At 46.4% G+C, this 122488-nt stretch overlaps 1 protein-coding gene, 2 non-coding genes and 1 pseudogene across 4 annotated transcripts; 2 read left to right on the forward strand and 2 right to left on the reverse strand.

Moving 5' to 3' along the window:
- Window positions 1-16708: 16708 nt before the first annotated feature.
- Window positions 16709-113984, reverse strand: RCOR1 (REST corepressor 1). 2 transcript variants are annotated; one of them, XR_007504437.1, is made up of 13 exons: window positions 113699-113984; window positions 113539-113598; window positions 73071-73154; window positions 45518-45570; window positions 43219-43380; window positions 41499-41617; window positions 38038-38116; window positions 28702-28896; window positions 22559-22636; window positions 21693-21750; window positions 20794-21023; window positions 17965-18322; window positions 16709-17672 (listed from the first exon to the last, which is right to left on the reverse strand). XR_007504437.1 is itself a non-coding variant. In XM_049790357.1 (12 exons), the coding sequence occupies exons 1-12, from the start codon at window positions 113982-113984 to the stop codon at window positions 18281-18283; spliced, it is 1446 nt and encodes a 481-aa protein (XP_049646314.1). In that variant the 3' UTR covers window positions 17750-18280. The 2 variants fall into 2 exon arrangements, 1 of the variants encoding a protein (XP_049646314.1); XM_049790357.1 differs by lacking the exon at window positions 16709-17672 and having other exon boundaries at window positions 17750-18322.
- Window positions 59590-59753, reverse strand: LOC125995642 (U1 spliceosomal RNA). The gene has a single exon (XR_007491133.1). It is a non-coding gene; the product is annotated as a U1 spliceosomal RNA (small nuclear RNA).
- On the forward strand, window positions 69030-69102 carry LOC125995218 (uncharacterized; annotated as a pseudogene).
- On the forward strand, window positions 93270-93402 carry LOC125995624 (small nucleolar RNA SNORA51). Its single transcript, XR_007491119.1, has one exon. It is a non-coding gene; the product is annotated as a small nucleolar RNA SNORA51 (small nucleolar RNA).
- Window positions 113985-122488: the final 8504 nt, after the last annotated feature.

Raw genomic sequence — 122488 nt, forward strand, 5'->3', positions numbered from 1 at the left:
GACAGGGTCGTATTGAGGTCTCCCACAATTAGTGTGTTATTATTGATCCTCTTTCAAATTTGTCAATAGTTGTATTAGATATCTTGCTGGTCTTTCATTAGGTGTGTATATATTTATTATTGCGATTTCTTCCTGTTGTACCAGCTATACCACTCCTAGGGATATACCCTAAGAACACAAAAATACAATACAAAAATCCTTCTTCACACCTATATTCATTACAGCGCTGTTTATAATAGCCAGACTCTGGAGACAGCCTAGATATCCCTCAATAGATGAATGGCTAAAGAAACTGTGGTACATATATATACAATGGAATATTATGCAGCCGTCAGAAGAGATGAAGTCATGAAATTTTCTTTTTTTTTTTTTTTTTTTTTTGGTTTTTGGGCCACACCCGTTTGACGCTCAGGGGTTACTCCTGGCTATGTGCTCAGAAATCGCCCCTGGCTTGGGGGAACCATATGGGACGCCGGGGGATCGAACCGCTGTCCGTTCCTTGGCTAGCGCTTGTAAGGCAGGCACCTTACCTCCAGCGCCACCGCCCGGCCCCTTTTTTCTTTTTTTTTTTTTTTTGGTTGAAGTCATGAAATTTTACTATACATGGATGTATATGGAATCTATTATGCTGAGTGAAATAAGTCAGAGGGAGAGAGATAAACACAGAATGGTTTCACTCATATATGGGTTTTGAGGAAAATAAAAGACATTTGTGTAATGATTCTCAGAGACAAAATAGGGGAGGACTGAGAGGTCCAGCTCACGACATGAGGCTCACCACAGAGAGTGATGGTGCAGTCACAGAAATAATTACACTGAGAACCATCATAACAAAATGTGACTGAATGAGGGAAGTAGAAAGCCTGTCTAGAGCACAGGCTGGTGTGGGTTGGAGAGGACGGACACTTGGGACATTGATGATGGCAATGTTGCACTGGTGAAGGGTTTTTAATATATATATAAAGGCAAAGTTCTAAGAATTTAAGAATTGAATTCTCTAATTCAATTAGAGAGCCACTAGTCATTATTTCATCAGAGCAGAATATAGCTAATTCAAAAGACGGGAGCATATGCAGTAGAATAGGGCTGCCCTAGGGAGGTTGTGAATCTGATTTGTCTGTCACCTGAAAAAAAAAGTAAAGGAAAAGGCTGCATATGAGGGCAGGCAAGCTGGCACAGGGTGAGGCCTGCTCTGTCCCCAGCACTACACAGATCCTAGGAAAAACCAGGGGTCATTCCTGAGTCCCCAAAGACTCAGGGTGAAGGTGGCCTTGCAGCTGAGCTCAGGCACCTGGACTTCTTTGCCACACCCTTTCCCAGAGGCCTGTGCTCATGAGGTCAATGGGGCAGATAGCCCCCAGGCCTGTCCTTCCTGAGGTCTCTGTCTACACCCCAACTCCTGCGACAGTGGAACCTCTGCAGAGTTCTAGAGTGTTCTCAGCCTAGGGCCACTGCAACCTGTGATTCTAGAGTTCTAAAAAGAAATCCTGCGCCCATCCCACCTACAGTAACTTCTCAGGACCCTCACACAAGCTGAACCCCAGTCACCATTGCAGGCTCCCACACCATCCTGCCCACCCACCTGCTGCCCCCTGACCCCAACCCCAATCAGGAGAGGCCCTGACCTCTACAGGCTGTTTGAGAGGTGCCTGAACATAGCCTGAGCTGGACAAACCAGGTCAGGTCAGGTGCAGTACAGGGCAGAGTAAGGTAGAGAGAGCAGGTTTGGGGGGAGAGGGAAGAAGGGGAAGTTGGGGGAGGGCAAGACAGGTTGGAGAGGTGCAGCAACGGGGGAGGGATGGCAGGGGAGGATGAGGAGGCTCAGGGCAGGGCAGGGGGAGGAGGTGCAGGGAGCTCCAGGAGGCTTCGCTTGCTGAGAAGTGCTGCTGATCAGCTCCTCAGTGTGGGGTGTGGGATGTGGGATTCTTACTGGTAAACGTGGGTATAATTTCTGTGACTTGTTGATTCTGGATTAGCATCAGCCAGGACAGTCACACCTCCAAGTTCTTTCCATAATGTTTGCAAGGGGACACAGTGTCTGGGTACTGGGAATGGCAGGAGGCCCTGTGCTGAGCCCGACTAAGAGTCGGGGCCCCCATACATGTGTCCCCAATTTGGCTGGGTAGGAACAGAAACAGACAGTCAGAGTAGGTGACCAGGGAAGGGGACCCCAGGCTTTGAGTTGAGGTATGGGATGGGGTTGCTTCCTGCAGACCCAGGAAGAAAAGTCAGAACTCATGGCCCGCCCTGCCTGCCCTACCGAGGGGTTTTGCTGGCTACCTGCTTGGGGAGCCAAGGCCACCGGCAAGGCAGAAGCCTTACACTGCCTTCTTGCTCCTCACTGAGACCCACAGAACCCTGAAGTATAAAATAGATATAAAGCTCCTACTGGCTATAAATCACAACAGTTAAATTAAACTTTCATAGCCTCCACATGAGATCACATCTCCAGATTAAGAAACGGAGATATGGGGCCTGGAGAAACAGTACCAGAGTAATGAGTTCACATTGCATGCAGCAATGAGATAGCATGGAGGTAAGGCGCTTGCCTTTCATGCAGAAGGTCATCGGTTCGAATCCCGGAATCCCATATGGTCCCCCGTGCCTGCCAGGAGCAATTTCTGAGCATGGAGCCAGGAGTAACCCCTGAGCACTGCCGAGTGTGACCCAAAAACTGAGCCAAGAGGCAGGAGTCAGCCCTGAGCACATGGGATGTGGCCCCCAAATAACAGTAGTATCTGTAGCACATCTGGGATTGGATATGAACATGGTGTATTCTCACTATTTTACTTGTGAGAGGGCAGGACTGCTCATGCTGGTGCTTTGGGCTCAGCCCCCTGTACTTTGAGCTGTCTCTCTGCCCTTCACCCCTGTTGTTATCTGTAAAATTATTTTAAAAAATCACTTTTTTCCTTTCACCTTTTTTTGTTTTTTACAGGAGAATAGGACTAAAAGCCTCAGTCATTTTAATTTTCTTTCTTTATGTTTAAAAGCACAAGAGTATTAAGTTCTGTGTGATTCTTACATGCATAGACCAACAAATTTAGTTTGTCATATATTTTCCCTTTTCTTTTTTTAAATTATCTTTATTAAACACCGTGATTACAAATATGATTGTAGTTGTATGATTTCAGTCATGTAAAGAGCACCCCCCTTCACCATTGCAACATTCCCACCACCGAAGTCCCAAATCTCCCTCCCCACCCCACCCACACCTGTACTTTCTACTTCCCTCACCACAAAGAGTGATGAGTGCAGTTAGAGAAATAACTACATTGAGAACTATCCTAACAACGTGAATGAATGAGTGCAGTAGAAAATCCTTTCACCTTTTTGAGTTAATTAGCACAAGTACCCTTAATTACTAAGTCAACCTTGTCCCTCAGGAGTTTTATGTTAAACTCTGGCTAATAACAGTGGCAGAGAAAGCAGCTCAGGTTTTAGAAGCAGCGAGAAGCTTGGCTGGCTCAGTAAGATCCAAAAGGCTACATCAACTCCCTTAGTCGAAATACACCTTTTCCCATTCCTCTGTCTGGTTTCTTTCTGCTTTCTTGTGCACAGCTCCTTGTTGCCGCCCCATCCATCATTGCAGGGCCAGCTTTAATGCTAAGTGTCAGCAGCTGGAAGCAGGCCGTAGACAGCAACCACCGCCCACAGGAAACCAACCAGTGGAGAAGTTCCCCACACATCCCTGTAGTCACAGTGTAGTGGAAGCCTCATGTCCCAAGTCCAGGGCATTGGAGAGACACGGGTCTGGAAGCAGATGCCAACACAGGAAAAAGTCCACACATGGCTAAGGGGATAAAACAGGTTCAGGAGTTCACTGCTGATTAGCTCTTGGGGTCTGGTGGAATTAGAGGATTTCTTTGAGTCCTTTTGAGGAGAGTGAATGCATGGGCAGTGAAATAGGAAGAAATGAGACTACACAATGAATGTATGGAAGAAACAGCATTCTAAGTTTAATATCCAGACTAGGGTTTTTTTTTATAAGGGGTATATTGCCAGTCACAGGTATAAAAAGAATGCTCACATTTTGTTTCTTTACAAAGTACAGCATCACTCTGTTAACAGAAATTTATTAGTGTGCATTGTTTGATCTTTAAAACAATAGACATGGCTCTAGGATGTTTACAGACCTTAGAATAGAATACAGTTGTTAGGAGCTCAGAGGATAAAGGGAAAGTAAGTTTTGTTTTTTGTTTTTGTTTTTTTTGGTTTTTGGGCCACACCCGTTTGATGCTCAGGGGTTACTCCTGGCTATGAGCTCAGAAATCGCCCCTGGCTTGGGGGGACCATATGGGACACCGGGAGATCGAACCATGGTCTGTCCTACGCTAGCGCTTGCAAGGCAGATACCTTACCTCTAGCGCCACCTTCCCGGCCCCGGAAAGTAAGTTTTAACATCTCAAAGAAGTTCCTCTGGCCCTATGTATCATACTGATGTAAATTAAGAGATTAGCAAGAAGCCAGGTTTCTTTTCTTTTCTTTTGTGGGCGACCGTACACCCACATATTCAATGGAACTCTGAATGAATTTTTCACCGCTGCCTGATTCAAGCCATAAGTTTGCTTAGCCCCGAGCCAAAAAGAAACTCTGCAAATAAATTTAGCCCGGCACACAGAATCTGGCTTAAACCAGATTCCTTAACCTTTCCATGGAACCTGTTTTTGTAACTGCTCTCAAAAACGTAATTATAGATAGGTTTTTGTAAGGTTTAAACTGTAATCCTTATTGCTTGCACAAAAGAAAGATCTATTAACTATTTGTTTAAGGATTTGCTTCCCCTCCCCCCATCCTGCCAGGTTCCTCTTTATCCTTCCCGCCATCAAAATGTGTTTATGCTCCCATTGGTTAAAATCGTTGTACCTGTACAAATCTGATTGGTTTAAGTTTCAATCCTATGTTGCTGCTCCTCCCACTGAAGCAGGGCATAAAAGCCCTGCTCTCTCCCTCAATAAACCTCTTGACTGGAACACACCTTGAGCATTCTACTAATTTCTACAGCTTAATTTTTTAGGTGTTCACAAAAGAGTTTAACACTCTCGAATTATTTGTAGCTGCTTTCTGCCTTCTGTCCCGGTTGAGAGAAAGCTGCTGGCCAAAATCTCTCCCAGTAAAGGGCAGGAGCAGAGGAAGTTACATTCTTTTTTTTTTTTTTTTTTTGGTTTTTGGGCCACACCCCACAGTAGCGATTTCTGAGTGCAAAGCCAGGAGTAGCCCATAGGTGCTGCCGGGTGTGATCCCCTTCCCCAAAAAGAAAAAAACTTATATGAAAGGGGTATAGAATCTATACCTGAAAAAATAGCCCAATGCTACCCTGATCAAACTTTTTTGGAGTGTAAATTAGTTACAGATATTCAAAGTGTCTAGGGGAAGCCACTGAAGCAAAGCAATCCTTTCTGTTACAAACTGCTATGGCATTCAAAGACAAGGAGAGGGGCCAGGCCCGGAGAGATAGCACAGCGGTGTTTATTTGCCTTGCAAGCAGCCGATCCAGGACCTAAGGTGGTTGGTTCGAATCCCGGTGTCCCATATGGTCCCCCGTGCCTGCCAGGACCTATTTCTGAGCAGATAGCCAAGAGTAACCCCTGAGCACTGCCGGGTGTGGCCCCAAAACCAAAAAAAAAAAAAAGGAGAGGGGCCAGAGAGATAGTATGGAGGTGGAGCATTTGCCTTGCATGCAGAAGGACGGTGGTTCAAATCCCGGCATCCCATATGGTCCCCTGAGCCTGCCAGGAGCGATTTCTTTTTTTTTTTTTTTTTTTTTTTGGTTTTTGGGCCACACCCGGTGATGCTCAGGGGTTACTCCTGGCTATGCACTCAGAAGTCGCTCCTTGCTTGGGGGACCATATGGGACACCGGGGGATCGAACCTCGGTCCGTCCTAGGCTAGCGCAGGCAAGGCAGGCACCTTACCTCTAGCGCCACCGCCCGGCCCCAGGAGCGATTTCTTTTTTTTTTTTAATATAATTTTTATTTTGATCATAGTGGCTTACATATTGTTGACAATAACATTTTAGGTACATATTTACATAAAATCAGGGGGGATTCCCATCACCAAATTGTCCTCCCTACACCTCCGTTTTTGTCCTACCTCCCATTTCCTCTTCCCTCACCCCCAGGGCGGCTAGAATATGTGGTCCCCTCTGTATCCAACCCACTACTTAGTAGTCTTGCACCTGTTTGGTCTTGATGCCTCCCTTATCTCCCCCTCTAACTGTAGGCAGGACTAGCTAGTTCAAATTGCGTGGTTTTGCCTGAAAAAGAGAAGATAAATAAACTGGGGTAAGAGTCTAATACCCCAAAAATGGGTGGAATCCTTCTAGAGGCTCTCATCATCGATTTGGGAGATGAAGGAGAAAAAGAAGGTGAAACACTCCACCAGTACCAAAAAAAGTGTCAATTATCCAGTGAGGACTCCAGCTATATCGATAAGCACCACAAAAAACAGACGACAAACAAAACAAAACAAACAAAAAACAAAAACAAATAAACAAACCAAAAACACGCCATGGTCTTGAAATAAGAAACATGGCATAGCACATAACGAAAGAAAAGAAAAGAAGAGAAAAAAATAAGTATAATTGGGGACAACGATTTCAATAATCACACCCAAACAGAGAAATCGACCAAAATAGATAGGTAAATAAAAATAATAATAACAATAATAAATGAAGGTAAAATATATATATAAAAAATAACCAAGGTTTTGTGCTTTTTGTATTTTTGTTTTTTCCCCTCCTGCCCTGGCACAGTAAATATTGGGGTCATTCGAAAAGGAATTCACTTGGCCTAAGAAATATGGGGTTTCTCCGTCCTTGGAGTATACTGTCATGGGATCAACTCTAGACTTTGCTCAGGATCATTTATTCTCCCGGTGGTGTTTTTTTGGTGTGTGGAAGACTTCTGCTCTGTCCAGGGTGATACAATTAGAGCTCTGTGTTTAGAGGTCTCAGTATCTGCACAGATCCTGAGGTGGGACTTATGATGAAATCAGTCTTTGTGGTTCTAGAGGTTCTGTTACCTCAGTGTCGTTTTAATTCATCTTCTGTGGTTGGTGATCTTGGTCTTTGCACTGAGCCTAGGATGGCACCTAGGATAGCGTCTTTCTTTGTGCTTCCAGAAGCCCCATTCTGTTGCAGTTGTCTCTGTCAGACCTTTGGGACTGGGGATCATGATTATTGTGCAAGTCATAGTTCAAACCCTAAACTAGGGCTTTTTTATTGGTCCCAAGATGTATACTATCTGGTCGTGGTTCTAGCAGCCGGTCATCTATAAATCATGATCTTGGCTTTTGGACCTAACAAAGGGTGACAAGTCTTCTGGTTTTGTCTTGTCGTTAGCTGGTAAGGTAGGCTAATCTGCTCTAAGGTCAAGTTGTTCACATTTTCCTCGTTGTCAGGATATCATGTTAGAGCTGGCCCTTGTTGTTGACCCCGCCCAGGAGCGATTTCTAAGCATAGAGCCAGGAGTAACCCCTGAGCACTGCTGGGTGTAACCCAAAAACAAAAACAAAACAATCAAAGACAAGGAAAAAAGAAACTGCTTTTGATGTTGAGTTTTCCAGGTAAAGACAAATTTAATCAAGCCTAGATTGCCTGCAAATACATTGCAGAGGAAGAATTAATTTTAGACCAAATAGATGTGAAGGTAAAATAATGTCAGTACCATAACACAAATCTCAAAAATATCTATAAAAATTTTTCAATTCTCCACGCAGGGGTGAGGCTTTCACAGTGGGCCTTTTGGTGAAAATCCCTTGGGGGTATTAGAATAGCCATCTGCACAAAGAATACAACCTCCTAGAGGGCCTTCTGTCCATCCCTCTCATAGAAATATAGAAATTCCTGTAAATGGCTTAACAGAAGTTCCCCAATGAAAACTATCTGTTTCTCAGAAGCAGCTAGCTCAGGGGCCAGAGAGTTTGCATGGAGGTAGGGTGTTTGCCTTGCATGCAGAAGGATGGTGGTTCGAATCCAGGCATCCTATATGGTCCCTTGAGCCTGACAGAAGCAATTTCTGAGCATAGAGCCAGGAGTAACTCCTGAGCACTGCTGATGTGACCCTTCCCCCCTCAAAAAAAGCAGCAGCTATGGGGGCCGGAGAGATAGCATGGAGGTAAGGCGTTTGCCTTTCATGCAGGAGGTCATTGGTTCGAATCCCGGCATCCCATATGGTCCCCCGTGCCTGCCAGGAGCAATTTCTGAGCCTGGAGCCAGGAATAACCCCTGAGCACTGCCCGGTGTGACCCAAAAACCACAAAAAAAAAAAAAAAAAAAAAAAAAAAAAAAGCAGCAGCTAGCTCAGGGGTAGAAAACCAAAATGGCAGCTGTTTCCCCTAACCGAGGTCTTTAATTAGGAAGCCAATACCACTCCCTGCGGTGGAGAACATCATCCAAAGGAGCCAGCCTTCCTCCCTCCCTCCCTCCCTCCCTCCCTCCCTCCCTCCCTTCCTTCCTTCCTTCCTTCCTTTTCTTTGGGTTTTGGGCCACATTGGTGACACTCGGGTTACTCCTGGCTCTGCACTCAGAAATAGCTCCTGGCTTAGGGGCCCATATGGGACGCTGGGGGATCAAACGGCGGTCCTTCCTAGGTCAGCTGTGTGCAAGGTAAACACCCTACTTTGTGCTATTGCTCCGGTCCCGCAACAGCCGCTTTCTCCTTACTTATACCTCATCTCTTAAACTTCTCCAGTTCTTTGGCCATCTCCGATTGCCTATTGGAACCACTTTTTCAAAAAACTACACTTGTGAGGCCTGAGCAATTGCACAAGGAGGGAGCGCACTTGCTGACCTTGCCGAGGCAGACCCACATTGATCTCTAGCACCCCATATTGTCCCCCTAGCTCAGCCAAGAATGATTCCTGAGTGCAGAGCCAGGAGTAAGTGCTGAGCATCATCACTGGGTGTGTCCCACCCAAGTAAGTACAAAACTTCACTTGCTTTTACTACTCTGTTCGGCTGGAGACTCTATTTTAGCAGGCTCTTAAATCTATTTTGTTTTGGGGCCACCCCGGCAATACCCAGGGCTTCCAACTGTACATTCAGAAATCACTTCTGCCACTGCTTGGGGGACTGTGTGGGGAATTGAGGATGGGTTGGCCACGTGCAAGGCAACTGCTGTACTGTATCTCCAAGTCTTTTTATTTTAATAACCTTTTTTTGGTGGGAGGTCACACCTGGCGGCACTCAGGGATTACTCCAAGCTTTCTGCTCAGAAATTACTCCTTGGGGGACCATCTGAGATGGCCAGACCAGCTGCATGCAAGGCAAATATCCTACTTGCTGTAGTATCGCTCCAGCTCTTAGAATTTACTTCTTTTGTGTTGCAGAAATATTTTAGTTTGATGTAGTTGAATGAACTTTTCCTTTATAAGCCTGGTGATGGCATTTGTAAAGACTGTTAGATATTGTGGTAATAAGCCATAGGGTTGGCTGTGTGTCACTTTGATACCTGTAAGCCTGCTCTGGGCCAGGCCCAGCCTGAGCTGGCACCTATGTGCTGAGCAGCAGGTGGCAGCTGTGGAGTGGAAGTCCTTGCTCCTCACAAGCTCGGTGCCAGTTGCTGTATGCAGGGGCACGTGGCGGCCTGCTGTGGAACCGAGACTGACAGGAATAAGTACAGGTTGTTCAAGACTAGTGCAAGGCAAGTAATAGAAAGCGGAAGTTTGCCCCTGGACCACTAACTCTAAAACACCTCTGCTGTGTATTTTGCGTCCATGGGAGGACAGATTCCTGGCACTTCCCACTCCTTCCTCTTCCAAATACCCTTTCCACGGTGGAGGAATCTATAAGGTTGGTGGTGGGTTCCACAATGCCTGACCTGTCACTACATTCTCTGTGTTCACCCGGTGTGCATTGCTGTGACCAGCTCTGGCTTCATCAGGGCTGTAAAGCAGCCATCACCTCTCCTGCATGTCTTAGCAGGATTCTGTAAGGAACATTCACTGGATCATTCCTCTCTGAATGATCTGAATGGGTGAGGTAGTTCTGGTCAGATCCTCTCATCTCCAGCTGTGATTAGTGGATCAACTTGTCTCCAGTGTATGTATGTATGTATGTATGTATGTATACAGTGAGCAGTGCTGGGGACCCAACCTGGGGCTCCTATTCAGAAATCTTGAGCTATTGTTATTGGTGGCAAAAGGCTGTGTGTGGGATCCCCCAAGTGCTGTAGACTCGAGGTCTCCAATCTGTTAGTTCTCTGCTATTGGGACAAAGCAGCAAACTCCTCTGGCTCACTTCCTCCTGTGTCCGACACCAGCAGTACTTCAAAACACTGCTAAGCTCTTGGTAGGCTTGCTGTGAGGGTAGAAAGCGGGCACCACATGCCAGCCTTGGCCTTGTACTCAAGGCTACCTTTCCATGGCCCAGTTTGCTAGGACTGTTTGCTAGTTAAATCTCATAAGTCGGGGCCGGGTAGGTGGCGCTGGAGGTAAGGTGTCTGCCTTGCAAGCGCTAGCCAAGGAAGGACCGCGGTTCGATCCCCCGCCGTCCCATATGGTCCCCCCAAGCCAGGGGCGATTTCTGAGCACATAGCCAGGAGTAACCCCTGAGAGTCAAATGGGTGTGGCCCAAAATCCAAAAAAAAAAAAAAATCTCATAAGTCGGGCCTGTTGTGTGCAGGTTTTTTTTTTTTTTTTTGGTTTTTGGGCCACACCCGGCGGTGCTCAGGGGTTACTCCTGGCTGTCTGCTCAGAAATAGCTCCTGGCAGGCACGGGGGACCATATGGGACACCGGGATTCGAACCAACCACCTTTGGTCCTGGATCGGCTGCTTGCAAGGCAAACGCCGCTGTGCTATCTCTCCGGGCCCTGTTGTGTGCAGGTTTATGCAGGCCATGCTTACATTCTGAATTCTGGCAAAGCTGCTGAGCACTTTCCTGGACTCCACATCTGGAGCTGGGATCAGGTCCCATGGCCAGGCCATCCATGCCCTGCCTCTAAGGCTAACCAAAAGTCTGAGGTTCGGGGCCGGCGAGGTGGTGCTAGAGGTAAGGTGTCTGCCTTGCAAGCGCTAGCCAAGGAAGGACCTCGGTTTGATCCCCAGGTGTCCCATATGGTCCCTCAAGCCAGGGGCAATTTCTGAGAATTAGCCAGGAGTAACCCCTGATCGTCAAATGGGTGTGGCCCGAAAAAACAAAGTAACAAAAAACAAAACAAAAGCCTGAGGTTCTCCTTGCAGGGATTCTTTTTATTCTGGCCCTTTTGTCCCCCCACCCCAACCTTGGGAGTGGGGAAGGGCAAACTTACACTCCCACAGTTCAGCAGTCACTGGACAATGTCTCCTCCAAGACTCAATGCATACAGCAGCCAAGGACATGGGGATGGCTCTAGGATGGCCTCTCTAAAGCCAGATTTCCCAGGATGCCTTTGGACTGGGCAGGGTAGGCTGGCTCCTGGCACATGCAGGGCACTGGACCTATTGGTCATTGCTAGGAAAGCTGGACCTGGCCTAGCCAGTGCTACCCTACAACTCATCAAAGCTTGGCTGCTAGGAAAGACCACAGAGGACACACCCAAAATTTAGTTGGGATGAGCTGGGCAGTCACTTCCTGTCTTGGGTAGCTGGGCACAGCAGTGCAGCTCTTCTTCACATGACTCTGTGCCCCAATGCCTCACCAATTACAGCCGGACTTCCCAGATCCTGTCACCCAGAGTGGGAAGACAGGAGGGTATGGAAGGCACTAGTGGTAAGGGAGCCAGGAAGTGTCCACTCTGGTTATGGCACTACCCATGGGCACAGACTTAAGTCAGGATCAGGGCATAGCAAGCAAACCCAGGCACCAGGGCTGTTTCAGGATCCCTCAAGAGGCTGAAGAAAAATCTGGGAATGATGGTGTACACAGGAGCGAAGAGGCCAGTGCTCAGGCCTTGTCGGTGGAAATATGGCCAGCTTGGGATGCCTGAATTTAGTTACCAGTTTCTAGGAATCTTATCTGAGTCTCACCTGCTGTAGATGGCAGGGCCCAACCAGGAGCAGTGGCTAGCAGGCTGGGTCCTGGCCCTGGGACTCCTCCTCATGAGACTAGTCCTGCTTTCCATTGGTTCTAAAAAAACTCGTTTGCCTACTCACCCAAGGGAGAGAGGCCAAACCAACAGGGGGTGCAGGGCCCAAACTAGGACCCACAGAACCCTGAAATGTATAGCGCTGGCCATGTGATCAATTTGACCATACACCCAAGCACTCTCCCCAAGTGTTTTAGCAACAGCCAAGCCCAGCCTCCAAGAAACCAACCTCCAAGATTCCAACCCCATGTCTCAGTGCCACCAGACACAATGAGAGGCGCCAAAGACAAGAGCTGGGGTATTAGTTCCACCCACTGTGTCCTCTTTCACCCTTTCATGCAGGCCTAGTGCTGCTGGCTCCTGGAGCAAGTGAGGGCAGTCCTGCCTGTGCAGACTCATGGTGCAGTGAAATTCAGTGGGCCCTGGTCTGGAAAGGCCCGGAACCTGTTGCTGCGGAGGAGATGCCAAGACCACTTCTCAGAAAGCCACTAGTAAATAGTAGGTAATGAGTTTGGCCCCAGAAATTCTAGCTCAAGGTCCTTGCACAAAGGGTCTCTGCCCAGGAGATGGCTCCAGCTCCAATCAGAACTAGACGTGCCATCAAACACAAGGCCCATGCTGGGAGCAACTGCCATGTGCAGAAGCCCTAGCACCCAAGTATAACCCAGGTTCTATGAGGGCACCTGGGTCCTTTGCTCCAACACCTGCATGGTAACAAGCTGGGGTGTAGGCGTATCCACGTGGCCCCAGAGCATCTGACTGTCCCCGTTGCTCTGCCTCAGCCCTGTCAGGCCAGCAGGAAGATATGTGGCTATATATATATTTTTTTTTTGGGGGGGTACATCTGGTGATGCTCAGGGGTTACTCCTAGCTATATGCTCAGAAATAGCCCCTGACTAGGAGGACCATATGGGATGCCAGGGATTGAGCCGGGTCCCTCCTGGATCTGCCATGTGCAAGGTGCTATATATATATATGTTTAGAAATATATATTTCTAGGGCCCGGAGAGATAGCACAGCGGCGTTTGCCTTGCAAGCAGCCGATCCAGGACCAAAGGTGGTTGGTTCAAATCCCGGTGTCCCAGATGGTCTCCCGTGCCTGCCAGGAGCTATTTCTGAGCAGACAGCCAGGAGTAACCCCTGAGCACCGCCGGGTGTGGCCCAAAAAAAAAAAAAAAAAAAAAAAAAGAAATATATATGTCTACCTCTAGCAGATGGGGCTGTAGCAGGTAGGGTAGCGGTGAAGAATAAATAAGATTAAGCAAGCCAAGCCAGTCAGGAAAGAATCATGGTGTCAGTTTGTATCTGGCATGCCTGACTTTTTATTCGCACAAAATGTAATCAGGTGGGGGAGTGTGGAGTAAGATCCAGGTGACTCTTACATATCAAAGGGCTAGGAGAAAAGGAATGTGGACATTGTTTTGGGTAAATAGCTGTGTGTCATCTTACAGATCCTGTGACTGCTTCTTTGTCCTTGAGGTGAGTCCTTGAGTTAAAGGCACCTCAGAGACTTGAATTCCATCCATATCCCTGTGACATGTAAAAGCCTAACTTGGAGAGAACAGTGTGGCCAGGCAAACATCTATCAATGTTTGCTTCTGCTCTTCCTATGATTGCCTATCCAAGAGATTAAATACAGAACGTGATGGAGAATCAGGGCTCAGTCCACACAGTTGTGAGCCCCTGCTCCATTTTTTCTGTCTTGTTTCCTTAGTCCTCGAGGACTCTTGCTCCAGACCTGGGGTGGGTCCCCGACAGGTGGCTTGTTTCAGTTGTGCTCTCTTGGCCTCCCATATTCAGCACAGCAGTCAGGCCAGAGCTACCAGAGCCAGCTGGTGTCAGGTGGGAACAAGAGGTGGCCTTTCCCTTGGATCTGCAGAAAGGAGCTGCTACTGCTCTTGACCTTAGTCAGCCTCCTGACAGTGTCAGGCAGTCTCACCAGTCCCAAGAGTTCTCCTTTAACACCTCCATGACTCCCCTCTCTTCACTGCTCACAGTCCCGTTATGCCACCAAGCCAATGAAAACCAATCCTGAGCCAAGCAGTTGGTAGGACTGGCCCATACCTGCTAGGGAAGACACACATGCCACTCGCTTTAGAGTGGTGGGAGGAATGTCAGGCTGGTGTCTCCTTGGTCAGCACAGGTACCGAGCCCAGTGCTGCATCTGCTGGCATGAAAGACGTGTAATATGGATGCTACTCCAGGGTGACAATGAGGCTGGGTGGCATTGTGAGGCCTGATCAGTGTAAGATCTGGCTCAGAAGGAGAGAAACACTTCCAGGAAAATCATTCCTCTCCCCCAAACTCTGACCTTCACCTTCACACCCATGAAGATGAGAACTCATACTACTAGGCCCCTCAAACTAGGGATTCCAGACAGCAGAATGACATACAGAGCCATTCTGGACCCTAAGGTCCAAGGCTAAGAAGGTGAAAACCCAAAGGGTGAAGTTGTTGGGAGAAAAGGGCACAGAAAAAAATTTGGTCTCTTTTTTTATTATATCAATGGCTTGAAAATTTTTATTTAACTTCAGCAAATATCAGAAATAGAAAAATGAATTTTGCAGAATTTCACAAATAAAATCTCCAATTTCCACTAACAAATATTCTCATTCACTGGCTAAGCAATGATAATGCTATGAACTTCCATCACAATGAATATGTGCTGAAATAGAAAACAAGCAAAAAAAGACATTAAAATATTCCTTACAACAGCATTATTACAACATGTTTCTTTAAAATTTCAACATGGGTTTTATTTTTAATCACTTCAAAAGATATACAGCATTTCATTATATTTGCAAACTTAACCTTATACATCCTTTAAAATCTTGAAAAAATCGTAAGTAATCTAAAAAGCACTTAGCGAAGTCGGTAAGTCTACATAATGGAGTCCTATCCACTGCAGTATAAATCTTAGTTTTCGGGAAGGTGACTGTAAACACTCATTATCATACAACATGCATAGACTCTACTGACCCTCCTTCAGAAGTGGAAGTTACTGCAATTGTGCTTTGCTATCATCAGGAAAAGCTGCAGATCCGGGGAGTGGCAGAGAGCATTGATTTCCGCGCATTGCACAAAATCACTAGGTTCAGATCTGCTTAACTACCTTGAGTCAATTTGAGGCAAAGTTTCACTTGCTAGAAAAGCTTGGCTCCTGGGTCACTTGATTTAGAAACAGGCTAGAGAGAGAGAGAGAGAGAGAGAGAGAGAGAGAGTGCGACAAGGCTCTCGTGAGCTGGCTCCACTCTCCTTTGCTCAAAGAAGCAGGGGTTAGTGTAATGCACTGTCTGGCGTATTTTTGGTATGCAATTATACCAATAGTACTTCTGATATTCAGAAAGATAAAAACAGGGCATAGTCAAAATTTAAAGTGACAATGAGCACACTTAGAGCGGTGTGTGGTAATTATGGAAACTTTATATACAGAGAAAGCAACTGTTTAATTAGTCCACCCAAGGAAGCTCTTTACACTCCACCTTCTCATTTCCATGTCTTGAGTAGACGTTTGCGACCATTTGGGTGTCTGGGTGTCAGACACCCTCGTGGAGGAGCTGGTGTCCCAGTGGGCAGTGCACGCCTGGCCCTCCTGTGGGCGTATTACACCAAACTCGGCACCTGCTGACACCGGCGCTATCACCTCTGTCCTAACAGCACAACTGAGGCTGCTCCCTCCCAGGTTCCAAGAGCTGATCACGGTTTCAGACCAGCCAACACAACATTCAAGTAACGAGGCCATCAAATGGGTAAGTGAAAATAAACTTCCTTAACACTTTACATGTCTACACAAAATTAAATAAAACAAACTTTTAATGCATATGCAAGTACGGTTTATATCTTTTAGGATTTCTAAACTAAAAGTCAAACTATTATTTGCCTCAATGGTACTATATTTTGCACAATAACTTATACTTAGAGAAAAAATTTTCCACAAAATAAAAAATATAATCATGACATTCACATTGATAATGTTTAAAAAGACGAAGCTGCGGTGGACGCTGCCTCTGCCGCAGCCGTCGTGGGTCCTGCCACAACCACGTGCGCTGCCGACACACCCACATCTTGATATGTTCAGAGGGTCTTGGGAGAATTAAGACCAATCCCTTTGCTTTTCAAGCAAAGTGACTTCTTGCATGTACATCATTGCAAAGACAGTGTAATGAAGCAGTTTAAACATAGCGCTTGCTGTTAGTTGGGCAGATAACTTTCTCATCTTCCTTCAAAGGAAATCCTCCTGCTCTCCCATGGAGAGTGCCCACATTCTGAGATATGAAGGCAAGTGCTCAGCACTGCAGGCCTGAAGCCCAGAAGTGCCCAGACCCCAGAGCAGCACAGATGTAAAGGCCTGGGCTGCCACACAGAGAAGTGCGAGAGAGCAGCTGGAGGGACCTGAGCACACAACCTGCTGCTGGTAGAAGGGGAGCAGAGAAAAGCACCTGCCTTTGGACCCTTTGAGGACATGCAGAGCTGAAGCCTGCTCTGACCAACTAGAAAGTACTTACCAACCCCATCCTTATTTGTGCTTCTATGCTGGTCTGGCCCACGTGGGGCTAGTGAGCTGTGGCTGTTCTCAGACCTCCTGCTCAGCGAGGCAGGCACCAGGGCAGGGCCAAGGTGGTAAGAGCTGGTGAAATCCATTTCATGCCACTTTTGAATGGCAATTCACAGGACTTAATTAAAAAAAAAAAAAAAAAAGAAAATAAAAAAAGAAAAAGCACAACTCCAAACAACCTAGGTTCCTAGTCCCCCTTCCTAAAACCAGTCTTTATTTAAAAAAAAGAAAAGAGCAAGCAAGGTGCTTGGGGGTTAAAACACACCAACATTTTAATTGCATATTTTAAATCCTTAAGAATTCTGTTTGTACCTTAAAGTATCTACATTTTTATTTAATTTCTTTTTGGTATTGAAAGCAGGACAAATCTCAAAGTCAGGCAAGAAACACAAAAACCACGTGAGCATGTCAGGTGGTGAGTGCACAAGGCCGCTGAGCTCCTCCACCCAGCAGCAGGTGGGATCCACCACAGAATGAAAGTGACCCTGCTGTTTCCTCAGAGCACTCGAAACTTCTGCTTGTTCCCAGTGTAACCCAAAGACATAACAAACCCTTTTTCAACTGTTCCTTTTCATCTGGCCTTTCTGAACCACGACAACAATCACTTCCTGTCCAGCCCTGAACAGGAACATTACACGGAGCAGAGGCTGGCATGGCTGAGGGGTGAGGAGGACATGCAGGGAGTGTGGAGAGGCCTTCAGAAAAGCAAGGGGCAAAGTGTGCAGCTTCGAGAAAACCACCCCCACAGCCAGTCTGATCCCCTCCACAGAAGACCTGCCTGTCCTTTGCCACAATCCACAGGTGTCCCCTCTGCCCCTAACCTCGGTGTTGTCATCTTTGGCAAGCAATAGCTTAAAGGAAGAAGTAAGACACAAAAACAGACCAAGGATCGCAAACATGGCTGCCTATAGGAAAAGGCACCGATTCCAAATGTCCGAGCACCAGGTGCAGAATGGGAGCAGATCTCCTGGAGCTGGGAGGAGGTGAGGGGCGGGAGCAGACGGGCTGGCACCATCCAGGGATCATGAGGCTGAGCTGAAGGCAGAAAGGGGTGAGGCCCACGGTCCCTCTGAGCTGCAGGGTCCACGAGAGTTGCTGTGAATAAGCTGCCTAATACCGGGGGAGAGGGAGGGGTGATTGAAGCCCACTGGATTTACAAGCACAATTCTACCCTATGTGTAGGGAAATGTGTTGGGATGTTTGGCACAGTGAGAGTGAGGATGCAGTCTGCCAGTATCTCGTGAATTCCAGAGAAACATGATCATCACTTAGATGGATGCCTCAGAAAAGAACAAGGAGCTTTCCCAGAGGCCAACAGGGTCACAGTTGCATGAGAATGACTTATACAAAGAGGGGACAGCGCAGGCCATGCAGGAATAGTTGTGCCTTCCAAGTCCAATACCTGTTTCAAAGCTGCTGATGGGGAAATGCTGCCAACGCGGTAGCTTGGGAGCTCCACCCGGAGATGGTCCTAGAATCACAGAAAATTGCCCCGCAAAGAGCAGAGAGGAAGAGGCAATGGAGCTCCCTGGGAGGTGGCGCCGGCAAGCAGGGACGAACAGAGATTAAGGCAGATGTAGAGCACAGGACGAAGTGTGGCTGTTTTTGGTAATAGCTGCTTGTCCACAGAGCTGGGATGCAGATGGTGAGGTGGCGTCTGGGAATACCTGATACCAGGGAACACAGGCATCCACATCAAATGCTCAAAGCTACAGTCCTCAGGAGGCAGACGCGTATCTGACGTCAAGAACAGAAGCAGCCTGAGGGGCACAAAAAGATTCAAAGCTCAGAAACACCACGCAAGCTGCTCATTCTGGTGGAATATAGGGACATACACGAGTATAGGGACACGGTAGCCAGGCTGCAAACACTGGGTACTGCTCACACAGGGTGACCAGGGTCAGGCTGTGCAAGGATCACTGCCCTGCAGAGGGCACATGTGCACAGGTTGACTGAACAGCAGAACCTTGGTGCCAGCCTGGCTGGCTGGGAAGTGGAGGCCTCTATTCCAGTTAACAAACAGCACCCAGTTTCTGCCACGGGATACACATGCTCATGAACACTGTACGTCCCTAAGTCTCAAGGGAGTTTCTTCCCTTGGCTTGGGGCACCACACACAGGTCTGCAGTTCACAGTCATCACAGTCAATTCTGGTCACCCTAGGGGACTCCAAAGCTAGACAACACTGTGTCTCTTCCCTTCTTATCCCTGAAGCAAACTGCCAATACTCTGGGGGATTTTAACTTTGGGGAGTGCTTCCAGTGGTAGAGAGCGCTCAGGACCATTCCCAACAGTGCTCTGAGGAAGAGAGAGGATGTGGTATGTGGTGGTGACAGGAATTGAACTCAGGCCTCAAACATGCAAGAAATATATTCCATCATGTAAGATGACATCCTTAGCAGTGTCAAAAAGCCAGGCTGACAGGTCCTTGTACCACCAGAAATTCCAGCACTGCACAATGCGCACACATGAGGACAGAGGGGCCGGCTGGGCTGCATGAAGCCAGATTCCAGACATGAGTGCTGAGCACTGACTAGACAGACAATGAATGAATCAACCTCCTAACAGTTTCCTGAGGCCCCTGGTGGACAGGGAAACAGATGGTTCCAATGACTCCCTTCTGCAAAGTGACATGAAGAGAAATGTCTGTGTGTGTGAGAGACATAGATACTAATCTGAAGAGTTAAGAATTTATGAGATGTGTGTGTGTGTGTGTGTATGAGAGAGAGAGAGAGAGAGAGAGAGAGAGAGAGAGAGACAAACAGAGATAGACACTAACCTGAAGAGTTAAATTTTCTTATGAGATCTGCTCCTAAGAGCACTAGAAAACACATGTGGAGGGCCGGAGCATTGGCGTAAGTCATAAGGTGTCTGCCTTGCGTGTGCTAGCTTAGGATGGACCACGGTTCGATTCCCCGGTGTCCCATATGGTCCCCTAAGCCAAGAGCAATTTCTGAGTGTATGGCCAGGAGAAACCCGAGTGTCACCGGGGGTGGCCCTTACTAAAAAACAAACAAAAAACACGTGTGGAATAGTGCACATGTAGCCATAAATGTAGGTGGCAAGTGATCTCCACTTTCCCTGTGTTCTTAAACCATGTCCAGACTTCAGGGGTTTAACTTGTTGCCTTTAAGGGGATAATATAATGGGCACGAACAAAAAGCTCTGGCCAAACATGTTTGTCACACTCCACTACTAGGCCATGCTCCCAGCATGTTGCTCTGGAGAAGCAGTGTTTGGGGATTTGTATACTTACTACCAAGGTTTTCTGATAGAAGGCTCTACATAGGGGCCGAAGTGGTGGTGCAAGCAGTAGTCTGCCTTGCCTGTGCTAGCCTGAGACCGTGGTTCGATCCCCCAGCATCCTATATGGTTCCCCCAAGCCAGGAGTGATTTCTGAGTGCTCAGGAGCAACCCCGGAGCATCACTGGGTGTGGCCCAAAAACCAAAAAAAAAAAAAAAAAAAAAAAAAAAAAAAGGAAACAAGAAGGCTCTACAAAGATTGGTAATTCTGGGAGCACAGGGAGGGACAGTTTGCAGGACTGACAGAGACTGCATGTGGGAGGCCTGGCTGTGGCCACCAGTGCTGCATGGTCCCAAACTGGAGTCTTAATTTGAGCAACATTCATTGAGCTTCAACTCTTCTGACAAATCCGAACACTTCAGGGGCTTTTTCAAATAGGCAGGATACAGCAGACATCCACCAAGCCACAAATCCCTCTCTTCCTGCCTCATCTCCTGCAAGGAGGCTGGTGAAAATGCTGCCATCTTCCCAAAGATGCCAGCCAGTCGGGAAACCAAGGATGTGACCAGTAGGATCTGAGCACTATGGTCAGCCTTAAAGCCCCCACAAACCAGCTATCCATACTTGCTGATCACCAAGCTCATTGTGAGACCATCATCCATTTGACATGACTAAGCTTTAGTGACAAACCTGGAGGCACTTCCAACTTACCACATTAAGTCAGAGTTCTTAATGTACTCAAGAAATATTGGGAACGTGAACTACTTTGTAGCTGGAGAAAATCAGGATGGAATTTTGAATGTGTCTAGGAAATAAAATGTGAATGAAAAACAGTGTCCAACAGTTACTAAAGTAAACATTGAGATTATGGTCTTTACTGTAAAAGTCAAGTATCAAAACACTTCTGCAGCTGAAAACTGCCTTGGGTGAAGAAGTCCATGATTCTGGAGCATGGGTCTACAAAGAGACTCAATGGTTGAAATTTACCTCATCTTCCTCTTCAGGTATCTTGAGGGAACGATCTGGGGACTTGGCAGAGTTCTGGTTACTAGGCCCATTGGTCTCTTCTTTCCCGTGTTCTGCCTCCCACTCCTGTAACACTTCATCTATGTTGAAGCGACGCCGATAATTTACAAAAAAGTTTTTAACTTGTACCACTGACTTGTTCCCAATCACATCTGAAATGGCCTGAAAATCTCGGCCATACTTCCTGATGGCTGAGGACAAAAAAGAGCATTAAATACATGAGAAAAACAGTTTCTGAAAAGAGCCATTAACACTTCTATCCAGAAATAGACAATGGCTTTTGACAGCAGACACTTCATTTCATACCAATGGAAAAAAGGTAGAATTAAATCTAAGACTGGTCAAAGTTAGCACCACCCTCCCAGAAATCTGGGCTCCCTTCTCATGGCATGTGGAGCCTGAAGTCACCTAGCATTCAAAGGCTGTTAATATTTGGTCCATGTCTTTGTAGAGGCCCTAGGCCAGAGAACCTCCAACAGTAAAACTCTAATGATTGATGTTTTTTTTTTCTTTCTTAATGTAAACTGTACTTCCAATTGATCAAGACCTAACAAGATGCTAAAAAGAAATATTCACACCTCTGGGGGCCAGAGAGATAAGAGTAGTACATAAGCTTGCCTTCCAATTGTCCAACCTGGTTCAATCCCAGGCATCCTGGTCCCTGAGCTGAGATAGAAGTGACCCCTAAACATCACCAATTGTGGCCCAGAAAAAAACAAAAAAGTTCTATACAAATGCTGCTCGGAGAAACTGGCATTGGGAGGTGTGTGTGTGTGTGCATGTGTCTCTTCTGAACAAATGCAGCTGGGAGAAGCTGGTGCTGGAGGTGCCCAAGATGCCAGCCCGGAGCCCTCCCCTACCTTGGACAGCGAGCAGCTGCTCCTCCGTGGTCCAGCGTGCGTTGCATTTCTGAATGACCTGTGAGCCAAATGACCAGGTCAGCATTGCTACTCATGGGTGCAAGTTCTTGCGAGGGGCAAAGCTTCTTGTTCTCTTATAACATTTTATTTTTGCTTTTTTTTTTTTTTTTTGGCCATACCTGTGGTGGTCCTCAGGGGTTAATCCTGGCTCTGCGCACAGAAATTACTCCTGGCAGGTTTGGGGGACCATATGGGATGCCGGGGACCGAACTCAGTTGCCGTGTGCAAGGCAAATGCCCTACATGCTGTGCTCTAACTCTGGCCCCACTGACTACATTTCACTTAGGTTTATAACATTCTAATAATACAAGAAGGATAGTAACCCACTCAGAGACATATTTCTCTTCAAGTAATTTATTTTTCTTTTTGGGTGGCTGGAGCACTCAAGGAGGCATAGGGACAGCCCAAGTGATATACTCGACCAACCAGGCCAATGAGCCTGAGTGAATCTCAGGTCAGCCTTCACTGGCGCTCAGATCTAACTATGTGGTGGGTTATCAGGGGGACACCTACCAGTGCTCAGAGAATCAAATTCTGTGCTGGAAATCAAACCTAGGACCTGAGGCCTGCCAAGAATGGCCCAATATTAAAACCTTATGGGGCTTGCAGGAAGGAGGTATGTCTCTCTCTCTCTCTCTCTCTCTCTTTGCAGTGCTATGGTGATAGGGTGGCCCAAACTGTATCAGTGGAGCTGTGTGCCAAGCCTGCACTTGAGTTCTCTGACCATCGCTTGGGCCCCCAGTCTGAAATTCTTCAATACACAATCCTTGGGTATGGGGATCGAGATGATTTTAAAATGGTCTTACCTCTGGAAGCCGAAAGGGTTCTATCCCACCGTCAAGCTTTTCTTTGAGAGCACTATTTGTCTGTTTAATATTCTGAATCTAAGAAAGAAAGAAAATATTTTCATTAAAAAATGAAAGTGTGGGGCCGGGCGGTGGCGCAAGAGGTAAGGTGCCTGCCTTGCCTGCGCTAGCCTTGGACGGACCGCGGTTCGATCCCCCGGTGTCCCATATGGTCCCCCAAGAAGCCAGGAGCAACTTCTGAGCGCATAGCCAGGAGTAACCCCTGAGTGTCAACGGGTGTGGCCCAAAAACCAAAAAAAAAAAAAAAAAAGTGTGGGGCAGGGCGGTGGCGCTGGAGGTAAGGTGCCTGCCTTGCCTGCGCTAGCCTAGGACGGACCGCGGTTCGATCCCCCGGCATCCCATATGGTCCTCCCAAGAAGCCAGGAGCAACTTCTGAGCGCATAGCCAGGAGTAACCCCTGAGCGTCACAGGGTGTGGCCCAAAAACCAAAAAAAAAAAATGAAAGTGTGAGGGGGCTGGGCGGTGGCACTGGAGGTAAGGTGCCTGCCTTGCCTGCGCTAGCCTAGGACAGACCGCGGTTCGATCCCCCGGCGTCCCATATGGTCCCCCAAGAAGCCAGGAGCAACTTCTGAGCGCATAGCCAGGAGTAACCCCTGAGCCTCACAGGGTGTGGCCCAAAAACAAAAACAAAAACAAAAACAAAAAAAAAAAAAAAAGAAAATGTGGGCCCGAAGAGATAGCACAGTGGCGTTTGCCTTGCAAGCAGCCGATCCAGGACCAAAGGTGGTTGGTTCGAATCCCGGTGTCCCATATGGTCCTCCGTGCCTTCCAGGAGCTATTTCTGAGGAGACAGCCAGGAGTAACCCCTGAGCACTGCCGGGTGTGGCCCAAAAAACAAAACAAAACGAAAAAAGAAAATGTTGGGGCCAGAGAGATGGCATGGAGGTAGGGAGTTTGCCATTCATACAGGAGGATGGTGATTCGAATCCCGGCATCCCATATGGTCCCCCGAAACCTGCCAGGAGTGATTTCTGAGCACAAAACCAGGAGTAACCCATGAGCACTGCCGGGTGTGATCCAAAAACCAAAAACCAAAAAAAAAAAAAAAAAAAAAAAAAAGGTGGGTGGGCTGGAGAGATAGAATAGCAGTAGGATGTTTGCCTGGCACACAGTGATCCAGGACAGATGGTGGTTCAAATCCCGGCATTCCATATGGAACCTGAACCTGCCAGGAGTGATTTCTGAACAGAACCAGAAGTAACCCCTGAGCGCTATTGGATACAACCCAAAAAACAAAACAACCCCCCCAAAAATATCCCCAAATGAAAAATGTTCATAAAGGCATTAACAAAGAAAACAAAATAAATTAAAAATCAACGATGAGATGCCCCTGACCTTCCCAGCAGCCAGAATGTGAGGCCCATCTGGCAACTGAGAGCATGAACCAGCATAGACCAGAGAGAGAACGCTTGAGAGTAAAGGTCTTTTTCCTTGCATGTAGTCAATCTAGGTTTGATTGCTGGCACCTCGCAGCAGCCTGGAAAGAATGAAAAATGACTGTGCATCTCCGATGTATGTCCACAGAGGCATGTATGTCTCTCTACAATGCCAATTAAAGTAGATGATTTCAGTTCAAAGATTTCTACTCTTGGGGGCCAAAGCAATAGCACAGGTTGGGAAGGCATTTCTCTTGCATGCAGCTCACCCACATTCAACCCCATGTCCACCAGGAGTGAATCCTGGTGCACAGTCAGGAGAAGACTGAACACTGGCAGGTGTGGCCCAAAACCAACAACAAAAGTTAAAAAGGGAATGATTTGTGAATGCAAACCTAAAAGTAAGCTCTGTGTATTGTTGAGTGTGGCCCAAACTTCCAGTTTCTGCTCTTGGAAATAGAGCATTACCCTTATATAGGATTTTCATTAGAATTCAAGCCATGGCATAACACTTGGGCACAATCAGAAGAAGCCCTGAAGATAACAAGGTTTGACCTCTAAACAAAAACCAAATATTAGCTCCTATCCACACTTTCATCTAATGGCAGAGAAAGGGCACAGTGGCATAACTGATCTTGAAAAAAACATGATGTTGGAATCTTCCCAGGCAGATTAGTCAGGGCAGCGACAACTCTGGGGCTTTCTCAGATGGGGGCAGCTGGGCTCTCCTTTTTGCCCAAAGGCACAGAGCCCACAGCCACATCTGACATCCTCTGATATAGAAACGGCCCAATTCCACAACCAAACACCACCAAGCCACCAAAATCCTTCCAGCTCCAAGCATATACTTCCAAATTCCATAGAGGTATCAACCCAGTAGGAGACAGCATAACTGATGGGAAAGTTGCAGACACTCACCAGGCTCAGTTAAAATCAAATCATAAAGAATTCAGTTAGCACCAAGCAACTCAGATACTACCTTGGAGAGATAGGACAATTCTCTGAAATTGATGCTTAATGATCTAGGGTTTTTTGTTTTGTTTTGGGGCCACACCCAGCGGCGCTCAAGGGTTACTCCTGGCTTTGTACTCAGAAATTTCTCCTGGCAGGCTTGGGGGATGAATAGGAATGCCAGGAATTGAACCCAGGTCTGCCCCAGGTTGGCTTCATGCATGGCAAACACTATACTACTGTACTATCACTCTGGCCCCTATTGATCTAAGTTTTTTTTTTTTTTTTTTTTTTTTTTTTTTTTGTTTTTAGGTCACACCCGGCAGTGCTCAGGGTTATTCCTGGCTCCAGGCTCAGAAATTGCTCCTGGCAGGCACGGGGGACCATATGGGGCGCCAGGATTCGAACCGATGACCTCCTGCATGAAAGGCAAATGCCTTACCTCCATACTATCTCTCCAGCCCCCCTCAGTGTAGTTATTTCTCTAACTGCACTCACCACTCTTTGTTAGTGAGTTAGGGGATTCGAACCGATGACCTTCTGCATGAAAGGCAAACGCCTTACCTCCATGCTATCTCTCCGGCCCCTCTGTTTCACTTTCTATGTTCAGCTCTGGTGTGTCCTTTTCCAGGTTAGTTCTTTGTTGTAGTAGTGGTGGTAGTGTAGGAACTTAGGGTGATGGGGTCATATGTATTTAGTGGCTGTGTGTTATGCATGCATTGATGGTAGTGCCTCAGTCCTAGATTGTGATGTTCACTGGAGTCGCACACTTTGACATGCTGCTTGTCTCACAGCTGGGCACGAGGGCTTTGCTGGGGTTTGTACTCTTGCCTCAGCTAGTAAGGCAGGCGTTTGCCCCTGAGAATGCCAGAGATTTCTGCTACATGCGTCAGGAGTTGTCCTGAACACAGCCAGTGTGGCCCACAACACACACCTTGCCTTCGACTCTCTTATCAAGGCAGGAGTCAGTTGTGGGGGATATCCTTTTCTCACTATAAGTCATTGGGTGAAAAGACTCTCCCTCCTCAGGGAGGTGCAGCTGAATTGTGTCAGTGATGCGAGACAACTGGTTTCTTTTTTTTTTTTTTTGGTTTTTGGGTCACAACCAGCAATGTTCAGGGGTTACTCCTGGCAGGTACAGGGGACCATATGGATTCAAACTAACCACCTTTGGTCCTGGATCGGCTGTTTGCAAGGCAAATACTGCTGTGCTATCTCTTCGGGCCCGAGACAACTGGTTTCTGTGCAGTCAAAAGCAAGGGCTCCGAGCCAGAGCCATTTTACAGCAAGGGAGTGTTTGCCTTGTACAAGCTGACCCAGGTTCAATCCCTGGATCCCCATATGGTCCCTGAACCAACTAGGAGTGATCATTGAGTGCTGCGCACCTCAGGGGTGAAATCAGTCCCCCACCACTCTTAGCAGGCGAAAAATTTATTTTGTTTTGTTTGTTATAATATAAAGGCAAATTAAGTTTTTTGTTTGTTTGTTTTGTGATGCTCAGGGGTTACCCCTGGCTGTCTGCTCAGAAATAGCTCCTGGCAGGCATGGGGGACCATATGGGACACCGGGATTCGAACCAACCACCTTAGGTCCTGGATCAGCTGCTTGTAAGGCAAACACTGCTGTGCTCTATCTTCAGTCCTCAAATTAAGTTCTTAAAACCCAAAAACCAAAAAAGAAAAAAAACCAAAACACACACACACACACACACACACACACACACACACACACACACACACACACACGAAAGTGAAACAGAATTAAAGAGCTAGATGGGTGGGGATGTAGATCATATTCCTGTCTCCATTATAATCTTTTTTCTCTTGGGGGGGGTTGCGCACCCGGTGATGCTCAGGGATTACTCCTGGCTATGCGCTCAGAAATCACCTCTGGCTTGGGGAACCACATGGGACGCTGGGATCGAACCGCAGTCCGTTCTACATTAGTGTGTACAAGGCAAATGCCCTACCACCTGTACCACGGCTCCAGCCCTCGTCATTAAAGTTCTTTCTTTTTTTTTTTTTTTTTGTGGTTTTTGGGTCACACCCGGCAGTGCTCAGGGGTTATTCCTGGCTCCAGGCTCAGAAATTGCTCCTGGCAGGCAAGGGGGACCATATAGGGCACCGGGATTCGAACCAATGACCTCCTGCATGAAGGGCAAACGCCTTACCTCCATGCTATCTCTCCTGCCCCGTCATTAAAGTTCTTAATGCTTGATTGGAGAAGGGAGGAAGCTGAGTTTGGACTGCACCCAAAGGAGCTCAGAGGCTGTGCTAGGAGACTGTATGTAGTGCTAGGGATTTAAATCAGCCACAAACAAGACAAGTACCTTCACCTCCAGACTATTTCCAATTCAATTTTGATCTACAGGTTTATTACAATCCCCATCACATATATAACAGAAATCTTCCAGAAGTTGAGAAGGTGAATTTAACACAGGGTGATTTAACAAAGGGTAAAACCAGCCAAGACAGCTATGGAACATCTGCACTACTGGGTAACTGGATTCAGAATGTTCCTATGAAGAGATCCCAGTGTTCAAAGGTGGGCAGAGAGCAGAGAAAGAAGAGGAAAGCACCACATATAAGACCACTGGGCTGATTCTGACACTCCTGCCCTGTAGCAGAAAAAGCAGATGACCTAGACACTCGGCATCACTCCCCTGCATAGGAAGCAAAGCAAGTCAACAATAGAAAAGGGTTCTGGGTAATGGAAGACCCAAAGAGAAAAGGTCCAAAAGTCTCCATGACGCCAAGGCAGAATGTCTTTTGCCTGAAGGTGTGAGGACTCAGTGGGCTGATCGCAGCCTTTACAGGCAGAAGCCTGCATGTGCCCTTGGTACTGCAGTCCCAGCACCTCCAAAAGAGGCAACCTAGACCGTGGAGTGTAGTACAAAAGCCAAAAAAAGGTAAGCACAGAAATCAAGCTGGAGAAACTGAAGGACTCTGAAATCAAGGGTTTCTATTCAGGGCCAGAGAGAAAGCGCAGGAAACACCCCCTCCAAAAAACATTCTTGTTCATCAACAACTGCAGCATTCAAGGGGAGGTGCAGACTGGGACAAAAGATAAGCTCCTGATGCCCCCCAGCAAGATGATGCTGGGAGCACAGGGTGGGGAGGGTGAGCCAAACATCTAAGAAGGAAAGGCCAGGAAAGTACTGGCCATTGGCCTCTGCCACAGCTTCTAGAATGGTCATTCCCCAGGATACAGCAGCACCACAGGTCTACAGTGATGATTGGCCGTGAATGAGAGAGCCTGGCAGGTCCATGCTTAGGCCCCGGCCAACTAAACTGCTGCGCCGACACTAAGTTGGTTCAAAGAGGGTTTGGCTGAGCCATATCTGCAATGGCTGACAGTGGGGAACAAAAATGCCTACATGTTTGGCAGTGGAAAGCGGGGAACTGGCAGGCTCTTTATGCAGCAGGGAGAGCCAGCATGAAGTCCAGCTCCTCAGCACACTGCTGGGCCTCACAGGTATAATGAAAGGCAGACTGAAGAAACCATGCCATAGGGTTGTCATCAACTCCGAAAGAGAATCCATAGAATGTTGAGTACAAACATAAGAATGAGGGCCTCAACTAGGGCAGACTGGTGATGAAAGAGGGGCATCTAAGCGTTCTGTGAAGACTCTTGTACCCTCCCTTCAAAGTTAATTCCAGAAAAACCATAGCATGGTACCTCGGGTCTACTCCATCCCTGACAAACAATAAAAGCTCTCCAAGGATGTGAGCTCTCTCTAAGAAAGGGGCACGGTACCTGCCGCTTAATAGACACCAGCTCCATGTCCAGCTGTCTGAGCACGGTGGCAGCAGCAGTGGCATTGGCAGAAACTGCTTCCACGTCTTCTTGCGAAAGAAACATGCCTTTTGGAGGTTTCCGTTTGGCTCTGTTCTTAGCTTGTGTGCTATGTTTCTCTTTCTTGATCTGAGGAACTGTCTCTGAAGGGGGCACCTGTATAAGATACACATTTGATACCAAAAACTAAACAACAGTACCAACCATAGCTCCTTAAAAGACCTTGAACAATCTATTGCCAAACCACACCACCTTATGATGACCCTCAGGAAAAAAAAAAAAGATCAGCAATTACATTTTGGTTAAATGCTTCAAAGTTGATACCATTTCTCTCCCACGTCTTTATTATTGTAATTTTCTGATAATTACACCTTCTGCTTCCTATAGGAATACAGGTAGGAAAAAAACCCCATATTCTCCTTTGAACTTTGTATATGTGAAAAAGATGCTATTTTAATAGCCCCAAATATAGATAAATTTATGATCATAGAAAAAGAGAAAAATGATTCAGCACATGTATTAAGGATCCATTAAAATTCTTTATATAGGGACTATTAGCAATAACATACATAGCAAATAGGGAATATGCATTGCACTGGCTGACCTGGGTTGGATCCCTGTCATCCCATATAGTTCAAGTTCCAAGGGTTACCCCTGAGCACAGAGCTAGTAGTAAACCCTGACTACCTGGTATGGCCCAAAAGCAAACCAAAATTCTTCATACTGTCATAGCAGTTTATAAAATATAAATTTCAATTGAAAGCATGACTTTTTTTAGGGCACATCACACCCAACTACGCTCAGGGCATATATCTGGCCCTGCATTCAGGAATCACTCTTGGCAGTGCTATGGATGCCAGGAATCAAATCTGCACCAGCCAAGTGCAAAGCAAGTCCCCTACCAGCTGACTATCTCTCTGGCCAACAAGAGTGTTTATTACCCCCTCTCTCAACACTGGTTTTTAAAAATGAGAATATGTAGGGCAACTATGCCACTTCAAAAACACATGGGGGGGGGGAGGGTGCAAAGCAATAGCACAGTGGTAAGCACACATGACCTTGCACATGGCCAACACAGGACAGACCCCGGTTAAAATTCTGGGCCTCACAGGAGTGATCTCAGAGCACACTGTTGGGGTAAGCCTCAAACAACACTAGGTGTAGCCCCTAAACAAAGAAACCAAAAGTGATCCTTCTCTAAAATCACTACTTCTAGAAATAAAACGCAGTGAAAATCTGGTATCACCCTGGCTCTAATTTTCCAAGCAAAAAGGCTTTTGCAATTGTCCATAATTTCATCTTGTAATTTGTATTTTAATATTTGTGGGGTTTTTTGGTTTGTTTTTTGTTTTGGGGCCATACCTAGTTGTGCTCAGGGGTTAGTCCCGGCTCTGTGCTCAGAAATCGCTCCTGGCTTGGGGGCCATATGTGATGCCAGGGATTGAACCCGAGTCCGTCTGGGTTGGCTGTGTGCAAATGCCCAACTGCTGTGCTATCACTCCAGCCCCTGTATTTTAATGTTTGTTGATAAGCCAAAAATGTTCACGTTTTAAAAGCCCAAAACTAGAAGGCCATGCCAACTACAAGGGCACAAATATAATCCTGAGCAAGGGATTCCAAACAAAATGTACAGGACCCAGCAGTGCACTCAGCTAATATTTCTAAGCCCTATCTGAACACTGTTGTCTGTCTGGAAAACATCTTGACAGAGCATGAAGAATATTTCACCACTGTTTTGTGAGTCAAAAAATCATGCTACCTAAGAATTCCAAATATTAATAAACTAAGTCTCTCTCATTTGTGACATTCCATTTGGGGGAACCATGACCTAGAGACCTCTTTCCTACCCCATCTTCCTCTCTCTGATAAAAAGGCTCCATTGCAGGCTGAAGAGAAATCAGTGAGCTGGAGAGCAGACTCTGAATGTGGGAAGCTTCTTTCCCTTCCAAACCCCAGAGACTGCCAAGAACTCCTGAGCACAGAGCTTCAAGTAGGCCCCAAGTACCACAGTGGTCCCCAAACCAACATTAAAACTGAAAAATAAAAGTCCCATTTGGAAGTGTTCATTTTAAGAGTTTGCCTAAAAGGAATTTACATACATACATACATATATACATATATACGTATATATATATATACATATATACGTATATTATATATATAAAATTCAGGCCAGGAATATAGCTCATCTCTCCCCTATCAGTGAGGTCCTGGGTTTGATTCTTAGCATGTTCCCACAAAAAGAAAAAAAAAGAAAAAAAGATTTAAAATTCCATTTATGGGGCTGGAGAGACAGCACAGTGGTAAGGCATTTCCATGCATACAGTCAACCCCGAGGGATTGGTTCAATTCCTGTCATATCCTGTGGTCCTCCGAGCTTGCCAGGACCAACCTCTGAGCATCGCCAGGTGTGCCCCAAAGCACAATCAACCAATCAATCAATAGACTTTAAATTCCATTTAATAACTGCTTATAATAAGAAAAAAATATCCAACAGATGACTGGGATAGCTAATCAATCCCTAGAAAAAAATTCAATCATCTTTTTTTTTTTTTTAGGTTTTTTGGGCCACACCCGTTTGATGCTCAGGGGTTACTCCTGGCTAAGCGCTCAGAAATTGCCCCTGGCTTGGGGGGACCATATGGGCCGTTGGGGGATCGAACCGCGGTCCTTCCTTGGCTAGCGCTTGCAAGGCAGACACCTTACCTCTAGCGCCACCTCTCCAGCCCCTCAATCATCTTTTTTGGTGTTCTTTTAACAGTCACAACCAGGAGGCAAGTGTCCCACCACTCAATGACTTCCCCAGCCCCACTCACCAACCTTTCACCTTATACAATGTACAGAGCCAAGTAGGACACAAAACGCAAAGAGGGGTTGGAGTAAAGTGGGGAGGGCTCTTGTCTTGCACATAGCCAGTCTGGCTCAATGTGTGGTCCCTCAGCCCTGCTATGAGGAATTCCTGAGTACAGAGCCAGGAGTAACCTCTGAAGACAATCAGGTCTGGCTTCCAAACAAAATAAGTGAATAAAACCTAGAGCTCAGTGGTGGAGCAGATTCCTCACATTGGTGAGCCCCAAATTCAATTCTTGGCATAATATATCAAAAGCTAAAAAAAATAAAAACATTACATCAACTAAAAAAGTGGTTTTTGGGCCACACCTTGCAGTGCTCAGGGATTACTCCTGGCAGGCATGGGGGACCATATAGGACGCCGGGATTCGAACTAACCACCTTAGGTCCTGGATCGACTGCTTGCAAGGCAAACGCCGCTGTGCTATCTCTCCGGCCCCAATTTTCTTTACATCTTTATTTAAAAAGTCATTATATTGGTTGGAGTGACAGTTCAGTGAAGTGACAGGCAAGTCCGGGTTTGATTCCCAGCATCCTATATCCCATATCCCTGAGCATTGCTGAAACTAATTCTGAGTGCAGACTCAAGAATAACCCTTGAGGGCCCGGAGAGATAGCACAGCAGCGTTTGCCTTGCAAGCAGCCAATCCAGGACCTAAGGTGGTTGGTTCAAATCCTGGTGTCCTATATGTATCTGTTGTAGAGGCAGGATGATGGGGGGTTGGAACTTGGGCAAACTGGGGACACTGGTGGTGGGAAATGTGCACTAGTGAAGGGATGGTGGGTGTTGTAACATTGTATGACTGAAAATTAACAATCAACAACCTTTTAACTATTTCTCAATGTAATTCAACAAACTATAAATTAAAAACAAAAATCACACTGGACCAGATCGATAGACAGTATAGCAGGTTAGCAGAATATTTTCCCCCCTTGCATGTAGCTGATTGGATTCAATCACTAGCACCCTATGCCTTACATGAGTGGCCTGCCTCCTTAAAAAGCCAGTATATTGGGGCTGGAGATAGTATGGAGGTAGGGTGTTTGCCTCACATGCAGAAGGATGGTGGTTCAAATCCCGGTATCCCATATGGTCCCCCAAGCCTGCCAGGAGCAATTTCTAAGCTTAGAGCCAGGAGTAACCCAAAAATCAAAAAAAAAAAAAAAAAAAAAAGTCACTATATTTATTGGGGTTGGGGGAGGTATAGGTGTTCCTGGTGGTGCTCAGGAGTCACTCAAGCAGTGCCTATGGGACCATATGCAGTGTCAGAAATCAAACCAGGCCAGCCACAGGAAAGGAAAATGCAACCCCCTGTATGACCTTTCTGGTCCCTCATTAAGTTTACTTTAAACATCTTCCTACAGAAGGTAGGGCACTTGCCTTGCTTATAGCCACCCAGGTTTGATCCTCAGCATCTCATATGGCCCACCAAAGAGTAATTCCTGGGTGCAGAGCCAGGAGTAACCCCTGATAACTACCAGGTGAGGTTCCAAAAGAATAAAAGAGTTCCATTCAGGGGCTAAATAGTATACCAGTAGGGTGCTTGACTTGTATATGGCTGACACCGGTTCAATCCCCAGCCCGACTTGCCAGGAGTGCTCCTTGAGCAGAGAGCCAGGAGTTAGTTAAGTCCTAAATATAACTGGGTGTGATCCCAAACTAAAACAAACAAGAAAACTTTCATTTAAAAAGCAATGCATTAATGGGGCCAGAGCAGTGGTGCAAGAGATAGGGCGTTTGCCTTGCGCGCGCTAACCTAGGACAGACTGGTTTGATTCCCCGGCATTCCATATGGTCCCTCAAGCCAGGAGCAATGTTTGAGTGCATAGCCAGGAGTAACCTGTGAGCATCACCCAGTGTGGCCCAAAAACCAAAAACAAACAAACAAGTAAGCAAACAAAAGCAATGCATCTAAATGTAAAAACTTAAAAATTGCAGGTAAAATTTGATTTCTTCAACAATCCAATTTAGCTAACCTTTAAAATAATCTTGTTATTTAAGGACCCATACAAATTGCTTGGCAAGAATAACATTGAGAAAGAATGAGCCATTTCTAATTTGGTGATTTATGTCAAAAGAAGCTTAAAAATCCACCTAGGGAGGAGAGATGGTGGTTCAAATCTCAGCATCCCCTATGGTCCCCCTGCCTGCCAGGAGCGATTTCTGAGCACAGAGTCAAGAGTAACCCCTGAGCACCACCAGTTGAGACCCAAAAACAAATAAAGAAAATCTACCTAGCTGTGGAGACAGCTCAAAGGACGATAGCACGTGCTCTGAGCACAAGAGGCCAAGCTTGGGACAGCACCCAGGCACTACTAGGTCTGGCCTTAAAATAAACAACAACAACAAAAAAGCAAATGGGGCCGGAGAGATAGCATAGAGGTAAGGTGTTTGCCTTGCATGCAGAAGAACGGTGGTTTGAATCACAGCATCCCATATGGTCCCCCGAGCTTGCCAGGAGCAATTTCTGAGTCTAGAGCCAGGAGGAACCCCTGTGCAATTACAAAAAATAAAAAAAAAAAAAAAAAAAAAAAAAAAACTAACCAAAAATATACCAAGGATGTGGCTCAGTGCAGAGCTCATATCTTGCATGTATGAGACCAAGGGTTTGATCCCTAGTGCTGTGAAGTTTTATTGTTAAATAACATAACAATGGGGGCCCAGAGAGATAGCACGGCGGCGTTTGCCTTATAAGCAGCCGATCCAGGACCAAAGGTGGTTGGTTCGAATCCCATATGGTCCCCCATGCCTGCCAGGAGCTATTTCTGAGCAAACAGCCAGGAGTAACCCCTGAGCAATGCCGGGTGTGGCCCCCCAAAAACAAACAAACAAACAAACAAACATAACAATGTGTCTAACATACTTTGACTCAACAAGTCAACTTCCAGAAATTAATTAAATTTTGAGGCATCAGCTTTATGGCACTATGTATAATAGGCCTATAAAGTAAAGGGAACATGGGTGGGGGGAGATAGAAAATAGGGGGATAATGGTGGCAGGAGAGTTGCGCTGGTGAAGGGGTGTGTGCATTTTATGGTTGAAACCTAATTATGAACATGTTTGGTACCACTGCACTTAAATAAACTATATTTATATATTGTTTTTTTTTTTTTTTTTTTTTGCCTGCAACTGGTGATGCTCAGGGGTTACTCCTGGCTACACGCTCAGAAATTGCTTCTGGCTTGGGGGACTCTATGGGAGATCAAACTGCGGTCCATCCTAGGATAGTGCAAGCTAGGCCGACGCCTTATGGCCTGTGCCACCACTCTGGCCCCTAAAAAATATTTTTTTTAATGTAAGGGAGAAAATAAAACAAATTTGAGCCCATGTGAGATACGTGTTTTCTCTTGAATACATATTCCTCTCTTCCTCTTCCTTCACAACTGTCTCTCTAAATTTCTTTCAATAAAATTTATTTTACTTCGGGGCTAGCGAGGTGGCGCTAGAGGTAAGGTGTCTGCCTTGCAAGCGCTAGCCAAGAAAGGACCGCGGTTCGATTCCCCCCCCATATGATCCATCCCATATTGTCCCCCCAAGCCAGGGGCAATTTCTGAGCACTTAGCCAGGAGTAACCCGAGCATAAAACGGGTGTGGCCCGAAAAACTAAAAAAAAATTATTTTACTTCACTTAAACTTTTTCAGGGCTACATCCAGTGATGCTTGGGGCTCGGTGCTCTAGGATTATTCCTGGCAGTGTGAAGGAGACTATGTAGTATTCGTAGAATTGGGGTTGGCCCCATGCATGACAAGTCATGCTGCCATTAAGTTTCCAGCCCACACTTTTGGAGCATCCAGCACAAGGGATAATCCTTGGGGGCTGTCAGGTGTGTTCTCGCTCTCCTCAAAGTGAGTCTATATTCTGAATCTTGACCTAACACACACACACACACACACACACACACACACACACACACACACACACACACACACACACACAGAAAGCAGATTGTTAGTTAGAAAACCGTACACACACACACACACACAGAAAGCAGATTGTTAGTTAGAAAACCGTACACACACACACACACACACAGAAAGCAGATTGTTAGTTAGAAAACCGTAACCTTGGGTGTCTGCCTTGCAAGCATTAGCTGTAGGACGGACTGCAGTACGATCCCCCGGCGTCCCATATAGTCCCCCCAAGCCAGGGGCGATTTCTGAGCACATAGCCAGGAGTAACCCCTGAGCGTCAAACGGGTGTGGCCCAAACCCCCCCCCCAAAAAAAAAAGAAAAAACCGTAACCATCTTGACTTTCTCCTAAATTTGTACAGCTGCATTTCTAATTTTTTTCTATTAAAAAACCTAGTGTTGGGCCCGGAGAGATAGCACAGCGGTGTTTGCCTTGCAAGCAGCCCATCCAGGACCAAAGGTAGTTGGTTCGAATCCCGGTGTCCCATATGGTCCCCCGTGCCTGCCAGGAGCTATTTCTGAGCAGACAGCCAGGAGTAACTCCTGAGCACAGCCGGGTGTGACCCAAAAACCAAAAAAAAAAAAAAAAAAAAACACCTAGTGTTGACATCATCTTTAAGTTTAGCTGCCTAGACCCCTTAAATTCCATGCCTAAAATAGCTATTCTCATATGCTAGACTGTTCTGAGACAGAACACTTTAGAAGGAAACCAGAGCTCAGATTTCAGAATCATCTACACCCAGCCCCATTCTCAATGGGCTTTGATTCTGCAACTGTTCTAATCTGAACTACTCTAGTGGACCCAGTGGGCTCAGGAGGCCTTCCGGAGGCATTGTAGTGTCCCCCTACCCTCAGCAACTGCTGCGAAAGTGGTTTTATTTTTTTGGACCACACCCAGTAGCGCTTGGAGGTTACTCCTGGCTCTGTGCTCAGAAATTGCTCTTGGCAGACTCAGGGGACCATATGGGATTGCAGGAATCAAACCTGCACTCATCCTGGTTTGGCTGCGTGCAGGGCAAATGTCCTACTGCTGTGCTATTGTTCAGACCAGAAGTGGTATTTTATGGGGACTCGGCTTGTGTCACAGAACGCTGAGAGCCCCCAGCGCTCCCATATAGTTTTTCAAGTTTTATGATCGGCCAAAATGATCTACAGTTACAACTGATGGACGATTTGTAATAAGTGGGCTTTTTTTTTTTTCGGGGGGGGGGGGGTCTTGTTTGGTAGTGGTGCTCTGCGCTCAGGAATTAATCTTAGAGGGCTTGTTGGACCATATGGGGTGCTGGGGATCAAACTGAAGTCAGATGCATGTAGGGGAAGAGCCTCAGCTGCTGTGCTATCACTGCAGCCCTGAAGTGTTATATTTTTTGTAAGAATTACAGACGATAGTGGGGATCCAGAGTTCCCTTCACTGAATTCATTGATGAAATTCTTTTTTTTTTTTTTTTTTGGTTTTTGGGCCACACCCAGCATTGCTCAGGGGTTACTCCTGGCTGTCTGCTCAGAAATCGCTCCTGGCAGGCTCGGGGGACCATATGGGATACCGGGATTCGAACCAACCACCTTTGGTCCTGGATCAGCTGCTTGCAAGGCAAACGCCGCTGTGCTATCTCTCCGGGCCCTCATGAGATTCTTAAAAGGGAGAAGAATGTCAGTGAGCACAGTCTGTCCTGTGTCTTTGAAAGGCAGGCAGCTGCAGTCTGGACGGAGCTCCCCCAACCCCCAAGCTGGGCCCAGATCCCACCAGAAGCATTTTCTGACTAAGGGCTGAAATCCCTAGCCCTTCCTTCTTCATAGACATTCTTCTCATGGCTGCTATGCTGCCTGTGGCAGCCACACTAGAGCCAAGTAAGTAAGGCAGGGGTCTCAAACTCAATTTACCTGGGGGCCGAAGGAGGTAAAGTCGGGGTGAGGCAGAGCCGCATAAGGGATTTCGCTTACCAAATATTCGCAATAAAAAATCGCATTAGTAAGAAAAAAAATCGAAAAAAAAATCGTATTAAACATTTTCATACCCCGAACGGAACTATTTGGGGTATGCGAATGTTTAATGCGATTTTTTTCTTACTAATGCGATTTTTTTGTTTTTTTGTTTTTGTTTTTGGGCCACACCCGACGTTGCTCAGGGATAACTCCTGGCTGCCTCCTCAGAAATAGCTCCTGGCAGGCACGGGGGACCATATGGGACACCGGGATTCAAACCAACCACCTTTGGTCCTAGATCGGCTGCTTGCAAGGCAAACGCCGCTGTGCTATCTCTCCGGGCCCACTAATGCGATTTTTATTGCGATTATTTGGTAAGCGAATAATCGCAAATACTGCAGTATTTGAAGGCCGGCCACGGGCCACAAAATGTTGTACGGAGGGCAGCAAATGGCCCGCGGGCCGCGAGTTTGAGACCCCTGAAGTAAGGCTTTAAGAGTCACACCAGGATGCCATTGACACAGCACTTCTTATTAAGGAGAATAAGAGTACTGCTTTACTCTGGAAGTAGCAGTAAAATTTTTTGTTCAAACAATACTAGGGAATAAAATACCTCCTTTTTGCTTTCCTTGTTTTGGTCAATCTCAATGTCAATGGGGTTATTTCCATTTGTTTCTTCCAGTTCATCCTCACTGGAAGACAAGAACAAGTTACTGAAAGATTAATTTGTAATGACTCTATATAATATACAAATATACGCAAACATTCATGACATAGTTAATCTAAAGTATGTCTTCAAAATAAAGAAATTCACACAAGGAAAATAAAATAATACCAAGTACAAAGTCTATTAGATTAGATTATAAAGTGCTATAAAGTAAGCTTGAAGCTCCAAATCAGCTCCAGAAGACTGTGGCTTTGATTCTATAAACTGTTTTCTCTCAGCAGAAATAGTGAACACTTTAATTTATTCCCCCATAATTATCTCCCAAAGGCCTAGGATCTGACCAGGAACTTCCTGAGAATTTAGGCAATAATAAAGTCTCAATCAATGAACAAGTTACCAAGAAGGCAATTCAAGTCCCACCTGTCTTTATCTTATGGCAGGACTGAGAGGATAGGATAGGGGCTTTTGGGATAATAACTAGTGTTTTACATAGAAAGTAATATTAGCAGGAACACGCAGCTGCTAAATCTTTACAACAAATGAGAAAACCACAAGGCTCAGCAAGAGCCTGCTCGTGAAAGGCTGGGCAAGACTCAGCAGTAGAGGGAAGGTCCTGAGTTCCACCTCTGGCCTGAAAACACCAACTGAATGTGGCAACAGATGCAGGTTTCCCAGGCTAGTGCACTCTCGGCAGTGCGAATTAACCCCAAGTCATGGACTGTTTGCATTTTCTCCCTGGTGTGAGCCCTCCAAGGTGGTGAAAGGTTCTAGCTGAGGAAACATGGAGAGTGGAACCAGGCCCTTGCCTGGCATCTGGCCCAGGCCTGTAAGAAAGAGCAGAGTCTCCCGGAAGGTCCATTCAGAGCCAGGGCTGAGTTCTCCACAGTCGTCTCTAGGCCATCCAGCCAGCCGGAAAGGGGGTGACAGGATGGAGGGCAGAGGAATGCCAGCAACCCCACTATTAATAGGCAAGGCCACAAATCATCTCTGCTTTTCCTCATTTATACTTTCAGCTTAGTAAACTACAATTATTAGCATTAACAGGCTTGATTTACAAAGAATAAACTAGACCTAACAGAATGGTTATCAAAATTTTTCATCGCAAAGTTCTGTGACACTGAAAACAAGCAACCGTGTCTGTCCCCTTTCTTTGGTTAGCAGAGAACTAATCCATAAATAGAAACAGCAGCTTGTATGCGGCAAATTGAAAGATATGCAGATGCATCAAGGTCAATTAATTCATAGACTCTTACTGATGGGAAGAGCTCTGAAAATATTCAGAGCCATTCATGATTTATATGTGAGACCAGAGACTTTGGGTATCTCAAAATGATAGTCAATTTGTCCCCATGCCATTGTCGCTACTTTGAGACAAAGCCATGCAGATCACATGTACAGTTTATCACCCCTCACCATGTTTTGTATTTAGGGTATAGACCTGTGAGGCTCGGGAACATATGTACGTACAGATATATACACACACATGCTTAAAAGTTACAGCAACTCACAGAAAAGTCACTATTTGTGTGCTCATTTCTAGACTTTAAGCATCTTTGTTTTAGTGAAAGAAAACTAGAGCTTAGGGGCCAGAGTAGTGGCATAAGCGGTAAGGCCTTGCCTTGAGTGCGCTAGAGTAGGACAGACCGCGGTTCGATCCCTGGCATCCCATATGGTCCCCCAAGCCAGGAGCAATTTCTGAGCGCATAGCCAGCAGTAACCTCTGAGCGTCACCAAGTGTAGCCCAAAAACAAAAACAAAGACAAACAAAAAAAGAAAACTAGAGCTCAGGGAAGATAAAAATTAAACTCTGCCAGTGAGTGTATCATTGAACCACAGAGTCTAGACTAGATCTACCTCCATGTGCGTATAAGGGGATGGCCATTCCCTCTTTTTTCTGATAGAGTTAAGGAAAAGAAAAGAAGCTAATGAATCCGATTCACTAAGCTAATCTTAAAACAAATATCCTTATTATTAATAAACCATCATACATTTCTCCAACTCATGGAAGGCCAAAAAAAAAAAAGGGGGGGGGTAATTCCTATTCTAGTGGTCAGAGATAGTACCTAGCACTTTCATACAGTTCCCTGAGCTCTGCTAGGAGTGATCCTTGAGCACAGTCAGGTGTGGTGCAAAAACCCAACAAAAAATAAAAGCCTCTCTGGTGGTCAGAGAATATATAAAGTCAAAGAGCATAGGAACATAGTACAAGTGGCCAAACCCAGCATTTGATCCTTGGCACTACATATTCCTCCAAGTATCACTGGGAACAGACCCAGAACCCCTCAAGCACTAGAGTGCTGAAGCAGCTCCGCATTCTCAGGCCAGTTAATGGAGAATCACTGGAAAGAGCACCAGGTCTCCAGTGTCACTTGGGAGACCCCAAATGAGAAAACCCAGTCCCCACTCCCATTAAAACATTATCACAGAAATACGGCATATGACAGCCAACCCAGCAGCTGAAATGCCTTTCTCTTCCAAGGGTGACAACCTGAGACCAAGGAGATTGCTCTAAGGGCTGTGGTATACCTTGGCATTTTTGAGAACCTGGTCTGTCCCTAGAATCACATAGTTCCGAGCACTGTTGGATCCAGCACTGAAGGTCACTAAGCATTGCTTGGATGGCCCTGGTGGCCCGAGCCCAGTGGGCCATTCTGCACATTCAGTCAAGCCAAGGGTAGAAGGGTGTAGCCTGGGTCCTGTGCACTGCTCAGAGCAGCCCCCAATAAAATGGAAACCCCTTAAGGGCATGAAAGATGTGAGAAAGGGACCAGAGAAATGATAAAGCAGGTAGGGAGCTGGCCTTGTATGTGACCAATTAGTATTCAATTTCCAGCACTACAAATGCACCCCTTAGCCCAACCAGGAGTGATCCCCTGAGAGTTGCAGGGTGTGTATGGAGAGTCAAGGGGCTCTGAGCACCATTAGTGTGGTTCCAAAACCAAATAAAAACAAACAAAAAAAAAAAACACAAACAAAAAGCAGTATTTGGGCAAGTTCCTTTGTTCTGAAGCAGAGTGGTGGATAAAATGCCTAAAGATGTCACGCTTAGGCATAATCAGCCCATCAACATTTAGAAAAAAAACGTAAGTTTTTGTCCAAGTAGGGTCCACACCCACACTTCTGGGGGAGGCAATGGACAGGCTGGGATTACTCCTAGAAATGCCCTGGTGGTGAAGGTCTTGGCAGTATAGGAGGCCATGCATAGGCAGGAGCAGAGAGTGGGGCCTCTGAGCAGAGATGCTCTGCTGAGAATGAACACAGGACAGCTCCCTGGTCTTCCAGTTTCCTTCAATCAGAATGGTGTGGGGGAAATTCAATTACTCTACCTTTCTTGGAATATGTACCAGCTCTTAGAAGTTTCTAGGGCTTCAAAGGGAGTAAGCATACAGCTCAGAAAATACACTGACCTTTCCTCCCGTTCCCGCTTCTGTTTCCGAGCATGGCGGTCCATCACACTGGTTTTAGTTCTCGTCTTCTTCCAAGAGTAGTAAAACTTCACCAGACTTGCTATTGATTTATCAGGGAGCTAAACATTAAAAGCATCTGATTCAGATTTAAAGCTAATTCTCATTAAAACACATTTTCAGGGCCAGAGTGATGGTGCTAGCAGAAAGGCATCTGCCTTGCACGTGCCAGGACCATGACTTGATCACCCATCGTCCCATATGGTCCCCCAAATCAGGAGTGATTTCTGAGCACACAGCCAGGAGTAACATGAGCGTCACCGGGTGTGGCCCAAAAACAAAAAGACAAAGCAAACAAACAAACAAAAAAAACCCCACATTTTCAAATTATGCAGGTTTTGGTAGTAGGTGAATTTCACTCATGAAACACTGTAAAGTCGTAAGAGGTGGTTCAGTTTTCACATACCTAAACACTGGCAGAACCAGGACTCAACTGTAGAAGACATGCTTTGCAGGTGTGAAGTGCCAGGTTCTACCCTTAAGGCACCCCAAAATATTTAGCTATTTCAGCACTAATGTGCTCTTTGTTGAGGCTGTGGTGAAAATGCTTTCTAGAATGTAGGAGATAGGGGCCAGAGAGATAGCATGGAGGTAAGGCATTTGCCTTTCATGCAGAAGTACGGTGGTTCGAATCCCGGCATCCCATATGGTCCCCGAGCCTGCTAGGATTTCTGAGCATAGAGCCAGGAGTAACCCCTGAGTGTGGCCAGGTGTGACCCAAAACCCAAAATAAAATAAAATAAAAACCCCGAATGTAGGAGACAGCCAAATTCACCCTGGGAAGACAGGGCTCATGGTGTGCCACACCCTCTCATCACCCAAGATCATTTATGTAGGGATTGATTGGGGGAACCCAACAAGAAAAATTGGGTTGGGTGTGGGGAGAGGTATGAAGTGCTAGGAAATGCTTCACTTGTGCACTGGAAATTTCTCACCACCACCATCCATGACCCCCAGCAGGCATCATAAAAATAAGAACTTTTGGGGCCGAAGAGAAAGCAAGGAGGTAAGGCGTTTGCCTTGCACGCAGGACAGTAATTTGAATCCCGGCATCCCATACTGTCCCCTGAGCCTGCCAGGAGCAATTTCTGAGTGTAGAGTAAGGAGTAACCCCGGAGCGCCGCCAGGTGTGACCCAAAAACCAAAATAAATAAATAAATAAATAAATAAATAAATAAATAAGAACTTTCAGGGCTGGAGCGGTGGCGCAGAACAATAAGGCGTGTGCCTTGCTGGCGCTAGCCTAGGATGGACTATGGTTTGATCCCTCCAGCGTCCCATATGGTCCCCTCTGCCAGGAGCACATAGGCAGGAGTAACTCCTAAGCGTCACCGGGTATGGCCCCAAAAAACAAAGCAAAACAAAACAAAACAAACAAACAATATATATAAGAACTTTCAGAGGCTGGAGTGGTGGTGTAAGCGATAGGGCACGTGCAAACCTAGGACTGACCCCCGTTAGAACCCATTTGGTCCCCCAGGCCAGGAGCAATTTCTGAGCACAGAGCCAGGAGTAACCTCTGAGTGACACCAGGTATGGCCCAAAAACCAAACCCAAAACCAAAACCAAAAAATGAACTTTCAGCCAGTAGGGGTACCTTTCTCCCTTGAGTCTCATGGAGGAGGAGCTGGAACAAGGGGAACTGATGGACTCGGATACTCACCATCTGTTGAATTCTATGGAAAGTTTTCCCATGAAAACTGAAGGCTTGTTCAAACAAGACTTTATCTTCCACAGTCCATTCATCTGGGAAGGGGGTGAAGTTGGGCAAATCAGCCAATGATTTCTCGATATTATGCTTATGCCAAAAGAGCATCCCGAGAGCCTAGAGAAGTATCAAGACATAAATGAATATGGAAACAGAAGAGGCAGAAAGAGCAAGAGCCTGCCCAATCAACCAGTTTCTTCCTGTACACTGCCAAGGCCAGGCACTGTTAGCCCTTTCTCTGTACAGACCAGTGAGGGAATCTCATTTTGCTCACTCACCCAACTGGAATGCTGAGGGAGGTGCTGGGAAAGTGTTTGCCTAGCCCCATGCTTGCTAGGAAGTGTGGGGGCAGCCTGGCCATCCTAGGATCCAGAACACTGTGTCGTCAGTTTATAAAGCAGTGCTACACACATTGGTTTCGTGATTCTTCTGTTTTATTTTACGGTTTTCAAAGTGGTGTTTGGGAGGCCCAGGGCCCACCTATGACTGCAGGTCGAGCAAGCCAGGGACTGAGGGTACAACACTGCTCAGGCCCTGTGTAGCGAGGGATTCCTAGGCTGCCATGAAATGCTTTGGTAACGAGGAAGTGTCAGAAACTGAGCCTGGGCAGGCTGTGTGCTAGTCAAATAGGACGGTGGTTCGAATCCCGGCATCTCATATGGTTCCCCGAGACTGCCAGGAGCAATTTCTGAGCATAAAGCCAGGAGTAACCCCTGAGCACGGCCGGGTGTGACCCAAAAATCAAATATATATATATATATATACTTTTGAAGACCAACCAGATGCCTTGAAAGTTGATGCAAATATAATCAGAAATCACCCAATAATATCCATACTTTCCAAACAGTAAGAAAATGGATGCTTTTCTGAGAAGTGGTGCAAAGTTTATGAACAGTTTAAAAAACAGAAGATCTTGTTTTGGAATATTTGACACTATCTTAGTGTGGCTCTGTTTTGTTTCCTTTTTGGACATACTAGGTGACGGTCAGTGATTACTCCTGACTGCACTGCAGTGCTTGGGGACCTATGAGATGCTGAGGATGGAACCGGGTCGGCCGTGTGAAGGCAAGTGCCCTACCCACTGTGCTAGCACTTCAGGCCCCAATCGGTCAAATTATCCAACAGGAAGTTAATGGTCAAAAGTGAGAGTATAAGGCTAGAGCGATAGCACAGCAGTAGGGTGTTTGCCTTGCACGCAGCCAACCCCAGATGAACCCTGGTTCAATTGCACGCATCCCATATGGTCCCCTGAGCCTGCCAGGAACGATTTCTGAGTACAAAGCCAGGAGTAACCCCTGAGCACCACTAGTTGTGACCCAACCCCTACCCTCAAGTAAGAGTATAATTCCACAGCACCTGAATAAGGGGAGCCCTCAGTTATAAGCTTTAAGAGTTACACCAATGCCATGGAAAGCATCATTCCACTTACTAATGGCAGCGCTCAAGGGATGTATGTGGTGCCAGGGAATTCCAATTTCAGAATTGGAATCTGCTTCATGTAAGGGGAATGCTATAATGTCCCATACAATCTCTCTGATGTGTTTTCTTGTTTTTGAAATAGGTAAAGAAGGTTGAAATAAAATATTATATACCCTTAGAGAAATGGATTCTCATGAATAAGTATTGAACAAATTTGGGAGGGAAATAGGTGGGATGATGGAGAGTGGAGGGTGGAAGAGGAGTGAAGAAGTACTCAGGTAGGGAATCTGCCTTGTACATAGTCAACCTAGGTTCAATTCCAGGCATCCCATATGGGTCTCAGCCCTGTCAGCAATTGTCACTGAACACAGAGCCAAGAGTAAGCCTTGGGGGCCAGAGAGATAGCATGGAAGTAGGGCATTTGCCTTGCATGCAGAAGGATAGTGGTTCAAATCCTGGCATCCCATATGGTCCCCTGAGCCTGCCAGGAGTGATTTCTGAGCATAGAGCCAGGAGTGACCCCTGAGGGCTGTTGGGTGTGACTCAAAAAACAAAGAAACAAACAAAAAAAGGAGTAAGCCTTGAATACTGCTGAATATGGTCCAAAAAAAAAAAAAAGTGAAGGAAGAGGCCAGAGCAGTGGCGTGGAGCAGTAAGGCTAGCCTAGGATGAACCAAGGTTCGATCCCCCAGTGTCCCATATGGTCCCCCAAGCCAGGAGCAATTTCTGAGCACATAGTCAGGAGTAACCCCTGAGCGTCACCAGGTGTGGCTCAAACAACCAAAACCAAACAAACAAAAAAGTGAAGGGAAAATGAAAGCAATCGTGCCATTACCTGTTCCATGTTGTATCCGTGCTTCTCCTTTGCAATGGCGATGTATTCATCCACTGAAAAAAAGACACAAGACTGAGGCAGAGCACTAGGGGTCTAGAATTCATCATGATGAACTCCAATGTGTGGGCGTCTAGTTGGATATAAGTGTGCATCTGTTTATCTATCCTGCAGGTCTACTTCCCACAAAAGTAATAAAGGAGAGCAGCAAATCAGAATCATACCTTAAATGCTTCTTTTCTGTAGGGCCACCCTCATGGTGCTAGGGCTATGTGTGCTGAGAACAGAACTGGAGCACTACTACACAGGCTCTGGAGCTTGAGCCGGATGCCTCAGAGAAAAGCTCAAGACATGAATGAATATTAATGGTGCTTTTCTCTCTTAAAATCATCTTACTATTCATTAGAAACTGGTTTCATGGGCCGGGAAGGTGGCACTAGAGGTAAGGTGTCTGCCTTGCAAGCGCTAGCGTAGGACGGACCGTGGTTTGATCTCCCAGCATCCCATATGGTTCCTCCAAGCCAGGAGCGATTTCTGAGTAACCCCTGAGCGGCAAATGGGTGTGGCCCAAAATCAAAAGAAAAGAAAAGAAAAGAAAGAGAGAGAGAGAGAGAGAGAGAGAGAGAGAGAGAGAGAGAGAGAGAGAGAGAGAGAGAGAGAGAGAGAGAGAGAGAAAGAAAGAAAGAAAGAAAGAAAGAAAGAAAGAAAGAAAGAAAGAAAGAAAGAAAGAAAGAAAGAAAGAAAGAAAGAAAGAAAGAAAGAAAGAAAGAGAAACTGGCTTCATAAACTTGTGTCAAAGTCATTATTCTGATACTTATTCGGTTTTAATCTCATTGAAACTGATGAGCAAGCTGGGGCTGGGGAAGCAGCATATCCAGTGGTGCTCAGGGGACTGTGTTTTGTTGAGCCCTGAAATAGGGCTCCACCATGCAAAGTAGACACTCCAGCCCTTTGAGCTATCTCCCTGGTCAACACCCTCTTTTTCTTTTTCTTTCTTTTGTTTTTGGGTCACACCTGGCAGTGCTCAGGGGTTACTCCTGGCTGTAAGCCCAAAAATTGCTCTTGGCAGGCTCAAGGGACCATATGGGATGCTGCTATTCGAACCACCGACCTTTTGAATGCAAGGCAAACACCTTACCTCCATGCTATCTCTCCGGTCCCAACATTCTATTTCTATGTCAAGAAATATAAGTTAAGTGGTGATGCCGTGGTCTGGCATCTGCTGCTGCTAGCCTGCCAGCTCTGGCAGCACAAGGGAAGCTGGACAGTACCTGAAGGAGAGGCTGTTCCCCAAGACGGCGCTGCTTCTTCCCACATAGGCTAGTCTGCTCCTGTCTATCAGAAAAATAAGACTAGGGCCAGAACGGTGGCGCAAGCGATAGGGCGTTTGTCTTGCATGTGCTAACCTAGGATGGACTATGGTTTGATCCCCGGTGTCCCATATGGTTCCTCAAGCCAGGAGCAATTTTTCAGCTCATAGTCAGAAGTAATCCCTGAGCATTACTGGGTGTAGCCAAAAAGAAAAAGAAAATAAAGGAAAAGAAAAGAAAAGCAAGACTAGTAAGTGGCACTTCTTTATATGCACAGAAGACTTAAGTGAAAAAAGAAAATCAAACACCACAAAATCTATTCAATGCAGAAAGTAAAACTTTTCTTTACCTTTCCCTATCTCCTTTGTAACAGATACAAGAACAAACTTGAGCAGCACTTCCAAATTGAATAGTCACTGGGCCAGAGGTATGGGAGTCCCAGAGCTCAGGCCCCAAGACGGCAAACAAACAAAGCCCAGCTTCCTTGACAAACTGAGCAATCTTAGCTGGCTACAAAAGTTGACAAAAGTTGGGGCCAGAGCGATGGCGCAAGCGGTAAGGCGCCTGCCTTGTATGCACTAGCTAGCCTAGGACAGACCCTGGTTTGATCCCCCAAGGTCCCATATGGTCCCCCAAGCCAGGAGCGATTTCTGAGCCATTCATAGCCAAGAGTAACCCTGAGCGTGACCGGGTGTGGCCCAAAACAAAAAGTTGACGAAAGTTATCAGGAAATGGGATGATTATTCCAGAGATTCTTCCTGGCAACTCTAGTCCTGAGCTGACCCACTGCTGGCCATAACTCATAGAGTAAGTGGGAGACAAGGAGGTCAGGGACAGAAATGTGGGACAGGGGCCATTCAAGAGCTGCTTTCAGAAAAGCTAAAGGGGCTATAAAGGAGCCTCTGAAATGATCTGCAAGCACCATGGCTTTCTCTGCACAGCGATGGGCTCAAGAGGAGGCTGGTCAAGACTGGCCCTGTTAAGGTCTGAGCCATAGCAGAAACATGGTCCACTCAGCCTGTCTATGCTGTTTCCAAGCAGGCCACCACAGCAGGTAAGCACTTGCCTTCCACACAGCCAACCCATGCTTGACCCCGGGCACCACAGGAGTCATCCTGGAGCAGAGCCAGGACAAAAAGCGCAGTCTGGTGTGGGGGTGGTGGAAGCTAGAAAGAGGGTTCATGGACACACAGACATATCCCTCAGAAGGAAAGTGCTGGGTTCCACAACTCCCACTAAAATAAGGGGGACCTTCTTTGGATGCGCCTATCTCCATATGCCCTCCTCCAGATAATGACACTTTACCCATTCCGCAGTCAAATGTACAATTTCAGACTGTTCCGAGTTCCCAGGACAGTGAGAGGCTGCTTGGCGGGCTGTTATCACTGCAGCCCAGACTGGAACTAGCTTGCCACCCGTGGGAAATAGAGCTTTTTGTACAATGTTCTGAACAACCACACTTTGAGAGTACTACGGAGCTAACCACTGCATGCAAATCTACAACCAGGAGAAAATTAATCCCTGCTACATAAATAATGAAATCATCTGCATATGTGCAGAAATGTCAGGACTTTTAAGAAAATGACTATCTAGCGCAGCCATCCAGATAGGATTTTTCATTCCTTTCATTACCCCACACTCCGTGTGGCGTGGTGCGGTGTGGTGTTGTGATATGTTGTGTAGTTTTGGGATGTGATGCTGTCACTGCTGAATCCTGCTGGGAGTGCTGTGATATCAAAAGTAGCAGATGCAGCAGAGGGGCCAAGGAGACCAGGTGAGGCCTTGGTTCTGTGATAAGCACAGCACAGAATGTAATGCCAAGTATCTCTACCACTTTTTTTGGGGGGAGGGGGGCTGAGTCACACCCAGTGGTGCTCAGGGGTTACTACTGGCTCTGCACTCAGAAATCGTTCCTGGCAGGCTCGGGGGACTCTATGGGATGCTGGGAATCAAACTGGGTCCACCCTGTGTTGGCCGCATGCAAGGCAAATGTCCTACTGCTGTGCTATTGCTCCGGTCTCTCTACCATTTTCTTTTCTTTTTTCTTTTGTTTGCTTTTTGGGCCACACCCATTTGATGCTCAGGGGTTGTTCCTGGCTAAGCACTCAGAAATTGCCCCTGGCTTGAGGGGACCATATAGGACGCAGGGGGATCGAACTGCAGTCCTTCCTTGGCTAGCGCTTGCAAGGCAGACACCTTACCTCTAGCGCCACCTCATCGGCCTTCTGCTATTTTCTTTCTTTCTTTCCTTCTTTCTTTCTTTCTTTTTTTTTTTTTTTTGTTGTTTTTGGGCCACACCCGGTAAAGCTCAGGAGTTACTCCTGGCTATGCGCTCAGAAGTTGCTCCTGGCTGGGGTCCGTCCAAGGCTAGCGCAGGCAAGGCAGTCACCTTACCTCTAGCGCCACTGCCCGGCCCCTTCTGCTATTTTCTTAACCAAAGTCTCTCTCCTCCTCTCCAAGGAAGATTCTGCACTTGAGGTTGTTCTACATTAAAAAAAAAAAAATACTGTGATGGGCCACAGAGATAGCACAGTGGGTAATTCACTGGCCTTACAAGTAGCTAACTGGGTTCAATCCCCAGCATCTCATATGAGTCCCACAAGCACTACCTGGAGTAACACCTGAGAACAGGGCCGGGAGTAAGCCCTAGCATTGCTGGATGTAGCCCCAAAACAAAATACCATTATTGAATAGGCCTTGTCCTTAATGTAATCTCAGCTCATATTCATAGGAAGGTCTGGGAGCTTCTAAATGTCATGCCTTCACCACTCCTGTCCTCCTCTGAGTAGGCTTGGTGCAGCTGGTAGAAAGTGCAGGAAATGGAGCCGGGCGGTGGCGCTAAAGGTAAGGTGCCTGCCTTGCCTGCGCTAGCCTTGGACGGACCGCGGTTCGATCCCCCGGTGTCCCATATGGTCCCCCAAGCCAGGAGCAACTTCTGAGCGCATAGCCAGGAGTAACCCCTGAGCGTTACCGGGTGTGGCCCAAAAACCAAAAAAAAAAAAAAAAAAAAAAAAAGTGCAGGAAAGCACAGGAGGCCTTTTTAAATTGCTCCCAAGTACTTCCAAAAAAGGAAAAAAAAAAAAAAAGTAAAAACAAAAACCCAACACTTTCAATCTAAGAAAAGAAAATTTACTTATAAATACTCTCATAAAAAAAAAAAAAAAAAAAAAAAAACAAAAAAAAAACAAAGAACTAGACACTCAGTGGTTGATAGAGGACAATCAAGAATGATGATAAGGGCTGAATGATAGTTCAGGAGTAAGGCACTTGCTTTAAACATGGCTGACCCAGGTTCGGTCCTCAGTATTACATATGGTTCCACAAATCCACTAGGAATGATCCCTTGCCCCAACCCAAGGAGGGCTCAAGAGAAACAAAGTCTGATCATCTGATCTGATATGGCAGTACCAGGATCCTAGGGGACTTTCTTACCCCTGGAACCATAATTTTGAGTTTACCTCAGAACGGTTAAAGGTTAACCAATCAACCAGTAGGGTAGAGAAGCCAATGTGAGCTGAGTGTTAAGAAGCTGGGATGAAGACATGAGCAAAGTCCTGATGCCCTCAGCAGAGTTGCTGCCATGGGCTGGGTTGTGTATGGAGATCTCCCATGCCCAGGGTATGAAGGCACCTAAATATAGAAAGCAGGCCAAGACTGTGCCTGCCAGTGGGAGGAAGAGAATCACTCTGAGCATCTCAGCACAGCAAGAACTAGATAAAACTGGGGCCGGCGTGGTGGCGCTAGAGGTAAGGTGCTTGCCTTGCCTGCGCTAGCCTAGGACGGACCTAGGTTCGATCCCCCTGGTGTCCCATATGGTCCCCCAAGCCAGGCGCCATTTCTGAGCTCATAGCCAGGAGTAACCCCTGAGCGTCACGGGGTGTGGCCCAAAAACCAAAACCAAAAAAAAAAAAAAAAACTAGATAAAACCAACCTGCGAAGGGTCACTTGGAGTCTCTAAGCAGCAATGACATAAATCACTCACTTTCTCTGACAAGAACATACCCCCACAGAAAGCAGAGGGGAATGATATGACAAACCCCCCAAACCTGCTACATCATTTCTTCAATCATGCTTACTCTGTATCCAACACTGCCCTGAACAGCAGGTCACATATAAAAGAAAGAAGCACGAAAATACAGAAAAAGAAAATATTCATCAAACAAAAATGTGAGTGTCTGACAGCACGGGGACCCCAAGTGATGAGGAATGGTTTTTGGGCCACACCCATTTGACGCTCAGGGGTTACTCCTGGCTATGCGCTCAGAAGTTGCTCCTGGCTTCTTGGGGGACCATATGGGACGCCGGGGGATCGAACCGCGGTCCGTCCTAGGCTAGCGCAGGCAAGGCAGGCACCTTACCTCCAGCGCCACCGCCCGGCCCCACAAAAAGAGCTTCTGTATGTGAGCTGCAGTCAGAACACAGCAGGAAGGGCGCTTGCCTTGCCCACAGTGAACCTGGATTTGATCCCCAGCATCCCATGTGGTCCTCAGAGTCTTCTAGGAGTAAGCCCTAGGCATATCACGTGTGGCCTCCAAAGCAGGGGAAAGGAGCTTTGAGGCTCTAGAGCTGTTAAGAGTCACTGTTGTAAACCTGTGTTGTGGGCCAGGAATAGGAACCGCACTGGGTCCCAGCTGCTGAGCTGAACTCTCACAAGGATCATCTGCCAGCCCTCACCTCACATTCGTAATGTACAACTAAGGTACAGAAGTAGAGACACTATTCATTCCATGTTAGATAAAGAGTATAAAAAGAGCCTGGACACACTCAAAAGTGTGAGGGAGGTCCAGAATCTGATAGCCGTGAGGCAAGGCAGTGAGGGAGGAGGGCATTGCAGAAGTGAGCAGCCTTCTGGGGCGGACCAGAGTGAGGCAAACCCAACACTGAGCCATGACCGCTAGGACAGCCAGCTTTACTGGTGTAGCACTTGAGTTTCGAGAACGTGATGCCCTTCGCACCATTGCTGGAGCCTCCTTCTGAACTGCAAAGTGGAGGGAGGGATGCAGAGAACTGCCTCGTGACCTTAGCTTCCCCTTCCCTCCCTCGCTGCAGAGCCTCTAAACACCCTGTGTCCACGCATACTTGAACAGAGCAGAGTAGGAGGATGACACCATAAGGGGAGCAGAGGATGGCTGCTTTTAAATGCCTCAGAACATTTGCAATAGCATTAGGTGCTGTGATGAAAACATGGCATCAATTTCTCTCTCATAACTCAAACTCAGCATGCCAAAAAATTTTTCAAGAACATGATAAATATCATGGTATCTCCTTCCTCCCTTCTTTTTTTTTTTTTTTTTTGGGTTTTTGGGCCACACCCGGCGGTGCTCAGGGGTTACTCCTGGCTGTCTGCTCAGAAATAGCTCCTGGCAGGCACGGGGGACCATATGGGACACCGGGTTTCGAACCAACCACCTTTGGTCCTGGATCAGCTGCTTGCAAGGCAAACGCCGCTGTGCTATCTCTCCGGGCCCGAATTACTTTGTCTTACCTCATATTTCTCTCCTTTTATTATTAAAGGTAAAGTGAGGGGCTGGAGAAATAGCATTGCGGTAGGGCGTCTGCCTTGCACTCAGCCTAATTCAGCATGGATAGTGGTTCGAATCCTGCCAACCCATGTGGTCCCCAAGCCTGCCAGGGGTAATTTCTGAATGCAGAGCCAAATTAACACCTGAGCACTGCTGGGTGTGACCCCCAAAACCAATAAACAAACACACAAACAAAATGAAAAATGTTATCTTTGATTCATTGAGACCTGAACTAAGCTCATATAAGTAAAGCAAGAATGCCATCTGGTGGACAACCACATTGCTACAGTTTTCTAGAGGGGAGAAAAGATTGAGGGCGCTGATAAAATAGACTTTGCAGGAATAAAATATAACTAATGAAGCATCCCTTCCTAGAGAAGAATAAGTATGACTTCATAGTTAGGAGTAAAATGTGGCTTCTTTATGAAAATGCTATTTCTTCATGTAGTTTTGTAAAAATCTCCCTTTCTAGCAATGGTAGCTCTAGCAAACATTACAACAGCACCACAGTGACACAAAGGAGACATGACTACACCAAGATGAATACTCTTCCTGGCTATGTGTACTGAAGTTCACTTTCTTTCTTTCTTTTTTTGTGGGGGCCACACCCGTTTGATGCTCAGGGGTTACTCCTGGTTAAGCGCCCAGAAATTGCCCCTGCCTGGGGGATCGAACCGTGGTCCTTCCTTGGCTAGTGCTTGCAAGGCAGACACCTTACCTCTAGAGCCACTTCTCCGGCCCCTGAAGTTCACTTTCTGACCACAAAGCCTACCTAAGGCATCTCTTCCCCACAATGTCAACTGATATGACTTTGGACAAAAGACAAGGAGTCAGAGAAAGATGACCAAAGGCTGGAACACAGTTTTGTCTGAGAGCCCTCAATCCAAGTGCCTAAGCACTGCTAGGCATAAACCCCAAACCAAAAAGGCCACACAAAGGTGGGGGTAGGGGAGATAAATTTCCCAAGTAACTGCTATGGACCATTTTGAGACTCAGAACACAGTAATAAAGAGCATGGTTTATACTCTTTCCATTTTGGTCCGGTAAAAATGATCTCAACATGATGGAGGGTAAGCAGCCTCCCCAAACCCTATACTGCTGGAAGCCCCACAGCCACCCCCACATCCCAAAAAGGCCAGCATGTAAACTCACCCAATTCTACAGCCCCTGGAGTTCCTGGTGCGCAGGGCAGCGTGAGCTGACTTCAAATTTCACAATACAAATGAGATGGGAAAGTAGCTTAGAAGTCAACTAAGCTCAATAAACAGAAATAACAGAAGGCTCAACTAGCAACAAATAGCTCAGTAACTCTCAATAATTTAATGGCACCATTGTTACTTAAGTTTTTTTTTTTTGAATGATCCCATTAGGTATTTAGTTGTAACAAAGCAATATAATAAATTATTCTCTACCTGCTAAGGGAAAAGCATGGGGGGGTCGGATAATGATGGTGGAAAGTTAGACTGGTGGCTGGATTGCTGCTGAAACACTAAATGCCCAAAACAACTGTATTATGAACAACTCTGTAAACCATGGTGCTTATTAAATAAACTAAAAAAAAAAATCATCTTGGGCCCGGAGAGATAGCACAACGGCGTTTGCCTTGCAAGCAGCCGATCAAGGACCAAAGGTGGTTAGTTCGAATCCTGGTGTCCCATATGGTCCCCCGTGCCTGCCAGGAGTAACCCCTGAGCACCAAAAACCAAAAAAAAAATTAAAATTAAAAAATTAGGGCCCGGAGAGATAGCACAGGGCCGTTTGCCTTGCAAGCAGCCGATCCAGGACCAAAGGTGGTTGGTTCGAATCCCGGCGTCCCATATGGTCCCCTGTGCCTGCCAGGAGCTATTTCTGAGCAGACAGCCAGGAGTAACCCCTGAGCACCGCCGGGTGTGGCCCAAAAACCAAAATTAAAAAATTTCGGGGCCGGGCGGTGGCGCTAAAGGTAAGGTGCCTGCCTTGCCTGTGCTAACCTTGGATGGACCGCGGTTCGATCCCCTGGCGTCCCATATGGTCCCCCAAACCAGGAGCAACTTCTGAGCACATAGCCAGGAGTAACCCCTGAGCGTTACCGGGTGTGGCCCAAAAACCAAAAAAAAAAAAAAAAAAATTAAAAAAATCATTTTAATGAGAACAGCAATAAAATTTTTGGTATTAAGGGGTAGAGCAATGGAGGCTGAAGTACTAATTATCTTGCACATGCCTGACCCAGATTCAATCTCTGACACCACATATAGTTCCCTAGCACAAGGAATGATCCCTGAACACAGAGCCAAGAGTAAGTCCTGAGAACTGTCAGGTATGGCCCAAACATACTGACCCTCGCCCCCAACCCCCAGATAGTTTTGGTATTAAAAAGATGATCACATTTGCAGAACTACAGAAATATTAAGTGAACTTCACGTTAACACTATAAAATAAAGTGTAAATTTTTGAGTTGTGAATTTCATTGATGCAAAAAAGTTTCCCTTGCAATGAACGGTCAGAGGAGGACAGAACAAGTCCTTACAACTTCTGTTCAATTTGTCTGACTACAAAGGGATCTATCTTCTTGAGGTTTTCCTCTTCAGCCACTGGGCAACTGGCCCTTCCTTCAGTCTATAAGGTACAGAAGAAAGGTCCTGAAAGAGACTCCAAGGACAAGGGAAGCATAAACTGGAGAGAGGATACTGGAAGGGCATAGACCAACCATACACTGGAGAGTCACCACTCTCTGGGGTCCAAATACTCTGGCCACTATAGTGGGACAGGGAGCCATGCCAGGACACGTTTTGTCCCAGTAAAACCTGCCATAACAACCCCTGATCCTCAAGGCGGTGTGTGTGTGTGTGTGTGTGTGTGTGTGTGTGCGCGTGCTTTAGGAAAACCCCAAACTTCCACATGCCTGACTGCACATGAAGAGCAGCTAGGATCCTGCTGGCTTTACCCTTCTAGAAAAGCACACTACAGATTCCTGTTTACTCACGTGCATTCACAGTAGGGGAATTAAAAAAAAAAAAAAAAGTCCAAGAATAGGGACAAGGCTAAACCAAAATATAATGGGATGCTGTTTAGAATTAAAACAAGTTAAAACTGGGGGTCGGGCGGTGGCGCTGGAGGTAAGGTGCCTGCCTTGCCTGCGCTAGCCTAGGACGGACCTCGGTTCGATCCCCCGGCGTCCCATATGGTCCCCCAAGAAGCCAGGAGCAACTTCTGAGCGCATAGCCAGGAGTAACCCCTGAGCGTCACAGGGTGTGGCCCAAAAACCAAAAAAAAAAAAAAAAAAAAAAAAACCAAGTTAAAACTGAAGAAAATTAGGGCCCGGAGAGATAGCACAGCGGTGTTTGCCTTGCAAGCAGCCGATTCAGGACCAAAGGTGGTTGGTTCGAATCCCGGTGTCCCATATGGTCCCCCGTGCCTGCCAGGAGCTATTTCTGAGCAGACAGCCAGGAGTAACCCCTGAGCACTGCCGGGGGTGACCCAAAAACTAAAAAAAAAAAAAAAAAGTAAAAAACTGAAGAAAATTAAAGCTGAAGTGTTAATATGCATTATGAACCATTTGTGTTTAAAATCAGAGTGCCTCTGCACAGGGCAGAAAAGGAAAAACTTAATAGACCAAGTCTACATAAGAAGGTGAAGCCACTTCTGTTTATTTTCTGGGCCACCCCAAGCGTTGTATAGAGACAATAAGCAGTGCTAGGGATCAAACCTGGGTGAGCAGGTTGCCAGCCCTACCCAGTGTTTTTCTGAGTGCCCCAAACACACATACACTGGCAGCTTAAGTACTTATACAAGTTGATAGGTATACATTTGACTCTTTAAAAGTTGGAGTGATGTCATTGTGCTTAGGGGTACTAGCTCCAATAGCCAAAAATCTACAAGTAACTTCTAGCTTCTCCAATTTACTTGCTGTGGATCAGAAGCCTTTTCAATAACATAAATAGCTGATCAATATATATTCTGTATACTACATGCATTCTTACAATAAAGTCTGCTAGCAAAAGAAGATCAGAACACAGAAGAACTACATTTACATTATTAGATTATGTGTTGCATCTTAGGTTTATTTATAAGAAAACCTAATGTTGGAGTAGTTCAAATCTATGTTGTTCCAGGTCAACTTGAAAATGTAGTTTCTTTTTCTAAATCATTAAGTATATTTAGTATATTAAGGTCTTGTATTTAATGACTTGAATAAGCGTTTTTTTTTCTTTTTGGGGGTAGAGGGTATTCCTGACAGTACTTAGCTCTAGCTAGGATCACTCTCATCAGTACAGGGGTGGAGTGGGGTGGGCAGGTAGTACAGGGATCAAGTCCTGACCCCATATGTGCTCTATCATCTGACCCTCAACCCTAGCCTACTTAGAACAGATTTTTCTAAGAATAAATATATTCACTTACATAACTACAAAACAGCAAATTTAACTCTAAAGCAATATTTAAACAACATCTGCATTCCAACTGGCAAATTGAGCCAAAAATATGTTTTGTATTTGCTAACAAATTTTTTTTTTTTGGTTTTTGGGCCACACCCATTTGACGCTCAGGAGTTACTCCTAGCTATACGCTCAGAAATCGCCCCTGGCTTGGGGGGACCATATGGGACGCCGGGGGATCGAACCGCGGTCCGTCCTACGCTAGCGCTTGCAAGGCAGAACCTTACCTCCAGCGCCACCTTCCCGGCCCCTTGCTAACAAATTTTAAAATAAATGTGCAAAAACCATATTCTCTACATTTTTGAGGGGGTGTCACACTTGGCAGTGCTCAGGGGTCACTCCTAGCTCTGCACACAGAAATCATTCCTGGTGGGGCAGAGAGATAGCACAGCAGTAGGGCGTCTGCCTTGCACTCAGCCAATCCAGGATGAACTGTGGTTTGAACCCTGGCATCCCGTATGGCCCTTGTGCCTACCAGGAGTGATTTCTGAGCACAGAGCCTAGAGTAACCAGTAGCCAGAAGAAAAAAGAGGTGCTAGAGAGGTGGTGCAGTGGTAGGGCATTTGCCTTGCATGATTGACAACCCATGATGGACCATGGTTCAGTCCCCCAGAGTTCCATGTGGTCCCCCAAGCAAGGAGCGATTTCTGAGTGTACAGCCAGCGTCACTGGGTGTGGCCCAAAACAACAAACAAACAAACAAAAAAGAAATCGCTCCAGGGTTCGCCCACTGTGTGCATGGCAAACACCCTACCATTGAGCTATGTCTCTGGCCCTTCTTTTTTTTTTTTTAGGCTAGTCAAGTGAAGCAGTGGGAGTGGAGAAGGAGAAGGAACAAAGAAATTTGTAACTGGCTGTGATCAATTAATTGTAAACACCACTGCACTCGGACCGGCCTCTCCAGTCTCTTTAAAAAATAAAAATTTCTTATAGAACCACAAGACTATTGTCACACTTAACAAAAATAACATGATACCTTGGTGAGAGCAGTGAGTGATCAGCAAGAATTGTCAATCTGGAAAGCCAGCAATAAATAGAAGTGGATAAAGAGAACACAGAAGCAAACACATTTGCCCTTTTTTTTTGGGAGGGGGGGTACACCTCAGGGGTTACTCCTGGCTGTCTGCTCAGAAATACCTCCTGGCAGGCACGGGGAACCATATGGGACACCGGGATTCGAACCAACCACCTTTGGTCCTGGATCGGCTGCTTGAAAGGCAAACACCACTGTGCTATCTCTCCGGGCCCACATTTACCTTTTATTGGCAGCAGTAGAAACTTGTACTACCACTTTGGCACTCACTTGACAATCTGTCTAACGAATATGCCTGCAGTCTCTCCACAATGATATCAATAAATAAGTTCAAGAATACTCCCACCAGAGGAAAACACTGGAAATGATACCCACTATGGCAGGAAGTACTATGATCAATGAACAATATGAATACTAGCAGATGAAAAGAGGTCACATCCTTTTTCTGAACGAGAGGCTTCACTACATTTTAGAACTTCAACTCCTACACTTTTTCTTGTTAGTTTTCCACATCTTTGCTAAATATAAATCACTTAAAAGGAAAAAAATGGGCCGGGCGGTGGCGCTAAAGGTAAGGTGCCTGCCTTGCCTGCGCTAGCCTTGGACGGACCGCGGTTCGATCCCCCGGTGTCCCATATGGTCCCCCAAGCCAGGAGCAACTTCTGAGCACATAGCCAGGAGTAACCCCTGAGCGTTACCGGGTGTGGCCCAAAAACCAAAAAAAAAAAAAAAAAAAGGAAAAAAATGAGGGTCCAGAGAGATAGCATGGAGGTAAGGCAGAAGGATGGCATCCCATATGGTCCCCTGTGCCTTCCAGGGGTGATTTCTGAGCACGAAGCTAGGAGTAACCCCTGAGCGCTGCAGGGTGAGACCCAAAAACAAACAAACAAACAAAAAACAAAACAAAACAAAAAAAACAAATAAAAATGAAGGGGTCGGAGCAATAACACAAAAGTAGGGCGTTTGCCTTGCATGCAGCCAACCTAGGATGAACCTGGGTTTGATTTCTGGCATCCTGTAATATCCCCCGAGCCAGCCAGGAGTGATTTCTGAGTGCAGAGCCAGGAGTAAACACTGAGCACCACTGGGTATGGGCCTCCCCCACCAAAAAAAGATAAAATAATCACACACTAAGCCAGAGAGATGGCATGGAGGTAGGGCATTTGCCCTGCATGTAGGACAGTGGTTTGAATCCATATGGTTAACCTGAACCTGCCAGGCACGATTTCTGAGTGTAGAGCCAGGAGTAACCCGAGAGCTGCCGGGTGTGACCCAAAAACAAACAAACAAAAATATTCACACACCAATAAATAGCATTTTCAGCAAAGGCATTGGCTCATATTTACAAGAAGCTGAAAGCCTGGGTGAGTCTGAGTTGATGTGAGTTGGGATGGGGGTGGGGGTCTCTATAGTCATCTTCACTCTGGCTTGGACCATCACAAGCACACAGTTTCTGAGACTGGACGCTCAGGAAGCACCAAGCAAGGGCATGCCGGTGTTAAAGCTTGTGTTTCTTCAGTATTCTTAAAGGAAATACAAGTCACAAGGTGACTGGCAGAGGAAGACGTTAAAGGGCACCTAGCCTGGAGCTGAGAAATATGGGAAAAGAGTTCCTCATTCTCTACTCAAGGCACACCTTGGCTGAGGCCAACAAAGGTGAGAGGCAGACTGTGGCCCACCATGAAGCCACTGCTGTAAGAGCTATTCAGCTAGAGGAGACTGTGAGCAGTGGTGGACAGAACAGAAAGGCCCCCACAGAAGGCACACAAAAAGCTGGAGATCTTTTTTTTTTCTTTTTCAAGGGAGAGTGGGAACGCAGTCCCCCACTACCACAAATTATGCATTCAAGTTTCCCACATTTGGGGAAATCGCAGGAACCAGCACATCCGGAGTACAATGGGTGAGCCTCGCCCTGGGGAAACCACCTTCATGATCATGGTATCTCCCCTGCCAGGTAAGTATAAAGCTGGAGATCTTGAGGAACCACTGGGGACATGGTCCAAGAGACTGAGGGATAGATTTCCCAGCAAGGCAGAGGTGACAGGCTTCTGGCTACAATTTCAGAGTTGAAGTGAGACACTGGATAAAGCATAGTGCAAGGATGGGACTGAGACAACATGGTCGGGTACAGGAGAGGCCTGGGGCTGAGGCCATACAGTGGACATTTGCCTGACATGTTGCCAACGAGGGTTGACTCTCCACCCCGCATATAGTTTAAGCTCTGCCCTCTGTTGCTGCCCCTCAAAAGAGAAGGGCCTACACATTGAGGAGGGACCTGGAGCCATTACTTAAAATGTACAATAACTAAATTCATGAGTTTTAGCTCCTTTTACCTAACTAATACTTTAGATTGAATACACTTCTGAGTAACAGTGGGGTAAAGTAAAAGGATGCTGCAGCAATGGTGACTGCTCCTGCAGCCCAGAAAAGCTGACAGAGCTGTGTAAACAGTGACCGGAGGTGGGGGCATTCTGGGCTTCAGGGACTATAAACAAGGGACTGTCCCCTCCCTTCCTCCCTCCTCTTCCAAGCCCAGGCAGTGAAAGATAAAGCAGAATATTCCCACTTCTGATTTACCCTCTCAGCAAATTCCCTGACCTTTCCTACTTTGATAAACTTTTCAGTTTTCTTTAATATGATAAGGAGACTTGGACTAGAAGTAAGATCTGGCTTAACTCTATTTCTTCTTTTTTTTTTAATTTTTGAGTCACACTCAGCAGCGCTCAGGGGTTACTCCTGGCTCTATGTTCAGAAATTGCCCTTGGCAGGCACAGGGGACCATACCGGATGCTGGGATTCGAACCGCCGGAATTCAAACCGCTGTCCTTCTGCATGAAAGGCAAACGCCTTACCTCCACGCAATCTCTCCGGCCCCCTAACTATTTCAAAGAAGAAAGACTAGCGGGGAAAAGAAACCTTAACATTTCTGGTCATGGGCCCGGAGAGATAGCATGGAGGTAAGGCGTTTGCCTTTCATGCAGGTCATCGGTTCGAATCCCGGTGTCCCATATGGTCCCCCGTGCCTGCCAGGAGCAATTTCTGAGCATGGAGCCAGGAATAACCCCTGAGCACTGCCGGGTGTGATCCAAAAACCACAAAAAAAAAAAAATTTCTGGTCATGCACAGAGGGGACCACTTATAATAGCAGCCTGGGGGATAAGGGAGGGAGATAAGGGATGCATGCTAGGAAGGGGGGTGGAGGGAAGACAACTTTGGTGGTGGGAATTCCCCTGATTCAATGTCAATATGTACCTAAAATATTACTGTGACTTTGGTCAAAATAAAAATGATTATTATAATAAAAAAAAATTCTGGTCATGGGCTGGAGTGGTGGCACAGTTTGCTTTGCACACGGCTGACCTAGGACAGACTGCGATTCAATCCCCCAGTGTCCCATATGGTCCCCGGAGCCAGGAGCGATTTCTGAGCGCACAGCCAGGAGTAACCCATGAGCGTCATCGGATGTGGCCCATAAACCAAAGGAAAAGAATTTCTGATTATTAACATCTCCACAGTTGTTAACTTTTTTTTTTGTTTGTTTTTGGGTCACACCCAGAGGTGTTCAGAGGACACTCGTGGCTCTGCGCTTAGTAGTGGCTCCTGGCAGGCTCAGGGGACCATATAGAATGCCTGGAATTGAACCGGTGTCCCTCCTGTGTTGGCCGCTGTACTATCGTTCCAGCCCTCACAGCGAGTGCAAGGCAAACGTCCTACTGCTTGCACCACCGCTCATGATACCCTTCTCTCATCACAATGGAGACCAGCAGTAAATTAACAGGAGAGCGGGTGCTCCCAGATGGTAGAGCCATGCAGTTGCCAAGAATCCTTCTCCCTTTAAGAATCAATGGCCTTTTCCGCTTCCCCAGGACAAAGGCTGGGTCAGGACAAACAGGGAAGCTGCTTTTCCTGCCCGGTTTCTAGCCCTGCAAGTGCAAATGCACTTTCTTTTGTAGGCAGCCTGGCAGGCCTCAACACCCATTTCAATTGCCAAGTTTCCAACAGCCCAGAGTTGTTCCCCAGGGGACCCTAGTTTTTTCTGCTGAGTCCCATGTATAAGTCAGAACAGATTTAACATGCAAGAGGAGGTGCTTGGTATCAACATGCTTCTTCTCCAGCTAGTGCATTCTATCAGGGGCTTCCCTGCTGGTTCAAGCTACATGGATCAAACTTTGTTCACTCTTTTGTCTCTAAAGCTCGTCAAATAATTTTCCACAAATAGCTCCTGTCGGGGCCGGGAAGGTGGCGCTAGAGGTAAGGTGTCTGCCTTGCAAGCGCTAGCGTAGGACGGACCACGGTTCGATCCTCCGGTGTCCCATATGGTCCCCCCAAGCCAGGGGTGATTTCTGAGCGCATAGCCAGGAGTAACCCCTGAGCGTCAAACGGGTGTGGCCCAAAAACCAAAAAAAAAAAAACTGTCCTTGTCTTGCACTGCCCCTCCTCCCCCCAAATCTGGGCATCTGCTCTATATGAAGCCTATTCTAGTGAGGCACATTTTCTAGGCATACCAAGAGGCATCCCTCATTAAAGAAACTTTCCTTAGATTCAGCCCAAAGTGACAAAGCAGTAATGATTTTTAATCCTTCTTATAAGTGAAATAGCATTTGAAGGTTGATTTATATAACAAACAGTCTGGATATCAGAGGTCTAGCCCATACTCAATACTGACTAGCTTTGGGAGACTAAAATTTTGACTTTTGAAAAGCATCTAGGGGGGCCGGAGAGATAGCATGGAGGTAAGGCATTTGCCTTTCATGCAGAAGGTCATTGGTCCGAATCCTGGCATCCCATATGGTTCCCCGAGCCTGCCAGGAGCGATTTCTAAGCATGGAGCTAGGAGTAACTCCTGAGCACTGCCAGATGTGACCCAAAAACGAAACGAAACGAAACGAAAAGAAAAGAAAAGCATCTAGGAAGTAGCTGGGAAGCTGCATTTTGACCTGCCATCTTGCCCCCACCTCAAAAACCTAGGAATTGAGAAGCCACCTGGGTCCAATCATCAGCATCCCATATTGCCCCCTGAGCAAGTCAGGAGCAAACACTGAGCACAAAGCCAGGAATAAGCCCTGAGCATTACTGAATGTACATCAAGAATCACAAATGAACAAGAAATTGAGCTCCCATTTCCTAGCTATTCCACTCCAACAATGCAGAAAGTACTCCTATGTCCACTGCATTATTCACAACAGCCACCATCTAGAAACACAGAACAGACGAGTAGATAAAGAAGCTATGCTATGGGGCAGAGAGACAGAACAGCAGGTAGGGTACCTGTCTTGCATACAGCCATCCAAAGTAATCCCCCAAATCCCTGTGGTCCCCAGAGCTTAACAGGAGTGATTCCTGTGTGCAGAGCATGCAGTGACCTCTGAGCGTCAGTGGTGAACTAGGTCCATAATACACGATGGGATACTACGGAATATGGTAGATAGAGGCCGTGTGATACATGAGCAGCTTCATCGGGATTCACTCAGAGAGTGTAAGAGACAGACACAGAATGAGCTCATTGAGTAGGAATTCTTCTACTAGAGGGTTCTGGGGAGGAGCAAGGGCCCACTCACTAGATAATGCTAGAGGGACACGACCACTCTGAATGAGATAAGGTGCTAAATGAGGCATGGGGAAGGGGTTTGTGCAGTGCTGCTACAAAGGCAAGGAGGGAAGAAAGCGGGATACTAGTGGAGAGCAGTAGGAATGGTGGGGGGAGGGCACTTACCTTGCACACGGCCAACCAGGATTCAAAATCAGCATTTCACAGCCCCCCCCCCAGCACTATCAAAAGTGATTCCAGGAACCCCTAGCACCCGAAAACCCACAGACAAGATCCGTGTCATAGGCCACTGAAAATGTCTTAAGTTCAAGCAACATGGGAAATGCTATGCCACTGTTCACACATAGCCACATATATAATTCTCTCACAGAAAGGGTCTAATAGCAATTTGGAGGAATAATATACCATTTATTCTTTATGCTTTTCTTTTCTTTTTTTTTTTTTGGTTTTTGGTTTTGGGTCACACCCGGCAGTGCTCAGGAGTTACTCCTGGCAGGCTCGGGGGACCATATGGGATGCCAGGATTTGAACTGGGGTCCGTCCTGTGTTGGCTGCATGCAAGGCAAATATCTTACTGCTGTGCTGTCGCTCTGGCCCATGTTTACACTTTTCTGTCTCCTAAATCTTCAGTATTAAAAAATACTACTTTTTGATTAAGTCTTTTCATATGGGTGGGGCAGCACTCGCAAAATAAAACTGCAAAAAAGTTTCTTCATGCATTAACTTTTTGAATAGTCTGGTTCTTTCTTGCAGGTCTGGGGAAAATAAACATTAAAATTAAATTTTGGCTCCGAAGATGCTAACAGGTAATTCAACAAGTGAGATGATACAATCGTGACCTGTAGTGACAGTGCTGGAAGGGGAGACAGTAGGAGTGCATCATCCTCACTCTCATGTCCAGAGTAAGACCAACAGAAGGCCCAGCACACCCGAGAATCTATGGCTGGCCTAACACTGATTCAAAGGAACATTTGTGAAACAGGGACAAGATCTCTTGGGCTAGTATGAAGATTAAATCAAATAGAAATGGGGAAAGTAGCACAGTGTTTAGTAGAAACCCCGAAGTCTCTCTCTTAGTACTCAGTATGACTGGGCACCAAGATTTTTGTTGTTGTTTTGTTTTGCTTTTGAGATCACACCTGATGATGCATAGGGATTACTCCAAGCTCTGCCCTCAGGGTGGTGCTGGGAGACCATAGGGGATGCCAGGGATAGGACCTAGTCAGCTGTAGGCAAGGCAAATGCCCTCCCCACTGTACTATCAATCCAGCAACAGTATCATGATTTAAGATGCCACTGCAACAAACTGGAGTAAGTCCTGAAGGAAGGAGAAAGTCGGAGAGAACTAGAAAAGTTAAAAGAGATTGGGACAGTAAATGGAGTGAACTGACTAAACGGTTAAACATCTTCTGTGGAAGCACATTTATTAAGCAGAGTTCAGGAAAACAGAGCTTTAAAAATTAAAGGGAAGGGCCAGAGTAATAGCACAGCAGTAAGGCATTTGCCTTGCACGCGGCCAACACAGGATGGACCATGGTTCAAATCCAGGCATCCCATATGGTCCCCTGAGCCTGCCAGGAGCGACTTCTGAGCATATAGCCAGGAGTAACCCCTGAGCATCACTGGGTGTGGCCAAAAAAGGCAAGAAAAAAAATTACAGGAGACAGATTTTCAGCACTGTTAGAAAAGATCAAAACACTGCTTTTAGTAAGTTAACCAGGAGTGTTCAAAAGAGGAAAATAAAAACAGGAAATATTAGACAGTCTTCCCAGGGTCCAGGGATAGGACTCAAGTAGCAAAGCACATATATCTTGCTCTTCCTTTTTCAGTACCACCACCTCTGCAATATCACCGGGGAACCCCTATTAAAAGAATATATATTGGGGAGAAGGGTATGGAGAGAAAGGCTTGGTCACCAGCAGTGCTCGGAACCATGAAAGTGAGGGAGAAGGAAAGGGGGAGAAGAGGAGGAGACAGATGGGAAAGATCAAGCATACATGAAGTACAGGATTCACTCCCCAGAACCACATGGTCCCCCATGCATCACTGTGGTTGGGAAGCTTATGAGCATGCCCAAGGTAGAAGCATCTGCTTGGCCAAAAACTACCAGGAGTGGTCCCAGGCCTCCTGAGCACTTCATTAGAGACCCCTACAAGTAAATAAGTAAAAGTAAAGATCTCCTCTAGACAGTACAGACATTAGAAAGACCAGCATTTCCCTCTAGTAGGATGAAGAACAGAATACAACAGCACGATAGTGGAGGCAAAATTTAACATACTCTTAAAATCAGATTGAAATGAGATTATTACTGAGAGTAATGTCCCTTGTTCCAAAAAAGATTTTCTACCCCCACTAAATCCACAAAAAACAAGGCGGCCAAAGTGAGAGTACTGTGGGAAGGGCACTTGCTTTGCATATGGCCAACCCAGGTTCAATCTTCAGCAACCCATATGGTCACTAAAGCATTGCCCAGAGTAATTCCTGAGCATCACCAGGAGTGGCCCCAAATTTTCAAATAAATAAGAAACAAGGTCCTTAATTAAACCTGTATCGTCATGTGAAATTTTCGTACCCTTAATATGTTAATATATTGATCATACAAAGGGGGGGTGTGCTGGTGTCTCCCAGGCAGTATTCAGGGAATCTGGAGTGAATTCCCAAATAGTAGTTCAGTGCCAGGGTGTGTGGATATGACATGGCTCAGGTCCTGCAGAGATGGGACCCCAGAGCCATCCTGGAGGTACTCTGAGGCTTCCAGGTCCACACCCAGGGATGCGGGAGACTGAACCTGAGATAACTGAACCTCTCATATATACCTCCCAGGTCCCAGAAGAGGCAACTCAAAATGCAGTTGCCAGTTTAAACCTGCTAACATCTACTTTAGTCAGCAAAACACAACTTGAGAATTCTTGTCTACATCTAAGAGGTCCAGTCTTGAAAAGTTCCCCTAATCACTGATCGTTTTCTATGCCCCCACACAAGTTAAGCCCCCTCTTTTTTTAGCCCAAACTCACTCTGTGCTGTTTAGGACCTTTGCCCAGTGGTGCTCAGGGAGCTATATGGCAGTGTTTTTCAACCTTTTTGTGCAAAGGCACACTTTTTTTCATGGGAAAAAAAAAAAAAATCACAGCGCACAGCACCATTAGAAAATGTTAAAAAAAATTAACTCTTGCGGTTGGAGAGATAGCATGGAAGGTAGGGCGTCTGCCTTGCATGCAGAAGGACGGGGGTTAAAATCCTGGCATACCATATGATCCCGAGCCTGCCAGGAGCGATTTCTGAGCGTAGAACCAGCAGTAACCCGAGCGATGCCGGGTGTGACTCCCCCGCTAAAAAAATTACTCTGTGCCTGTATTGACTATATATAATATAAAGTAATTCTCTTGAATAGGAATCAAATAAATACAAAGAAATTATTCTATAATTACTTTATTATGAAATAATCTAATGATTGGTCTGTTGTGAGCTGAAGCCGCATGTTACGTATGAAATTGGAATTTTTACCCACAGCACATTGTGTGCCGTAGCACGGTGGATGCAAAACGCTGTTATATGGTATTGGGAATAAATACCTGAGTTCCCTTAATGCAGTGCACACACTCCAGCCTACGAAGCCATCTCTCCAACCCAATCTTGACTCCTTAGCCCATTTTCTTCAAAGACCCTTTATGAAAATCCAATGTCCTTTTCACCAGAATAACACAAGTATATATATATATTTTTGGTTTTTGGGCCACACCCGGTGACGCTCAGAGAGGTTACTCCTGGCTATGCGCTCAGAAGTCGCTCCTGGCTTGGGACCATATGGGACGCCGGGGGATCGAACCGCGGTCCGTCCAAGGCTAGCGCAGGTAAGGCAGGCACCTTACCTCTAGTGCCACTGCCCGGCCCCACAAGTATATTTTTTAAAATCACATTTTCCAAGTTCACAATTCTCACAAAATTCATTTATGGAATTTCTTTTAGGGGGGTTTAATCAATTTTTTCAAATTACAACTAAAGCAGAAATTTTTTTTAAATTTTTAAATGTCTTTAAGATTATATAATATTTTTTGTCAAGCTGGAGCAATAGTATAGCAGGTAGGGCACTTGCCTTGCACTCAGCCAATCCAGATTCAATTCCTGGTATCCCATATGGTTCCCCACATCCACCAGGATTGTTCCCTGAGCACAAAGCCAGGAGTCAGTCAACACTAAGCTCCACCAGAGGTGGCCCATAAACAAAAGAGACTAGGAGCTGAAGAGATAGCATGGAGGTAAGGCATTTGCCTTGCATGCAGAAGGACGGTGGTTCGAATCCCGAGATCTCATATGGCCCCCTGTGTCTGCCAGGGGCAATTTCTGAGCGCTACCAGATGTGTGAGAGAGAGAGAGAGAGAGAGAGAGAGAGAGAGAGAGAGAGAGAGAGAGTGAGAGAGAGAGAGAGAGAGAGAGAGAGAGAGAGAGAGAGAGAGAGAGAGAGAGAGAGAGAGAGAGAGAGAGAGAGAGAGAGAGAGAGAGAGAGAGAAAGAGAGAGAGAGAATAAAAATATTTTCTTTGAACCTGAGTTTATCTCCAATGTCTGTTTATATGGGTGTGAGTGTGTATGGATTCCTCTGTCCATATGTATTGTGCATAATGCCTGTCTATGTTGTATATAGTCTCTATTCCCTGCATACCTCTTCTCTCTCTCCCTCTCAACCCTAATCCTAATCCACTATCTGTAACAAAACCCTCTCTACTCTTGGTTAACTCCTCAGGAACTGGAATCTTCCAGCTGGCTCCAAAGCAAAAGGACAGCCTGTGAAGCAATATTGTCTGGGCACAGAAGAAGCTGCTGCCATTGCTCCTGCTAATTCATCCTATGTAGCCCCTTTTCTCCCATCTCCCCTCACTGTGGACTGTTGCTTGCTACCGGATTTGGCTCCAGAGACACATTTCAAGAACATTACCTGATCCCTGACTTCTCAGAATCCACAAATCCCTGGCGTCAGACTATCTCAAAAAACGTAAAGGGGATATCTATATTCCCTTGGTATATCTCAATAAACATATTCCTTAATAGTTATAATTCTTTTTCAATTAATATCTTTATTTAAACACCTTGATTAAAATATGATTGTAGTTGTGTTCCAGTCATGTAAAGAACACCCCTCTTTACCAGTGTAACATTCCCATCAGCAATGTCCCAAATCTCCCTCCTCCCCACCCCACGCCCGCCTATTCTCTAGATAGGCTTTCTGCTTCAGTCATTCATTCACATTGTTATGATAGTTCTCAATGTAGTTATTTCTCTAACTGAACAGTCATAATTCTTAATGTATATTTCTATATGTAGAGGTAGCTTTAACCATCCATCCCTTTTTTTGGATCTGCTTAGTAGGACATTCTAAGTAGATAAGTTTCTCTTGGAGTCTGAGTTCAGGTTACAATGAGGTTATAGAGATTGTTTACCTTGTTATGGGGGGGCCACACCCGGTGATGCTCAGGGGCTACTCCTGGCTATGTGCTCAGAAATCACTCCTGGGTTGGGGGACCATATGGGATGTCAGGGGATCAAATGTTGTCTGTCCTAGGCTAGCACGGGCAAGGCAGATGCTTTACCGCTTGCACCACACTGCTCTGGCCCCTGTTTAGCCTGTTATGTTTATCTCCATATACACTAGTGGCATTGTTCCTTTTTGCATAGGCAGATTAAAATGGGGGAATCTAGCTTTGCGCAATGGCAGTATCGTAGCCAATGAGGTTTATCCAAGGCGCGATTATTGCTAATTTAAAAAAAAGGGAGGGGGAAATCTTACATGTAGAATGAAGTTCTTATCTAATAAGGATAGGAACTCAATTTTACAGTGCAGAGGCAGCTTTCACCCTGAAAATCTGTCAAAATGACAGATTAGGCCTCAGTTGATGGGACATTGATCATCCAACCCTGAACCTTGAATCCCATCTGTTGTGTATGTAAATATTTTGGGGGATTACTATGTTGCTCACCCTAAACTGATTAGGTGATTGTGCCCTACCCTAGGGTGTGACCTGGCATTCTGCCCCCACCCTAGGGTAGGACCTGATTCTGCTTCCACCATTGGTTGGTATCTGATCCCACCATTGGGTGGTACCTGACTCTGGGGTATAAGAGCAAGGGTCTGTGGAAGGCGGGGGCTTTTGCTGGCTGGAACTGAAGCTGAGTCTTTGGACTTCAGTTTTGTCCTCCCAATAAAGCAAATATTTCCACGAGCCTGACTGTCTGCGAGCTGTTTACCCGCCGTTTCACCTCAGAACCGTGGGCTAGACAGGGTGGCAGACGCGTGCTCCGAGCTGGAAGAAAAAGGCCTCGTTCTCCATCCCACCATCAGTCAACCTCTTCAGGGGCTGACTTGCTACACCCATCCTTAGAACTGACACTATTTTCTGCACCAGTAGTCAAACTTCCACATGGGGGAGGCCCTAATGCCACCCTGGCACTGACTTGCTCCAGGGTAGGTGCATATGACACCCTGACAACCAGGAAACAACAACAACTTGATTTAAGGGCAGGTTTCCCTGTCTCTGCAAAGATCAAATGAATTCAGAAGATGCTCTGTGATACCCCGGCTTTGACACAGGATCTGTGCAAAAACCAAGATCTCTTAATTACAGAAGTCTGACTGCAACAAACACAATTGAGTAAAACTTTTCCTGGGACCATGAAGAAAGACCTTGGGGCTGAACAATTAGTATGCCCAGTACCTGTAGTCAGTCTTATGACAGAATGCTTCATGGGTAGAGACACCTTGTGTGTTTTTTTTTTTAAGGACAAGGGTATTTCCTTTCTAATTTCCCCCAATGTTTGCTGTTCCGATGCAAACAAAAACCCCTACAAACTGTCATTCCTCCCCTTTTTAAATTTTATTTGTATTTTCTAGATAGGGGCTCCTGCCTTAGGACTTTAGGACATGAATTACTTTGTCTTTTTTTTTTTTTTGGTTTTTAGGTCACACCCGGCGTTGCTCAGGAGTTACTCCTGGCCGTCTGCTCAGAAATAGCTCCTGGCAGGCACGGGGGACCATATGGGACACCGGGTTTCGAACCAACCACCTTTGGTCCTGGATCGGCTGCTTGCAAGGCAAACGCCGCTGTGCTATCTCTCCGGGCCCGAATTACTTTGTCTTACCTCATATTTCTGTATCTGTCTGTCTACAAACATGGGGGTGGGAGGGAGTAGATGGGGCCCATGACCAAGTGGTGTGTTGATGGAGAAAAAGAAAGTCAGAACTAAATATCCAAGCCAAAGTCAATGACAGTAGAATCAAGAGACCCAAACTATAGCAATTGAAACTTAAAATGGACTTGTTACAGGAGGCTATGAGTTGAGATCTGGGATGCATGCTGGAAGCTTTGGTGGAGGCAGGTCAACACTGGTGGTGGGAATGGCCCGAATTCACTGTCAGTGGATGCCTGAAATTCAACTATGAAGGACTTGTAATTCACAATGGTCTCTAAAATATTTTTTAAAAATATTTTTGTATGATATAATTTGGAGAGAAGAAAACTCTGTGGCTGACCTGGATTCGATCTCAGATATCCCATGTTTTCCAAGAAGGAACACCACAGAGAGTGCCTCTCACCAAAAAAAAAAAAAAAAGTCTGATGCTACTACTGACAATGTTAATAATTGTAGTCTTATGCACCCAAATTAAAATCCAAGGTAGGAGAAATAGCATGGAGGTAGGGCATTTGCCTTGCATGCAGAAGGATGGTGATTCGATTGATTCCCAGCATCCCAAATGGTCCCCCGAGCCTACCAGGAGCAATTTCTGAGCATAGAGTCAGGAGTACCCATGAGTGCTGCCGATGTGACCCAAAAAACAAAAACAAAAACAACAAAAAAGGGGGGGGGGGGGAATCCAAGGTAGGGGCCAGAGTGAAAGCACAGCAGTAAGGCGTTTACTTTGCATGAGGCCAACACAGGAGGGACCCCAGTTTGAATCCCGTTATCCCATATGGTCCCCCGAGCTTGCCAGGAGCCATTTCTGACCACAGAGCCAGGAGTAACTCCTAAGAACCACCAGGTGTGGCCAAAATCAAAGAAAAAGAATTCTACTTGTACTAGTATTATATATAAAGAAACTCCTGTATTCAAAATACATTTGTGGGAAAAAAGACTCACTTCCTCCACTAAGGTCCAAAGAAAATGATGTCCACAGAATCTTCCCAGGTAGTCTAGTCCAGGCTGAAAATGCTAAGCCTTCTCAGAATGGGTGAAAGGCAGCAGGTCACCTTTTCTGCCTGAACCACAAAAGTCCAGCACCACATCTGACACGCCAATAGAAAAGGCCCAGCTCCACGAGTTAGCCTTATCCAACGGCCAAGTCACCAAATTTATCCCAGATCTATAGTATAGATGCTGGGCTGTGAGGCCATTAGTGGGTATGTGACACCTCAAAATTTCGTGGTAGTGTCAGCCAAGTAGGATCACAGCAAATCTGATGAGAAAGTTACATACAAGATCATCACGCTCAGTTACCCTGAACAGCAAACAGAAGGCTCAACTAGCACCCACGACAGCCAACCACTAAATCCTCAGACAATGTTAGTAAAAACATTGAGAGATCTAACAATTATTTCAAATTGAACCTTGTTCATCTAAGTTTTGATAATTCCAATTACTTTATGTTTTGTTTCTTGTTTTTGGACCACACCTACCAACACTCAGGGGTTACTCCTGGCTATGTGCTCAGAAATTACTCCTGGTTTGGGGGATCATATGGAAGTCCGGGGATCGAACAGAGGTCTGTCCTGGGTCAGCTGTGTGCAAGGCAAACGCCCTACCGCTGTGCTATCGCTCTGATCCCATTTGCCTTTGTATTTTGTTATTTTGGTTAGTTTTTGTTTTTGGGCCACACCCTGGTATAACTCAGAGGTTACTCCTCCTGGATTGGCTGAGTGCAAGGCAAACGCCCTACCGCTCTTCTGGCCCCATTGCCTTTATGTTTTAACAGACAATATGCAGCAAATATGTTTGTGCCTGCAAGGGAACAGTCTAAGAAAATAGGGGATACCAGTAAAGGATAAGTCACACTGGTGGCAGGATTGGAGTTGGAACGTTTAAATCCTGAAAAAAACTATTATAAACAACTTGGTATATCATGTTATTATAAAAAAAAAATTTTTTTTTTTTGCTTTTTGGGCCACACCTGGTGATGCGTAGGGGTTACTCCAGGCTATGCACTCAGAAATTGCCCCTGGCTTGGGGGAACATATGGGACTCTGGGGGATCGAACCATGGTCCATCCTATGTTAGCACGTGAATGGAAAATGCCCTACAGCCTGTGCCACCGCTCCAACCCCTACAATAACAATTTTTTACAAAAAAACCTTACATTTATCCTTTATGATTATCTGAACTTTAAATTAGCTCTACTCTTTCATTTGTGTGAATCTATAAATTCCCAGCTGAGAGTAAATGCACTGCATTCTCTATCAGAGCCCTTCCTCTTAGTTACTTCCGTGTTAAGTCTAAACAGCATTTTGGAAAAGGTGAAGCATTATGGGAACACAGTTAAGAATTTTTTTTAATTCTTTTTTCTTTCTCTTGTTTTTTTTTTTTTTTTTTTTTTTTTTTTTTGGTTTTTGGGTCACACCCTGCAGCGCTCAGGGTAGCTCTTCAAACTACATAAGAAATCTAAGAGAAATTAATATTTGTAGAAACTTTGAGGTACAAAAGAGGATCTAAAAATTTTATAGTAAATAAAAGAAAAGGTATCATCACTTACATTTTGCTTCAGACAGATTCTGATTGGGAGACCACACCAGCATGCCAAGATTGTCTCTTTCTTGACTACGTCTTGTTAGTTTTGCTTAGAAAGAGAAAAAAAAATATATATATAATTTAATAGATATAATGAACAATGATTAACACCCCAACTCTGAACAGGCTGCCCCACCCTAACCCAGTCTCTTCCACAATGTAGCAGAATGACCATGGCCCAGAGGAGAGTCTTTCAGTTTCCTTTCATTTACTGAACAAAACTGCAGAAGTACGATTCTATTTCTTCACCTCTAGATGAGGAAGCAACATACATTTGCTAGCAAGAGGCAGGCACAGAGCTCACCTCAGGCAATAGGACTGATGATGCCTAAGAAAGAGTCTAGACCTGGGAAATCCTTGTGGCTAGCTCAGCAATTCCTAAATTTACTTTTGTCTGTGCCTTCTGAATGCCTGAACCCTACTCTGTCAGAATAACTATTTTTTCTTAAAACTAGTTTAGGTTCTTTTTTTGTTTTTGTTTTTTTTTTTGGTTTTTGGTTTTAGGGTCACATGTGGTAGAGCTCAGGGGTTACTCCTGGCTCTACGCTCAGAAATCACTCCTGGCAGGCTCAGAGGACCACATGGGATGCAGGGATTCAAACCACTATCCTTCTGTATGCAAGGCAAATAAATGCTCAACCTCCATGCTATCTCTCTGGCCTGGGGCCTGCTATTTTTTTGGGGGGGGGGTCACACTCAGCTTTGCTCAGGGGTTACTCCTGGCTCTATCAGAAATTGCTCCTGGCTTGATGCAAGCGCTAGCGTAGGAAGGACGGCGGTTTGATCACCCTGTGTCCCATATGGTCCCCCGAGCCTGCCAGGGTCGATTTCTGAGCGTAGAGCCAGGAGTAGACCCTGAGCACTGCCGGGTGTGACCCAAAACCCAAAACCCAAAAAAAAAAAGTCTCTCCTGGGCCTGGAGAGATGGCACAGAGGTAGGGCATTTGCCTTTGCACACAGTCAATTCAGAATGGACGGTGGCTTGAATCCCAGCAATCTATGTGGTCCCCCGTGCCTGCTAGGAGTAATTTCTGAGTGCAGAACCAGGAGTGACCTCTGAGCGCCCCAGGTGCGACCCATAAAACCAAAACCAGGGGCCGGGTGGTGGCGCTAAAGGTAAGGTGCCTGCCTTGCCTGCGCTAGCCTTGGACGAACCGCGGTTCGATCCCCCGGTGTCCCATATGGTCCCCCAAGCCAGGAGCAACTTCTGAGCACATAGCCAGGAGTAACCCCTGAACGTTACCGGGTGTGGCCCAAAAACCAAACCAAACCAAACCAAAACAAAACAAAACAAAACAAAACAAAACAAAAAAAAACAAAACAAAAGGAAAAAAATCTCTCCTTTTGGGGCGAGAAAGATAGCACAGCGGTAGGGCATTTGACTTGCATGCAGCTGACCCAAGACAGATAGTAGTTCAAATCTTGGGGTCCCGTATGATCCAGCCCCATCCCTGTCCCCCCACCTACCTCCCCAGGGCCTGCCAGGAGTTACCCCTGAGCGCCTCCAGGTTTGACCAGCAACAACAAAAATAATGTCTCTCCTTTTTAAATATGATGACATTGGGTGGTAAATCCAGTTATCACATGGAAACTTTTGTTTTTATTTTTTGTTTTTGGCTTATACCCTGCAGCGCTCAGGGGTTACTTCTGACTCTATGCTCAGAAATAGCTCCTGGCAGGCACGGGGACCATATGGGATGCCGGGATTCGAACCAACCATCTTAGGTCTTGGATCGGCTGCTTGCAAGGCAAACACCGCTGTGTTATCTCTCCGGCCCCACATGAAAACTTTTTATAATAGGTTTTTCTAGTAGGCCCAGACTCAAAGGCCTGGGTGTGTGCTTCCATGCAGGTGGCCTGGGTTTAATCCCTGGTACCTATTGATGCTCCAAGACCCATAGCCCCCAGCACTGCTTGGTGTGATCCAAAACCCAAACTAGGGGCCAGAGTGGTGGCGCAAGCTGTAAGGCATCTGCTTTGCTTGCAATAGCCTGGGACAGACCGAGGCTCCTCAATCCCCTGGTGTCCCATATGGTCCTCCAAGCCAGGAGAGATTTCTTTTTTTTTTTTTTTTTTTTTTTTTTTTTTTTTTGTGGTTTTTGGGTCACACCCGGCAGTGCTCAGGGGTTATTCCTGGCTCCAGGCTCAGAAATTGCTCCTGGCAGGCACAGGGGACCATATAGGATGCCGGGATTCAAACCGATGACCTCCTGCATGAAAGGCAAACGCCTTACCTCCATGCTATCTCTCCGGCCCCAGGAGAGATTTCTGAGCCAAGAGTAACCCCTGATCGTCACCAGGTGTGGCCCCAAAACACACACACACACACACATACACACACACACACACACACCCCTGATCGTCACCAGGTGTGTCTCCAAAACAAACAAACACATACACACACACACACACACACACACACACACACACACCAAATTAGGTGCTGGAGAGATGGCATGGAGGTAGGGCATTTGACTTGCATGCAGAGGGACAGTGGTTCAAATCCAAGCTTCTCATATGGTCCCCCAAGCCTGCCAGGAGCGATTTCTTTTTTTTCTTTTTTTTTTGTTTTTGTTTTTTTGTTTTTGTTTTTGCTGCGATTTGAACTACTGTCCTTTTGCGTGCAAGACAAACACCTTACCTCCATGCTATCTCTCTGGCCTCAATGGAGAGACATTTTTTTTTTTTTTGGTTTTTGGGTCACACCTGGCAGTGCTCAGGGGTTATTCCTGGCTCCAGGCTCAGAAATTGCTCCTGGCAGGCACAGGGGACCATATGGGGCGCCGGGATTCGAACCGATGACCTCCTGCATGAAAGGCAAACGCCTTACCTCCATGCTATCTCTCCGGCCCCGGAGAGACATTTTTAACAGAGATTTTTAACCCTGAAAAAGTATACACAACCCAAAAACAAGCAGCTACACCCTTTCTAAAGACAAATAAATTCCTCTGCAAACATTATAGAAGTTATGAGTTCCATTCTACAAAAAATGTACATAATCATAGAAATATGAACACAGCTATAGAAGAATTCATAAGACAAGCAGCTGATCCAGGACCAAAGGTGGTTGGTTCGAATCCCGGTGTCCCATATGGTCCCCCGTGCCTGCCAGGAGCTATTTCTGACCAGACAGCCAGGAGTAATCCCTGAGCACCGCTGGGTGTGGCCCAAAAAACAAAACAAAAAAAAAAATCAGAGTCAGAGTATTCGTATAGGGGAGAGGGTGTTTGCCTAGCATGAGGCTGATTTGGGTTCAATCCCCCACATCCCATATGGTTCCCTGAGCACCACCAGGAGCAAGTCCTGAACAACAAAGGGTGTAATCCTCCCGGAAAAGTTCTGACCTATATTTCACGCCTCACATTACTTCAGTTTAAAAAGAAACATAAAAAGTGAGGACCAGGGGCCAGAGCAATAGAATGGCAGGCATGGTGTTGGCCTTGGACACAGCTGACCCAGACCCGATCCCTGACATCCCATACATTCCCCTGACCCTACTAGGAATCATTTCTTTATTTTTCTTCTTTTAAATTTTTTAAAGAAGTTTTTTTGTTTTTGTTTTTGTTTCTCGGTCACACCCGGTGATGCTCGGTGACGCTCAGAAATTGCTCCTGGCTTGGGGGACCATATGGGACACCAGGAGATAGAACTAGTCTAGGCTAGTGCAGGCAAGGCAGAGGCCTTTCCACTTGCACCACCACTCGGTCCCCAGCCAGCGATGCTTAGGCCTTACTTCTGACTCTGTGTTCAGAAATCACTCCTGGCAAGCTCGGGAAACCATATGGGATGCCAGAATTCGAACCAACATCCTTCTGCATGAAAGGCCTTACCTCCATGCTATCTCTCCAGCCCCTAAATTTCTTTTTTTTTTTTAATTTATTTTATTTATGTTTTGGTTTTTGGGTCACACCCAGCAGCACTCAGGGGTTACTCCTGGCTCTGTACTCAGAAATTGCTCCTGGCAGGCAACGGGGGGACCACATGGAATGCCAGGCTTCAAACCACAGTCTGCCTTGGATCGGCTGCTTACAAGGCAAGCGCCCTACCAATGTGCTATCTTTCCGTCCCTAAATTTCTCTTTTTAAAACCAGTAAGCTGGGGCTTGTTCTTCAAGTCCATGCTCTCCCTGGAGCCCATATTTTGTCTGCCTATCTGGTATTTCTTTGCTGGATTATTTCTACTCTGGAGAAGCTTGTGTTCTCTCTCACCATGTATTTCTCTTTCTCTTCCCCCATGTCTTTCTAAATAAGTTTCTGTAAAAGCTGAAGTCAGCAAGCTGGAAAGAAGTCACAAAGGGCTGAGCACATGATCTGCATGGAGCTCTGTTTTTATTCTATCCCCAAGCACTTCTGGGTGCACTCCCCCACCCCCAAACAGGGCATTAGAGGTGCATGCCTTGCATGCCATGAATCCAAGTTTGATCCCCAGCTTTGGATGGTGGACCAGAGGCTTCCCGTACTACTAGTCCTAGTATATCTCCAGAAGTGTCCCTAGCCTAGCCAGTGGTCAGCAACCTTTTTTTTCAACGGAGCCAAATCTCGCCAAAACCAAGATTGAAATTTATTTTGAGAGCCACACAGGGCGGGCACGCACTGACAGAGGCTAGGAGCAGAGTCCTGACTCCTGAAGCGGCTCTCAAACAGAAGAGCCCAATTAAAAGTGGAAAGAGCCACATGTGGCTCGGAGCAGGTTGCCGACCACAGGCCTAGACCCTTGAGCGCTGTTTGGGAGCCCCTACTCCAAATAACAAAGGCCAATCACAAGAAGGTGTGGCCAATCCCCATCAATTGTAAACTGTGTGGACCACCTGCTGGGTGGCCTCCCTCTGCAGGGGATATAGAAGCTGAGCAGGCTCACAGTCCTCTCTAGGCATACAAAGCACAGGAACTACTGACCACCAGAACCTCCCAGTCATGACAACATATTGCTCAAGACTGACTCAAATAAAAACTGAACCTTGTCTCTACCTACTCTTCAACCAAGACAGAGGTTGCATTTTACATGGGACTTAGACTTTAAGAAAGTAATTAAGGTGGGGCCAGAGAGAAGGTACAGTGAGGGGGGCACTGGCCTTGCATTAGATGACCTGGGTTTGATCCCTGGCATCCTATATAGTTCCAGAGCACCACAAAAAGTAATTCCTGGGGCCGGTGAGGTGGCGCTAGAGGTAAGGTGTCTGCCTTGCAAGGGCTGCCCAAGGAAGGACTGAGGTTCGATCCCCCAGCATCCCATATGGTTCCCCCAAGCCAGGGGCAATTTCTGAGTGCTTAGCCAGGAGTAACCCCTGAGCATCAAACGGGTGTGGCCCCCCAAAAAACAAAACAAAACAAAAAAAAAAAGAAGTGATTCCTGGGGCCGGAAAAATAGTATGGAGGTAGTGCGTTTGCCTTCCAAGCACAAGAAGGGTGGTTTGAATCCCGGCATCCCATATCTCTGAGCACAGAGCCAGGAGTAATTCCTGAGTGCTGCTGGGTGTGACCCAAAAACCAAAAAAAAGGGAGAAAAGGGGGGAGGAAGTGGAGGAGGAAATGCCCCTCATTCATTGTCACTATGTGCCTTAAATATTGCTGTGAAAGGGACCTAGAGTTAGCATGGAGGTAAAGCATTTACCCTGCATGCAGAAGAACGGTGGTGGTTTGAATCCTGGCATCCCATATGATCCCCTGAGCCTGCCAGGACTAACCTCTGAGCACTGCTGGGTGTGACCCAAAAATAAAAAATAAAAACAAAAAAAAAGGTTAATATCTAGTAAAACTTTATAAGAAAAAATTAACCAATCCCATTCAAAAATTGGGGAAAATAAATCATAACCAGAAACTTCCTCAAAGAAGCTGGCCATACAAATGGCCAAAAGGTATATGAGAAATGCTCTGCACCACTGATCATCAGGGAAATAAAGGCAAATCAGAACAACTGTGAGATGTCACCTCACCCAGTACCTGTGTGTGTCTCTTTCTCCCTCCCTCCCTCTCTCCCTCCCTCCCTCTCTCCTTCCCTCCCAAGACCAGAAAGCAAAAGGACTACTGTAAAAGCTGAATAAAGGATCCTCATTCACTCATTTAACTGGTTCCGCTTTTTTGGGAAAGACTTTTTATTTATTTTTTTGGTTTTTGAGTCACACCTGGCAGTGCTCAGGGGTTACTCCTGGCTCTGTGCTCAGAAATCACTCCTAGTAGGCACAGGGGACCTTGTGGTGTGTGACCACCAAAAAAATTTTTTTAGAATATTGGGACCAGAGAGATAGCACAGTGGCGTTTGCCTTGCAAGCAGCCAATCCAGGACCAAAGGTGGTTGGTTCGAATCCCGGTGTCCCATATGGTCCCCCGTGCCTGCCAGGAGCTATTTCTGAGCAGACAGCCAGGAGTAACCCCTGAGCACCTTCGGGTGTGGCCCAAAAACAAAAAAAACAAACAAAAATCACAAAAAATCGCATTAAAAAATTAGAATATACACTAATGCAGGGGTCTCAAACTCAATTTACCTGGGGCTGCAGGAGGCAAAGTTGGGGTGAGGCAGGGCCGCATAAGGGATTAAAAAAAAATTCTTTTTTTTTTTTTGCCTGTTTCACTAGTTTATCTCCCCCATTGTTTTACATTTGTTTCTTTAGTCCTAGTACCACTGTGTTTTGGTTGTTTTAATGCCTAAATTGACTGTTAGATCAAAAATTGCCTTATTACCTCTTAAATATAATCTTGTGTCTCTCCCCGCTGCTGCAGTTCAAAAATCAAACACTGCCATCACCCTAGCCTTATTAAAAGGCTTAGGTGTTATTGGTGTAAGCACAAATATTTATTCATTGGTTCATACTCTAGAATCTGCTAATGCCTTACAACTGTGGCTAAAAATGTTTACAAACTTAAAGAAGTTTACACTACTGTTGATTTCCTAGCAAAGAGTGCAGAATAACGCCGTGGTTCAAAATTAACATTTTTTTTGAGGGAGGGGGGAATTTGTGTCATCCTTAGAGTAAAATGTTGCTTTTTAAAATAAATTCGGCTTAGCTAGAGATAGCATTCAACACATAGAGGATAATTTAGTAAATAGACAAAAAGATATAGAGTAGAGTGAAAGCTGGTACAAAAATTGGTTTTCTACCACTCCATGGATAACAACAGTGCTCCCAGCCTTTTTGGGGCCCTTCATTGGCTTTATGTTGCTAGTTTCCTTTGGTCCTTGGGCTTTTCGCAAACTCACCACCTTCGTAAAGAATCAAGTGGATGAAGCAACCAGAAAGGACTCAAAGGTTCTGTACCAACAACTATGCACCTCAGAAGACCAGCTGACACCTGACATCTCCCCTCCTGCCAACTCTCCGCCACTTAAGTTTGAAGTTATCGAGGAGCTGGTGCATAGACCTCAATCTGTGCTTTGCCAAGATTTGGAAACGACTGAATCAAGGGTAGCAGATGCGGTGACTGGAAGCCCCACACCTCTTCACCCAGTGTGGCCAGTCCACCGAGGCACGTCTGTCCCTTCTATATTGTATACTAAACAGGGGGAGATGTGGGAGATCGAGCACCCCACATATCAAAGGAACTCTGAATGAATTTTCCACCGCCTGTCTGATTCAAGCCACAAAAGTTTGCATAGCCCCGAACCAACAGAAAACTCTGCAAATAAATTTAGCTCAGCACAAAGAATCTGGCTTAACCAGATGCCTTAACCTTTCCATGGAACCTGTTTTTGTAACTGCTCTCAAGTATGTAGTTATTGATATGTTTTTGTAAAGTTTAAATTATGATCCTTATTGCTTGCACAAAAGATAGATCTAAATGGAAAATAGGCTAAACAAATAATTGTATTTGCGTAAATATCATTTAGCTATTTGTTTAAGAATTTGCTTCCCCTCCCCCCATCATGCCAGGTTCCTCTTTATCCTTCCCAGCCATCAAAATGTGTTTATGCTCCCATTGGTTAAAATTGTTGTACTTGTACAAATCTGATTGGTTTATGTTTCAATCCTATGTTACTAAAATAGGCCCTGGATTGAGCTATTATGAAAGGGGCCCTTGGGCTACTGTGAAGGTTAGAAGCGCTCAGGCCATGGGGGTACTGTTGGAAAGTTGTGTGCAGAAATAATGTTAACCGTATATTAACTTCTGATCTTCAATAAAAATAAGCTATTATAAAAAAAAAAGGGAAAAGAAAAAAAATATATGTACATACACATATATGTGTATATATACTTATACAGAGAGAAAAGAAAATATCTCACTCAGATGCAGCAGGGCAGGAGGAAATTAGGGAAAGTGGTGGCAGAAAACATACACTGGTGAATGGTGTTGTGCATTGTATAACTGAAATTCAATCATGCATACTTTGCAACTGTAAAAAAACTACTCCTGACTGTATTGTGAACAACCTGTATTATGGTCTTTAAATAAAGCAATTTAAAATGTCAAAAAAAAATTAAAAAAAAAGATACCAAAATTAAATATAATTAGTTTTATTTTGCTGATTTGGGGGTCCACATTCAGAAGTGCTGAGAGATTACTCCTGGCTCTGCATTCCATGCTGTACTCAGGACTACTACTGACTCTGAGCTTAGGAGTCTCTTCTAAAGATGTTTGCTTAACCAAAGTCTCTTCTGAAGGTGTTTGGTGTTTGTGGGTACCAGAATAGAACCTCGGTTGGCAACATGCAAGGCAAGCACCTTACTCACTGTACTATAATTTAGCTCCTAAATAAATACTACTTTAAAGAACTTAAGAGTAGTCATAATTTTATCAAGAACTATAAGGTAAAATCTATTTCCTTCATAACTATGCAGCTCTCAATTAGGATGCTTCAAATTCTGGGAATTGTTTGGAAAGGTACATTCATGACTGTTTCTGGTATATACTATGTCCTTCACTTGGACAAGAATGCTGAGACGAGACATGTAAACATCTTCTTGACATCAGGAAGTTTATATCTTTAAAAAATGGTTCTGAGTTTATCACTTCAATGACTGTTGTTATGATCAAATGTTATCCCCACTTCTGGCTATGGTCCTTGCACATTTCTACCTTTACTGTTTTTGGTAAATGTGTGTAAATCCACGTCAAGTCATGGGTCTTGCCTGCTTGGCTGTGGTACACAACAATGTTTCTTTCCTTTTAGTTGTGGTACTCTTACCTGGGTTGGCATTTCTGAGATTCTCAAATAGATGGTTGTAGTATTAAATTGGGTGTGTGGAGATTTGCAGTATACATCCACATTTACACCAGGGATCATATTTTTGGTCTTAGCACTTGGTTAACTTTTGGTTTAAGTGCTTGCTGTCAATCACACAGAGTTATGGGGCTTTCACACAACTGACTAAAGTGTAGTAAGAAATCACTTGCAAGACCCCAGATTGCAGACAGCATTGCTGTCAGGTTCTAATAGCAGAGCTGACACCATAATCTTGGCATGTGAGGCACTGAAAATTTGAGCTCATGATCACATAGTGTGAAAATTAGGAGCAGACCCAGAGAATCAGAGGCAAATTCTCTGAATAATCCATTGTAGAATATAGGAAAAGATTAATAGGCTATAAATCATAGACTTATATGCAGCTAGGTCAGAGAATGGATCATTATTATAATAATAGTTGAACTTACACTTTGCACAAGAACTGGGAACTAAAAGAAATGAGTGATAAAACGGTATGTATTATTTGCCTTCAGTAACAGTATTGCAAACCATGGTGCCTAAAAGGGAAAAAGAGTGGGGGAAGTTGGGGACAGAGAAGACAAGTGTCTTCCAGAAAGTCAGGCTGGAGGTAGGCAGTGAGAAACAGAAAGGTAACTGGGGAGATTGGTGGCAGGAAATGAACCCTGGAGAAGGGAAGGATGATGGAATATTATGTGACTGAAACTCAACTATCAACAACTTTTTAACTTTGTATCTCATAGTTATCTAATAAAAATATCTATAACCAAAACGAAGAATCTGATGTATATGGTTGCTAGAGTAGCAGCAGGATGGAGTCACAGAAGAAATTATTAAATGTCCTTATGGAACTTGAAACCAAATGTATTCATCATTGATTGTACAAAGCATTTGTATGTTAGAAACTGCTGTGTATATTTGATGAAAAACTGTTTCCATAGAATCACTTTATCCTGTATCTAATCTATATAATATCTATGTGACTGCATTTGGTTCTCACCCATTTGAGGAGTCTACATGTATAAATAAACTTGAATCTCCCTCTAATCTATCCATGAAAAAAAAAAGTTCTCAAACATCATTATTAACAGTTTTAATTATTTCTTCTGAACATGAATAGAACACTGAGTGAAGATCATGAACAGTTCTTCTGAACATGGCATCTTTTGCCTATTCCTTGCTGCCAGAGACTTGACAGTGCTTCTCACAAATCTGAACCACATTTGGCTTTAGAGAGGAAGCAGTTGAGACACCCTCAGTATGCTTGAAGATGATCATCATTAAGTCTAGACCTGTACTTTGACTTATTGAAGTTCAATGTGGAGAATAACTTTTCACACAAATATGTGCTCCAAAAAAGGCACATGGTGCGCTTGAACATTTGGGAAAGCTCAGGGAAGCTGGGGGGCAATTCTCTCAAAACTTGCCCATGCATGTCTGCTTTTCCACTAATCTTCCTGAACTTGGCTTTGAGATCAGATTTGCATTGCAGGTCAATGAGCTCCATTTGAAGCACAGGAGGGGCATCTTGCATATCCAAGGAAAAGGGGTCCACAAAAATTTGGAAAGTGGCTCTGTGCTTTTTGAAGTCTGCAAATCTGGGATCAAATTCCTTCTCTAGCTTAAAAATAGCATCAACATATTTCTCACCACTGAGTGGTATTCCTGCATCCACAAGTTCCTTGCATGCTGGGAAATGGCAAAGGTTTGTCTGAGAGAGCTGGGGTTTCCATAACACAAGTTTTGTGGAGAATGCTCTCATGTTGTCATAGGCAGCACTGATAAGCTGCCTCGGGCCTTGTAACATCTTGTTTAGTACATTCAGCGTATGTGTGATGTCAACAAGAAAAGCTAAGTCCATGAGCCATTTCTGATCACTCAACTCAGAAACAGCATTCCCATCCTTCTCCATGAAGGCTTTCACTTCTCTCAACTCAAAAAATCTTTTCAGGACATTTCCCCTGCTGAGCCAACGTACCTCTGATGAAATAGAGCACATCTCCATATTCTGACTCCATTTCCTCTAAAAAAGCACGGAACCTCCTGTGCTTTAAGCCCCTGGATCCGATTTGGTTGATGCATTTCACTACAACAGACATCACATTGTCACACGGCAGGTATTTACTGCAAAGAGCCTGCTGATGGATAATGCAGTGAAGAACAATGGCCTTCTCTGCACCCTCCTCTTCAAGTTTTTTTGAACAGGTGCCACCAGTCCATCTTTCCTCCCTGTTATTGATGGCGCTCCATCAGTTATTATTCCAACAAACCTCTTCCATGCCAAACCTGCATTCTCAATGGCATCACAAAGATGCTGAAATATCTCATTAGCAGTGGTCTGGCCATGCATTGGAATTATTGCGAGCAGCTCCTCTGTCAATTCAAAATTGCAATCAACACCACAGACATAAATTGTGAGCTGCGCAGTGTCTGTTATATCTGTGCCCTCGTCAAGAGCAACTGAGTATGCATCAAAACATTTGGCTTTCTCACACAGTTGGTGATAAATGTCACTTGACATGTCAGAAATGCGCTCTGCCAGTGTTGGCAGAAAGGCTGATTTTCCTAAACTGACCTTACTTTTCCAGACAGATAATACTTGCAGCCTGTAACATGCATTTTTAAACAAACTCTCCTTCTGTGAATGGTTTCCCTGCCTTAGCAATCATCTCACTAACCATGTAACTAGCTTCAACGATGCAACATTCTCTTTGGTTGCTTTCTTGAAGAAATCTTGTTGCCTCATTAGACATACTTTTAGACTGGCAACCCGCTTGGATTAGACATGCTTTAAGACTGGCAAGCCGCTTGGCTCTCTCATTTCCTTGATATTTTGCACATTCCTCAGCATGTTTAGTTGAATAATGGCATTTCAAGTTGTATTCCTTGTGCACTGCAACTTTCTCTGAGCAAATAAGACATGCGGGGATGCCCCTGTGATCAACAAAGAAATACTGCGTCTCCCACTTTTCCTGAAATTGTCTGTGCTCATCATCAATCTTTCTCTTCACTGCAGGCTTTGATGAAGTCATGATGAAGGTATGACAAAATCTAATTTTGTAATAAACTTCTCTCCCTTAGGCCTCCGATAATGCAAGGGACAGCGGGCAGGAGCAGCGGAAATGACGTCTGTGCTAGTATTCACGGTTATTTGCTTACTGAATATTCGCAATAAAAATCGCATTAATAAGAAAAAAAAATCACAAAAAATTGCATTAAATATTTGCATACCCCGAACGGAACTGTTGTACAAGATGTTGTTCGGAGGGTTGCAAACGGCCCGCGGGCCGCGAGTTTGAGACCCCTGCACTAATGTGTTCATGATGACTGTTTTTTTGTTTGTTTTCTTGACATAGTATTTGAGACATTCTTCTTCTTTTACTCCAGATACGGGTTATTTAAAACCACTTTTGTCATCTTTATCAACATCATCCATTTACCACTTCAGAGCTTCATTCATCCAGAACTACTGATGTATAATGTGATTCTGTGCCTGCGGTAGCCACATTCTAAGGAGTTTTAAGAGTAACTGGATTCTTTCCATTAATCCCCTTCTTCCTCTTAGGTAAACCTTGCTCTTCATAAATGCTGTTTTGAAGGAGGAAAAGAACCTTGGTTATGCTCAGGGTTGGCTGACACCTTACTCAGCTCAGGGAATCATTCCTGGTAGAGCTGGGGAGAGTCTACTACCAAGGTTGGCTGTATGTGAAGCCAAAGACCTGATGAATTGGACCATCTCTCTGGCCCTTCATGGACTTTCCTAGACCAGTGTTCAATGGCTTTCTCTTCTTTTCATGTAACAAAGACAGAAAACTATAATCAATTCCGTATTTTTTGTTTTGTTTTTGGACCACACCTGCTGACATTCAGGAGTTACCCCTGGCTATGCGCTCAGAAATCGCTCCTGGCTTGGGGGACCACATGGGATGCTGGGGGATCAAACCCTGGTCCGTCCTAGGCTAGCACAGACAAGGCAGACACCTTACCATTTGAGCCACCACTCCGGTCTGTGTAATTTTTCTTTCTTCCTAAATTGTTCCTCCATCTGTAGTTTATGAGGAAGCATTCAATTCTGATTATACTGCTGCACTACTGGAAATAATGGTCTTTTAAATGGTATATGCCACTCTCTAAATGTTCTGTATGTACTTTTTCTGGTAGCATAAAATGGAATTTCAAGAGTCCTTCACCAAAAAGCTCACTATTTCCACAAGTATTCTAGCTCTAGACCCCACAAGGCCAGCCATGGCTCTTTCTGTCTACCTGCCTGGATGGTCTGATTCATAGACCAGTACCACGCTGCGCAAGGTATTTCAATCTGAGTTTCATAGAGCACTGAAGCAGGTAGCCCACGGAAATTATTTGAGGAGTATATCTAGAAACTGATTTTGCCTGGTTGTGAGCCCGTGAACCAACACCACTTCCTTCAGAAACTGATCATCCCCCCTTCGGGTTCAATGATAGAAGCAACTTGGCAGGAACAAAAACAGCAATAACCAGCCAGCTCCCATAATGCTCCTGGAAATGCAGGACCCAGGGATGGAATTTGCATGATGGTTGTACAAATATTATAAATGTATCTAAAAACCCTTAATTTGTGTACTTAAAAACTTGAGAGGGCGGGCCCGGAGAGATAGCACAGCAGCATTTGCCTTGCAAGCAGCCGATCCAGGACCAAAGGTGGTTGGTTCGAATCCCGGAGTCCCATGTGGTCCCCCGTGCCTGCCAGGAGCTATTTCTGAGCAGACAGCCAAGAGTAACCCCTGAGCACCGCTGGGTGTGGCCCAAAAACCAAAAAAAAACGAGAAGCCAGAGAGAGTACAGTGATAATGCGTTTGTTTGCCTTGCGTGTTGCCAGTCCGGGATGGACCCCAGTTTGATTCCCAGCATCCCTGAGCCTGCCTGAGTGCAGCGCCAGGAGTAACCCCTGAGCGCCTCTGAGTGTGACCCAAAATTTAAAAACAATTTTTTTTACATTCTGTTGTCTTCATGATTTTGTTCCCAGTTTTTTTTTTTTTAATTAAAGCAATTTTTGTTTAAAACAATATGCAGAGGGCCAGAGCGATAAGCACAGCAGTAGGCATGTGCCCTGCACACTGCCAATCTGGAACAGACCTGGGTTCAATTCCCAGCATCATATATGTTCCCCCGAGTCTGACAGGAACAATTTCTGAGCACAGAGCAAGTTGTAACCCCTGAGCACCACCCGGTGTGGCCCAAAAACCAAAAACCAAAAAATAAAAAAAAAACTTAAGAAAGAGGAACCGGGCCGGAGAGATAGCATGGAGGTAAGGCGTTTGCCTTTCATGCAGAAGGTCATCGGTTCGAATCCCGGTGTCCCATATGGTCCCCCGTGCCTGCCAGGAGCAATTTCTGAGCATGAAGCCAGGAGTAACCCCTGAGCACTGCCGGGTGTGACCCAAAAACCACAAAAAAACAAAAAAACAAAAAAACAAAAAAAAAAGAAAGAGGAACCGCCAAAGTCAGCGACAACAGAATCAATACCCAATCTACAATAAGCTATACACAGAGGGGACCAGTCTGGAAGGAAAGGAGGGAAATAAGGGATGTATACTGGGAACAGGGGTGGAGGGAAGAAAACAATTGTGGTTGGAATGCCCCTGACTCATTGTCACTCTGTACCTTAAATATTACTGTGAAAGATTTTTAATTTACTTTGGTCAAAAAAATTATTAAAAGTATCTAATAATGGGCCTGGAGAGATAGCACAGCGGCATTTGCCTTGCAAGCAGCCGATCCAGGACCAAAGGTGGTTGTCCCATATGGTCCCCCGTGCCTGCCAGGAGCTATTTCTGAGCAGACAGCCAGGAGTAACCCCTGAGCACCGCCGGGTATGGCCCAAAAACAAAAAAAAAAAAAAAAAAAAAAGAAAGAAAAAATATCTAATAATAGTTAGGCCACATGGCTGACCCTTTTTTCACTCTGTGTTGGCCCTGCTAGACACATAAAAATGCTACTTCACATCCCAGGCACTCCAGGTCAGACAACATAGCCATGACCTAAGGAGACCCCCAATCTAAAATTGACCCTGAGAATCAATTTAACCAAATGATAAAAGATCTGGCAGGCTTGAGGGAACATATAGGATGCCGGGTATTGAACCCGAGTCTGTCCCAGGTCAGCAGCATGCAAGTCAAAATGCCCTACACCTATGCTATTGCTCCAGCCCCTTATTCCTGGTTTTCTCTTGGCAGAGCTGGTCGCAGGAATCGAATCCAGGTCACCTATCTGCAGAGCAGCTTTCTTTTTTTTTTTTTTTTTTTTTGGGGGGGGGGGGGCATACCCAGTGACACTAGAGGGTTACTCCTGGCTATGAGCTCAGAAATCGCTCCTGGCTTGAGGGACCATATGGGATGCCAGGGATCAACCCGAGGTCTGTCCTGGGTCAGCCACATGCAAGGCAAACACCCTACCACTGTGCTATCGCTCGGACTCCATCTCCAGCTCTTTCTTAAGATTACTTTGGGGGGGGGGGCAGAGCAATGGCACAGTGGTAGGGCATTTGCTTTACACATGCTAACCCTGGACTGACTCAGGTTAGATTCCCAGCATCCCATATGACCTCCAGAGCTTGCCAGGAGCAACTCCTGAGCACTGAGCTCCAATGGGAGAGGAGGGGAAGGGAGGGGAGGGGAGTTTCCAGACACCACAAAAGGACCTAGTGGAGAGTAAAAGAGCATGTACAGAGCCTGGAGTTATTCCCATAACAGTATACTTCAAGAGTGGAGAAACCCTGTATCTATTAGGCCAAGGGAGTTCTCTTTCTTTTTTTTTTGGTTTTTGGTTTTGGGGTCACACCCGGCAGCCCTCAGGGGTTACTCCTGGCTCTATGCTCAGAAATCACCCCTGGCAGGCTCAGGGAACCATATGCGATGCCGGGATGCGAACCACCATCCTTCTGCATGTAAGGCAAACACCCGGCCCCAATTCTCCAGCCCCGGGAATTCCCTTTCTAATCTCTCCAATACTTACTGTGCCTATGCAAAAAAAAGAGAGAAGCACAAATTAATTTTTGTTATTGTTGTTTGTTTTGTTTTTATTTTGGAACCATGGTTATTGTTTGGTTTTATTTATATTGTCTTTGTTGCTGTGGTGCTTTTCGGTTTTGGGGTTTTTTTGTTTATTTGACTTTTTTTCTGTATTGTTATATTTTTCTTCCTTTTTCCCTTTCTTCTCTTAAATTGATATTTATAGCCTCTAGAAGGACTTCTCCTGTTTTTTGCTTGTTTGATTTTTGCCCCCCCCCCCCCTTTTTCTTTTAAAAAGAATCACATAACTTGAACCATCTTGTTCTGCCTCAAATTGAAGGGGAAATAATGGAGGGTACCAAGATCAAACGAATATTGAGTAGAAATAAAAAATGATCAGACTTAAACACCAAACTAAAGTCAACAACAACGAATAGATACCCAATCTACAACAAGCTAGATACAGAGGGGACCACTTATACTAGCAGCCCGGGGAGCAAAGAAAGGGGATATGGGATGAATATTGGGAACAGTGGTGGAGGGAGGACAACATTGGTGGTGGGAATGCCCCTGATTCAATGTCACTATGTACCTAAAATATTACTGTGAAAGATTTGTAATCCATTTTGGTCAAAATAAAAATTATTTAAAAGCAAAAACAGGGGCCGGCGAGGTGGCGCTAGAGGTAAGGTGTCTGCCTTGCAAGCGCTAGCCAAGGAAAGGACCACGGTTCGATCCCCCGGCGTCCCATATGGTCCCCCCAAGCCAGGGGCAATTTCTGAGCGCGTAGCCAGGAGTAACCCCTGAGCATCAAAAGGGTGTGGCCGAAAAACCAAAAAAAAAAAAAAAAAAAAAGAAAAAGAAAAAGCAAAAACAGAAGGGAAGGGAAGGGAGGGGGAAGGGAGGGGAGGGGAGGATTATTATTTTGGTTTTTTTGGGCCATACCCAGTGATGCTCAGGGCTTACTCCTGGCTCTGCACAAAGATTACTCCTGTTGGGGCTTGGGATACCATATGGGTTGCCAGGATTTCAGGAACATGCAAAGCAAACACCCTACCCACTATACTATAGTCTGGTAGCTATAGCTCTGGTCCCTCTTGTTTTTTGTTTTTGTTTGTTTGGCTTTTGGTTTTTGGATCAAACCTGGCAACGCTCAGGGGTTACTCCTGGCTCTATGCTCAGGAACCTGCTGGCAGGTTCGGGGGACCATATGGGATGCCAGGGTTGGAACCACGGTCCTTCTACATGCAAGGCAAATGCCCTTCCTCCATGCCATCTCTCTGGCCCCTCTGGTACCTTTTAAGGCCATTACATTCAAAATGTTGTTCAACCATCATGCAAGCTCCATCTTGGGGCCTGCACTTCTGAGCAGAGCCAGAAATAACCCCTGAGAGGTGCCTGGTTTGGTCCCAAAACAAAAACAAAAAATTTTAAATCAGAAGAACTATTAAAATATCACAGTAAAATATGGTAGAAGTACCATTTTAGCATTTGACATATACTCTGTAACAAACAGGCCAGTATTCATGTCTCATCTACAGACATCTAAAATAATGACCCATAGGGGCAGGGTTGGAGAGAGATAACAGATCCCTAGCACTCATATGGTTCTTTGAGCACCTTAAGGAGCAATCCCTAAGCACCATCAAATGTAACCCAAAACCAAAAATAAATAAACAAATGTTTTTTGAGATTATTTTTTTTTGGGGGGCACACATCTGGTGATGTGCATGAGTTACTCCTGGCTCTATGTTAAGGGACCGTACAAGATGTTAAATATCAAACCTGGATCAGCTGAAAGCAAGGCAAGCATCCTGTCCTACCCACTGTTCTATCACTCCTGCCCCAAAATAATAAAAAATTTAAGTAAAGCCTAAGAAAGAGGCTACGCTTACAACGGTTATTTTCACTATCTGTTTTTCCAAATATCCACCTAGTTAAAAATATGATCAGTCCTTTCTACTATGAAGAGTCAATACAATTTCTTTTTGTTTTGTTTTGTTTTGTTTTTGGGCCACACCCGGCGGTGCTCAGGGGTTACTCCTGGCTGACTGCTCAGAAATGGCTCCTGGCAGGCACGGGGGACCATATGGGATACCGGGATTCGAATCAACCACCTTTGGTCCTGGATCGGCTGCTTGCAAGGCAAAGGCCGCTGTGCTATCTCTCTGATCCCAAGTCAATACAATTTCACAACTGTATTTTCTTTTCCTTTTTTTTGGTTTTTCGGCCACACCGGTGATGCTCAGGGGTTACTCCTGGCTATGCTCTCAGAAATCACTCCTGACTTGAGGGACCATATGGGATGCCGGGGGATTGAACTATGGTCTGTCTGAGGCTAGCATGGCACAAGGCAGATAGATGCTGTATGGCTTGCGCCACCGCTACAGTTCCCACAACTGTATTTTCAAATTGCCCTGCTTACTTACCATCTACAGAAAAGTGAAATAAATATCCAGTCTCCAATAAGGAAATTTTCATACAATCTGAGCTAGACCTGACAGTAACAAATTATAAACTTAATATCATCCTACTTAGGTTCCCATGGATACAGTCGTGAACAGTACAATGAGAGCTGTACAAACCAACGAATTATCCCAAGAGAATTATCTTTAAAACTTGACTTAAAAACAAAACAAAACGGGCCCGGAGAGATAACACAGCGGTGTTTGCCTTGCAAGCAGCCAATCCAGGACTAAAGGTGGTTGGTTCGAATCCCAGTGTCCCACATGGTCCCCCGTGCCTGCCAGGAGCTATTTCTGAGCAGACAGCCAGGAGTAACGCCTGAGCACTGCCGGGTATGGCCCAACCCCCCCCCAAAAAAAAAACCACATAAAAAAACAAAACAAAACAAAACAAAACAAAAACAAAACTAGAGAGTTGGAGAGATAGCACAGCGGTAAGGCATTTGCCTTAGACGCAGAAGGATGTTGGTTCAAATCCTGACATCCCATATGGTCCCCTGAGCCTGCCAGGAGCTATTTCTGAGCGTAGAGCCAGGAGGAACCCCTTAACACCGCCGGATGTGGCCCAAAATACAAAAAGAAAAAAAAGAAAAATAGAAAGAAAAAGAAAAAGCACTTGAATCACAGAGCCTACCTTCTAGAGTCAAACAGTAAACAAGATAAATAAGGAAGCATGCTAGGAAATGATAAGCGTTAAAGAGGGGAAAAATAAAACAAGGAAGGAGTACAGGAAGTACAGGGTCCAGCTGAAATCTTCAGATAGACTATCCAGAAAAAGCTTCAGAAAACAGGCATTTTCAATGCAGCATGTAAGAAAGAAAACTAAGTCACTGCTTAGGGTAAGAGGTGAATGGCAGAGTAAGTGAAAAAAACCCTAAGCAGAAGAAAATGGGTAAAGAGATCTTAGGAGTCCACTAGAAGAGACCCGTGATAAGCACTGAGCACACTGGGTATGACCCCAAATCTAAAACCCAAAAAAGCAAAACCTAAGGCAGTAGCAAGCTAAAGAATCAAGAAAAAGCCAGTAGTGAGCTAGAGAGACAGTTCAGCAGGTTACAGTCCTTGGTAACCTAGGGTCAATATTCACCCCCATATACAGTTCCATGAGCATCACTGGGGGTGACCCCTGCACACAGAGCCAGAAATAAGCCCTCCTGTTCAGCTCCCCTTTCCCAGCCCTGTAGCAAGGAGCCAGAGTAACACCCAAGTACCAATGGAGGTGGCCTCAAAACAGAAAAAGTATATATTTAAAAAAAAAAGTGTAGACCAAATAGAGGAGGACTGGAGGGTCCAGCTCCCGATATGAAGCTCACCACAGGGATCGTTTAGTGCAGTCACAGAAATAATTACACTGAGAACTATCATAACAAAATGTGACTGAATGAGGGAAGTAGAAAGCCTGTCTAGAGTACAGGCCGGTGTGGGGTGGGGAGGAAGGACACTGGGGATATTGGTCATGGAAATGTTACTCTGGTGAAGGATTTTATTTAAATACATACATACATACATACATACATACATACATACATACATACATACATACATATATTAAAAACATCAAAAAAGAAAAGATAAGGCCTCCCAATTCTTACCCTAGGCTGTGTTCTTTACACTGACTGTATAGAAAGAGAAGGTACAGTAAATGCACCCCATATACACCTCAACACAGGCCCTTTGCCTGGTCTGTATTATGAATTAGGGGACAAAAAAAAAGTGCTTTGTCTTCCACTCTTCTGGGAAATCCAGGCAAAACACAGGTCTGTAGCTTAATCAAGACTGGAGATGAAATGACAGGAGAGCAAGAGAGAAGAAAATGGATGTTCTATAATGAATAGCTCTGACTTTAAGATGAACAAGAGGAGGAAGCTATCGAGGGGAAGTGGGAGGATCCATAAATTGGAAATCAAGATGGGTCAAAACCACACCACAATAATTAAGATATTAAAAGGAAGGTGCACATTAAAAAGAATGGGGGTGGCATGGTACAATAGCATGGAGAAGCACTTGCCCAGGCACAGCTGAACCCAGGTTTGATCCCAAGAGCCCATATGCCCACCAAGCTCAGCCAGGAATAACCCAAGAATCCCCCAGAGCCCTGCATGTGGCCACTGAGTGTGGCCCAAAATCATTTAAAAAAAAAAAAGGGGGGGAGGGCTGGAGCAGTAGCGCAGCAGCAGGGTGCTTGCCTTGCATGCAGCTGACCCAGGAAGGACCTCGATTCAATCCCCGGTGTCCCATATGGTCCCCCAAGCCAGGAGTAACCCCTGAGCATCACCGGTGTAGCCCAAACCCCCCCCCCACATAAAGAAGAACCAGAGGAGGTCAGAGCAAAAGAACGGTACGTAGAGCATTTGCCTTGTCTGTAGCAGACTCGGGTGTGATTCCCACAGTCCAGAGGGTCCCCAAAGTCCACCAAGAGTGATCTCTAAGCACAGAACAGGGATGCTCAGGAAGAAGCCTTGAGCACTGCCAGGTGTGGGTCCCCTCCCCCCACTGAAAAATTAATTAGGAGAATCAGCTGGGGATGTGGCTAAATGTAGTGTGTGCTCTGCTTGCATAAGGCACTTGCTTCAATCCCCAAAACAAGAGCTAGAAAAAGAAAAATCATGCACAAAACAAAAATTTAAAGGTATAAGAACCTAACCAAAGAAAACTGGCATGGCACTGGACAAAAACACGAGAGGAGCCAGAGCTGTGGCGCAAGGGGAAAGGCATCTGTCGGTCTGTCCTGCCCGAGCTAGCCTAGGTCGGACCACAGTTTGATCCCCCGGTGTCCCATATGGTCCCCCAAGCCAGGAGTGATTTCTGAGCGCATAGCCAGGAGTACCCCTGAGCGTCACGGGGTGTGGATCAAAAAACAAAAACAAGCAAAAAATATACTCTACGTTAGAGAGGGCACCTGCCTTGCATGCAGGTGACCAGTTTGATCCCAGCATCCCATATTGTCCCGAGCACTGCCAAGAGTAATTCCTGAGTCCAGAGCTTCTACCAGCCCTTGAGCACCACTAAGTATGGCCCAAAAAGGAAAAAAAGAAAGACGGCAAAAGCGTATACATACATCTCAGCAAGAACTATTACTAGGAATTAAAAGGTCCCTCCTAAATGGTAAAGGATCAGGCCTCCAGAATCATGTGCCAAGGGGACACAAGGGTCCCATCTAATGGCATCACAATTATCCTGGAGTACTTAGCAAAGTAGGACAGAATTGGAAACTAAGGACAAGGGAGGCAAGTGCAATCCGTAGAGCACAATAGCAGTCAATGCAGGCTTAGCCGCTAGAACCACATGTGGCTCTCTGAGACAACAGCTTGCAGGGGTCTCAAACTCGCTGGCCTCAAACGGCCCTCCGTACAACAATTTGTGGCCCTGCCCTAGAGAAATCTTTTTCTGTTTTGTTTTGTTTTAGTTGTCTAGGTCACACCCCCCAATGTGCAAGGCTTACTACTGACTTTGCACTCAAGGATCACCCCAACTTTGCCTCCTGTGGCCTGCAGGTAAATTGAGTTTGAGACCCCTGGGTAAGTCCTGAGTATCTCCATGTATAACAACATGCGCGCGCGCGCGCGCACACACACACACACACACACACACACACACACACACACGAGAGAATACAGGGGTTAAGACGCACTTACTTTAAAACAGCCAAATCAGGTTTAACCCCTGGCATGCAGATGTTGCCCCCAAGCCTAGGGAGTGATCCCTAAGGACAGTTTAAGTCCTGAGCATCAATGATGTACTGGTATGGCCCACAAACAAAAAGGAAAAAGAAACAAGAAGAACCCGGGGCTTCCCCACATGTAGTCTGCTTAGGAAGCATGTCTGCTCAGAGGGCAGCAGACAGGGTAGAGCCATCAGGAGACAGCTGGTTTCCAGGTCAAAGGAGATCAGAAGAGACTTCCCAAAATAAACTGAGGAGAGAGTCAGCAGCTGATGGACCTTGAGTTTTAGAAGGCACAGTGGTTTCAAGGGTGGTCCACAGGGGATGAGCTGATCCCTGGGGCAAAACTGGGCCAGCAGTGTGCAAGGCTCCCCACCACATGTGGTTAAAGCCAGATCTCTCTGACTTCTACTCAAACCTTCAGAGCAGCATTTCCCAAATGAATGATATTGTCCCTGTGAGATGCTTATATGATTCTCAATCCTTGGGTGCCACTGAGGTACTTAGTTCACTGCAAGAAGGCAGATTTCCTGGGGAATGCTAAGTGGCTTTATTTCTAAAAAGAACATCCAGGTTTGGGAACCTCTCACCCTGCAGCCTCATTTGAACACAAGCCCCTTCTCTTCTTCCTTCCACAAGAGGCTGCAGGGGGACAAAGATTTTTAAGAACTAGCTAGTCTTCAATGGCAAGAGAAAGAAATAAAGCTGTGCTACACTGCCCCTCCTTTGAAACTCACTTCTGGACCTTTCTACTGGCTAAAGCTCAGAGAATTTTTACACTGACCTTAATAACTAAGGTTGAGAATTAAAGGGACAGTATAGTGGCCACTCTCCCCAAAAAACATACTGCTGAGGCGGGAGAGGTGGCGCTAGAGGTAAAGTGTCTGCCTTGCAAGCGCTAGCCTAGCGGTTCGATCCCCCCCCCCCCCCGGCGTCCCATATGGTCCCCCAAGCCAGGGGCAATTTCTGAGAGCTTAGCCAGGAGTAACCCCTGAGCATCAAATGGGTTTGGCCCCCCCCCAAAAAACAACAACATACTGCTAAACACCATTATTCTAGTAAAAGAGATCATTGCTTAGGTGGATGGTAGTAAAGGGCGGGACGGTTTACCAGTTTTCCTTTGTTTATTTAAGACAGAACAATAAACAAACAAAAATATTTGGAGGCATTTAACAAGTATGTAAATTTACAGTACATTAAAGAACTGGGGGGGGGGGACAGAGGGACAGCAGAGCGGCAGGGCAGTTGCCTTACATGCGACCAACCTGAGATAGACCTGGGTTCGGTTCCCAGCATCCCATGTGGCCCCTGAGCCTGCCAGGAGCGATTTCAGAACACAGAGTCAGGAGTAATTCCTGAGTGCTGCCAGTTGTGGCCCAAAAACCAAAAAGAAAAAAAGGAAGAACTGTGAGGATCGAAGCAATTGCACAGTGGTAGGGCAATTGTCTTGCTCATAGAGGACCCGGGTTCAATCCCTGGCATGCCATACGGTTGGTGCCCTGAGCCTGCTAGGAGTGATTTCTGAGCACAGAGCTAGGAGTTACCCCTGAGCACTGCTGGGTTTGGCCCATGTCCCCCAAATTAACAAGGGCCCAGAGCAAGAGTACAGCAAATAGGGCACTGGCTTTGCACACAGCTAACCTAGACATGTCATGTGTGGACCAAAAACAAGAACAAAAAGAGAGAAGCAAAAGAGATAAGCTTACAACTGTCTCAACGTACTCTCTGAAAGTTTCCAAATACAAAGCCAAAGATATGGGGATGACTATTAAGCAAAGAAAAATGCACAATATCCTGACACTAGATAAATGAAGGTTTAAACCACAAGATATCCTACACATGTATTAAGATGCCAAAACTCAAAAAGACTGACCAGCCCAAATTAGAGCAAGGTTGTGGATAAATGGGGTTGGAGCAGGCAGGGCCCTTGTGGCTGTCCGATCTCTGAATCCATATGGTTCCGAGAACTGCCAACTCCTGAGAACAGAGGAGAGAGTAAATAAACCCTGAGCATTGCCAGATGTGGGTGCCACCAACCCAAAATAAAATTTTCTTTTTGTGTGTTTGATTTTGGGGGTGAGGGGATTGTTGCTTTAGGGCCACACTCATCATAGCTCTGCACACTGGAGGGTGGTGCCTGAGGAACCATATGGGATGCCAGGGATTAAAACCCAGTAGGCCACCTACCTTACCCACTGTACTATCGCTCCAGTCCAAAAAATGAAATTCTTAAACAATGCTAAAAGCAATGTAACAGTTGTAAAGCACAACAGAAAATGTCATGATTTCTTAAAAAACAAACAAAAAACAGAACAAAACTGGGGCCAGATAAATAGTGTAACAGGTAGGGTTACAGCTAACCTGCATGCAAACCAATAGGTTTGATCCCTAGAATGCCATATGGTTCTAAACTCACCAAGAGTGATTCCTGAGTGCAGAACCAGGAGTAACCTCTTAACACCACTGGGTATTACCCAAAAATAAGTCCAAAAAAAATTTTTTAAGCCTATCACTACTATATAATTCCACTCCTAAGCAATGTCCCCAGGAAGAAATAAGTGTAAACAGGGGCCAGAGAGTGAGTGGGTTAGGCACTTGTCTTGTATGCAGCCTACCCAGGTTCAATCCCTGAACATCCACAGAAGTAATTCCTGAGTGCAAAGCCAGGAGTAACCTCTGGGTATTGCCAGGTGTACGCCCCACCCAGAAAAATAAACTACTTTATTCTAGAGACAAGGGATTATTTATTATAATGCCAAGGGTCAGGGGCAAACGATTCTCACAGGCAAAGCATCTGGTTTTATCTCCATGGGTTCCTCCTGGCTCTCCACTCAGAAATTGCTCCTGGCAGGCTCGGGGGACCATATGGGATGCCGGGTTTCGAACCACTGACTTTCTGCATGCAAGGCAAATGCCTTACCTCCATGCTATCTCTCTGGCTCCAGATGATTTTTTCTTGTAAAGTTATGTCAGTGCCTTGTATATTTTGGATATTAGTCCCTTATCTGATGGGTTTTGGGTGAATAAATAGTTTCTCCCACTCAGTGGGTGGCTCTTGTATTCTGGGCACTATTTCTGCATGAAAGGCCTTATCTCCATACTATCTCTCCGGCCCCACAGAGAGCCAGGAATAACAACCCCTGAGCTAAAAACTAAAATAAAATAAATTGGGACAAGAATAATAGCACCGCAGGTAGGATGTTTGCATTGCATGCAGTCTATCCAGATTTGATCCCCTGAGCCAGCCAGGACTGATTCCTGACAGTCAGGAGTAACTCCTAAACATCACCAGCTGTAGCACCAAAACAAACAGGAAAAAAAATTGAAAAGTTAGGGCCAGAGAGATAGCACAGCAGTAGGGAGTTTGCCTTACAAGCAGCTGATTTTAACAGACGATGGTTCAAATCCCGGCATCCCATATGGTCCACCATGTCTGCCAGGAGTAAACCCTGAGGATCACCCCCACCCAAATTGAAAAGTTAGCACACAAAGTTCATCAGAACCTAGTTAGCATGTACTTGCCCAGGCCAGGCACATTCAAGATTTCTTTTGTATCACCTTGAAATCTACTGTGAACAGGTTTACCTATTCTCTGTTTCTTTCTGCTATACAAAATGGTTTTACCCTAAATAGTCTTCCCACTCCACCATCGGGCCCAACACCCCCACTGGGGACAGGGTAGCTAGAACAATGGGAAGGAGGGGAAACAATAGCCTTGGGTGCTAACAGAGGTCCTCAAACTTTTTAAACAGGGGGCCAGTTCACTGTCCCTTAGACCACTGGAGGGTCTGACTACAGTAAAAACAAAACTTATGAACGAATTCTTATGCACACTGCAATATATCTTATTTTGCAATGAAGAAACAAAACAGATACAAATACAATATGTGGCCCTCGGGCCATAGTTTGAGGACCAAGGTACTGTTTGTTAGCATAAAGTGGGGAGATTTCCAGGGAATTTTCTGACTGACTTATAGGCAATAGGTCAAATCAGTTTGGGAAACTATGATCTAAAAAACTGTAGAAGGGGCCGGAGAGGTGGCGCAAGTGATAAGGCCCTGCCTGCGCTAGCCTAGGCAGGAACTTGGTTAGATCCCCCAGCGTCCCATATGGTCCTCCAAGCCAGGAGCGAGTCCTGAGCACATAGCCAGGAGTAACCCCTGAGCATCACCTGGTGTGGCCCAAAAACTAAAATAAATAAATAAATAAAATAAAATAAAATAAAAAACTGTAGAAGATATGTGCTGGGAAACAGATCCAAGGGTTAGAGTGTATGTGCACTCCCTAAAACATTTATGGGAGTGCCCCTCCAAAAGCACATGAGTTTTTGTGTGCATCATTAGATGTGACTCCAAAAGAAAAAAAAAAAGCTGGGGATTTGGCTCAGAGAACACTTGCCTGACATGCATATGTGAGATCATGGATTCAGTTCCAAGCACTGTCTTCTGAGCAGAGCAGAAAACATCCAGATGTGGCCCCAAAATAACAACAAAAAAAGTTGTAGTACAGATCTACAACTTAAAAGCAATTATCTGGAACCGGAGAAATAGCATGGAGGTAAGGCATTTGCCTTTCATGCAGAAGGTAATCGGTTTGAATCCCGGCATCCCATCCCGAGCCTGTCAGGAGCGATTTCTGAGCATGAAGCCAGGAGTAACCCCTGAGCGCTGCCAGGTGTGACCCAAAAACTCCAGTTTGATACCCTCATCAGAGATGGTCTTCCTAAGCACAGAACCAGGTGAGTTCCAAAACAAAACACACAAAAAAAGCAGTTGGGGCCTGAGATATAACACAGTCGTAAAGCATTTGCCTTCCTCGTGGATGGCACAGAATATACCCAGGTTGAATCCCTGCATCCCATTGGTCCCCAAAGCCCTCCAGAAGCAATTTCTTTTGTTTGGGAGGTGGGGTTAGAGCTAGGGGTTACTCCTGGCTATGCCCTCAGAAATCGCTCCTGGCTTGGGGACCATATGGGACTCAGGAAGATCAAACCACAGTCCGTCCTAGGCTTGCCTTAACACTCTGCACCACTGCTCCAGCCCCAAGCCCATCCGAAGAAGAAATTTCTTTTTGTTTTTGGGTCACATCCGGCAGCACGCTGGGGCTACTCCTGGCTCTACACTCAGAAATAGTCCCCAGCAGGCTCGAGGGACCATATGGGATGCCGGGATTCGAACCACTGTCCTTCTGCATGCAAGGCAAATGCCCTACCTCCATGCTATCTCTCTGGTCCCCAGAAGCAATTTCTGAGTGCAGAGCCGGAGTAACGCCTGAGAGCTGACAGGTGTAACCACCCCCCAAAGTAATTGTCAATGCCTCAGTGCAAGATCTGCATTGTAATCAAAGCTTAATTTCAACACTAGTCTGATCTATGCAATAAAGCAGGCAGTGCAATGACTACAACTTGGCAAATAGAGTTTACGTGGATAATTATATCAAAGATCGTTTAAAATAAATGGTCACTTAACACTCCCTGTGTGTGATGCAATGTTCTGGTCATTTTGCATATGCAGCTCAACTGATTCCTTCTCTTGAAGAAATCCTAGTACTTCTACTCCAATGGCTTTCAACCACTGGTCTGATGCTGATCCAAGGAAACTCCCTGCCAATAACCAGAAAAGCTATGGTCACTTAACTGACAGTGGATTACAATCTTTTGGCATCAGCAGAACACCACCAATCCAATAATCAGCAACGGAAAGCCACTGATCAAGCCAAAAGATGCGGAAAAATCAGGGATCAGAGAGATAGATAATACAGGAGGCAAGACAAGGCACCCAATCCTGGGTATCCCAAATAGTACCCTGAGCCCACTGGAATGATCCTTGAACAGGCATAAACTGTGAACCAAAATACAAAAACAAAACAAAAAGTAATGAAAATGAAATGCCCAGAGCAATAGCACAATAGCACAATATGTAGGGTTTGCCTTACAAACATCTGTCCCAAGTTCAATCTCCAGTACCCCAAACCATCCCCTGAGCATCACCAAGAATAATACCTGAGCACAAAGCCAGCAATAAAACCTGACACTGCTGAGTATGGCTTCTCCCCAAAAAAAGGACGTAGTGAAAAAGGAACTCGCCAGGCCAGAGAGGGTAGGGCATTTTTCTTGCACGTGGCCAGTCTGGGTTCAATCTCCAGCATGGTCCCCAGACACTGCCAGGAATGATCCCTGAGTACAAAGTCAAGAGTAACCACTAGCACTAGAGGTAAGGTGCCTTGCCTTGCCTGCGCTAGCCTTGGACGGACCGAGGTTCGATTCCCTGGTGTCCCATATGGTCCCCCAAGCCAGGAGCGACTTCTGAGCTCATAGCCAGGAGTAACCCCTGAGCATCACTGGGTATGGCCCAAAAACCAAAAAAAAAAAAAGAGTAACCACTAGGTCAAAGCGGTGGTGCAACAGGTAAGGCGTCTGCCTTGCCCGCACTAGCCTAGGACGGACCTTGGTTGGTTCCCCTGGCATCCCATATGTAGCCAGGAGTAACCCCTGAGTGTGACTGGGTGAAGCCAAAAAAAAAAAAAAAAAAAGAGTGACCTCTAAGCACCACTAGGTATAGCCCAAAAATCCTCCCCCAAAAAAGAAAACTTTCCAGGCCAGAAAGATAGTATAATGGACAGGGCATCTGCTTTGAACACAGCCAACCTGGGATTGATACCCAATATCCCCTATGGTCTTCCAATCACCACAGGAGTAACCTCGTGCCTACAAACAAAACAAAACCAAAAATATTTAACTTGCCCAAAGTCAACACCCAGTTGGCCAGAGTGAAGATTTGAACACGTTTGGCCAAACAGTCTATTCTACTGCTTCGGAAAGAAACATGAAATTAAAAAGATGACTAACTGGCATAATCATAGACTACTGAGGATGAAACTCAATCCTATTCCCAATTAAGAAAACTGAGTGGGAATGAGGGCCAGAAGGACCAGCTCATCACAAAAAAAAAAAAAAAGAGTGCAGTTAGAGAAATAACTACACTAACAACTAGCATGACAATCTTGATGAGTGAGAGAAGTAGAATGCCTGTCTTGAATACAGGCAGGGGTTGAAAAGGAGAGAAGTAAGGCATTGGTGGTGGGAATGTTGAACTGGTGACCGGTGGGTGTTCCACCAACTACAATCATGCTTGTAATCATGGTGCTTAAATAAAGATTTTATTAAAACAAACAAATAAAAACAAACAAGAAAACAGTGGGCCAGAGTGGTGGTGCAGCGGTAAGGCATTTTGCCTTGCATGCAGCTGACCTGGGACGAACCACGGTTAGAGTCCCCCAGCGTCCACTATGGTCCCCCAAGCCAGGAGCGATTTCTGAGCACATAGCCAGGACTAACCCCTGAGTGTCACCCAAACCCCCCAAAGAAAACAGTATTTTTGAGGATAAAATGACCATCGACATTATATCACCTTCTCAGTCACAGGAGGGCATTTAATCTCTTGACAATCAGCTTTAGGTGTCTCCACACTACTTAATGGAATTGATCACTTACAAAATTTATGTGAAGGGGGCCAGAGAGATAGCATGGAGGTAGGGCATTTGCCTTGCATGCAGAAGGATGGTGGTTCAAATCCTGGCATCCCATATGGTCTCCCGAGCCTGCCAGGAGCAATTTCTGAGCATAGAGACAGGAGTAACCCTGAGTGCTGCCGGGTGTGACACGCCCCCCTAGAAACAAAACAAAACAAACAAAAAAAAAATTTTTTTTTGTTTTGTTTTTGGGTCACGCCCGGTGGTGCTCAGGGGTTACTCCTGGCTGTCTGCTCAGAAATAGTTCCTGGCAGGCACGGGGGACCATATGGGACACCGGGATTCGAACCAACCAGCTTTGATCCAGGATCGGCTGCTTGCAAGGCAAACGCCTCTGTGCTATCTCTCCGGGCCCAAAACAAACCAAAATTTACAAAATTTATGTTGAATCTGACCTGTCACTTGGGTACACTATTCTCAATGTATGTTAAACACAAAATATGTGCCAGAGATATAGTGATATGCTGATTCGAATCCCAGCATCCCAAATGGTCCCCAAGCCTGCCAGGAGCGATTTCTGAGTATAGAGTCAGGAGGAACCCCTGAGTGCTGCCAGGTGTGGCCCCACACACACACAAAAAATAAAAATAATAAAAAAGTATTCACTGTAACTTTTTAGGAATATCTATATAATTTATTATGGAACTGAAGCACAGAAAGTAAAATGGTCAAAGTAAAGCACAGGACCCAAGAAAAAATGACAGGTTTTGGCCAGAGAAATAAATAAACAGAAAAGAGACAGCAGGGGCCAGAGAGATAGCATGGAGTAAAGGCATTAGCCTTGCATGCAGACGGACGGCGGTTGAATCCCAGCATTCCATATGGTCCCTGAGCCTGCCAGGAGTGATTTCTGAGCATAGAGCCAGGAGTAACGCCTGAGTGCTGCCGGGTGTGACCCAAAAACCATTAAAAAAAAAAAAAAAAAAAAAGAGACAGCAAGTAAGGAAGAATAAGGCCCACCCAGGTTTGCTCTCTGGCACCCTATATGTCTCCTGAGTCTTCCAGGAATGATCTCAGAGCAAGCACTCCTGGGTGTGGCCCAAAATCAAACAAAAATATTAATGGGAAAAAAAAAGGAAAGGGTTTAAAGTACCTGCTTTGCATCCTAAAACCTAAGGTCCTGGGGCCAGAGAGATAGCACGGAGGTAAAATGTTTGCCTTGCATGCAGAAGGTTGGTGGTTCGAATCCCGGCATCCCATATGGTCCCCAGAGCCTGCCAGGAGCAATTTCTGAGCATAGAGCCAGGAGTAACCCCTGAGCTGGGTTACCTGGATGTGACCCAAAAACTAAAAACCAAAAAAAAAAAAAAAAAAAAAAAACCTGGGGCTGGAGAGATAGCATGGAGGTAAGGCGTTTGCCTTTCATGCAAGAGGTCATCGGTTCGAATCCCAGCATCCCATATGGTCCCCCGTGCCTGCCAGGAGCAATTTCTGAGCATGGAGCCAGGAGTAACCCCTGAGCACTGCCGGGAGTGACCCAAAAACCACAAAAAAAAAAAAATAAATAAATAAAACCTAAGGTCCTGTGGTCAAAACTCTAGCAACTCACATAGACAGAAGGCGATCCTGGCAGTTGTTTAACCTCCTAGACCTACTGACTGTGAGTCCTGCAATTTCTGTTTGGTTTATTTTTGTGGGGGGAGCCCACACCTGGCTCTGGCAGGCTCAAGAGATGACATGGGATGACACAGATCATCGACGTGCAAAGCAATCTGCCCTACCACAGTGCTATCACTTCTTACTGTGAGTTTGATTTCGTTTTGTTTTCAAATTCTTTTTGGAAATTTGGTTTAGTTGGTTTGGGCCACATCCAGCAGTGTTCGGAGGCGATTTCCAACTCAGTGCACCCATCACTCTGTGCTCAGAAGAACATGGTGTATCAGGGATGCAAACCCAACATACAAATCACACTCCAGACCAACAGAGCTATTGCTCTGGCCCCATAAGCAATTTGTGGCCACATCAGTCAGGTGTAAGCTTAAAATAAAAAAAAAAGGAGGGTATGATACCCAGCCCAGCAAGAACTTCAAGAATGCAGCACCATAACCTGAAAGTGTGGCCTCTAATGTGTATCTATGCTGACCGTAGCAATTCTCAGCAGGCACCAGACTTCACATGCCTTCCCTAAGAACACAGCATGGAGACCACATTCACAAGCCCTAAGGGCAAACCTCAGACAGCCCTGTGGCCAAGTGTGCAAGCACCACCACCCGGTATGGAAATCCCAGGAACACCAGTCAGACATGTGTCCAACCCCTAGTCATTGCAGTATCAACAAGGACAACAATGATGATGTGAGGTAAGAAGAAAATGAATTAAAAACAAAGGGGTCAGAGTGATAGTGTAGCAGCTAGGGCATTTGCCTTGCACCCAGTTGGCACAGGTTCAATCACCTGTATCTCACAGGGTGTGCCTCAATCCCACCAAGAGTAGCCCTTGAACCACAAAGCAAGACCAAGAGTAAACTCTGAGTACTACCTGGTGTGGCCCAAAAACAAAAACAAAAAGGAGTGGGAGGGCCCAGAGAGATAGCAGCCATTGCAAGCAGCCAATCCAGGACCAAAGGTGGTTGGTTCGAATCCCGGTGTCCCATATGGTCCCCCGTGCCTGCCAGGAGCTATTTCTGAGCAGACAGCCAGGAGTAACCCCTGAGCACCGCCGGGTGTGGCCCAAAAAACCAAAAACCAAAAAAAAAAAAAAAAAAAATAGAAGAAGTGGGAGAGACAGTACAAAGGTTAAGGTACTTGTCTTATATGCAATCACTGCCAGAAACAATTCCTGAGACCTGAGCATAGAACATTTTTGGTGTAGAACCAAAATTCAAAAGAAAAACTTTAAATAGGAGCTTGGGAGAGAATTCAAAGGGCTTTGGTGCACAATTTTACATACTTAAGCCTGGGCTGACCCCAAATATTGCATGATCTTATGAGAACTACCAGAAGCAATACCTGAGCATGAGGCAAGGAGTTTTCTCTCCCTCATACTGCCAGGTGTGACCCAATACTAAAATTTAAAAAGTACATTTAGAACAAGAAGCATATCAGGGCACCCTGTTCAACATTACACTACACTAAATAAAGCAGAGCACCTTTACTAATACAAGTTTGAGGGCCGGAGAAATAGCATGGAGGTAAGGCATTTGCTTTGCATGCAGAAGGTTGGTGGTTCAAATCCCCACATCCCATATGGTCCCCCGAGCCTGCCTGGAGCGATTTCTGAACATAAAGCCAGGAGTAACCCCTGAGTGCTGCTGAGTGGGACCCAAAAAACGAAACAAAACAAGTTTGAAAATGACAGCTGAGGCCGGAGAGATAGCATGGAGGTAAGGCATTTGCCTTGCATGCAGAAGGACAGTGGTTTGAATCCCGGCATCCCATATGGTCCCCTGAGCCTGCCAGGAGCGATTTCTGAGTGTAGAGCCAGGAGTAACTCCTGAGTGTGCTGGGTGTGACCCAAAAAAAAGAAAATGACAGCTGAACCAACTTACAACTACAAATTTAAAATACAATTACATAAATTGGATTTAACGATCAAATTAAGGTTGCTGGTGTTTTTGGTGGTATTTTGTTTGCTTGTATTCTTGTTTATTTTTTGTTTTCGTTCTTGGGCTACACCCAGCTACTGGCTCTGTGCTCAAGGATCACTCCTGGTGGGTGTAGGAGGATCCTATAGAGTGCCAGGGACCAAACCCGGGTCAGCTACATTAGAGGCAAGCTTCCTACCCACTGTACTACCTATCTTTCTGGCCTCAAAGACTGCTTTCTTTTGGAGCCACACCCAGCAGAGCTCAGGGGTTACTCCTGGCTCTACGCTCAGAAATCGCTCCTGGCAGGCTCAGGGAACCTTATGGGATGGTGGAATTCGAATCACCATCCTTCTGCATGCAAAATAAATAAATACCCCACCTCCATGCTATCTCTCTGGCCCCCCTACAAATTTTTTTAATAAAAATCCTAAAGCTGGAGAGACAGCACAGCAGTAGGCCGTTTGCCTTAGACGCAAAAGGATGATCATTCGAATCCCAGCATCTCATGTGGTCCACCGAGCCTGCCAGGAGTGATTTCTGAGCGTAGAGCCAGGAGTGACCCCTGAGCACTGCTGGTGTGAATAAACAAACAAACAAACAAACAAATAAATAAAAATCCAGGGGCCAGAGCAAGCAGTAGGGCATTTGTCTTGCAACTCGCTAACCTAGGACAAATCACGGTTCAATCCCCCGGAGTCCCTTATGGTCCCCTAAGCCAGGAGTGATTTCTGAGCACATAGCCAGGAGTAACCCCTAAGAGTCACCGGGTGTGGCCCAAAAACAAACAAACAAAAAATCCATGGCCAGAGCAATGGCACAAGCAGTAAGAGATAGCATGGAGATAAGGCATTTGCCTTGTATGCAGAAGGACTGTGGTTCGAATCCCGGCATCCCATATGGTCCCCCAAGCCTGCCAGGAGCGATTTCTGAGTGTAGAGCCAGGAGTAACCCCTGAGCACTGAGTGTTACCCAAAAACAAAAAAAAAAAAAAAGAAAGAAAAACTTGTTTCAGGGGCTGGAGTAATAGCACAGTGGGTAGGGTGTTTGCCTTGCTTGCAGCCAACCAGAGTTTGATCACTGCCATCCCATATGGTCCCCCAAGCACTGCCAGGAATGACCCGAGCTCAGATCCAGGAGTAACCCTAGAAAACCCTGAAAACCACTTGGTGTGACCCAACACACACACACACAAAAATCATTTCAAAACAAAATATGCTTCTCAAGTGTCAAAGACAAACTAGAATAAGTCTTCTTTTCTCTTAGTAAATAAATATATGACTTAGTCTATAACTACACACCTAAATAAACCTCTATAATAAATCTAATATACCTAATAAACCTGTTTATTAGTAAACAATCAATGACATAGTTAGCAATGTCGTGAAAAGGTAGAACACTTACAATTTATGTAAGAGGTACTGTGTTCACGCCCCAGCAATCCAAACAAACAAAAAAAAAACACAAAAAATTAAAGCAGAAATGTCAGCACATTTTCTACCTTGGAGATTTGCCTACAACGCGACTGGAGATGTGTCCTCTCAGTTTTCTCTCCTCTAGAGAAGCTGGTGCTGTCTTGAGTTATGGGGACCAAATCCCATGCCATATAGATCAAGTAAACATCAGGAATCCCCTCACAGCTGCCCCTCACGGGCTAAGAACCTGGTCAGAATTGCTGGGATCGGGCCAGAGAAGTAATACAGTGGGGAGGGCGTTTGCCTTGCACAGAGCCAACCTGGGTTCAATCCCCAGCATACCCATATGGTCCTGAGCCAACCAGGAATGACCTCTAAGCACAGAACCAGGAGTAAGCCCTGAGCACGACAAACTCAAAAGTAATAAACACTGTTTTAAATAAAGGGTGTTTGCTTAGCATGCAGCTTATCCAGGTTCAATATCGAGCACCCAATATGGTCCCCAGAGCCCTGCCAAGAGTGATTTCTGAGTACAGAGCCAGGAGTAAGCTCTGAGCACGCTGGGTGTGGCCCCCAAAAAAAACGAAGGGTTAAAGGGGATAAAGAGACAGTAGCCCCATCTGTGCATCATCTGTGTGGCCCAAAAAGCAAAACTAAAGGAAACCAAACCAAAATATGGGCCAAGAAGATGGCCCCAAGAACTGGACAGCATGCTTACACATGGAGTCCCAACACCACATGGTCCCCCAAGTACCACCAGAAGCAAGCAACCCCTAACCATCAGGTGGGGAATGACCTCCATACACTGCTGGACCAGGGCCAGAGCGATAGCACAGCACATGGGAAGTTTGCCTTGTCTTGCACGAGGCTGACTTGGGCTCAATCCCTGGCATCCCATATGGTACCCCAAGTCTACTAAGAGTGATTCCTGAACACAGAGCCAGGAGTAACACAAATGCCATTGGGTTTTGGTGTCCCCAAAACAAACACCACTACAGGTTATGGTTCAAATGTCAACTTCTTCACTCCCTATTTGTAAAAAAAAAAAAAAAAAAAAAAAAACAAACAAACAAAAAAACAGAAATTGTTTATTGGCCAAAAAAAAAAAGTAGAAAATCTGTCTTAAATTTAAAGATTAAAGAAAAAGAAGGGGGCCAGAGAGATAACACAGCAGTAAGGCTGTCTTGCAAGCACCTAATCCAGGACTAATGGTGGTTTGAATCCCGGCAACATTCCTGTGCCTACCAGGAGCAATTTCTGAGCACAGAGCCAGGAGTAACCCCAGAGCATCACTGGGTGTGACCAATAAAACAAAACAAATAAATAAATAAATAAATAAATTTAATTTAAAAAAGAGGGTTGGGGCCAGAGAGGTGGTCCCATCCTCCTGCGGCCCTTGTGGTCCCCCAAGCCAGGAGAGATTTCTGAGCACATAGCCAGGAGTAACCCCTGAGTGTCACTGGGTGTGGTCCAAAAACAAACAAACAAAGAGGGTTAGGGATCAGAACAAAAGTACAGTGAGTAGGGTGTTTGCCTTGGTGAACAGCCAACCTTAGGTTCTAATCCCAGCATCTCACAATACCCCACGCCTGCCAGTAGTAATATCTGAGCCTGAGTCCAGAATAATTTACCCCTGAACACTGCTGGGTATACCCCCCCAAAAAAAGATAAAAAGTTAGGGGGCCCAAACCATAGTATAGTGGGAGGGCTTTTGCCTTGTACTCAGCCAACCCAGACCCAGGTTCAATCCCCCAACATCACCTGTGGTACCCTGAGCACAAATAAGAGTGATCTCTATGTAGAACCAGGAATAAACCCTGAGCACAGAGGTTAAGGCACTTGTCTTGCTTGCAGTAAGTCCCAGTTTGATCCCCTGAGCACACCCCCAAGAATGATCCCAGAGGAAAGAGCCAGGAATAAGACCTGAGACCAGCTAGGTGTGTCTCCCACCTCCCAAGAAAGGTGATTCGAGCATGTACCATTTTTTCCCAAAAATGAAATGTCTTAAAATTTCTAAACCACGGGGCCGAAGAGATAGCATGGAGGTAAGCCGTTTGCCTTTCATAGAAGGACGGCAGTTTGAATCCCAGCATCCCATAAGGTCCCCTGTGCCTGCCAGGGGCGATTTCTGAGCCTAGAGCCAGGAGTAACCCCTGAGTGTGACCCAAAAACAAAAAAAAAAGAATAAAATTCTAAACCACACCCAGTGGTGCTTGGGGGCTACTCCCAACTCAGAGCCCAATAAACCTGGCTACCCACATACAGATCATATGCTTTCTCACGAATCTTCCCCTTAGGTTATATTAGACCATTACTTAAAAAAAAAAAAAAAAAAAAAACTAGGGGGCTGGAAAGAGATGCAAAAATTAAGATACTTGCTAGCATGCAGTTGCAGCCCCCACACAAGTTCAAATCACGGCGCCAGTGCCAGAGAAGTAGTAAGGTGAGGAGGGCACTTGCCCTTCGTACATCTGAACCCAGTTCATTCCCCAGTTCCCCATACGATCTCCTGAGTATAGCCAGTAGTGATTCATGAGTACAGGGTTAGAAGTAATCCCTAACCTAAACATCACTGAGAGTGACCCAAAAACAAAACAAAAAAGACAAGCACCACTAGGTGCACCCCCTAAGCAGAGCCAGGTTTACTCCACACCTCCCACAGAAAAACCACTAGCAAACAAAAAAAATGCCACACCTTTAGTGACCTACTGCTGAGATTGACAAAACACTGTTTGGGGGCATGAATGCAGTTTATCTTTTTTATTTGTTTGGTTTTTGGTTTTTGGGTCACACCCAGAAGTGCTCAGGGATCATTCCTGGAGGGCTCAGGAGACCTTCTAGGATTCTGGGGATTAAAATTGGTTTGCTATTTGCAAGACAAACACCTTACACACTATATTATAGCTCCAGCTCCATTCTTTTTGTTTGTTTGTTTGTTTTGTTTTTGGGTCATACCTGGCAAGCTATCTCTCCGGCCCCAGCCCCATCATTTTAAAACAAGATAATTTGCATATATCAGGCCCTGTGTTCAGGATTTGAAATTATTTCATGACAAGATTCCTTTCTTGGGGCCGGAGAGATAGCATGGAGGTAAGGTGTTTGCCTTTCATGCAGAAGATCAGTGGTTCAAATCCCGTCATCCCATATGGTCCCCCACCCACCCACCCCCACCCCCGTGCCTTCCAGGAGCGATTTCAGAGTGTGGAGCCAGGAGTGACCCCTAAGCGCTGCCGGGCGTGACCCAAAAACCAAAAACAAACAAAAAAGATTCCTTTCTTGATTATACCACAAAATAGAAATACCAAGACACTATCAATTGACAGTAAGACTGAGAACATTACAATGGTGTAATGTTGCTCAGGGGTTACTCCTGGCTGTCTGCTCAGAAATAGTTCCTGGCAGGCACAGGGGACCCTATGGGACATGGGGATTCGAACCAACCACCTTTGGTTCTGGATTGGCTGCTTGCAAGGCAAACACCGCTGTGCTATCTCTCCGGGCCCATACAATGGTGTACTTTTTAAAATGGCAAATGTATGCTTCTATCTATTCCATCAGAAATGTAATAGCAACAGAGACAGCTCAGCAGGCATGGTGTTTACTCTGCACAGCCAACCTCAGTTCAATCCATGTGGTCCCCTGAGCACTACGAAGAGTGATCCCTGAGGTAAGAACCAGGATCAGCCCAGAGCACTGCCCTGCTGTGATGCATAAAACAAAATTCAAATCCCCCAAGAACACAGAATCAAAATATAATCCTATGAGGGGCCGAAGAGGTGGCGCGAGTCTGCCTTGTGCGCGCCAGTCTAGAACGGTTCCGATCCTCCGGCTTCCCATATGGTCCCCCAAGCAAGGAACGATTTCTGAGCGCATAGCCAGGAATAACTGGGTGTGGTCCAAAAACCAAAAAAATGTATATGTAATTCTATGACAGTTACTGTTTCAAATAAGAGAATATTAAGGAAGTCGTTCCATTACCACTGATGCAAAACTAGACGCCAGTATTTAAACGAATTTTAGAGGGGGGCCGGAAAGATAGCATGTCGATAGGGCATGCAGAAGGACAGCCGTTAGAATCCTGGCATCCCATATGGTCCCCAGCCAGCCAGGAGAAAAGAGCCAGGAGTAACCCCAAAGCGTTGCCAGGTATGACCCAAAATCCAAAAAACAAAAGAATTTTAGAGGGCTGGAGCGATAGCACAGTGGTAAGGCGTTTGCCCTGCATGCAAACAACACAGGACTGACAGCTGTTCTAATTCCCGGCATCCCATATGGTCCCCTGAACCTGCCAGGGGCAATTTCTGAGCACAATGCCAGGAGTAACCCCTGAGCGCAGCCAGGTGTGACCCACCCAAAAAACAAAATAAAGGATTTTAGAAACCTAATTCTGTTTGTTACCATCAAATATGACCTTGCCTCATATCCAACATACTGATATAAAGCTTTCAAAACTCACATAACCAACATGTATCAACAACTGACAGTTACTAAACTGTCTGTGCAAGTTGATTTACTCGTATGGGGAAAACTTGGGAGGCAATCTTTGCTTTATACCTGTGTATGAAAACAAAGATGACTTGACCTACAAAATGAAGATCGGGTCACCGGTAACCAAAAAACAGTATGCTTCCCCTGGTGGCCAAGAAAGGAATGGGAAGAGGCAAGCTTCAAAGAAGAAAAAAAGCCTGTCGTCCACCCTGTAGTTCTTATAAATTATGAGAAGTGGCGGCCCAGAAAGGAAGATTTGGAAAAAGGGAACTTCGCCGAAAGACTAACAGGAGTTTAAACGGGCCACAGAGGCGGTGTACAACAACATGAATCGAAGAGAGAAAATCGACAGGTGCAAATTCAGGTGTCTGAATGGGGAAAGTCTCACAGCTGGGGCTGCAAGGCGCCCGGAGCACACTCCCTGCGTATCTTCCCCTCCAAGACGGATCTGGAGCTGGGGCCGGAGAGATAGCACGGCACAGCGGTAGGGTAGGGCGTTTGCCTCGCTTGTGGCCGACCCGGGAGGGGCCGGGTTCAATTCTCCGCATCACAGCCTAGCAGGGTGGGTGCAGAGCCGGGAGTAAGTAGCCCAAGAGCCGCTGGGTGTGGCCCAGAAACCAATCATTCAATCAATCGGTCAGGAATCAATCAGCAAGCTTAAAAAAAGGCAAAGCATGACCTGGAGCTTATCACCCTAAGAACTTGTGCAAGCTCTGTCGCCTTTCTCAAGGACGGGATCCTCGCAGTTTTCTGCAGACCTCTTCCTTACCAAGAGGAAAACACTTAGGCACTTGTGTTCTTGAACAGACGAGCGCTGCAGCCCGCAGGCAGACGCTCGGGCTGCCAGTCCTCCAAACGGGGCCGGGGCTCCGGGCGCACCGGCTGGTCCCGTGCACGTCCCGGGGCCTCGGCGGAGTCTGGGCCGACAACACGGCCCGGCAGAAAGGATCGCCAGCGCTTCACCTCCCACCAGCCCCTTTGTCTGGCTGGATTTTGCCCCTTCTCTCTCCCTTGTGCCACTGAAGCCGGCTTCCAGGGGGGAAAGCGGCGCAGGAGAGGCGAGTGCGCGCGTCCGCGGGTCCCTTCCGACGCCCGATGGGCCGCGAGCGGGGTCTGGGGGGACCCCGGAGCGCCCGATCCCGAGCCGAGCGGGGTGTCCGCCGCCGGGCCCGGGTGCAGGGGGTCCGGCGCCCCGAAGCCGCGCGGGCCCCTCACTCACTCACTCACCGGGGTCGAAGTCGGGCACGGCCGCCTGGTACTGGGGTCCGACGCGCATGCCGCCGCCACCTGCGGACACACAGAGCGGGAGGTGAGCGGCGGGGGGGCCGGGCGGGGGTGGGGGTCCCCGGTCCCTGAGCACCGGGCCGGGGCGGCGGCCGCCTCCTACCGTGCTCCTCGTCGCTCGACGAGCCCGAGCTGCCCTCCTCCCACGCGCCGCCGCCGCCGTTGGCCGCGGCCGCCAAACTTTTGCCGTGCCCATGGCCGGGGGCGGCGGCGGCGGCGGCGGCGGCCGAGGCGGCGGGGCCCGGGGCGGCGGGGGCGGCGGCGGCGGAGGCGGCGGCCGCGGCGGGGGCGGCCGAGGCGGAGGCGGCGGCGGCGGCGGCGCCGGCCGCGTTGTTCCTCCCGCGGCGCTTGCCCGACACCTCGGGGCCCTTCTCCACCATGGCCGGCATCGGGCGGCGCCGGGGACGCGACTGGGCCGGGCTCGGGGCGGCGCTGGCGGGCGATGCGCGGAGCCGCTCGGGCCCCGGCCGAGCGCAACTTTGCTCTCCGCGCCGCCCGCGCCGCACTGGCTGCAACTACTCCGGGGCCGCGGGCGGGAGCGAGGGGCGGGGCCTGCGCCGCGGGGAGGCGGGGCGTAGGCCGCGCGCGCAGCCTAGCCCGACGCCCGCCGGGGCTCCGCCTCCCGCGCCCGCCCGGCGGCTCCCGATTGGCCCACGCCGCCGTCGCTCTAGCAAAACGGGGCGGCCTCTCGCGCCCGGGGGCGGGGCGACGCTACGTGAGCTGCGTTCGGTGGACGCGCAGCGCAGCGCCGTGCTGCGCGCGCCGTACGTGGTTCGCCTCGGCCGTGTCTCTCCGCCCAGGAGCATCCCTCCTCCTCGCCCTGGCTCGCTCCCTCGCTCCCTCCCGGCCCGGCGAGGGAAGGTCCGCGGCCCCCCGCGCCGTCCCCTGGCCCGCCACACCCACCGCGCCGTCGCCCGCCCGGGCCCCACGTGCCCCGCGGCCGGAAAGCGAAGGCGACGCGCGGCCGGGACTACTTTCGCGCGCGGAGGACGACGGGCGCGCCCAGCCCGGCTCCATACAAAGGGGCGGCTGGCTGGCGGACGCCGCTTCCGAGCGCCACTCGCACCCGGGGCGCGGGGTGCGAGGCCTGGGCAGGGGGACGTGCGGGCCGCACGCGGAAGGGGAAGCGGCTGCTCCCAGCCCAAGCCCCGGCTCGACGACGCCTGAGGGCCGACTTCCTCCGGCCGGCCTGGCTGAGGCATTTTCCTCCCTCAAGTTCCTTCGAACCCCAGTTTAAGACGGGCTCGGGGATAGAGAGCTCCCGAGAACCACCGTCCTCACAGCATGCCAGGCAAACGCCTTCCCTCCATGCTCTCTCTCCAGCCCCAGAGACACCCCACTGACTGACTGAACCTCTCTGAGCTCAGCGCCCCAGTTCTGGGACCCCCTGCCCGAAGTGGACAGGCGCACACCCCTGGAAGACACCCCTGTCCCCACCGGCCAGTGGCCCTTGTTGCTCATGTACAGGGAGCAAAGCCAAGCAGAGGCCCCAGTGTCAAACCCAGTGCCCGGCCACCGGCGGTGACTCAGCTGGTCCCGAGCACTTCAGGAAGAATGAGTTGGAAAACTGCTTTATTTGGTTGTCTGTGACTTACTACCATTAGACTCAGGCAAATTGTCCTCAAGGGCATCATGGCCATACTGAAGTCTTTTTTTATGACTACAGGGAAATCGCAGCACATGGGGTCATCGTTGCCTTCAACCCTGAGTTCAGGGCTACTTTCTGGCTGGACTATATGATGGTCACTATCCAACTGTTCACTTGCCCTTCCCCCCAGTGAATAGTAATTAAAATGTGGCAGGGGCGCTGTTCTAGTTTGATTCAAAAAGCAATGTGAACAGGATATGTTGGCCTTGAGTCTCAACTTCTGGCCTTAAAACAAACTAGTAGGAGGGGGTTGAAGTGATAGCACAGCGGTAAGGGCTTTTGCCTTGCATGCAGCCAACCCAGGAGGGACCCAGCTTCAATTCTTGGCATCCCATATGGTCCCAAGAGCCTGACAGAAGCGATTTCTGAGCACTGAGAGTGGCCAGGTGTGGCCCCAAAACAAACAAACAAAAATCTAGTGGGACCAGAACGATAGCACTGTGGATAGGGCATTTGCCTTGCACCAGCCAACTCAGGTTCTATCCCTAGAATCCCTTATGGATGGGGCTGGAGAGATAGCATGGAGGTAAGGCAAACATTTGCCTTTCATGCTGAAAGGATGGTGGTTCGAATCCCGGCATCCTATATGGTCCCCTGAGCATAGAGCCAGGAGTAACACCTGAGCACTGTGGGTGTGACTCAAAAACCAAAAAAAAAAAAAAGACTTCCATTCTGGGGCAGGAGGGATAGCACAGCGGTGTTTGCCTTGCAAGCAGCCGACCCAGAACCTAAGGTGGTTGGTTAAATCCCAGCATCCCATATGGTCCCCCGTGCCTGCCAGGAGCTATTTCTGAGAGCATAGACAGGCTCGGGGGACCATATGGGATGCTGAGATTCAAACCACCGTCCTTCTGCAAGGCAGACGCCTTACCTCCATGCTATCTCTCCGGCCCCCAGGAGCTATTTCTGAGAGCATAGCCAGGAGTAACCCCTGAGTGTCACCGGTATGGCCCAAAAACAAAAAAACAAACCAAAAAAATCCCTTATGGTCCCCTGAGCCTGCCAGCAGTGATTTCTGAGCCCAGAGCCAGAGTAAATCCTGAGCACTGCTGGGTATAGCCCAAAAACCAAAACTAAATTAGTTTGTCCCTGACCAAGTGGAATTTTGCAGCATCCATCTCCCACCCATCCCCATCCCCACCATACTGACCCCCAGTCCTACCTGTGCCCGTTGGGATCCACACCTTCTTTGGATGGATGGGAAACTTGTGACCCCCAGCTCCAGGCTGGATCTTTCCAGACAGCAGCCACCACATTTTCCAGTGACACTCTCCCACTCGTGCGATTTCACAGCCTCCTCCCCTCACACCTCCCACTGCCCCTTCTGCCCTCACGTGCAACCCATGAGTTGGCCTTATTCTGCCAGAAGGAGACTTGGCTATGGCCCTGCCCGGAGCCTCCCCCAGCCTGCTCCCCACTCGGACCTCACGAGGCCATGCTCACCTGATTCTCCCAACGCATGCTCCCTCTCCTACTCTCCTTCTATCCTGTAATAGGAGGTTCTAACAAAATAACCCAAAAGAAGTCGCTGGTTCTCTTTTCGATACCTGGTGCACGGTTGGTGTTGAGTAAGTACTTTTGAGGAAAGAAACAAAGCACAGAAATAAGAGGCTTTGGCCCCCAGTAGGAGAAATCCCAGTTCCCAAAGAGGCACTGGATCAATCCTCTTGGGTGGAAGGGGCTGAGGGTTCGGCTTGCCCAGCACCCCCAAGAGGAGGAGGCACCTTCTGCCAGCCTCGACTGGCTAGTAGCTCTGCTGTCCTACAGCTGTGGTGATTGGCTGGAGTTGGGCCATGTAATATGACCAGGCCAATCAGGTCTGGAATTTTCCTGGCCTCTCAGAAGTAGCCTAATGTGAACTGGGAACTGCAGAGCCAGAGCAGGGGTGGCTGATGTCAAGGTCGCCACCAGCAGATATGGAGACCCTGTGCACCTTGAGCCCCGAGAGAGCCTAGCTTGGCCAGTCTGGTAGAAGTCAAAGAAACCTGTGTAGATGGTTCTCAGAGTTTAAAACTTGGGCTGAAGCCCTAGCACATCGGGCAGACATTTGCCTTGCACGTGGTTAACCCAAGTTCCATCCCGACATCCCAGATGGCCCCCCAAGCACCACCAGGAGGAAGCCTTGAGCACCACCTGTTGTGGCCCTAAAAGAATTCTCGGGCACGGAGAGATAGCGCAGGGTGTTTGCCTTGCAAGCAGCCGATCCAGGACCAAAGGTGGTTGGTTCGAAGCCCGGTGTCCCATATGGTCCCCCCGTGCCTGCCAGGAGCTATTTCTTTTTTTTTTTTTTTTTTTTTTTTTGGTTTTTGGGTCACACCCTGTGACGCTCAGGGGTTACTCCTGGCTATGCGCTCAGAAGTTGCTCCTGGCTTCTTGGGGGACCATATGGGACGCCGGGGGATCGAACCTCGGTCCGTCCTAGGCTAGCGCAGGCAAGGCAGGCACCTTACCTCCAGCGCCACCGCCCGGCCCTCCAGGAGCTATTTCTAAGCAGACAGCCAGGAGTAACCTCTGAGCAACGCTGGGTGTGCCCCCCCCCCAAAAAAAAAAAGAATTCTCGCCCTGGGGGCCCGGAGAGACAACACAGCGGCGCTTGCCTTGCAAGCAGCCGATCCAGGACCTAAGGTGGTTGGTTCGAATCTCGATGTCCCATATGGTCCCCCGTGCCTGCCAGGAGCTATTTCTGAGCAGACAGCCAGGAGTGACCCCTGAGCAACGCTGGGTGTGCCCCCCTCCCCCCAAAAAAAAAGAATTCTCGCCTGAGGGCCCTGAGAGACAGCACAGCAGCGCTTGCCTTGCAAGCAGCCGATCCAGGACCAAAGGTGGTTGGTTCGAATCCTGGTGTCCCATATGGTCCCCCGTGCCTGCCAGGAGCTATTTCTGAGCTGACAGCCTGAAGTAACCCCTGAGCACTGCTGGGTGTGGCCCAAAAAAACAAACAAACAAAAAAAATTCCCATAGCCAGGCTTCAGACCTCTCAAAGTGTGAGAGTTCCAGTGGGAAGAGGGTTCAAGTTCTAGTGCGCATGCTTTGCCCAAGCTTCCTGGTCCCTTGAACACTGCAGGTGTGGTCCAGAAACAAAACCAAAAAGATATCATTTAAGAAGTTAATTTAAGGGCCGAAGTGATAGCACAGCAGTAGGGCCTTGTACGCAGCCAACCCCGGCATCCCAAATGGTCCCCCAAGCCTACCAGGAGCGATTTCTGAACACAGAGCCAGGAGTAATCCCTGAGTGCCGCCAGGTATGGCCCAAAAACCAAAACTGTCAAATTGGAGAAAGGGAAAAAAGAAAAAATAAGTTGGATGGAGCCAGAGAGTGGGCCAGCATATGGAGTGCTTGCTTGCCTTGCATGTGGCCGACCCAGGTTCAATCTCTGGCACCCTGCATAACTCCCTGAGCCCCACCAGGCGTGATCCTTGAGCAGACCTGGGTATGACCCAAAAACAAAAATACAAAAATTGGTAGAGATAGCTCAAAGGACAGAGAACATGTTCTGCCTGCTGGGGGCCTGAATTGTATTCTTTTTGTTTGAGCCACACCCAGTGTTGGAATCACTTGGAAGTGCTGGGGAGAGGGTGCCATATTGCTGAGGGGTTCTGCATGCAAGACAAATGCCCTAACCTCTGCATAGTTCCCAAAAATCTTCCAGGACTGCAGGACTGATCCACCCCTCCTCACTCCACACCACAAACAGAACTGAGAGTTGCTCCTTAGCACTATCAGGAGTAGTCAAAAAATAAAAATAAACAATAACTTTAAAAGTTGAAACCCATTCTGTAGGTGGCTTTTGTATCCTAGGCACTATTTCCTTTGAGGTGCAGAAACTTCTCAGTTTAATATAGTCCCATCTCTTTGTCTCTGCTTCCACTTGTTTGGAAAGTGATGTTACCTTCTTGTAGATGCTTTTAGTATCAGTGTAATGGAGTGTTTTACCTACATGTTGTTCTATATACCATATGATTTCCGGTCTGATATCAAGATGTTTAATCCATTTGGATTTGACCTTTGTGCATGATATTAGATGGAGGTCTGAGTTTGCTTTTTTTGCATGTGGCTGACCAGTTATCCCAACACCACTTCTTGTTGTTGGGTTTCTTTTTCATTTTTTTTTAGTTTGTTTTTTTTTTGGAGGGGGGGTTGTTGGTCATACCAGGCGGCACTCAGGGGTTACTCCTGGCTCTGTGCTCAGAAATCGCTCCTGGCTGGCTCACAGGACCATATGGGATGCCGGGATTTGAACCACTATTCATCCTGGCTGCTTGCCAGGAAAACGCCCTACTGCTGTGCTATCTCTCTGGCCCCCCAATACCACTTGTTGAAGAGGCTTTCCTTGCTCCCTTTTTCATTTATTGCCCCTTTATCAAAGATTAATTGATTGTATGTCTCAGGAACATTCTCTGAATAGTCAAGTCTATTCCACTGATCTGAGGACCTGTCTTTATTCCAATACCATGCCGTTTTAATGACTATTGCTTTGTAATACAATTTTTTTGGGTTTTTTTTTGTTTTTTTGTTTTGTTTTGTTTTGTTTGGTTTGGTTTTTGGTTTTTGGTTTTTGGGTCACACCCAGCAGTGGTCAGATGTTACTCCTGGCTCCATGCTCAGAAATCACTCCTGGCAGGCTCGGGGAACCATATGGGATGCCAGGATTTGAACCACCAACCTTCTGCATGAAAGGCAAATGCCTTATCTCCATGCCATCTCTTCGGTCCCCCCTTGTAATACAATTTTTAAACTTTATTGATTGATTGATTTCTGGGCCACATCTAGCAGCACTCAGGGGCTACTCCTGGCTTCTGCAGTCATAAATTGCCCCCAGTAGGCTGGGGGACCACATGGGATGCTGGGAATCAAACTGGGGCCACATGCAAGGCAAACGCTCTACTATCTCTCCAGCCCCCATGTAAAACAATTTGGGGGAGGCTGGGTCACAGCTAGCGGCTCTCAGGGGCTACTCCTGGCTCTGCACTTAGAAATTGCTCCTGGCAGGCTCGGGGGACCATATAGGATGCCAGGAAATGAACCACCATCAATCCTGGGTTGGCTGAGTGCAAGGCAAATGCCCTACCAGTGTGTTATCTCTCTGGCCCTGTAACACAATTTAAAGTTGGGGAAAGTGATCCCTCCCATATTCTTTTTCCCAAGGGTTGCTTTAGCTGTTTGTGGGTGTTTATTGTTCCAAATGAATTTCAGGAGTACTTGATCCACTTCTTTGAAGAATTTCATGGGTATCCTTAGAGAGATTGCATTAAATCTGTACAATGTTTTGGAAGTATTGCCATTTTTTTTTTTTTTTGGTTTTTGGGCCACACCCGGTAACGCTCAGGGGTTACTCCTGGCTATGTGTTCAGAAGTTGCTCCTGGCTTGGGGGACCATATGGGACACCGGGGGATCGAACCGTGGTCCGTCCAAGGCTAGCGCAGGCAAGGCAGGCACCTTACCTTTAGCGCCACCGCCCAGCCCAAGTATTGCCATTTTAATGATGTTAATCTTTCCAATCTATGAACAGGGTATGAGTCTCCATTTCCTTGTGTCCTCTTTTATTTCTTGAAGCAGGGTTTATAGAAGCAGGGTTTTCTAGCCTTTGTGGAAAACAATATGGAAATTCCTCAAAAAACTGGAAACTGAACTCCCGTATGATACAGCTATACCAGTCCTAGGGATATACTCTAAGAACACAAAAAAAAAAACAATACAAAAATGCCTTCCTCACACTTATATTCATTGCAGCACTATTTACAATAGCCAGAATCTGGAAACAACCCAGATACCTGACCACAGATTAATGGCTAAAGAAACTGTGGTACATATACACAATGGAATATTATGCAGCCATCAGGAGAGATGAAGTCATGAGATTTTCCTATATATGGATAGACATGGAAACTATTATGCTGAGTGAAATAAGTCCGAGGGTGAGAGATAGACACAGAATAGTCTCACTCATCTATGGATTTTAAGAAAAATAAAAGACATTATTGAAATAATGCCCAGAGACAATAGAGATGAGGGCTGGAAGGACCAGCTCACAATATGAAGCTCACCACCACAAAGAGTGGTGAGTGCAGTTAGAGAAATAACTACACTGAGAACTATCATGACAGGGGCCGGAGAGATAGCACAGCAGCATTTGCCTTGCAAGCAGCCAACACAGGGCCTAAGGTGGTTGGTTCGAATCCCGACGTCCCATATGGTCCCCCATGCCTGCCAGGAGCGATTTCTGAGCATAGAACTCAGGAGTAACCCCTGAGCGCAGACAGGTGTGACCCAAAAACAACAACAACAACAACAACAACAAAAGTTCTGCCCACTAATCCCAATGAGTGAGTGATGTCAGGACCATGATGTCAGAACCAGCTTATCCAGGCCCTGTCAGAGTGGAAACTCATCAGGGAGCTAGCGGGGAAATCTTCACAGGGCTGCCTGGGAAGGAGCCTGGTGTGCACCCCATGACAGTAGTAATGGTGATGGTACTGGTGGAAGTAGTTAGCAGTGGCAGTGGTGGTTGTGGTAGTAGTGGTGGGGCAGTGATGGTGGTGGTAGTAGTAGTAACAGAAGTAGCAGAGCAGCATCTACAACGTCCTTTTAGGCATGTTCCCCAGAATGGAGCCTAACTGGATCTGGGGTTTGACAGGAAAACAGCCCTGAATGAACCCCCAAGAAGACAAGTCACAAACCAAAAATTTTATTACTCACCTGCCATCTGTGTAGAGCCTTGTGGAGAACCTAGAAGCTGGGAGGGAAATTACAGCCTATTGAAAATATCAGTTTACGAAATCTGGCATTTTCCACAATAATGAAGGGAGGCTGTTTTTGCAATGCTGGGACTCTGGCACTCACTGTCATCCCTCGCACTCATGACACCATCTCCTCACATTCCAGTCAGGGGAATCTCAGAATAGCAGGGGCTCATCTCAATAACAGAACATACTCGACCTGTCACCAGAGCCTGTCACTTGGTGTGTTAATGACTCAACAACTCAACACAAATCCTAAACCCAACTAGAGGAGAGAAAACTATCCATCTGTTTTGTTTCTCTTTGGTGAAGGGCTAGAGCGAGCATGAGTTGAGCCCAGTTCCACTCCCAGCACCACACATGGCCCCTCAAGCAGCACCAGGTGTACTCTGAGCACCACTGGGTATGCTCCAAAAACAAACAAACAAACAAACAAACAAAACAGTGCTCATGTCAGCAGAATGACACAGAGGCTTGGAGCTGGAGGGTAGGGCATTTGCCTTGCA

This window comes from Suncus etruscus, chromosome 17 (assembly GCF_024139225.1).
Source record: "Suncus etruscus isolate mSunEtr1 chromosome 17, mSunEtr1.pri.cur, whole genome shotgun sequence".
NCBI classification, from domain to species: domain Eukaryota; kingdom Metazoa; phylum Chordata; class Mammalia; order Eulipotyphla; family Soricidae; genus Suncus; species Suncus etruscus.

Excerpts from the sequence above, each read along its gene's own strand:
- RCOR1 (XM_049790357.1), bottom strand. The coding sequence starts at position 113,984 with ATGCCGGCCATGGTGGAGAAGGGCCCCGAGGTGTCGGGCAAGCGCCGC. Across the intron at positions 73,155-113,538 it reads CGTGCCCGACTTCGACCCCG|CAAAACTAACAAGACGTAGT; the intron begins GTGAGTGAGTGA and ends TCTCTTTCTAAG. Across the intron at positions 38,117-41,498 it reads AAGCGGGAACGGGAGGAAAG|TGAGGATGAACTGGAAGAAA; the intron begins GTCAGTGTATTT and ends CTTGTCTTCCAG.